Source organism: Betta splendens, chromosome 6, assembly GCF_900634795.4.
Source record: "Betta splendens chromosome 6, fBetSpl5.4, whole genome shotgun sequence".
NCBI classification, from domain to species: domain Eukaryota; kingdom Metazoa; phylum Chordata; class Actinopteri; order Anabantiformes; family Osphronemidae; genus Betta; species Betta splendens.
The window spans coordinates 855289-999467 of NC_040886.2; the positions used below are offsets into that span (position 1 = coordinate 855289).

At 42.1% G+C, this 144179-nt stretch overlaps 1 protein-coding gene across 7 annotated transcripts; it reads left to right on the forward strand.

Annotated features, from left to right (window-relative positions):
* Positions 1–3716: 3716 nt before the first annotated feature.
* LOC114856775 (NT-3 growth factor receptor-like) lies at positions 3717–114480 on the forward strand. 7 transcript variants are annotated; one of them, XR_003786130.3, is made up of 20 exons: positions 3718–4367; positions 34118–34192; positions 37412–37483; positions 48244–48315; positions 59975–60129; positions 60289–60431; positions 60829–60973; positions 65392–65504; positions 67298–67481; positions 67987–68010; positions 68914–68960; positions 69884–69986; positions 83932–84120; positions 93148–93278; positions 93980–94152; positions 95393–95636; positions 108060–108218; positions 110883–111089; positions 113035–113087; positions 114372–114480. XR_003786130.3 is itself a non-coding variant. In XM_029152482.3 (19 exons), exons 1-18 carry the CDS (start codon positions 4111–4113, stop codon positions 111066–111068), a joined length of 2472 nt encoding a protein of 823 aa, XP_029008315.1. In that variant the 5' UTR covers positions 3718–4110; the 3' UTR covers positions 111069–111089; positions 113035–114480. The 7 variants fall into 7 exon arrangements, 5 of the variants coding, with proteins under 5 accessions (XP_055365384.1, XP_029008316.1, XP_029008315.1 ...); XR_003786129.3 differs by having other exon boundaries at positions 110883–113087; XM_029152482.3 differs by having other exon boundaries at positions 113035–114480.
* The last annotated feature ends 29699 nt before the right edge of the window (positions 114481–144179 follow it).

Sequence of the window (144179 nt, forward strand, 5' to 3'; positions counted from 1 at the left end):
TCTATATTTTTTCATCAATCTGTGTTATGAATGTATTTTATGTGTATATCTGTAGATATTAGCGACTTATTCATAGGCAGATGACTTGGATCAATGCGCGCTAGTGTTTGTTGTCAATTGCTGATGTCTCTGCTGTCTTTATACAGTATGTCCTCGTGTTTAAGTGTCATTTTAACGATTTGTTTTCCCCTCCAGAATAAAAGCTGGGAAAACGAGAAAACAAATCGTCTTAGAACGGGAGGACCTGTTAATGTGTCTGGGCACGACAGTAACATAACATGTGGTTGTTTGGGTTGGCTGTCACGGCAAAGTAGTCAGGATCACAGCTCCCAGTAAGTCCAGTAACTTCGTATTGTAACGAGAAACCCCCACCCCACTATCATATACGCTGTAAGGTTTGCTTTGACGGTACGCATGTTAGACGCCAGATGTGCGGTGTAGGAAAGTGAAACTCTTATTTCGAAACACAGTACAACGACGACAGGAAGCCGGTGCTCAAGGGCAACTTAAGTAATGAATTTATATTTTCCTTTCCAGACAACATTGGCTGAAATCAAGCTGTTTTCTAGTTAAATTGTCCAGAGAATAAAATACAAAGAACATCAGCTTCCTCGTTTCTCTTGATATAAGCAAAAAACGGAATTAAAAACAAATAAACAAGCTGGAAACAGTGTTTTCACCCGGAATTGGATTTGAAGCCGTTTCCCGTTTTCTTGTTTTGAGGAAAAAAAATGGAAAACGAGAAAACAAGTCCTTTTCTCGTTTTCCCAGCTTTTATTCTGAGGGAGAAATCAAACAGTTGTAACATACACGGACCGTTTTCCCGTTTCTCGTTTAAAAAGGGACAAACAGCATTTATTCAAAGCAGCATATTAAAAACCAATAAACTAGCTGAAAACGGTGTTTTCAAAACCAGACAAATAAATGGATTTAAAGCCGTTTCCTGTTTCGGGGAAAAACGAGTCCACTGTGTCATTGGAGCATTTTGCCAGAATGAGCTTTGCAAAGAAAGGACACTTGGTTTCCAAACCGCGACCTAAACATCCCCTCAAACTCCACGTTTGGGGAATGATTTTTAGGTGGGGACCAGGACCCATGATTATTTTGGAGGGGATTATGGATAGACAGTTTTTTAACGAGTCCATAATCAAACGCACAGTGGGGCCATATATTAAAAAGTATTTTGAAACCCGGCATCGTTTTTTTCAGGAAAATGACCCCAAACATGTCGCTGCAAGAGTCTGTCTGGAGGCGGAAGGAATCAACTGGGTGCGCACACTGGCAGAGTCCCCTGATCTGAACCCCATAGTCTAGTATGGCATCTGCTGAAAGACTTGATTCGCAGAGAAGCCAAGCCCAGCACCAAGGAGCAAGTGCTTCCAATAATTGTTGAAAGACAAGGAGGGCATAGCGGACAGTGATGTTGTACACTACAGTAGTTCTAGTCCATCATGTAAAAATACAATATTCATATGGTGTGTCTTGTGCGTACTACTAAACATCTGGCTAAAACATCTGGCTTCTAAAAGCAGTGTTTTTTTCTTATACTCCTGACATAAAACCTTTCACTTCACTGCTTTTAAACACCGTTCTCATGTTGTCTTACGTTCACAAAAAATCTGTAAGAGGATTTTATCCATCCATCCATTTTCCAAGCCGCTGAATCCCATATGCGAGGTCGCAGGGTGCTGGAGCCTATCATAGCTGGCTATGGGCGACAGGCAGGGTAACACACAGGCAGACAACCATTCACACAAACACTCACACCTACGGGCAATGGAGAGAGGCCAATCAACCTAATGCACGTCTTTGGACTGTGGGAGGAAGCCGGAGAACCCTGAGAGAACCTACGCAAACACTTGGGTGAAGAATGTGCAAACTCCACACAGAAAGGCACCAGGGCCGCCTCCGGGAATCAAACCCAGAAGCTTCTTGCTGTGAGGTGATGGTGCTGCCCGTTATAGGATTTTATTTAATACAAATAAATACATTGTTATAAATCTTTCTCTATGGCGCGTCAGAACGTCAGGACTCAGCAGATCAACAATGCATTAATGCAGGAGCTTGTTTGTTTTACATGTGCTTATTACGCACGATAAATGATAACTTGAGAAACTTGGACGTCAGCCATCCTGATTGGATCACACAATAGGAGGGGCGTGACCAAAAACACGGTTATAAAAGCCGCCGTGACCGAAGTCTCGCCCCTTGTTCTCTTCGACCCTTGTTTTCTCTGACCCTTGTCCCTTCCCCACCTGGAGCTTCCCTCTGCACGCCTGAAGCCTCCACCGCAGCCAGCAGCTGAACTAACGGGGACGTCGTCACAGAGAACGACTATTCCAAATTGGTTAATGTTACCTGGAAACAGGGTGGTGCCCCGTAAATTAAGTAATTATTAATTCAATTAATTAATATTAAATCAATAATAGTTAAGTGTTTCACTTACCAAACTATAGACCTTTGTCATATAGTTATATATTTAAGCTAATAACACCATAGCTGGTGTTACTAATTCAATTGGCAATACCACCACCCTCACATTGCCCCAACAACAGGAACCAGGACGCTGGAAGGTGGTGAAATGCACGCCACAACCTGGCAACTGACTGGTGTGCGAGGTGGAGGCTATATAGTGAGGCTAATGGCTGATTATTGTCTGGCGTATGTAATAAGGACCAGCGATGACATGAAAACAGCTGGGGCGTGAGTGAAAACAGGAAGTCCCCCTCAAAGTAAAATCGGAATTGTAACTAAAACATGACAATGGCATACAGTAGCTGTGATGTGAGCAGAGCAGGAACCAGACCGAAACTGTGACACACCGTCAGTACTCACCGTAGCTCCCAGCCAGATCGCTGTGTATGTGTTCCTGTATGTATAGTTACCTTTGTTGCCGAAGCCTTCTTGATCATCCCAGTCTGTACCGTAGCCTTACCTTGTTGCCTGCCTGCTTGTTTGTTAGACTCCGCTTTTGCCTGCTCCCTGCCTATTGGCCACATGTGTACCGAATCGAGCCTGTATTCTGACCCGGACACTGTGATTAAACCCTCAAACTTACCTGACTGCCTCCTGTACTGTGCGTGTGGGTATCCGTGACAACCTATATCCTGTTTGACATTTCGATCTGATCTTGATCGTGCCAGACCGATGACAACACAGGACTTAAAGATGCAAGATGCCACAAATGAAAAACCCTCACCCTAAATTCCCCACAGCTACAGAACAGTATTTCAACAAACTGACTGTAAACGTTTATTCTGTGACAAATTAGACTCTTGTGGAGTTTCAAGTGCTACCGAACCAGTAGCAGAATCTGCTTTTAGCGTGTTTGTCTAAATCACGTTTGTGTGTATATTGCATTAATGTTTAATATTAAACATCAATGGATTTGTGGTTTGTCATTTATGTTGTGACCATATCACCATTGTTCATTAACATTTATTATTGGCCATGGATTTGCTAGATTTAATGTTGCTCGTTTAAACAGAAATAATATTATATTTTTAACTTGATCATAAACATTTTGTTTCAGTAGAGCTACTACAACAGATTCGACGCACTGGACTCTTGTATGCATGCATACCTGCGTCAGATTCTACTCTGTCCAGTAGATGGGACTTGAAGCTCGTGGATGGAGTCTCTCTCTCCCTCTCTGGCTTTTCTTACGTCTCTCCACCTTTCATCGCCCGGTACCAGCAACAGCGTCAGAATGAGAGAGAGAGAGAGAGAGAGAGAGAGACGAGGAGAATGGGCGAGAGGCAGAGAAATGGAGGGATGGCATAAACGATGCTCAGAGAAAAAGGCGAAGAGGAGCGGACTAGGTTTGAACCCGTCTTGTCAGGTTCCTTCATTATTCTTCCCAAATTCATTTTGTCTTCCCCGGCGGCGTTATTTCAATCCCTCAGCAAACCGTGACTGGCGCTATAATAGAAACCACCACATATGGATCCTGGCGGGCGTGAAGGGAGACGTCTTCATGCCAACGTTCGGGTTCTATTGAGAGGCGCGCGCTGAGGCAGCGGTTACGCATTCACACACCCACATACACGCGCGTCCATTTGTCATCGCTGCAAAGTTGCGAAGAAATCTCGGGACTTGAATCGTGACGGGATGGTTGAACGTGGCGCATTCGGCGCGCGTCGCCCTCACGGGATGATCTGCTGCTGGCAGGTGTTTTTTCTGCTCTGCGTCTTCTTTCACAACTACCTGGGCTCCCTCCTGGACTGTCCGCCCACCTGCACCTGTTCGCCCACGGAGATTTATTGCAATATGTCAGACAACAGCAAATTCTTCCCGCTGCTGTCGTTCCAGGGAAGCGGGAACAACACGGGCAGCATCGAGGACCTTTTCCAGAACATCACCTCCATGTAAGTGCCCGCTGTGGAAATGCATTGCTACCATTCTATGATCTGGTTTGCTCAGTTCAGTTCTGGGCGAAAATGCCTTTATGGGTTATTTCATTTCATTTCATGTAAATATTTTGTAAATTAAAAAAGCAGGCATCATCTATAGGGAAGTCATAACAAAAACCCCTCATTAATGTCTTAGCACCTAAAGTGGCCACAAATAAGGCCTCGAATGAAGCGGCGTCTACTGCAGTGCGCATGAAGAACTATTACCCTAACTGACAATTAACTCTAAAATTAACTGGAATTTACTTTAGAATGAAGGATTAAACCCCTCAAATTTTAATGTGAGAATAAACAAACAAACGGAAGCAGAATTGAACATTTGAACTACTGGAAGTTTTTTTAGACACCCACTGTAAAGTTTACCTACTCAGACAGGTTCAGTATTTAATGAGATACATGATAATAGTGAAATCTATCTGTTTGTCTGTCTATGTAGCTAGTGTATAATATCCATTAGATTATAGCTTGGAAAGTTCTTAGCATTCACTATCAAATGTGTCTGCGCTGTTTATAAAGTAACAGTAAAGAAGCATTTGATGTATACTTGTGGTTGATAATTTACTGTACATTAGATATGTTTCTCTTTACATGGTCAGTTACAAAGGAATCAGGAAAAATCAAGTGACTAATGGTGGTTTCAGATGCTGGTCAAGCTGTCCTGTCACACAGTGATTGAAGGTCAAGATGATGGCAGCTTGTTATCATTGATTTTGTTAATATGTGTTTTGTCCATCTGGGCTGTTCTCTCTCACTCATGCATCAGAACCTACGTTAGTAGGTGAGCATACAGTATAAGCATAATGCTGTAGCACAAGGTGATGGGACCATTTGCTAAAGTAGCCCATTCTGAAGCCAGGGATCAGACAGCAGCTCGTAGAATCAGTGAACTACACCTCAACCAGTACACCGTTTGGCCATTCAAATGACGATACAGCTAAAGCCTAGAAAAGTGTGTTACTCTATGTTGCTTATCAGTAGCACATAGATAAATGTGAAGCTATAAAGAAAAAAAGTTTGATTGTACACAGTCGTTTTATTAACATTAACTCAAATATTAGCTCTGGTGGCAAAAAGGGGGATTAAGTAGGAAATAGCAAATTCACGGTCACAGTAAAGCCTGTGTGCTGCGTTCAGGGACACCTTGGACTGTTTAGCTCCAGGTCCTGCTGTTAGAGAATTTTGCAATTAGTTGTCACCAGTGGTTTGAATGTTAGTTCTCACTACTCGAAGAGCAAACTTCTTCTTAGTGGTTGATCATTCTTTTCCTTCACACTTTGTTAGTTAGCTATAGCAAACAAACATATCTGTTAATATCAGTAAACTGTCATAACACAACAATACATTGGATGCTTCTCACTGTATTGTGCTAATGTTACCGCTGCTACCTGAGACATCAAGCTAAGCTTGTACCTCCAGCAGAAGCAACTGCTGCAGCTCTGTTGTAGCTGTGATCAAATGAGACCTGCTTTATCAGCAGCGCTAAAAGTGCACTTTACTGGACAGTGACAGTTCTTAATTTGGATGAAGCTGGAGGTGTAGTAATCTAGTCAAGCCTAGAGTCAAACATATAGGCTTTTCAAGATTGTGTCAGACTGACAGACGGGAGTGAAACTCATTCTCAGTTATGTCACTTTGTTCTTTTTCATTTAGGTGTTTTTTTACTCTGATTTTGTGAAGGACATAATTTATTAGTGGTTAAATGTAGTTACAAAAAACTGAAGTACATCGTGTTTCTTTATTTGTTTTTTTTTATTTATTAAAAAGAGAACAACATAAATTGACTTCTAGATGTTCGAAGCTGGGCTAAGGAATATTACCCTAATATAATCCGTATATTTATATAGCATGTTGCCAGATTCTTCCAGATAGTGGATTAAATCAGCAGAGGATTGAATTGCTGCTGGCTCCAGGTCCTTGTGCATAAAAGTTTTACACTTAAGGTTAATATTGTGTCTGGGGTAGATCAGACCCATCGGCTGCTGCTTCATTGCATCAGGGAACAGAACAAACTGTGGGTTTATTTGAATGTAGCTTTGAGAGCAGCTGTAAAATACAACAACTGGACATTGGTGTGAGTCACTATGAAAGTGACAAGCTAAACGTCCTAACGTCCTCTGTGCTACAAAATGAAGACGCTCTTCTTGCTGCCAGAGCTTCCTGGTTGATTGTGTGCTGGGACTTGCTCCTCTTGTCACCTTCAGTGTCCCTCGTTCTGATGCTGTGAAGTTTCTCAGCTGGTAGCAGTTATCACATCACAGCAAATTAGGCTCAGACAACACCAACAATTGGTACGAAAAAGCAACCAAGAGAAAAGAATATCCTTCCATTCTCAATACATGACAGGGAACGAAAGGAAGAGGAGAAATAAGGAACCTACAGTATGTGTGATAGACAGTGATTACTTTGTGAGAACAAGGCGCTGAATTATTGATCCGTTGTGCTGTTAAAATCTTTGTTGAAGCTGCTGCTGCTGCTGCAGCAGCGATTTCTGACTCCTGAATCCACCCACCACTGTGTAGGAGAGAGCAACACAGGCCTGCTTCTACTCTGAGTGCTTGTTTTTCACGCTAGTCACAGAGAATTCTACGAAACAAGTGTAAACCCCTAAAAAGCAGTTTGTTTTTATTTCTTGAGGAGACAAACTGGGAGCAAGATGCAAAAGAGAGTCACTGAAGGACAAGAAAGCAGGGGGTGCATTAAAGGTGCTACAAAATAAAGAAAAAAGGTGGAAAAGAGGGAAAGGTCCACGTCCTGGAATCTGGACTTGTCATCATGAAAGCTTAAGTCTGAGAGAAGTTGGCAGGTTTATCCCACAGGTGGACAAATGAAGGAGTAATGTACACGTGCAGTACTGTAAGTCGTCGTAGCTCCTTCACACCTTCATGGTAAAATTGTGAAGCGTCTACTTGATAAGTAGTGAAATGCTTCGGCTGTGCACCAGCTTAAGTGTTTAATGTAATGTGCAGGCTGGTCCTCTGCTCTGCATCACCAGGACACTGCTATGTGTTATTGATGTCGTTTCTCTTTTTTTGTTAAAGGTCCTTTGACCTTTAACCTTTGATTACCAGGCTTCTTCATGTTCCAAAACGAAATGAGTATTTCTCTGCAACCACAAGGTCTGTCTGGATACTTTTAGTGTCAATATGAAGGAGACATCTGTGAAATTTGTTGGGATTTATAAAATGTGTTTATATCATTGGTGGATAAACTAAATCAACTTGACACACTTGACAAATTAAACAATTTTAGGTTCTCCAAAAAAATCCTTTCAGGATTCTTTTAAAATTATGCAACTAATTCTGGAGTAGAAGAAAAAGTTATTTTTTATTGTCATTATGACACACCCACGCACTACCTACTATAGTGCACGGGTGACTTACACAAGGACACACTTAATGCTCTGGTGGGCTTGAATCTGGAATCTGTTGCTTCACAAGCCAATGTGCTCTTACCTGAACTACCTGCCACCAAGCCAGAATATTATGGCCTTTAAACTGTCTTTATAGTCATCCATCCATCCATCCATTTTCATCCGCTTTTTTCGGGGCCAGGTTGCGGGGGCAGCAGTCTAAGCAGAGAGTTCCAGACTTCCTTCTCCCTGGACACTTCCTCCAGCTCTTCCGGTGGGACCCCAAGATGTTCCCAGGCCAGCCGAGAGACATAGTCTCTCCAGTGAGTCCTGGGTCTTCCTCTGGGCCTCCTACCGGTGGGACATGCCCGGAACACCTCCCCAGGGAGGCATCCAGGAGGCATCCGAACCAGATGCCCGAGCCACCTCAACTGGCTCCTCTCGATGTCGAGGAGCAGCGACTCTACTCCGAGCTCCTCCCGGGTGACAGAGCTCCTCACCTTATCTCTAAGGGAGCGCGCAGCCACCCTATGGAGGAAGCTCATTTCAGCCGCTTGTATCCGTGACCTTGCCCTTTCGTTCATGACCCAAAGCTCATGACCATAGGTGAGGGTAGGAACGTAGATTGACTGGTAAATTGAAAGCTTTGTCTTTTGGCTTAGCTCCCTCTTCACCACGATGGACCGGTACACCGACCGCATTACTGCAGCCGCCGCACCGATCCGTCTGTCAAACTCACGCTTCTCTTCTCTCACTCGTGAACAAGACCCCAAGATACTTGAACTTCTCCACTTGGGGCAGGAACTCTCCTCTAACCTGGAGAGAGCAAACCACCACAGATTTGTAGGAACTTATTCTTATCCCAGCTGCTTCACACTCAATGAAGGTCCTGGACCGATAAAACCAACAGGACAACATCATCTGCAAAAAGCAGAGATGCTATTCTGTGGTCCCCAAACCAGACTCCCTCCGGTCCCTGGCTGCGCCTAGATATTCTGTCCATAAAAATAATGACCAGAACCGGTGACACAGGGCAGCCCTGCCGAAGTCCAACATGCACCGGGAACAGGTCTGACTTATTGCTGGCAATGCGAACCAAGCTCCTGCTCCAGTTGTACGGAGACCGAACATCCCTTGGCAAAGAGCCTTGGACTCCATACTCCCGGAGCACCCCCCACAGGATGTCACGAGGGACGCGGTCGAATGCCTTCTCCAGATCCACAAAAAACATGTAGACTGGTTGGGCAAACTCCCACAAACCCTCAAGCACCCTGCTGAGGGTATAAAGCTGGTCCAGCGTTCCACGACCAGGCCGAAAACCACATTGTTCCTCCTGTATCCGAGGTTCGACTATCGGCCGAATTCTCCTCTCCAGTACCCTGGCATAGACTTTCCCAGGGAGGCTGAAAAGTGTGATCCCCCTATATTTGGAACACACTCTCCTGTCCCCCTTTTTGTAAAGAGGGACAACCACCCGGTTGTCCAGTCTAGAGGAACTGTCCCCATCGTCCATGCAATGTTGCAGAGGCCTGTCACCCAAGACAGCCCCACAACATCCAGAGACTTGAGGTATTCAGGATGGATCTCATCCGCCCCTGCTGCCCTGCCACCGAGGAGCTTACAAACTACCTCGGTGACTAAACCTCGGTGACCTCAACCTGGGTGATGGGAAAGTCCACCTCTGAATCCCTTGCCTCTGCTTCCTCAGCAGAAGGCATGTTGAAGGGGTTGAGGAGATCCTCAAAGTAACCCTTCCACTGTCCAATAACATCCCCAGTTGAGGTCAACAGCTCCCCACCTCCACTGAAAACAGAGTTGGTATGCGTCAAACGGTTTGCCAGAATCTCTTTGAGGCCGAGTGATAGTCCTCCTCCATGGCCTCCCCGAACTCCTCCCAAATCACTTGGAAACACGGACGTAGCATTTATTAAAAGCTGCACTGATGTCTCTGCTAAAGTGTCTCTGCTAAAGAGACACGTGTATTTTATGGTGGTTGTATTTGATGTGATATGGTGTGATATGTATTTTATGGTGGTTCTTCAATTCAATCAAATTTAATTGTATTTATATAGCGCTAATTCACAACATTGTTATCTCAAGGCATTTTACAAGACCTTACACAACTAAACCCAACAAATCCCACATACAGCAAGCTTTTATTTGTAATTATTACAATTTGACAGCATCGGTGTAGAGGAAAAACTCCCCCTCGAGGAAGAAACGAGGAAGAAACAGCAGGAGCAGGGTGAATGTGGGCGATCATCTGCCTCGACCAGTTGGGGTGATGGCATAAAGACAGAGAACAGCAACAACATTATAACTTTGTCTCATATACCTACTTTGTTCACCACTTGAGTAGGTGGCTCAAAATAAAAATGATCCCAGTTTTCACAGCTCCTGTAAGCAACATGACTGTAAAATAATTTTGATAGGTCCTGCATGTTAGTACTTTATTTACTTTTGCATAAAGTGCAGTAGTGGAATTTTATTTATTTTGAAATACTTAATGTTATTATAGAAGCTGTGCTTGGTATAGGGGTTAGGGGTAGTATTTATTGAACCATGGAGCAATTTTTTGTTTGAGGTTGTGAATGTACAGTACCAGACTCTAAGACAGTAGGTGATGTGTCCAACTGGGCACTTCAGGTTCACAATTCATGTACTGTATTATTAAGCACCTTCTTGGTAGTTGTCTTACACTAATATGCTCACTTCCATTATTGTTAATGTAACTGATTGAGATCAAAATGATCCTTTATATCTGCTGGTTTGCACATTTATACTTGAGTTCCTACTTTGCCAAGTTAGGGCAAAGTATAATTGGACAGTAACCAAGTCTAAACCAAAATGTTTGCAGCCATTCTATCTACAGTATCTTGTGTTACAAGTGCCTACTTAAATTCTCATCATCCAAGTATTTACACACAGTAAACTCTAATATCACCCTAAAACATTTTTACATGTCTGAATGTTTTGATAAAATCTAAAGTTACTGTCAGAGGAATGTGCTGAAATTAAAATTAACCTTATTACAGTAGGTTCAGTATGTTGAGCAGTCAAGAGTCCTGACCTCCATAGTCACCTTGGACCAGTTTGTCATTGTTCTCTTGCCCTAAGGCCCAAATAGATGAATATTTGAATAGATGTTCAAATATGCCAGAGCATTAGCCATTATGTCCTGCGTCGATGTGGCAGCCCACATCACGTTACTGTGTGGATGTGTGAGGGCAACATGTAACCAATAATGTGTACATGGTTGTTGTCTTCCACTGGCTCGTCAACACTAAGTGCAAACCAGAATAAACAATCCTCTGAAGCTTTCCTGCTGCTCTTAGTTTTTATGTTTGTGGGTGGAAATATAAGTCAAGAAAACAAAATTATAACTATGACCTTTCATGGGCACACTTCACATCTACAATGCAATGGAGAGTAGCCAGTTAACCTAATCGCATGTCTTTGGACTGTGGGAGAAAGCCAGGGTACCCAGCGGGAACCCACACAGACACAGGAAGAACATGCAAACGCCACCCAGGCCTCCCCGGGAATCGAACCCATGCCCTTCATGCTGTGAGGCAGGACAGTGCTACCTAAATCTTGTTTCTCTCATTTGTTAATTCATTCCTGTGTCTCCTTTAGTTAAGTTAGTTGTTAGTTGCTAAGTTAGTTTAGTTTTCTGTGTCTGTACCTTGATGTGTGTGTTTATGTTTGTAGTTCTTGTCTTTACTTTATTAAATGATTTGTTTTGCACAGTTTTGTGGGTCATGCACTGCGTCTTAATCTTGGTTGTCTGTCTGGCCTTTGTTTTAACAGTTGAGCTGGACTAGTGCTTTTAGGAATTTGCGGTAAAGTGGTTATGTCAGTTTCTCAGCCTCTCGTGACCAAAAGATGTAGTTTTGAGTCTGTATACTCATTAGAACCTAAACTCCTTAAGAAGAAAGAGAGAGATATTGAGTCTCCTTTCTGAAATTGTAGCAACACAATCATTGCTGCTTGATCTTTCTATAAAACTGTTATTCCCCTGGTAATAAAAGCTATGAGTTCAGTTCTGTTAGGTTTAGGTTCCTTTTGGTTCCTAACCATAACCATCTACAGTCAGATTTATGCCACACAGTCCCGGTTCTTGGTGAAGGTTCAACTACATTAGTTTGCTAAAATAACATTCACCCAGTCTGTAGTGATCAAGTCATCCTCTTAAATCAATGGCAAAGCTTTTTACCCAGTACCAAGTGATCAAACATCCCTGCCGTGTCCTGCTTTTTAATCAGACCGTTTATAAAGAAATTGACATAATGTCAATATCTGAGGACCAAAGCTCACTGATGTCAATATTAAAATGTTTGCAATTATGAAAATGAAGAAAATTCAATATATATTTTTTAATAATGTTCTAATGCTGTGTGCAGTGGCTAATGATTGCAGGAATTATGGAACATAAATAGGTCACGGCCTGTTATTAACGAAGAGTATGACATTATGTGACGCGACTTGACAACAGATGCTGGCTTTGTGATGCAGTTACCAGTTTTTGTTAGATTAGTAATTGTGGGTATATGACAGATTAAAAAGATCTCCACTCTTGCTGTGATCTCCCCAACAATTCAGTCAACTTGCAACAAAAGAGAGACTTCAGAAGGAGTGACGGAGTGATCAGTATTAGCTGGGACAGGGAGAGTTGGCTGTCGAGGACCAGGGTTGGCCAACCTTGCCAAAGAAGATATACATGTATCTCTTTGTAATGAGCAGGGGACCCAAAACCCCAGGTCAGGGTTACTGCTAGGGAGGACCTGAAAATAAAAGGGGAATTAAGTCATCAGTTGTCATCAACACCACTTTTAAAACCATGCACCATGACCAACTGGAAAACTGGAAAGATAGTATGAGGAGGTTGAGCTGATCGAGCTGAACCGTAATTTGAAATGTGAATAGGCAGCATGATTTTCCCAGCAGCCAGGTTGACAGTAATTCCAAAATGTGTTAACGTAAAGCTCAAAAGACAATTCTGTTGTGTGTTATGTTGTTGCGAACTCCCCCCGTACGTTTCAGAACCGTCGGGGCTTGACAGGGACCGTTCCCTGTCAAGCCAGAGGAGGAGATGCAGTGGAGTCGGAGGACGGAAACAACGCCTGCTCTGAGCGGGGAGCTATGCCTCTCACGGAGCTTGGCGGAAATATACGGTCTCACTGAGCTGGGGATTATGGCACTGCGGCTTCCGTGCACTTAGCACTACGCTGCGACTCCGTCTCTAATGAACCTTTACGCTCACCTGCCCGCATCTGCTGACCAGGTTGCAGCGAAACAGGGAAAAGGAAAGACCCCAAATGCACGACCCAACACAGAAAATAAAGTTTAACATAAAATAATTTATTAATTAAGAACATAAACTCAGTGCAAGGCAGGACTAAAGTTCAAACAAAACGTGAGAACTAAAAATTTAACTAAAACTAACTACTATAATAAATCTAAATGCTCCATTCACTAACAGGGACACAATCCTAAACATGAAACACAAGACATTGACTCTAGACAATTAAACAATCCTACAGATCAAAACTAAAATATGCTCCGTTCCTAACGGGCAAAATCCTAAACATGAAACATAAGACAAACCTTCACAGATGACCAAAAGGACAGGCCATCAAAAGAAACCAAAACTCCACTTCTTCAAAACTCCTCTCTTACACAGGTAACGTAACTTGACGTAGCTTTCGGGCTTACGACCGTGTTTACGGCTTAACACACCAGTAATGGGTGAACAAAAAGGCATTACTTAAATACAACCTAAAGCAGGTGGGTATTATCAACTCATTACAGCAGCAAATAAACTCAGGAGATGACCCACATAAAACACAGGAGTGCCCCTAGCGGCGCAAAGGCTGAATTCCATATGTGTTGCCTTTTAATGGGTCAGACAAACAGGGAGAGAGATGAGAGAGAGCCTGGATCGACTCTGGTTGACTCTATATAATCTCCAGGTGAGTGATTGGTCAAGAGGGGTGACTGTTAAACTTATATGGATAATGTCACTAAAAGGAGAGTTCAAGAGAGTAACTAAAGCTTAATATATTCAGTTTTGTTTGATTTGTTCATGAAAGATTGAACTAGACAACATCAGGTCTAGTGTGGTTGAGTAAACTGACTCTTCTCTTAATTACAAAAAATTGCATGTATTACATTTAATTTTTGCGGTTTGTTGTGAGTTGTTATGATTGTACTCTGGACTACAACACAAATGAAATGCTGTTGCTGGAAGCACAGCAGACTGGTAGTCAATGGCAGAACCACATAGATTAAATTGAAACATGGTTTTAGCCTTCAACTGAGTTGCAACTGGAACAAAAGGGAGAGATACAAGTAAAATATGGTGTTATGGATCTTGGGTAACAGGATCATAGCTGAGACAAACCAGTGTTCCCTAAGATGTGTCACGCCTATGTGAGTCATGAAGTCTACAGTAAGAATCTGCAGAATCACAGGTATGACACCAAACTACCTGACATGTTAAATAAACACCACTGTCACTAATGGTCAGAGAGAGGGCAGTTTTTTCAGGATGTGGCTGGATATTCAGTCTCTAATGACAACCACAAGCTGATCTGTTCAAAATGAGTAGCAACAACTACTTTGTTTTGAAGTAGTTTTGAAAGTACTGTAAAAGTGGTTTGGAGCTGAGGTGTAGAACCAATGCATATAAAAAAACAGTATCAATAATATAACAGTATCAAGTAGGGTGCATGAGATCAGCTTACTAATGTAGTTAGTTAATTCACAACCAGACCGTGTCAAAAACATGCTGCAGTGACAATCTAGCAGAGGACAAGTAGATGGGGTGGCGTATTTAAGCAGAGGGGAAGGCACAGGTAAGTGGAATAAATCAATCAACCAGTACAGGTTGTAGGTGGCAGAGGGAAGATCAGCGAGGAGGTGTGGCCAGAGTCCAGAGCAGGAACAGAGGGTGTGTGTGTGTGAGTATGAGAGGGAACAGGCATCGCCGGTCGACAGACCATGACAGTGTCGGTTGATGTGTAGGAACAGTCAGAAAGCTACAAAAATAAACAAAAATGATTATTTACAGTGAGGTGTGCTTTTGTAACATTGGGGTATGGCCAGTAACTATGGTTTAGGAGACACATCATTGTTTTTTCGTCAGTTTCTCCACTGTGGCAGGTCTTAGACAATATATTTTTTTGACATTATTTCTTGCGCTTTGGAATACAGCCACTCACAGGGTTTTGCTACCGCTAAATGGGGATAGACATATTTCTGTTTCTCCCAGTGTTGGAGCCCGCTGCAAAATCCGAACCGCTTCCTGATGAGTCACATGGTACAGTTGGGCCGCGAGGCTTTGCATTTCAGCCCCGCCCCTAAATGAAGTGAGCCTCTGTAGGTGCATGGTGGAAACACCGCCTCCTCTACTCGGTACACGCTTCGTAGCCTCGATGCGGAACGTCACATCACTATCAAGAACTATTTGAGAGGAAATAAGAACAGACAAATGAGATACCAGCTTTAATCATGACATTGATCTCTATATATATAAAGGATGGTGGCGCTGTACTGCTTTGCCACATTTCTGTAAAAAACATCTAATTCAAGTGTTTAGTGAAGCAGGTGCTCAGTGACGCTATTTGGATGCCTTTACATTTGAGGTGTCACTAAATGTCTGCATCAGCAGCCACAGAATCATTTACACGTGAGAACAGCAGAAGCAGCAAGCAAAGCTTACAACACACCATAAAATAAAGCTGGACTGGATCAATATGAAGATGAACCCAGAGAATTAGAGGCTCCTTTTTTTCTAAAATAATTTAAATTCTGGGTGTTTATGTCCAAAATTATTTTCATTAAGAGGACACGATTTTAAAATCCTAAGTGGATTCTAGCCTTTTACTTCAACAACAACACAGCTACCATGTCCATGGATTCACATGCGTCCTTGAAGGCCCCTTCTCCATCGCAGAAATGAGGTTGGAGGTCTTGTTGCACTTTCTAGCGTGTGTGTGTGTGTGTGTGTGCGTGCGTGCGTGCGTGCGTGTGTGTGTGTGTGTGTGTGTGTGTGTCAGTGTATTGAAGTTGGACAGAGAATGCAATTTGTTCAGTCAGAGCACTGGTAGTGTTGATAAGCTGGTCACACAACCTGCTGTCTGCCACCAGATCCATGTCTCTGTCCGCTGATTGTGTAGGTCCAGCATCAGCTTCGATCATCTGAGCCTGAATTGGAGCATGGGCAGCGTTGCTGATGCAGGACTCTGGAGATAACCACCTCCATGTTAGTTTGAATGACAGAAGCCTGGCTGGAACTGGATTTGACCAGTGTAATCTTTATCGCCTCCACATATGCAGGCTAATAAAAACAATGTTAACTGTTTGCTTAAGCTCTGTTGGACACAAATTCATTGTGCACGTTGAGCTTTTCAGATCCTTCTTTTCAGATGCGTCTCAAGTTACATGTCAGTTGCAAATTTTACTTGCGTTTCTTCTGCTGCTCCTTTAAATGATTAAGAATGATTAAGATTAATAATAATAATAATAATAATAATAATAATAATAATAATAATAATAATAATAATAATAATAATGCAATGTGAAGAGAAAGGTTTGGACAAACTAATTCGCAAACTGTAAAAACGTCTAAAACTGCTACAGATGCTATGTTGCCAATGTATGTATTGGATGTACCGTAGCACATGCAAACTCCCATCAACCAAGTCAACTGTCCTTTCTTAAGGAAAAAACATTATTTGGAGATCTGTCAGTATGGTGACATATTTACATAAGTACAAACACCAACATGTAATAGTGAGTGTTTGCTTGTCAGCAGGTGAAATCCTTTGTTTCCCTAAATGAACATGTTAAATGTTTGTGCTACATGCACTGATGCAACATTTCCAGGATTAAACTTTCAGTGTTTTGTAATATCAGACATGGAAAGGAATAATAATCTATTTATTGCAAAAATTTACATGTTAATTTACTCATTGTCATATTGACCTGTCAATATGACAGTAATATTTACTGTACATACTTTGTGTTTAGAGCCATGTAAGCCCAATATTTTATAATACATTTGCTTGTAAGGAAATTGTTGAACATCAGGTCTCTGCTGAAAGAAACGGCACAGACATTTCACACATTCAAAATGAAACAGGTCATTCATCAATAACGTCTGGTGTCTTTTATGGGATCATAAGCTGAGAAAGATTGATGATTCAAACTGTATCAGAGCACCACCTCTGCTCTGCTGTGGTTTCAGTATTTGGCTCTGTATGCACCATTTATCTGATTTAAGGCAGCTTGCTCTAGGTCAGACAGGTCAAGCAGCGTTGTCCAGCTGGCGGCTTTATGCTCATGTTATTTAGAACAGGTTGAATAGTTTCAAAGAGCAAAAAGTGCAAATGTAACTTAGATTAAGCATTTCCATAGCAAAATGCACAGCCAAATCCATCCATCCACCCGTCTTCTACCGCTTAATCCTGTATGTGGGGTCGCAGGGTGCTGGAGCCTATCGCAGCTGTCTATGGGCGAGAGGCAGGGTGCACCCTGGACAGGTCACCAGCCCATCGCAGGGCAACACACAGACAGACAACCATTCACACACACACTCACACCTATGGGCAATGTAGAGTGACCAAGAAAGAAAGAAAAAGAAAGTGTGTGTGCCTAAATGCTAAACATTTACAATATAGCAGCTGCTGCTGCAACGATGCCAAACGCTGATTAAGCCGCTGACGTCAAAAAGTTGACTACGTCCAAAAGTTGACTACGGCAAAACGATGAAAACGATGATAACGAGAAAACGTGGACAAAGATTAAAAACTTTGGCAAAAGATGGTGATTAAAAAGACGATGATTAAAAAAATGACCACGGTCATACTAAGACAAGATTAAAAATATGACAATGATTTAAAAAGTTGACCAAGGTAAAAAGATGTCAAAGATTAAAAAGTTTACCAAGGTGCATTGTTGACAATCATAAATAAGCTGACTAGCTTTTTGATTTGAAGAAAGTATTTGTAAATAATAATGTACTCAACTGTGTAATCATTTAATAACTAGTAAAATTTACCAGTCAGAAACAAAAATCTTGCCATTTAAGGTAATAAATTACATTAGTGCCTTTATTTCGAAAGGATTTAGAGGTCGTGTGTGAGTGATTACTAAACTATAAAATTGTCATTAGATAGTAATAATTTATCATTCAATAGCAAGAATAGGCATATTAAAGCAAAAGATTTAGATTAAGCCCTTTCAGAATAAAAGCACCCTAATAAGTGTGAGTGGTTATATACTGAACTCTAAAATAGTCTCATTAACGATTGGTAAGTATTCAGAACCAGAAAATTTCGAATCAATCTTGCCATTTAAAGGTAATAAATTGTAATTGGTGCTTTTATTTTGAAAGGATTTTGTCAGGTTATGGCAGAGATCGGACCCACTTGCACAGCGACCAGACGACAGACGGATGGTACAATCCAAGGGTTTAATGCAGTTCTCGTAGTTACAGACGGTCCAGATCATGCACGGCAAAAACACGGGATAGAAGTACAGGAGGAGCGGGCGTGATCGGTATCAATAACGGTCGTGGGTCAAAAAACAGAGGGCTCAGATTTCCAGACTTGAATCGGCAGGCTAAGACAGTTCCAGTAAACAGGCAGAGTTCGGCAACATAGACAACGAGTTTACAGTCCCGGTCAGGATCAGACGAGAAGCGGTGGTCAGGAACACGGAAACAGGTCGGCAACGGGGTAAGCTGAACGAGAGAATGCTGGAAAGTGAAGTCATGGATTCAACGATCTGGTGGTTTGCTTGGGTGAATACTGGTGCTTAAATACTGAGGACTGATTACTAAATGACGGGCAGGTGCGAGTAATGACAACCGGAACATGAAGCGAGAAATAACTAGATGGAAACAGAAACCGAAGGTACTACAAAATAAAACAGGAAACCGAAACATGGCGAGTGAAACCAGAGTCCTTTTGAATAAAACAAAAACCCAGATTGTGACAGATTTAGAGGAAATGTGTGGGGGGAATAGCGTAACTGTCAATTAGTCTTTAAATAATCATAATTAACCATTCAAGTGCAGTTAAAGCTAATAAATTGCATTGGTGCTTTTATTTTGAAAGGACGTAGAGGAAGCATGTGTGGGTAATTATTAAACTGTTAATCTATCTTTAAATAGTCATAATTACCCATCTAAAAGCAGAAATATTGCATTTATAGCTAATTATTTGGCTTGGTGCTTTTATTTTGAAAGGATTTAGAGGAAGTGTGTGCTTAATTACTACACAATCCAATAGTGTAGTTGACTAATCAGTAATAAGCATAGAACTGCTCTGTACACTGAGCATCAGCAGTTTGACCTGTCAGTCAAATCTGCAGCTGCGCCGTCGCCATGGAGACGAAAGGCGGGAAAATCAGGCTCACTCTGCTCTGTGAAAGCAGACTTTCACCCTTGATAAATAGGCTTATTCCAGCAAAACCATAATAGTTATTACAAAAATATTTTCATTTCATTAATCCCAAGGCTTCCCTGAACATGTGGAGTTAATTTTATTTTTGAGGACAAAAGATTGTAGCCACAGTCGCAATTTCAAAATATGTCTCCTCCTGTGTTTTTCTCCAGACATCTGCTGAAAATTATCATTAGAGTCAATGGGAGAAATTCAGGATCTCTCTGCGCTTTGAGGTCGATAGCGACTAAAGTATAGGTCTGAGGGTATAGCCAAACACATCATTAGAAAGAAGAGTAAGTATGACTACGATTTAGTGAAATAATTACATTAAAAGAGTAAAAACTGTGGCTGTAGTGACGAGTTAAAGACAGAGGTTCTGTCTTTAAAAAGCGCACCTTCTCACTGTAGCTGTGACATCACGCACTCTAGCAGAGCCAATACACACTAATGGAAAAGCTGAAAATTTAACAAAAACCACACGATATTTAAACGCTCACAAGTTGAAAAGTATAGGATATACGAGGACGCTGATTGACACTGAAAAAGTTGAAAGATGATAGACACTTTTGAAGTTGAAATGACGTTTCTACGCCAAAGTAAGACGATGATAGACGCTGATGAAAAGAGGGAAAACGATGCGATGCACCCCCGAACAGACAGGTGTCACAACACCAAACTCGTACTTTTTTCCAGCTACTTCTTCTTTTAATTTGTTTCCACTTCCGTTTCTAGTCTCACCATGCTTTGTGCTCACTTGGCATCCAGTCATGTCACTTCACCAGCTGCTCACCCACACAAGTTCCCGCTTTCTCTCTCTATCTCATGTCATCAACATGCTCACCTTTGAATATATTGAATATTTGAAAATATGTTAAACGTAATTGTACCCTCAAAACAAAAATATTGTATAAAATATAAACTATTTCTAGGTCGCAACACCACCCCCCCCCCAAAAAAATTTACAAACCAATATAACCAATTCAATAACAATGTTTCACAAACCGATACCTTGGTGAAAGGTAAGTAAACTGATATAGTACGTGTCTTTCAGAAACATCTCACATTAAAGAGTGGTTAAACCAGTGTCTCTCAATACTGCTTTTCCTCAGAAAGTCTCTCATGGTAGCAATACGAGACTAAAAGTCCACAGTCCATTAGTATTGCAGGGTGAATAGTTGGTATGCTTCTTGCATAGCCTCTCTCTTTTCCGCATAACCTGCTTGTGACTGCTGCCTTTCTTGTTGTAGGCATGAACCACTTTATTGAGATGTTCTTTCCATCTAGATTTTCTAAACTCTTCTTGTGTGCGTAACATACCTAACAGTGTCCTATTGAAGCATTCCTCCTTTGAGTGCGGGTGATAGAGAGCGACATGTGAATGGTGAATGCCACAGCAGTCCTGGAGTTTGCGAAACAGTTTGTTTTCAAACCCTTTCCTCTGATTATGATGTATCCTGAGGGGGAACCCAAATCGCATGATGAAGTCATCAAAGAGCTTTCTGGCTGCAGTCTTCCCGGATTTATTCTTTGTTGCATATGCCTGTGCATATTTTGTAAAGTGGTCCACAACCACAAGGATATATTCTTCTATTCTTTACACTTGTCTAAGTGTAGGTAGTCAGTAAGTGAGAGTAAGTGTAAGTGTCCCATTTATTCATGCCAGTTTTTGTAGATGATGTGTTTCAGGGATTCAGGAACAACCAGTTGTTTTCTTGTGGCTGTCTCTCTTAGGATACTGTCCTTCCCCATCTGCAGATGACACCATTCCCTAAATATGTGTTACACAGCTTTATTCTCTGCCATCTTGTTTTTGTGTTCTAAGGAGAGATGTGTCCTTTTCAAGGTCAGAGCTCTGTTTATAGCAACGTCTGCACTATGAGCTGCTCTGATGACTTCTGGTGACAAAGGCTGGATTGGCTCTGACACATTAACCCTCTGGTATTAGAGGTGACAGCAGAGATCCAGGTGACTTCTCCCTAGAGCTGTAGTGATGCATTCAGACACTGGTGCAGGTTTGTACCAGGTAAGACTCTCCTCTGAAGCATCCACAAGGAGAATAAAGGGCTTTTTCTAGGTCTGGATATGCCATTACTGGTGGATTAGTCAACTGATCCACAATCTGGTCCAGTATCTCCTGGTGACTTTCTGTCCACTGGACAGGGTGGGATGGTGGCACCTGGGTGGACCCACCCTTTTTCCTTTGACCCCGTTTCACCTCAGGCTTTGCTAGCGGTTCATAAAGGGGCGTAGCTGTCCAGGAAAAGTTCTGTATATAGCCTACCAACCTACCGGTGGATCCCAGGGCACTGCTTTTTGCATTGTCAGCTGCGCAGGTAGCTGACAATTACCTTGATCAACCCTTTCCATCAGTGTGTCACATTTGTGCGTCTCTGTGCTTGTCTTTAATGTTGGATTTGTGTATCCAGCTCTCTTGACTTGAATTGACTTGTCTTTTCGTCGTTTTCCTCACCAATTGCTGCAACTCGAATCATCTTTGCTTTTGATGTGGCTGATAACTTGCTCTTTCTGTCCATTTCCAGATTGTATGCAGCTGTCATTTTTTTCCAATAGGACCTCATCTTTAACTTTTGATTCTTGTAGGTATAGTTTGATTTGGATGAACTGATTTTGAATTAGCTCAGGCAGACTCTCTAAAGACAATTTGTTGTCATAGGTCCACAGCTCGCAGGAAAAACTGGATGGGAGTTTATCTTGGCTCTTGAACAGCACGAGTGAGAGAGTGGTACAGTGCTGTAGCATCATTTTCAATGTGATGTGTCCATAGTATGTGCTTGAGGGCATGCAGTGTCAAATCAGCTCTGCTTTCAAAATAACTCTTTAGTTTTCTTCCCGGAGCTATTGGCTGTATTACAGCTTCAACCACTTCCTCTTCATCATATCCCTTTTGAGTGTCCTTTTTATTTGTCTTTCCAAACTGTTATAGGCTAATTTATCCCGTGGTGTGGTTGTCCAATTTGTCCAATTATTACACATACCTGATTCAAATCGTGTCGACAGACAAAATCAGTAAAACTGATTTTCAATGGGAGCTGACCAAAACGACCTTTGGTAGTATGAAAGAATGAAGGGACACTCAGATTCCTCCATATTATCTATGCAGAGAAATTTCATTCGTTCCTTTGCAAAAGTCTTCTGCACATCTCAAGATTTTTTGCCTCCGGCTCACAGACTACAACTAGTGCTTCCTGGTTTTGAAACTACTGTACCCTGCAACACACAGCCAAGAGCCAGTTGTATCATGGAAGCTTATTTCAGCCGCTTGTATCCGTGACCTTGCCCTTTCGGTCATGACCCAAAGCTCGTGGCCATAGGTGAGGGTAGAAACGTAGATTGACCGGTAAATTGAGAGCTTTGCCTTTTGGCTCAGCTCCCTCTACACCACGATGGACGGGTACACCGACCACATTACTGCAGCTGCCGCACCGATCCATCTGTCAATCTCACGCTCCTTCCTTCCCTCACTTGTGAACAAGAGCCCAAGATACTTGAACTCCTCCACTCTCCTCCAACTTGGACAGAGAAAACCACCTTTTTCTGGTCGAGAACCATGCCCTCAGATTTAGAGGAACTGATTCTCATCCCAGCCGCTTCACACTCAGCTGTAAACCGCACCAGCGCACGCTGAAGGTCCTGGCCCGATAAAACCAACAGGACAACATCATCTGCAAAAAGCAGAGATGCTATTCTGTGGTTCCCAAACCAGATCCCCTCCGGCCCCTGGCTGCGCCTAGAAATTCTGTCCATATTAATAATGAACAAAACCGGTGACAGAGGGCAGTCCTGCTGAAGTCCAACATGCACCGGGAACAGGTCCGACTTACTGCTGGCAATGCGAACCAAGCTCCTGCTCCGGTTGTACGGAGACCGAACATACCTTAGCAAAGAGCCTTGGACTTCATACTCCTGGAGTACCCCCCACAGGATGCCACGAGGGGCGCGGTCGAATGCCTTCTCCAGGTCAACAAAACACATGTAGACTGGTTGGGCAAACTCCCACAAACCCTCAAGCACCCTGCTGAGGGTATAAAGCTGGTCCAGCGTTCCACGACCAGGGCGAAAATCACATTGTTCCTCCTGTATCCTAGGTTCAACTATCGGCCGAATTCTCCTCTCCAGTACCCTGGCATAGATATTCCCAGGGAGGCTGAAAAGTGTGATCTCTCTATAGTTGTAACACACTCTCTTGTCCCCCTTTTTGTGAAGAGGGACAACCACCCCAGTTGTCCAATCCAGGGGAACTGTCCCCCTCGTCCACACGATGTTGCAGAGGCATGTCACCCAAAACAGCCCCACAATATCCAGAGACTTGAGGTACTCAGGACGGATCTCATCCACCCCCGCTGCCCTGCCACCGAGGAGCTTACAAACTACCTCGGTGACCTCAACCTGGGTGATGGGCAAGTCCACCTTTGAGTCCCCTGCTTCTGCAAGGCATGTCCAAGGGGTTAAGGAGATCCTCAAAGTACTCCTTCCACCGTCCAATAACATCCCCAGTTGAGGTCAACAGCTCCCCACCTCCACTGAAAACAAAGTGGGTAAAGAACTGCTTCCCCCTCCTGAGGCGCCGAACAGTTTGCCAGAATCTCTTTGAGGCCGAGCAATAGTCCTCCTCCATGGCCTCCTCGAACTCCTCCCAGGCTCGATTTTTTGCCTCCGCAACGGCACGGGCTGCAGAACGCTCGGCCTGCCGGTACCTATCAGCTGCATCAGGAGTCCCACAGGTCAACCAGACCTGGTAGGACTCCTTCTTCAGCTTGTTGCTTACCTCCGGCGTCCACCACTGGGTTTGGGGATTACCACCACGACATTCACCGGAGACCCTGCATCCACAGCTCTGAACAGCCGCGTTGACAATGGAGGCGGAGAACATGGTCCACTCGGACTCTATGTCTCCAACCTCCCTCGGAATCTGTTTGAAGCTCTCCCGGATGTAAAAGTTAAAGGTCCGTCTGACAGAAGATTCAGCCAGACATTCCCAAAAGACCCTCACCCACTGGCCCCTGAGACGGTCCAGCATATAACTGCAGGGTGTAAGATGCTGGCAAGGAAAGCATACATGGAACCCCATAACCAAGTGGCTGGCATAGTATACAGGAACATCTGCGCGGAGTATTCAAATCCCCGTTAGGGCGAATAAGCATCCAGTTTGGGTCCTTGGGCAAGACCCTTCAAGCTACTGCCTACCTCATAATGATGAGAGACAATGAACCACATGAGATACCGGCTCAGACGTCGCCCGGTCTAACAAGGTCAACAACACAAATGCTACGGCAAGGGGGAGCCAGGTTGCCAGGTCAGAGGGGGAGGTTTCACCATCTCTCCAACCAGAAATTGGGTACGAAGCCCCAATGAGCACAGATACGCTGAGCGAGGCAGCGACTGAAAGATAAGATCATGGCGAGATTGAAAAGGCAACCCCGAAGCCAACCAACGAAGCTAAGTGAAGTACCATCAGAAAGTCTCATGGAGCATTATATACAAATTTACAGCACAGTGCATTATGGGTAGTGGTAATTATCAATGAATACATTTGCTTTAGGCCTATACCTTTTAAACTGTTAAAACGTTCTACTTCATGTCTAATTAATAATTTCAGTGCTGTAAAGCAATTACAGCAGTATTTATTTTACCAGATGAAGCTCTCTGGCTTTGTTCTCTTTGAGCTCTAATATCCTGTGGCTTAATGGCGTAAATCCTCGCCTCTGCCTTAGGAGACCCAGGGTCAATTTCCATATGTGGCACATTAATTTCTTATATAACTAAATGGATTTTCTTCAGATAAACTGATTTATGTATTTAATCTTTCAATCACTTTCAGCTATATTTTAAATCTTTATTTTAAATTGTTTGTTCCTTAGTATGTATTGTACTGCCAGAGTGTGTGACATGACCAGCTATTGTGGCTGGTGAGTGGTTATGGTGCATTTAGCAGTATTTTTAATGTTTGAAATACATTTAGCTATGTTTAAATGTTAAGTACTTCTTGACAAAGTTTCAGCCTTTAGTATGTATCATACAAACAGTATACTGCAGTATACTCTTGATATGAGTTATCAAAAGTAATCTATAAACATCTGCACCCTAACCCTACAGGTATATTAACGGCCTGTATGAATTACACTAATAGTTTACTTGTTCAGTACAGTATAGTAGCCTAGAAGTACATAATTAGTATCCACAAGTTTATTTAAAGTAAAAAAAAGTCACTATTTTTGTGTTTAAAGCTTATTTTTCAGACATGTATTTGATACAATATACTTCAACTCAACTGAACTGAGACTCACAAAACTGGCAGTTATTGTGGCTGATTGGTTAAGGTGCCTCACCTCGAAGGCTGGAGTCCAGCTTCAGTTCTCGATTAAAACAAAACCAAACATCTGATATCAAATTGTTTATGTGAAATTTTTAAGTATATGTGCATGTTTAGTTCTTAAATTTTAAACTATTTTTGTTTCTGTTGTGTACTGTTAGTTCTGTTTAAAAAACAGATTTTTACATTTATTCAGCTATGCATTCAATTCCAATTACTTTGAGCTGTGTGTTTAATGTTTTGGCTACTTTCAGTAATTCTTCAGCAGTACGTTCAGCATTACAGCATTAAAATGGCACATAATACTCACTTTTCATTTTCACCTTTTCAATTTTGCAATTTCAGCAACTCTTTTTCAACATTTCTCAATTTGAAGTTCAACTGCTTCAGATGACAACTCCCAATTCTCTTCATATCCATTCATCTATGCTTTAAATGATTCAGCTACTTTCAGCTATGTTTGAAAAACTTCAGCAATTATTGAGCAATACATTCAGCATGAAAGCATTCACCGTGCATTCTCTTCTGGAAATGCTTTTTCTAGTTCAGACTTCAAACTTGTGGTTCTGGTGTCATGCATGAGGTCTACTCTCACTCTCTGCTGGAGCCTTCCTCGGCTGCCACTGGATGAGAGGCTGGCTTCACACATCACAGGGAAAGGGGCTGTAAGATTTTGTGTCCACACACACTTGGAACGGGAGCTTCATGAATGTTTAATGACTTTGAAATAAATCACAACCATCACTTTAAACATCCCACACCTTATGCACAAAAATACAATCCTAATCAGTCTATTCTTTCCTCAACATTTGATTCCTTCCTTTCTCTTCTCTTCCTGTATGTAATGTAAAGCAATGTGAATGTAAATAGCGTTTGATGGTGAAGATAGCTCATCAGTCCCAGAAGGCCTTTGTTTCTCAGCAGTGTTCATGCGTTTTCATATCACTTCACACAGTTTCTATCAACGTTGCAGCATTTTAAAAATTGAGATGCTGAACTCTTCATCATGGATTTACATATACATTAAAACCAACAACAACATCACACGAGGCTCAAAAGAAGCTCATTCATCCAAAAGCTGCAACAAGTCTCACTAAGAAACAAACACTGTGACTCATTCACACAAAAAATACCAAATATTGACAGGCTTTATTACAATTGATCTGTTATAGTTTTCAGATTGCGTGCACATTATTGCAATAATTAAATGATTTTATATTATAATTATTGTATTGTAACAGAATGACTCAGCAATGCAATGCAATGCCTCTATTTTATTTGTATTTGCAAATGACGAGTTTGCAAATTATCAGGTGCCATTCACACAATGTTTTAGTTTTTGGTCTGTCGCCTGTCTTCTCTATGTTATTTAGTTTATAATATAATACTATGATGGGGGAGCATCTGATTCTGTGCAGATGGAAAAATCCAAGTACCACCTTGTAGAGATTGTTATTGAAGGTGATCCCTAACCAGATAAGCATCTGAAAGCAGGAATGTATGAACCAAGGTCAGGGTGCATGGGGTGGCTGGCACTTGTGGCTTGAAGGTTCACCTAATGGGTGGTCAGGTGCCACTCAAGCTCAAATGGGCTACAAGGTTCTGAGCTCTGACAATAGAGCCACCAGCAGCCTGAGTAACCAGGACTGTATCAGACAGGGTCTAGTAACTCAGAACAGGGGCATAGTGCAGCCCGTAGCCTTGGTCTGTTTGCGGGAGCAGGAAGCCAATTAGGAAGTGGCTGTCCAGACCACCTCTGCCAGGGTAGGTGCTTGAGATAAAAACCCATAGGAGCAGTAGTGTCCTACAGGACACTGACATTTTTAATTTTCATTCTGTTTACTGCACTAAATTCTTCACTTTCTTTCTGTTGTATGATTTTAATAAACAATTTTTAATATTAAGCAACTGTTCTCTATCTCTAGAGAACTCTATTACCTTAAAAAAAACTTTAAACTGAAAAGCTGCCCCCACCTCCAGCCCATATTGTCTTAAACATCATGTTTTCTGCCAAACCTACCCAAAAAGACAAGTGCTAACCAATCATTACAGGTGTGGCTGGTGTGAAAAAAGAGGCAGGAAATCCTGAAGTCAAGTTAGCACCTACCTGTAAGATTCTCTTTTTGGTGCATTGTAGCTTTAATTCCCTTCTTTATGGGTCTTTAAAGGCAAAATGTGTTGGCGGTTACAGTTCTGTCTCTGTCCTGGCAGACGAACAGTCATGGTGTGTGTGGGTGAGAGGTCAGGAAAAAACTGGGAAGAAAAGGGGGTGGTGGGAGAAAAAGAGACAGAATCAAGGTCAGATCAGACGTTTAGCAGTTTGGGGAATTAAAAAGAAAATCAGGTTGAAAAATATTTAGTTAGAAATGTGGCTTCTGATTCATTATATTTTTTGTCTGACACTTTTCAAAGCACTGCACATGTACTAAACTAAAATATAGTTGACTATGATCAAATAACTTCTCCTACTGACAATCGATTATATTAATTTTTAATAAATTTTAACTTTCATCCAATTTCTATCATCCGTCTTAGATAATCTTTCTACTTTAAGCTTATGAGGCGTATAAGACATTTCTTCAGTTTCAAAAAAGGTTGATTTATTATTGCTGTGTCCTACCTTCTTAAAGCATAATTCAAGCTCGTTCAATTTGACAAACTTTTAAAGGTCCATGCGCATGGAAAATTCCCTTTTTGGACATTCTGGTACGTTTATTTGACTCCTGTGTCACGTTAAGACACTCTTGGTGTGTTAGAAGTACGCCCCATACTTATTTCACATTTTTGAGAGTTTATCCAATCCGGTTCAAGAACCATCGTTTCAAATTTGGCGGACTGGATACGTCTGCATTTGCGCAGACCAATCACAGAACCAGCTTCGCCCCCCCCCCAGACAAACCTGGACCCCTAAATGTACCTGAAACAGTACATTTCAGTCACTCATTTCAGTCACAGACAAAAGAAGAAGAAGTCACTCACTGCACTCTAGCATAGTAGGTGGTGGTAATGCACCTTTCAGTTGGTTGCCACCCGCCATTTAAAAGACAAAAGAAGAAGAAGTCACTCACTGTGACACGAACTGACATGAGGCCAGAAAGTGCTCCGTTGTTGGTCGTTCCAACCAGCATCGCAGCCTGTTCATTTTACCGGCGGAGCAAGAAAGAAGAACTTTATGGATTAATTTTATTGTAAACGGACCAGTGCCGGGCACAACTGACTAAATGCTTCCTTGTGTGTGGACACCATTTCACCTCTGACTGCTTTGAAAACGAGGGTATATTTATTACTGGGCTTGAGGTTAAAGAAGGGCTCTGTTCCTACAAGATGTGATCCACTTGCTGCTTCCCCAAACGTAAGTACATGCCTGATACTTATTGGATGTATGTACTCCAGAGGTTTCTTTGTTTATAATCTCGATTGTGTGTGTGTAAGGAATGCTTATTGCTAGAACAGTTGAATCTAACAGCTACAGCGACAGAGAGAGACAGTGTTGCAAGGTGCTGCGACGCAATTTAGATGAGTCCAAGCCTCTCCAGCATTTGTCCGGTTCGAATCGTGTGATATATGGTACTGAGGTCATTCACTCAGCTCACTTTATAGCTGCTAGCTCCATGTCAAACTATTTTTTATGAGGGAAAACAGACAAATGTTTTGTAATATTTGAACTTTTATTGAGTTATTGCCAGGAAAACAATAGTTGTAACAAAGCAACAATTTAGGTATTTCACAGGTGGTCAAAGTCCAACATAGGTTCTTTGTCCCTCAGGAAACACTGCCCGGATCCAGACCAGGGAAGATCCGATGACAACTTGGACTCTTCACCATAGAAGTCCCCAGCACCAGCTGACAAGACTTCTAGGCTAGATACCTGCAACAACTTGAGATACACACAGACATAGTACTGTCACATTTATGAAGAAAAAAAAGAACATATAACTACATTTTTATTAGTTATATATTAGCACTTGATATATCATACACCTTACTAAAAACAATTAAAAATATATTAGGCCAATATATATTTAGAACCAAAATTATGTTTGTAAAACAGAGTTCCCAAGTACGTTATGATTAATCTGGAAATAGTAAAATGTTCTAAAATTGTTTAATTTCGGAGATACTGATTTATTCCATGCATGTGTAATTGTCTGATATACTGTATATTAAATGTGTTCTGTAATGAATACACATTAAATCATATTGGCTCCAGTCCTGGATCATCAACCATACATGACCCTAGGTTTGGCAACTGGTTCATTGTTGTTTAACAGCGCAACAGTCACCTGGTAGCTGTCACATGAAAAATGAACGAACCAACGATTTGTAAGGATCCATATGAATGAATCGCGAACGCCTTGGAGTGCTTGGATTGCTACAGAGCTTGTCCGGTTGTCACGTGACAAATTAACGAATAAACGATCCTTAAGAAGTCAGAGCCGAACTTACCATCACCAATTCTCCCAATCTCTGTCTCAAAAGAGGCCTGACTCCTGAACCGTTCTTAACTTTTGAACTGATCCGATTTTTTGTTTTGGTGGGTATCTGCCCTCTTTTTGTTGTTGCTGACCAATCAAATCAATGTTCTGACTTGAGCAGGGCTCAGGCTGAGCACTGAGGTGAGCAGCGAAAGGGGAAAAACTGAGAGCCGGCTCTTACTCAAGGCGAGCAGGCTCTTCTAATTCACTGCAAAGCATCGGCTCAGAGCAGACTCCTGTGTGGATCTGTGTGAACGAATCGCGACAAACTGGAGTGGTTGCTGCTTGCTACAGAGCCTGAGCTGTGAATGACGAATGAGAACAATGAACAAAACCGTGCAGCCTGAGCTGCCTTTCACTTGAAGGCTGGTAGAGGACAAGTCAAAGTAAAACTTATTTTGATAATTAGTTAGCCATTTAAAGAAAAAAAGTAAATAATTTTTCTTTATTGATATGTCACAGGCGTTGCAAGCTAGTGACTTCTGTGCCCGTTCCAGGCCCCGATAAATAGAGAGGGTTGCGTCAGGAAGGGCATTCGGTGTAAAACTTGCCAAAAACAACCATGCAAATCATCCATAAGAATATCATACCAGATTGGTCGTGGCCTGGGTTAACAACGGCTGCCACCAATGCTGTTAACCTACAGTGGCAGCGGTTCAAAGTAACTAGCGTTTTTACTGCAGTACCGACGCGTCGTCACAGTGTAGCGGGTGCGTCGCAGAGTAAAGATTTTTATTTCTGCAGCCGGCTGAAAAAAAAAAAAAAATCAGGGCTCTAGTCTTGTTTTAACCACCAGGTGGCGCAGCGTTGATTAGAAGCCTCCAAAGCACTACAGCGTAACTGAGGACACACACACAGACACACACACACACACACAGACAGACACACACACACAGACAGACACACACACACAGACACACACACACACAGACACAGACACACACAGACACAGACACAGACACACACACACACACAGACACACACACAGACACACACACACACAGACACACACACACACAGACACACCATTTTTAAATAGCAGGCATCTCTTAAAAATATGTACACACCCACTGCTCTAACATCTGAGAAGACATATTGGCTTCACAAGAAGGTGAGGAGGCAGAAGGATTTGCGGTCAGAGAGAGAGAAGAGGAATGGCAGGAGCACATATCGGAGAATAGGAACTCTTAATGCTAAGAGGGAAAGGCAGGGAGCTGGCAAACATTATAGAGAAAAGAAAGGTAGATGTACTGGGAGTGCAGGAGACAAGGTGGAAGGGCAGCAGAGCGTGTAGTATTAGAGGATACAAACTGTTCTACCATGTGTATAGGAAGAGAAACGTGGTAGGAGTGATCCTGAAGGAGGAGTTTGTGAACAGTGTTCTAGAGGTGAAAAGAGCCTCAGACAGGGTGATGAGCTTAAAGCTAGAAATTGAAGGGGTGATGGTGAATGCACTCAGTGCTCCACAAGTTGGCTGTGACTTAGAAGAGAAGGAGAGATTTTGGAGTGAGTTTGATGAGGTCATAGAGAGTATCCCCAGAGGAGAGTAGTAATAGGTAGTAGTCTAGGCAGACTTCGATGGGCTTGTTGTTGAGGGGAACAGGAGGTGATGAAAAAGTGATAGGCAGGTTTGGTGCAAAGGAAAGGAATCTAGAAGGACAGATGGTGGTGGACTTTGCTAAGAGGATAAAGATGGCTGTAGTCAACACTTCCAGAAGAGAGAGGAACACAGAGTAACCTACAAGAGTGGAGGTAGGAGCACACAGGTGTACTACATTCTATGTAGACAAGGTGGTCAGGAAGAAGAAGAGAGGAATAACAGAAAAAAGACCAAGTGGTGGAAGCTAAAGAATGAAGAAACTTGCAAGGAATTCAGGCAGAAGTTGAGACAGGCTCTGGGTGGTCAGGAAGAGCTTCCAGATGACTGGAAAACTACAGCAGAGGTTATCAGGGAAACTGGTAGGAAGGTGCTGGGTGTGTCATCTGGATGGAGGAAAGAGGATAAAGACACTTCGTGGTGGAATGAGGAAGTACAGGACTGCATCCAGAGGAAGAGGTTGGCTAAAAGGGCGTGTGATGTAGAAAGGGCTGAGGAAAGTAGACAGGAGTAAAAGCAAGCTCAGAGCAGAGAGGGAGGTGGCAAAGGCCAAACAGAAAGCTTACGGTGAGCTGTATGACAGGTTAGACACGAAGGAAGGGCAGAAGGACTTGCACAGGCTAGCCAGACAGAGATAGAGATGGGAAGGATGTGCAACAGATAAGGTTGATTGAAGAAAGAGATGGAAAGGTGCTAACAACCCAGCAGATTGTGTGGAGAAGAAAAAGGAATTGAGGAGCTGATGAATGAGGAAAGTGACAAGAAAAGAAGTGAAGACTATGTGGATGTTGTGGGGCAGGAAATAGAAGAGATTAGAAAGGATGAGGTGAGGAAGGCCCTGAAAAGGATGAAGAGCGTAAAAGCTGTTGGCCTTGATGACGTGGAGGTGTGGAAGTGTCTAAGAGAGACAGCAATGGAGTTTAGCTAACTAAACAAGGGTGACACGAAGAACTGCAGCAACTAGAGGAGTTCAAGGTGGAGGTGGGACCACACCAAGGATTAGCTTCGAGTCCCTTATTGTTTGCTATGCTGATGGATAGGCTGACAGACACGGTCAGACAGAAATCTCCCTGGACAATGATGTTTGATCTGCAGTGAGAGTAGAGAGCCGGTGGAGGAACAGCTGGAGAGGTGGAAGTTTGCTCTGGAAAGAAGAGGCATAAAAGTCAGTCATAGAAAGACAGAATACATGTGTCTAAACGACAGAGGTCAATGTAGAACAGTGAGGCTAAAGGGCTGAGGTGAAGAAGGTGCAGGAGTTTACATACGTGGGGTCAACAGTTCAGTGTGATGGCGAGTGAGGAAAAGAAGTGAAGAGGTGAGTGCAGGCGGATTGGAGCAGGTGAAGGAAACTGTCATGAGTGTTGTGTGACAGAAGTGTGTCAGCAAGACTCAAAGGAAAGGTGTAAAGACAGTGGTGAGAGCAGCTCTGCTCTATGGGTTATAGACGGTAGCAATGAGGAAGAGGCTGAGATGGAGGCAGCAGACATGAAGATGTTGAGGTTCTCCTTAGGAGTGACAAGGTTGGACAGAACCAGGGACAGCTCACGTTGCCCGTGTTAGAAAACAAAGTCAGAGAGGCCAGACTGAGGTGGTTTGGACATGTGCAGAGGAGGGATAGTAAATATGTTGGTAGAGGTGGAGTTGCCAGGCAAGAGGACGACCAAGGAGGAGATACATGGATGTGATAACAGAAGACATGAGGTTGGCTGGTGTGAGTGTAGAAGATGCCTAGGATAGAGATAGATGGAAAAGCATGATTCGCTGTGGCGACTCCTGATGAAAAGCAGAATGAGAAGAAGGAGATATGTCAGGTGACAGGTGACAAATAAATCAACGTCACATATCAGACATTGTTCAATTCCTTGTTTATCAGTCCACACAGCCCCATAGCTGAGCTACAGTTGTCACGTGAAAAATGAAGGAACAAACCGTAAGGATCTGTATGAACAAATCGCGAACGAACTGGAGTGCTGTCTGTCATTTTAGTAGCTCCTGATTGAAGCAGCAAGTTTAGGTCTAATATCTTACTTTATGGGTTTGTTTGAATGTTCTGCTGAGCTGGGATTTAGATTTTTCTTTGTTTCTTGTCTTTCTTATCTTTGTTATATCAGTTCGGTTCTAAGCATTTGGGTCATTAACATTGTGGGTGTTGCACGTGTTATATGCTGGACTCCCACAGGACTATGATAGAATGTTTCCCAACAAGTCACAGCACCTAAGAACAGCACCAAATTTGAGTGTTTGCTACCCACTATCCAGTTATATATGCAACACATGCTTTTCCATTAGCTCAACCAGTTCAGAAGGAGGAAATGTAAAGATGTGGTTTTTACTGCAAGGGTCAAAAGTGGCTTCCACTGTTCAGGACCAGAAAGAGGGGGATAATATATTTTTTTACTATATTTGACAATTGACAGACTAAATATTCATCAGCTTCATCAATCAATGAATAATAGTTGGACCCATATTAACAGCTGTTGTCTATCCATCTTTGCAGACACATTGAGAATTGGACTGGTCTGCAGACCTTGAGAGATGTGGACATGGAGCTCTACACTGGCTTACAGAGGCTGTAAGTAAAGAAACATTCCTGTGTGTTGATTATTGGAAATACAACAAGTCTAGTCTAGTGAATCTTGTGCCAACTTACATGAGGGACCCTACAACTGCAGGTCTTTGGTCGGTAACCAGACCTGGTCACCAACCTTATATTATGGCTCCCGGAGATCGCTTACGGTCTGCCACGTCCTTGTACTCGGCTTGGGCCTGTAACATGACCTTTCGAGCTTGGAGCCAAGTGCATCGGCAATGTTGCAGCAGGGTGTGCGCAGAGGTGATGTGGACAGGGGGAACAGGGGAGGCTGAAAACCATGTGCGCACTCAAAGGGGGCCAGACCAGTGGTGGCACAGGGCAGGGTGTTGTGAGCAGACTTTATCCAAAATGAGTTTCCCAGACCAGGAGGTGGGGTCCTTGGGGGAAAGGAGGCGCAGGCCGGCCTCCAGCTGTTGGTTGATCATCTCCGTCTATCTGTTGACCTCTGATGGTACCCAGACAAGAGGCTGACTTCGGTGACCAACAGCGCGCATTGGAGTGGATGACCTGTCCCCAGATTTCTGGAGAAACAAACAGACGGTTAGGGGAGCATACACAGGGTACCAGCAAACCCTGGATGGCATGCTGCTCCACGGCCCCAACCAGGCAGCCAGCAGGGAGGATGTTCTTAACCAATGTTAAGTCCTCCTTAACTCCTCCAGCACCACTTTGACTGCGAGTAACTCACGGCTTCCGATGTCATAATTTTCTGCCCTTGTGAAATGACAAAGCCCACAAATGACAGTGGGTACATGGAACTTACATTTCTCCGTCTTTGCTAACCCTAAGCCAATTTGTGTTCAAGGAGATGTGTCAGCACCTGCTGGCTGGTTGAATGGTGTTCTTTTTCTGTACAAAAGAAAACAAGAATGTCATCCAGATAGACAAACAAAACATCAATAATAGCTTAAAAAACTGCAGGAGCATTTGATGAACCGAAGGGCATGACTAGGTACTCATAACGCCCATTAGGGGTGTTGAAGGTACTCTTTCACTCGTCGCCTTCCCTTATCCAAACCAAGTGATAAGCATTTCAAAGATTCAATTTAGTGAAGATGTTGGCTCCAGATAACAGCTCAAATGCAGAGGACAGCAAGGGCAAAGGGTACAAATCCCGATTGTTAATGTTGTTGAGCTCACGATAGTCGATAGTCCATGGTCGAAGAGAGGTGTCATTCTTGTCCACGGAAAATAAGCCCATGCCAGTCGGTGACGACAAGGGGCGGCTAATTTCAAAGGCTAAGGCAGCATTGATAAACACTTGGGGACGCCGTCGATCTCATCTGCCTCCGGGCCGAGTGAATCCGGTGTCGTAGCGTCAGAGATTCAGGGATCCAGGTCAGGTAGGAGACACGAGGTGAAATACCCAAGACTCACATTCGCGAACCTTGCGTGTCTGCGCAACCAGGTGTGACAGAAGATTACAGGGTGGCAACAGGCTACATCAACCAGGAAGTGAATTTCTTCAGACTGTGATTTAAAAAATACCATTGAGATGCATTCCGTGTTTTGAGTGACCCTCCAGAGCCGACAACCATGCAGCGCAGCGGTCTGCGTCAGATTAACCAGCTTCTTGGCGGCTTCTCGATCTGGTGCCACCTTCTGAAATATCTGTTTCAGCGCCTTAGAAAAACTCAAAAACATGGACATACAGGAAGATTATTCATAGCACAATCCGCCCAGAGTGCAGCGCTTGTCCTTTTCTCTTGTTAGCCTAGAGAGCCGAACTTGATGATGGCTAGGTCAATTTCTGGCCAATGTAGCGGACCCACATCCACAGCACTGAGACTAAGAAGGTGAGTAAAAGTCAGGTACAAGGTAAAAGGTACAGTTGATGGTCAAAACACAGTTATGTCTCAGGCGATGGTACAGGCAAGGAGCAGGCAGGCACAGGTAAGTAGTAGGCAACGGTTGGCAGCAAGATTAGGTTGGCAAAGGTACAATGTCAAACACGAGGCAGGATCAAGAACAAAAACGCTGGAAAGTAGTGAGTACACACAATAATCTGGCAAATGAGGTCAGGTAAGTACTGGAGGTTAAATAAAGAGACTAATGACAAATAGGCTGCATCTTGTCAGAGCGGCATACAGTAGGTGACACAAGCCAGCTTGGATGTTGATAAAAAGGGATTTAGTCCAGAAAGGCAGGGTCAGAGTCAGGCAAGGTCATTCACAGGTAAGCAACAATGTACAATAAAATGGGTCAGGCAGGCTCAGTTCCGTGGACAGACAGGGTTTGTTAACGTGCAGGCAAATATAACAGTACCGTTCAGGAAGAGGCAAACTCGTGGTCAATGCAGGATCGTTACCAGGAAGGCTTGATGGACAAGGCAGACAGGGATTAGGCAGTCAACCTCAAACAAGGTTCCAGTTCACAAGGCTAGACAAGAATACAGGACGCTGGAAAGTGGTGGAATGCACGCAACAATCTGGCAACTGGAGAGTGTGTGAGGTGGAGACTATATACTGACGCAGATTACTGATTATTGACAGGTGTGTGTAATGAGGACCCGTAATGGCAGGGAAAACAGCTGTGATGTGATTATGACAGGAAGTCCTTCAGAGTAAAAGCGGAAGTGGATCTAAAATGTGACACATCTGATGAAAGTGGAAACTAAACATGGACGAACCTGAACAAGAAGTGGATACAAAATAAATCAGGAAATGGCTAAGCAAAGAGTTCAAGGATGTAAAGCTGTGACAGATAAGAAACTAAAGCCCCAAAGCTCCCAAAAGATCAAATCTGATCAAAGCATTATCAAACCAAGCAATGCTCATGTTTTTTTTTTTTTTTTATTTGTTCTGCTGAACTCATATATTTAAATGTGTTTTGGGTACGTCTGCACCCGTCTGTTCATCAGTTACAGGCAAAAAAATCCACACTTAGTAATATTAGCTCATTAGTAGTAGATTTGAATCAGTCACAGTCACACAACTAGAAAGGATCCTAAATGACTAGTGCGTCTGAATCCAGACTCAGTTTAATTCACCATTAAATCAGAACACTGAACATGATTACTTAACAGAGTCCACAGAGACAAAGACTGCCATAACACCTGCTTTCATCCATGCAGCTATAGGCAGGTGTCACTGAATCCTCTGGGGATCCTTTGGGGGTTCACTGCCTGTCCACATGAGGAGGATGGAGCTGAAAGTTACTGATCAAACCTCTTGTCCTATGATGTGTTTGTGTGTTTAGAACCATCACAAAGAGCTACCTGCATGCAATCCAGACTCGTGTTTTCTCCAAGAACCCCCAGCTGCGCTACATGTGAGTACATACATTAACACCACAGGTCACACATCAGGAACCTGAATCACCCATCAGCTCAAGTCAAATGAATCTCTATTGTTATTGAAGGTACTGACATATTGATTACCTCAATATAGTTATATATAGTTATTTATAGTTTTCCTCTTCCGTATATTGTTTAGACATATAGTCACATTTCCTCCCTCCCTTGCTAAGATTTTTGTTTAATCCACTGGCATGATTTGCTGGAGTTTGATCTTTTAAATGAATATTTTTCTCATTCTTCTTTCTGACGCTTAGATTAAATGGAGGCTGGAACATGTTTAGCATAGCTTTGTGCTGTGCCTGTGTTTGTGCCATGCTAAAGGACTAATCTAGGGCATAAACAGGTATTTGTATGATCTTCACTAGGCATCTGGTAGGTCACAAAATTAATTAACACCAGCTGACAAAAAATTTAAATAGATGTTTACAAAAATAAATACAATCTACTGGTTTGTACACAGAATACAAACGTCTTTCTAAACTATGGAGTCATATCATATTGGGATTAATAACATCTTGATTTCACTTGTTATACAGATAGTTGTAGACAAAGCCTTTGTATCCCTGAGTGAGTCAGCATCACATGCACAATGCTTCGCTCTGTACTTCGCATGTATGGATTACAAAAAAGACAATCAGCAAACACACCCAGTTTCTTTATTGGGTGGAGGACCAGAGTATTTGAGTAGATGTGTTACAAACCCCCCCCCTCGGTTCCGAATCGGCGGGGCTTGACAGAATATGAACAGGAGAGGAGATGATGTGGAGGCGAAGACGGTAACACACGCCCGCTCTGAGCAGGGAAATACAACTCACCGAGCTTAATGACTATGATCACTATGGAGTGGGGAACACTGGCTGCTATGGCCCAAGTGCACAAGGCACACCGCTGCGACAACATCACTCTACTAAAACACTCTGTCCCCCCGGTTTTACCTTATCCTAGCCGCATCCGCAAAGTTAACATAAAACGGTTTATTAAAAACAAAGCAAAAGTCGCTACTTTTAGCAGCAGCAATAATGAAACAACAATCAAAACATAAATGTACTGCATGGCAGGACAAAAGTTCTAAACAGAAGTTAGAACTAAAAATCACTGCTAATGCAGGAACCAAACTAACTACTTAAAATACCTAATACGCTCCGTACTCTACGGGCAAAATCCCTAAACAAACACACAGAGACACAAAACAAATGAGAACTAAATTAAAACAGCACTGAATCCTACAAACTAAACTAAATACGTTCCGTTACAATGGGCAACTAAACCCTAAACATGAAAGACAAGAACACAGTATGAACCTCAAAGGAAAAACACAGGACATCAGAAAGAAAACAAAACTCTCCATCATCAAAACTCCCCGAAATACGCTCGTAACAGTTGGTGTAGCTTTCAAGCTTACGACCAGGCACAGACCAGCAACACTGAAAACGAAAGCAGGGCTCAAATACTAAATTAAACAGGTGTATGGCATCCAAACTAATTGCACACAGCACAGAGACAGAAAATGATGAACAGAAGGCAAGCAGCGGAAACAAATAGTGCCTCAAGCGGCGCGAAGGGGCAGTTGTTCCAAGATGTACGTATAGAATGCATCCACATATAGTATATAAAACAACAACAATTTAACTTAACAACAATTTAAACAAATTAAATATAACAACAACTGCTCCTTAGATAGAGACAAACTGACACATACACGTGAGCATATTGGCTTGAGGTAGAAATTTCCCATTAAGAGGCAATTAATGTAATGGAAAAATTGTGCCTTTGTGCTATTTCTTGTCCAACACAGTCGTCATGTGCTGGTTAGGTGCAATACTGAACTGAACATTCTTACACAAACAACTAATCTCCTGTGCCCTGTCGTACATCAAGCCTAAACATCTGATGTTCCATTTGACTGACTAATGATTTATGATATATGTTTGACTTTTACACCCGGACTCTGGCTCCATCCTATCTGACTCCCCACCAGACCCAAGGCTGTTAAAGCCAATGCATCTTGTCTTGGAAGCTCGGTGTTCCTTCCTTTGCATAACAAGACATGACGATGCAGAAGTGAGAAAGCAAACATTCTCACTCACAGCAAGATAAGGTGGTGCAAACAATTCCATTGCTGCAGAGAGACATTTCCACCAGAGCCAGAGAAAGGGGTTAAAAGGCAGAAGCAACTTGAGGATCGTGGGCTCTTTGCATCACACCTTCGTGGTGTGTGCACTGATCTCCAGCTGGTTTTTGGTTTGTTGATGTGCACGATCAACATCCATGCTTTTTATTTGCTTTCCCCATTATTTTTATTTTTCTTTATTTTTATAATAAATCATACAAAAGACAACTCTCTCATCTGCCTCTTTATGGGAAAAACCATTCCCCCCTTTTGAATACACATTAATCAAACACAAACAAACAAATTTTGTAATAATAACGGCCCTTACAAATGAAACAGTGAGTGTATTAAATCATCAAGATTCAAAAATACACCTTCACATAAAATGCAAGTAACTTAGGGATAAAAGGTTGGGGGCCGTTTTGGTGGGTAGTTATAAAAAAATAACCTCTGAAGAAAATAAGCCAATAATCATATTTGTATCAGATTTTATTTTGTGATCAGATAGCAAACAACAAAGGTAAGGGTAAGAGGAGAAAAATAAAAAAAAGATTGTAAGCAAATCAACCACCAAATCAACTTTAACTCAATGTCGTTCCGAAATTTTTTCATTCAAAAATAGTGTGTATACATGGAAACATCATATAATCAAGGCAATAATCAGAGTAACATAAAATGTTTTCACCTGTTGGGAAATCTGAATTGTGGGGAAAAAGTGTTTGGGCGGCACGGCTGCCATCAGGCCCAAACCAGACTCCATGGAACCATACGTCTGCCAGAGTCTGCACTCCGGTGAGGTAGAAAATGTTTAAAGCACAGGGAGGTGAGGAAGGAGAGGGTAGGAAGCATCAGGAGAGGGAACAAGGATGAGGAGAGGAAACGAGGATGAAGAGAGGAAACGAGGTTGTCGGCAGCGACCTTTGCAGCAGCGTCTGCAGCTGCATGTTGGCAGAAACAAAGTCATCACTGATGGTGTGAGAGTTACAAACAGCATTAGCTGTAGGCAGCAGAACTACGTTCAGCAAAGCATCAACCTAATCATGATGTGAGATAGGTTTGCAATCAGACTTCAAAAGCTTCCTATGCTTCCACAGAGCGTCTGTGGAGTCTGTGTAGATGGTAACAGACTCTCCTTCTGCTGGTTTACCAGCTTCAGTCAACGCGATTAACTCTGCAGCCTGCAATTTAGTGTCTTAGCAAAGCGCCAGACTTCAAGACGGCCTCTTGACAGTAACGTTCAGCATGTTGAGCAAGATGGTGTTGCATCTAAGCCATCGGGCTGTAGAAAGATGGGATGTTTTCTGTTCCTAAAGGATCAAAGACATAGAATAAGGAACCAACAAGGTGACGTCAGAGTAGCCAACAATGTCACTTGATGCCAGCAAGACTCTCTCTGCTGCAGCCACTGCTCATAGACACCGTGGAAGTTCAGCCGCAGCTTGATGAAGCAGGAAAATAGACTACAGGACAAAAGAACAGAAGTCGTACAACCTGATTTCTCATCCACTGTTTGAGTGAAAGGTCGAATAGGGTCAGATCAGGAAGACCCAAAGTAGGAGTCGACTGAAGAGCAAGCATGAGGTCCGTGAACGTTGTTCAGCCTCAGACGTTCACGTGAGACAAGAAGTGGACGATGAAGATGTCTGCATCAGAACCCTGAGTGGGGCCTCAAAGACAGTAAAGTTAGGAATAAAGTTCCTAAAATAAGAACAAATACCTAGAAAAAATAAGCTGTTTATACGTGCACGGTTTAGACAGGTTTCAAATTGCTTCAACTCTGTTGGGTGATATGGATTTGCCATCATCTGTAATTACAATGACCCTTTGTCTGAACAAACTGTAATTTAGACAGGCTCTCTTTGTGGCCTGTAGCATCCAATGATTCAGTAGCTTAGTGGTGTCTGCAGTAACGCCATCTATGGCTTCCTTTAGGAGGGTGTTGTTGTTTACATGGTCTGTGGTCAGATTCAGGTGTGATGACCACTGGTTCACATCCTCTGATCAAACCTACATCATGTCTGTGTGTGAGCCACAGGGAAGCAGGGCTTCCTGTGAGGCAGAGTGTTGGGTCAGAGCGTCCTCTGAAAAATAAAAATAAAAACAAAAGCATGTAGTGTGTGTCATTAGAATGTGGGACGTATCAAGTTCACTGTTTGCTGCACATGACGGGCAGAATAAAAAAAAGTTTTCTAAAAGTATGCAAAGTAGGGTGAATACGTCACATGGGGTCAGAAGTCGTTCACCAGTCTCCACCCCGTTGACATCTGTTCACGAAAGGACCCACGTCCTGCATCTGTCTCCATCATGTTTTCACAGAGGGACATGTGGAACTGTAGAATAAACATCAGAAATCTTTTTGTTCATTAGTAAATGAAATCGCAAGCGCAGACCTGTGTTCATCAAGTTGAGGTCAGTTTGTGTGTGTGTGTGTGTGTGTGTGTGTGTGTGTGTGTGTGTGTGTGTGTGTGTGTGTGTGTGTGTGTGTGTGTGTGTGTGTGTGTGTGTGAATCATAACTCTATAAACTCATCATCAGGACCAGAAGACACATGTGCTGTACAGGACAGGTCAGATGCGTCTCTGGAGGTCGTTGGAGCTTGTTGGAGCAACAAAAGAGGGATTATTTAGAATGTCTGTAGATGTAACCTGCACTCCGTCTGGAGTGGAAATACATCAAATACCTAAACTACACATGAGATCTCTTCTTAAGAATTTAACTGGGCACAAGTTTGAGAGCAAAAATGAATGTTAAGATGTCTTGCCAGATGTTGCACAAGACAGTGAAACAGTAAGTTTTTCTTTAATAGTCTGGTACGTACAGTAATTATTATTACTTCTCTCTAATAGTCGTCTTCCCTTTAATAGTCATTAATAGTCTGTTCAGTCAGTTCCAGTCTTCCTATAGTATGTTTTGTTTTGTTTTCCTACAGTCTTCTAGTCTGGCCAGACAAACCTATATTGTGCACAAATCTTTTTAGAAACATGAAGGATTTTATTACTGAATTTGTTGCAAGTTAAAATAGATTAAACCCATCAGACTGTAAAGTCATGCAGCAGTTGTCATTTAGCTGTTTGTCATCATTTTAAAATCACTCTGTGGGATTTTTTTAAGCAAAAAGCGATTCTTCATTGCGAGCAGATAAGCATGAACATGAATTTGAGCGTGTATAAGCTGTAAGCGTGTTTCTTCGTTGCGTGTATGAATGTTTGTGTGTGTGTTTGCGGTACCGTCTTCACGTGAAAAGGAACCGTCACCTTCCTCCTTCCCCAACCATCAGTCTGATGTGAGCGCCAGTGGGTGAAGCCTGACGTAGATGGGACAGTTGTTCCTCGATGACAGACCTTTCCTGGATCCTCAGATGCAGCTCTTTTGGGCCGATCACGTCTGAAGCCTCTCCTGTTGTTTCAACCAGTGTCTGTGTCAGAGCACGTCTTCTCTGCTGTTGCTCTGTCCTTGTTTTCCTTTGCTGATTGTCATAAGCAGGTGTCTGTGTCAGACACACACGCTTGTAGTAGCTGGTTCATCTGAGGAGCCCAGAACGTGATGGCTGCAGACGTTGTGAGAGTCGCTGAGGCGTCCATGCTGTGGTCTGTGTCCTCCAGCTGCTGTGGTGTCAGAGCTTCCACCCCGTTCTGGTTGTTGGTCGGCGCTTCTTCTCCTTCGGTTCTTCTGCTGATGGTGGGAAAGGAGTCCAGATCCGGATTTACCCTCATCGCGCTCAGTTCTGCATTAGAATAGAGAGCAGAAACAATGGGAGCATTTGCTCTTGGCATGATGTGTGTGTTTGGTGTATGTGTGTGTGTGGCAGAGTGCAAACAATTCTTCCCCAGAGTTGTTATCTCCTTTTTTCTCCCTTTTGCTTTCTTTTAGGGCTTTAGTTTTGATAGTTTTGCTTTTTCAAATCTCATCTTTTGTATCTAATTTTTCTTTTAAGGTGCATATGTCTTTTACACTAAGCGATTCTCCTTTTGAACCCATAACCAGTTTCCCACTCATGGAAACATGAAACGCACTAATAACCATATTTACTTTTTACTTAATTACTTTTACTTTTGTAATGCTGCAGTCTGGTGGTGGAGACTTAGATCGCCCCGAACCCATCTTTCAGAGTCCCGGCGGTTTTCTGCCTTAGACTTTTTTGTGTTCCGGCCGGAACCTTTTTTCGAAATTTCTCTTCCACGGACGTCTCCGTAGAAAGGGAACCGCTCAGATCAGCGACAGAGTTCTCGGAAGTGCTCCCTCACCGTCAGGCCCCTCCAAGGCCCGGGTCCCTCGTATCTCAAAAACACTTCCCTCTGCAAACGTATTGGGATTATTATTTTTTTGATCTAATTAATTTTCCTAATCAAATTTTGTGTTTCAACCAAATAGAAGATTTCTTTTTTTTTCAGCCAATTGAAATGTTTCAGCCAAATTAAAAATAAAAGTTCCAATCATTTGTTGTTGTTTTTTCCAAATCAAATCAATCACCACAAAGAAACCTCTCTCACTGACCGAGCCAAGTTAATTAAGATTTGAGTTTGAATTTGAGTTTGTGGATCTCATCAGAGGCGATCCAGACGCGTGAGCAGTCCTCCCACTCAGAACAGCTGTAGAGGTTTGGAGGCTGAGCGAACCTAGTCCTCAGGACTATCGTCCCTGGTCACACCGTCCAGACGACCTGCAGGGATTCCTGTTTGTGACGTCAAAACTGTGGTGGAAATTTCCCATAAAGAAGCAGATGAGAGTCTTTTGTGAGATTTATTATAAAAATAAAAGGTAAAAAAAATAATGGGGAAAGCAAATAAAAAGCATGGATGTTGATCGTGCACATCAACAAACCAAAAACCAGCTGGGGAGATCAGTGCACACACCACGAAGGTGTGATGCAAAGAGCCCACGATCCTCAAGTTGTCTCTGCCTTTTAACCCCTTTCTCTGGCTCTGGTGGAATGTCTCTCTGCAGCAATGGAATTGTTTGCGCCACCTTATCTCGCTGTGAGTGAGAATGTTTGCTTTCTTCTGCATCATCGTGTCTTGTTATCCAAAGGAAGGAACACCGAGCTTCCAAGACAAGATGCATTGGCTTTAACAGCCTTGGGTCTGGTGGGGAGTCAGATAGTATGGAGCCAGAGTCCGGGTGTAAAACACAAACATATATCATAAATTATTAGTCAGTCAAATGGAACATCAGATGTTTAGACTTGATGTGTGACAGCACAAGAGATTAGTTGTTTGTGTAAGAATGCTCAGTATTGTACCTAACCAGCACATGACGAGTGTGTTGGATAAGAAAAAAGACACACGCACAATTTTTCCATTACAGACTCCAATTAAGGATTTTGTTTGAAAACAACAAAAAAAGCAAGAGACAAATCAAGAAGGGAAGGTGGGACGTGTGGTGAGAGTTTTATTTCAGAGTCACCTTTAAACTTTGTCAGGAGATGAGCAAATATTAAACAACCACAACAATATTACACCATAGGAACACAAGGATAAATGTCTTGTGTGTGTCAGGGGAATGATGCAGCGCTGCAGAGACTTTCTTTGGTTCTATCTACTGCAGCAGACCTGCATCACTGCAGTGTCTCAGTAACCTACTCAGTCAGATGCTGAAATGAAGCACTGCTTGCTTTACTTAGCCTTTCCATTTAGTTTGACAAGATGTTTTGCCAAGCTGAAGCTGAGGTTGTGTTGCACTTCATGTATCCAAAGATCAGTCATTGAGCCTCAGCCTCCCAGCGACATGTCGACATTGAGAGCATGTATGTGCACCAGGTTACAGTCACTCCTTGGTGAAAGAGATGACCTAAAAAGAAACATGATTCCTTAACGCATGCACACATACAGTAACTGGAGACACACAGAGGTGCACAAACAAAAACATTAACTGTGCCCTCTGTGTCTCTGCGGTTACACTTCATGAACTGACCTTACAATGCATGACATAGAGCAGTAACTAGATTTCTATCTGCTGCCTGCATTTCACCTGGAACCAAAAACATGTCTAACTGCTAGTGGTGTTGTAGCAAAGTGGCTGCGTAAACGGTTAATGGTTCCAGTCTGAGTCTGTGTAGTTCAATATGAGGCTGTCTACAGGCTTCAGGTACGTTTGATCATTCATCCAGATATTGAGTCAAAGAGCAAGCAGCAGTTAAAGAACAAGGCTGAAAATCAGTGAGCACAACAATTAAAACTTTGATAAATGAAGTCAACATGTAAATTCAGGGCTCCTTCCTAATAATCAGCTCATAATATAGAGTCCTGGTACATTGGGGTGTGTCTCTGTACTATACCTGTGGCCCTGCATGCTAGTCCATGTGTGTGTGTTGTATTCTGCTTTCCGGTATAAAAGTTTGACGCTAATATTGTTATGAAACCTCTTTTGTTTGCTGAAGCTATTTCTTTACATACTGTGGTGTTTTTTTCTTGATAGTGAACAAACAAACCAACTCATGCTGACGTCTTGCTTCTACACTGGCTAACATGCGTGGAGGCGACACTAATAAGTGACAATAATTTATTAAATATGAAAAGCTAATGCTGTGGATGTGTCTGTGATGATGTGACGTAGGACAATGGCTGTTAGCAATGCACTTTATTGCCCAATGGCCAGTATATTGCGCTTCGTCACATTCTGTAATGTGAATTCAGGGAAACCCCAGACTCCAGACTCAAGAGCTCTCCTGACTAGCTAGGATGTGGACTCTAAAACGCTCTCTCCCTAACTTCTAAAAGTAAAATAAAGAGGAAATCACAGCTGTGTCTGTGCTTAACTCCATTTCTGCTTTGATTCCACCTGCATCTCTCTTCTTCTGTCAGCTGGTGATGTAACAGTGTTTATTATTCATAGCAAGTAAGATTATGGCCCTCATCAGTATTCATATCATGACAAGAGGAAAAAGAAGAGAAAGCAAGGAGGAAACACCTATAATTCACTACAGTCCCACATTAAGCTTTAAATTGAAGCCAATGAATAAATTGTCATTTAAATATATTGCACTTCATTATAAATTTGACTGTTAAAAAGAAAAAGATACCGAAGCCAACCAAATCAAAAGCATAGTGGGAGAAGGGGTGTACTGTAATAATCATGGTAACTGACCACAGGCAGGATGGTTGGATCAGAAATTTAAATGCATATTTGAGCAAAGTTGGGGTTCTGAGTTCCTCCCTGTGGTGGCAATTTCCCATAAAGAGGCAGATGAGAGAGTTGTCTTTTGTGTGATTTATTATAAAAATAAAGGAAAACAAAAATAATGGGGAAAGCAAATGGGCGGCACGGTGGTGCGGTGGGTAGCACTGTCGCCTCACAGCAAGAAGGTTCTGGGTTCGATTCCCGGAGGCGGCCCTGGTGCCTTTCTGTGTGGAGTTTGCACGTCCTCCCCGTGTTTGCGTGGGTTCTCTCCGGGTTCTCCGGCTTCCTCCCACAGTCCAAAGACGTGCATTAGGTTGATTGGCTTCTCTCCATGGCCCGTAGGTGTGAGTGTGTGAGTGGTTGTGTGTCTATGTGTTGCCCTGCGATGGACTGGCGACCCATCCAGGGTGTACTCTGCCTCTCGCCCATAGCCAGCTGGGATAGGCTCCAGCACCCCCGTGACCCTGCACTAGGGAGTAAGCGGTTCAGAAAATGGATGGATGGATGGGGAAAAGCAAATCAAAAACATGGATGTTGATCGTGCACATCAACAAACCAAAAACCAGCTGTGAGATCAGTGCACACACCATGAAGGTGTGATGCAAAGAGCCCACGATCCTAAAGTTGCTTCTGCCTTTTAACCTCTCTGTCCGACTACGGTGGAACGTGTGTGTGGCCCAATCAGACTGATGCACCGTCTCATCCCTGTCACTGTGTGTGTGGAGATGTTTACATTCTCACACCTGCATCACTGGCGTCTGACTATCAGAGAGGACGGAGCACCAAGTCTCAACAGACAGAGACACAACTCCCCGGCCTCGGGTTTGGAGTTAGAGTCCAGAGTCCATCAAGCAGAGACAAGCATTTAACAATGTAGGTGAAATGTCAAATGCATAAAACAGGTGGAAGACAAAACACGAGATATTAATTGCAGAACATAAGTCATAAATTATAAAATAACTGAATAGAATAAGGAAGAAACATTTTTTCCCATAACACTCCCAAAGACAATTTGACACATGATTCTGTGATCCCTGGGCAAGTGCTTTACCCCATACAGACCTATGAGTTAATACAGAGTTTTAGAACTACAAGATAAAGTCTGTCCATCAGGCAGACTGTCAAAACTGTTTTCAGGCAGTTTAGACTCCAGTAGAGGAGGAGGTACCCAAAGCTGTGTGAGAACAATGCGCAATCACAACTAGATTCCTTTTATTCTGACTCCTTTTCTCTACTGGACACAGTCATTATGAGTATGTAAGTCTTCCAGTGGGATAGGAAACAATGTGTTTGTCCTCTTATTACTTTTCATAACTTTTGTATTACAGGAGTTAAGTGGTGCTGGATTGTTGTTGTCTGTTGTAGCTCTCTATATAATAGATATTGTTATACTATACTATACAATCCTATACCATTAAACTGCTCCACACGTCTTGTAACTGCTGTCGTTATTGTCTCGATGATGTTTCCTACATCTGTCTCACGGTCATCCTTCTCTGTTCCTCAGAAACTTGTCCAAGAACCCAATGCTGACCACGTTGTCCTGGCAGATCTTTGAGCATCTGCAGCTCTCTGAACTGTAAGTACACGTTTCCAAAATAATAATTAGGGCTTGGACTTTATGTAATTTAATTACATGTACATTTTCCATGTAAATTTTCCATGTAATTATATCACATTAATAGAAATAGTAAGAAGTTACATTTACAGTATGGCAGGCTGGGGCTAAATTAAATTACATTACATAATTTAAGAATAAAGAATAGATTAAGTTAATGTAATAGTTTTTGTCCTGAAAACAGTCTACAGTTTTTAAGATTCAAGATTCAAAAAAACGTTATTAATCCCAGAGGGATTTATTTTGCACACATTGATCGCTGTCACAGTTAAAGGGTACACACAAGAAGGTAGGGAGATTAAAAATAAGAATGTTAACACATCTACATACCCTCACATCTAATTACTAGCTAAAGTTTTATTATACATGTTATTGCATGGATGAAGATCAACCCTTACAGACAGAGGAGCAGTTGTACAGGCTGATGGCACCGGTAGGAAGGTTCTCTGGTGGCGTTCTATGGAGAACCTAATACTGATCAGCTGTGGCTGAAGGTGCTCCTCTGTCCAGCCACACACTGTGTGGGGGTGGAGGTGTCGTCTATGGAGAGGAGTTGGACCAGCATCCTCCTCTCAGCTACAGCATGTAGGGGGTCCAGCTCCACCCCAGAACAGAACCAGCCCTCCTGATCACTTTGTCCAGTCTGTTACTGTCTGCTACATTCATGCTGCTGCCCCACAGACCACAGCCTAAAACACTGGACCCACAGACTCATAGAACATCCTCAGCATGGAGCTGCAGACGTTAAAGGACCTGAGCATCCTCAGGAAGTACATCCTGCTCTGAGCCTTCTTGTTCACAGCTGAGGAGTTCTTCCAGTCCAGTTTATTGTACACTTCAAGGTATTTGTACTCAGTCAACATCTCCACCTTTTCTTTTTAATAGTCAGAGCGGTGACAGCACTCACGGATTTCCTGAAGTCCATCACCAGCTCCTTAGTTTTACTGATGTTCAGTTGGAGCTGGTTCTGTCCACATAAGTCCACAAACCTGTTCACCACTTCCTGGTACTCTGTGACATCACCATTGTGGATAGATCTCACAATAGCAGAGTCATCAGAGAAGTTCTGGAGATGACAGGACTCTGAGTTGTACCTGAAGTAGGAGGTACAGTATACAGTGAAGAGGAAGGGAGACAGGACCGTCCCCTGTGAAGCACCTGTGTTGCAGACCATGGTGTCAGACACACAGTTCTGCAGGCGAAGGTACTGGGGACGGTTGGTAAAGTAGTCCATGATTCATGAAATCAAGGGGGGCTCAACCTGCATGTCCTTCAGTTTCAATGTAGGCCGAATAGTGTTAAATGCACTGGAAAAATCAAAGAACATGATTCTCACTAAGGCGCCAGGCTGGTCCAGCTGGCTGTAGGTGTGATGAAGCAGATGTATAATGGCGTCATCCACTCCTAGATGGTGTTCATATGCAAACTGGAGGAGGTCGACTGAGGGTTGACCAGAAGACGCAGCAAACTTTTTTTAAGAAAAAAGAAATATAACTATACATATATGAGGTTAATATATAAGGTTGATTGGTTATTGATAAACAATATACACACAAAATATGAACTTTTTATAAACAATTTGTACTTTATTGCTTCCTAAAGTACAGACTCCTTTAATGGTTCCAAAAGGGTGGCTCAGTGGGTCTGGTGTTACCTATACTGTAAAACAGGAGTTTTTCAGTTTAAGCCCATTTGATCCTGCTAGAAACTAAAATATCCCGAAGGGAATTAATGATGTATGACTTTTCTTAGTAGATTGCTTAAACATAAACGTTTAAAAAGTTAATATTCAACATTTACATTTAATTAAATTAAATGAAGTTTTGGTTTTATTCATGATTACAGTGAATTAGTCTCATTAACTAGTGAGAATTAAAGGAAAACCAATTTTCAATAAGGGTTGACCAAAAGTTGCCCCTGGGTAATATTTAAGAATGAACAGACACTCAGATTGCTCCATAATTTCTATGCTAAGAAATTATAATTTATCCATCAACATCTATAAGACAGACATGTTTCACACATATATCTGTAATGTATTTATGACTAGTCCAAAACTGTAATTAAAGATACCCACAACTACATTTTGAAAAGTCACAAATCCAATAAAAATATAGTAATAGTCAGACATCAGTCTCTGAAAAGCGGAATAAAGCTATGTTCTGTGGAAACGATTTTTTTAACATCTGACAATCAAACATATTTGCACACTTTTGATTAAATAAATTTTATTTGAAAAAAGAATCACGGACTGTGATCCTGAACAACCATGTATCAGTGAGAGTTTGATGGTCAGTTTGCTCTGATGCAGTTCTCACACACAACCAGAAGATGTCAATGTTTTGACTGTGTCAAAAGGTGTCAAGCATTGTGTTGATTTCAACCCAACTGTGTGATCAGTGTGTCACAAGGCTTTGATTTCGCAATCAGTCTCTGTAAGTCAAAGGACAAAGCTGCAGAACCTTCTCTGGATTGGAAAATAATTGATTTAACCTCTTAATAAGATTACCATACTCAAGATATTGTTATTTATTAAAAAACTAAAAATTACAACTGATTGTAAGGGGCAGTACTGATGTACAGTAAATGTAGGGATTCTGATGCAAAACCAGTGAAAATGTCACGCCTCACACCACTTTCTGTTAATTCAATTCAATTCAATTTTATTTATATAGCGCCAAATCACAACAAAGTTATCTTAAGGCACTTTACAAAGTAAGGTTTAAAACCTCACACAACTAAACCCAACAAATCCCACATACAGCAAGCATTTAATTTGACAGCAACAGTGGAGAGGAAAAACTCCCTCTCTAACGAGGAAGAAACCTCCAGCAGAACCAGGCTGGATGTGGGCGGCCATCTGCCTCGACCGGTTGGGGTGAGAGGATAGAGAGAGAGAAAAGCACAGCAACAACAACAAGTAACAACAGAGCACAGGCAGGGTGGTTGGATCCGCAGCTGCCCATCACAGACACCAAAGTTTGAGTCCTATGATACCTGTAGGTGAGGACAAAGAGAGGGGGGAGAGGGAGAGAAGCACAACTACTGGAGAGAAAGAGACACGGTTAGTTAAACATGGTACAATGATGGGAGGTTATTGGACAGAAGAGGTAGAAGGAAACAGAGGAGTTCAGTGTACAAATTAAGTCCCTCAGCAGTCTATGTCTATTGCAGCTTAACTAAGAGATGGTTCCTGTGACTAACAATCATTGCCAGTGACCTGAACCATCTCTAACTATAAGCTTTATCAAAAAGGAAGGTTTTAAGCCAGATCTTAAAGGTGGAGAGTGTGTCAGCATCTCGAACCAGAAGAGGGAGCTGGTTCCAGAGGAGAGGAGCTTGGTAGCTAAAAGCTCTGCCCCCTGTTCTACATTTAAACACTCTAGGAACCACAGAAACCCAGCGCTCTGAGAACGAAGTGTTCTGCTGGGAGCATAAGGAACTATGAGGTCTTTAAGATAAGAAGGAGCTTTATCATTGAGTACTTTGTAGGTGAGTAGGAGACCTTTAAATTTTTTAAATTTAAATTTAAATTTAACCTTTTTAAATTCTATCCTAGATTTTAGAGGCAGCCAGTGCAGAGAAGCTAACGTAGGAGAAATGTGATCTCTCTTTCTAAGTCCTGTCAGAACTCTGGCTGCAGCATTTTGAATAGCTGGAGCTAACAGCTCCTTAAAAAGCCTAAAGCTTTTTAAGGAGCTGTTAGGACATCCTATGAGTAAGGAGTTACAGTAGTCCAGCCTAGAGGTAACAAATGCATGGATCAGTTTCTCTGCATCGCTCTGAGAGAGGATGCTTCTGATTTTACCTCTATTTCTAAAATGGAAGTAGGCAGTTCTGGAGATTTGTTTAATGTATGATGTAAAAGAGAGATCCTGATCAAAGATGACACCAATGTTCCTCACAGTAGAATCTGAAGCTAATGTTATGCCATCCAGGGTGGCTATCGGACTCAATAGTGTCTCTCTCAGATTTTTAGGCCCAACAATAAGAATTTCGGTTTTATCTGAGTTTAGTTGAAGGAAGTTTTGGGACATCCAGGATTTGATGTCTTTTAAACAACCCTGAATTTTGACTAGTTGATCTGTTTCATTTGGTTCCAAGGACATATATAGCTGAGTATCATCTGCGTAAAAATGAAAATTAATAGAATGCTTTCTAATAATCTCACCTAGAGGAGACATGTATAGGCTAAACAGAATTGGACCCAGCACAGAACCCTGTGGTACTCCATAGCTAATCCTTGTGCATGTGGAGAATTCTTCATTAACATGAACAAACTGGAATCTGTTCAACAAAAGGATTTTAACCATCCCAATGCTGTTCCATTAATCCCGATTCTATGTTCTAGTGTCTGTAATAGAATGTTATGATCAATTGTGTCAAATGCAGCACTAAGATCTACTGTAACAGGACAAGGACAGAAACTTGACCATTGTCCGAAGCTAAGAGAAGATCATTAGTGACTCTAACCAGAGCGGTTTCTGTGCTATGATGTTTTCTAAATCCTGACTGAAAATCTTCGTACAGGTTATTTCCACTCACGTGGTCAGATAATTGTTTAGCCACAATTTTTTCAAAAATCTTAAAAAAAGAGTAAATTTGAAATGGCCTATAGTTGGCTAGTTCTCCAGGGTCCAGGGTTGTTTTTTTCAATAGAGGTTTGACCACAGCCACCTTAAAAGCCTGTGGTACATAGCCTGTTATGGTGCATTATCCTTAACGCATTGTGCTGTAAATTTGCAAATATTGCTGAATGCTGTAATATTAAATTAATTTCTCAAGAAAAACTAAAACATTTGAAAAAATGGCTGAAAGTGGTTGATAAAAAGTTCAGCTAAAAAATGTAATGAAATGTAAGAAAGATAGGTAGTCAAGAAGACAAGATGGCGCCAGTGTGTAAGACTTGCCGACTTTGTTTGTTCTTATGTTTTTAAGTTATCCTTAATACTGTGAATTCGCTACTGGTTCAGTTTAGAAACTTTACTGAATTTTAGGCCATCCGTTAATAATCCAATGTGGATCACGTATAGGGGACATAAGGCATTGCCTCCGTTTTTATCAGAGATTCCAGCGCACCTTTATCGTACACCTGTGTCACCCCTGCGCAAGTAACACCATCTTTATCACGGTAATCAAGGCGAATGGCTGGTTCGCCTGAAGACCTGTCTCGCCTTGCCTGTTACCTCTCTGACGGAGGACGGAGCCGCCCCTCATTTCTTTCCCTCGTGGTGTTCACTGATGCCCCTCAACGCATGGTTGGTGCCGATTGTTGTTCCCGATGGGCCGTTTCACCTCCGCTTCCTCCCCTCTCCTCGCCAGTGTTAGCATGGCGTGGACCTGCGGAACTTGCGGACGTACTCTTGGACCTGCTACAAGCCCGGGTACTACCGGGTTTGGCCTTCTGGATGCTAAATTGCTAGCGACAAACCGTTCCTCCTCAGATTTCTTTACATCTAACATCTTGGATTTCTCTGTGTTGAGAGAGTCGTGGGTGAATGCTGGTGAATCCAGCGTCTTTCCAACTTTTACCTCCAGATTGTGATTGATTTTAACGCACCGCGTACATTGGGATGAGGCAGAGGAATTGCCACTATTCAGAAGCATATACAAGTGTAAAGAGCTTTTCCTGCCTATTTCCTTATAGCTTTGAACTTTGTATATTTGAACTTGGCTGCTCTTCTCCCGTACTATGCACTGTTTTCTATAGGCCACCAAAATATAACAAGGATTTCATAAATTACTTTACTGATTTCGAGGTGATGCCCAAATATATGGAAGTTTTTCAGACTCAGGATCCAATTCACAATACATTTGTCAATTGGCAATTCAATGTGCAATATCGTCATTCAATTTGAAAATGCATTTTACATTTTGTAATTCGATATTAATAGTGGCAATTCACACACACTTAAAGTCTGTCACACTACATACACACAAGACTATTGATCCACAGCAGTCAGGTAAGTTTTGTCACCATTGAAGATTGTCACTTGGAATGTACGTGGAATCAACAAGAAGGAGAAGCTCTTTAAAATATTTAACCATTTGAAAACCCTACAAGCAGACATTTCTTTACTACAAGAAACTCATATTCCCAAAACTATAGATTACACTCTGGCATCAACAGAGTTCCCACATGGTTACTTAGCCGGTTACAATTCTAAACAAAGAGGGGTCGCCATTCTGATAAGTAAAAAGATTAACTTTATTTATATTGATACTATTGTAGATCCAGAAGGAAGATATATAATCATTAATATCTTGATAGGAAACATTGAACATTGCACAGCTAATGTGTATGGTCCTAATGTTGACGACCCCTCTTTGTTTCACAGCTTCTTCACACCACTGTCTGCTCACTCTGGTTCCAAACTTATAGTAGGAGGGGACTTTAATTTAGTATTTAACCCAGAGTTGGACAGGCTAAGCAAAGCTGTGAGCAACAGGAACTGGCAATCAGTACAGACCTTAAAACAGTACATGGATGACTTCGGTCTCTGTGACACATGGCGTTCTCTTCATCCTACATCCAGGGAATACACCTTCTTCTCGCCAGTTCACCACTCTCACTCCCGTATAGATTATATTTTAGTAAATAACTCAGTGTCTGACACCACTATTCACTCCATCACAATCAGTGATCATGCACCAGTGTCCATTTCATTGATTAAGACAGTCACACCATCAAGCAGGAATTGGAGGTTTAACACATCATTAGTCAATGTTCAAGACTTCATCAGTTATGTCAGGAGAGAATGGGCAACCTTTATAGAAATCAAGAATACACCAGGAACCTCACCCTGTGTTCTTTGGGAGACTGTGAAGGCAGTTATGCGTGGTAGAATAACTTCATCACACACAAAAAAAGGGCATGCTACTTGAATTAGAATTAGAGCAAAAAATAAAATCTCTAGAGATTAAATATGCAGCCTCTCGAACCAATGATGTCATAGAAGACCTAAGGAATCTAAAGCTAATTTAAATAATATAATTGATTGCAAAACTCAGTTTTTGATAGATCAGTTAGATCAGAACCTTTATCATGCTAACAACTGTGGTATATTTTTAGCTAACTATTTAAAAAAATAATAAAGAGAAACTAATGATACATTCAATAACTAATAAGGAAGGGAGCATTACTCATGACCACTATGAAATAAATGATACCTTTTACCAAGAGATATATACAGCCCAAATAGATCCATCCACCTCAGCCATAGAGTCATTTCTGAATAAACTAGAACTGCCAAAGTTAAAGGAAGAACAAAGCACAATGCTAGACTTATTGTTGTCTTGCGCAGAACTACATGAAGCTCTGCAAGTAGCTATAAAAAAGCTCCAGGGCCAGATGGATTCCCAACTGAATTTCACACGGAGTTCTGGTCCTACTGGCACCCAGTTTTTACAAAATGGTAGTTGAAGATAAACAACATCATTCATTGCCAACAAATATCAATTCAGCCAACATAAACCTGCTCCAAAAAACATACAAAAACACCCTACGCTTTGTTTATTTAATGCCTAAAAGTGTGAATATTCATTGTCTGTCAGGTCCAAAGCTCTAAAACTTAAAAATTAGTATTCAGGTCTAATGATCCCACTGTAAAGTTTAAGTAGTATCAAATAAGTCCACTCACTAACCATTGGTTATGGTTGAACTATTAATCATCATCTTCATCGTTGAATTTTGAGCTAAAGAGTATTATTAGATGTTTATTTTATTCTCACAGTGTCAGCATTCTTGTAAGGAGGCCAAAAGCACTGACCATTGCAGACCCACGCAGCAGGAACCACCTCAACTTCATTTGTTTTCTGAAATATAACTGTATAAATGTTAAACATTTTGCAGCTTGTCTTTCTGCAACTATGCACCGTACAGTAGCTGCAAAAACATAGAAAAAAGAAAACATTGAAAATGTAAAATTTAGAACAGTAAGACATTTTTTGAACACAATTTACAACATTTCCAAATGACACGCACACCATAACAAATACAGTTTTGATTTGTTAATTTATTCTAGGAAGCAAGATCGTTTGTCAAAACTAGCAAGGATTATCTGATTATATTGTATCACATATTTTGGACAGAAATTCTATTTATTGTTTACCTACACGTGACTTACATCAGGAGTGTTGCCCTCCTTAATATCCATGCATGAGAGGAAAAACTGCAAACTTGTCTTAGTAAGGCAGCCTTGGACATTTCCTAACTTGCCTGTCAAGTTGGCAGCATTGCAGTGATGATGAGTTTAGACACCACACAGATACCCAACTGTCTGGAATCAAGAGGATGCATACAATATACAAGGCCTCTTGTTGGTTGTATTCTAAATCTACTATGTAACACTTACCATGGATCAGGAAGTTACACACTTTAATTATTTTCTGTCCTACTTTTACACAGCTGTCTTTACCAAGTGTTTTCAAAACAAATTTCCCATGCACAACTGCTGAACAAAGGGCGGCACGGTGGTGCGGTGGGTAGCACTGTCGCCTCACAGCAAGAAGGTTCTGGGTTCTGGGTTTGATTCCCGGAGGCGGCCCTGTGGAGTTTGCCCATGTTTGCGTGGGTTCTCTCCGGGTTCTCCGGCTTCCTCCCACAGTCCAAAGACGTGCATTATATTGATTGGCTTCTCTCCATTGCCCGTAGGTGTGAGTGTGTGTGAGTGAATGGTTGTCTGTCTATGTGTTGCCCTGCGATGGACTGGCGACCTGTCCAGCCTCTCGCCCGTAGCCAGCTGGGATAGGCTCCAGCACCCCCGTGACCCCGCACTAGGGAGTGCGATGGATGGATGGAACTGCTGAACATCTTCAGTAAAGCCAGATTGCAAAGGTCTATTTTGATGAACATCTCTGAAGATTGTTTGTCTCAAGAAAGTGTCAGCATTGCATGTACAGTACTGTCCATCTCTGAAAATGTACGACTCACTTGAGCCTACAGTAGGGATTCAGAGGGCTTCTTATCAGTCTTCTCAGTTTCCCAAGAAAATTTTCAAAGGGAAAGCCTGATATCTGATCCAAAGCTCCATGCTTCATACAGAAGAACAGACTTTTGTGTGCCCTGTAGCAATATATTCTGTGAATGTTATGATAGCAGCTTGTTAAGATGTTCGGCATGATTCATGACCCAAATTAGACTCTTTTACACATGCAGGTAGCACAGCAGCATGTACTAGGCTGATGCTGTCATCTGGCCACAATCCAGGGAAGAGTCAGGGGCATCACAGTGGGTAGAGTGAAGGGGAGAGTGGAGGCGTGACAGCTTTTCTGCATCTACTGTACATCATAGCACAGTGAAATGCAAGCTTTTAGCAGAGCTGTGAAGGACCTGTTACGTCATATAATATCAGTTGTTTTATGCATGTCGCATCCAGAACAACTGGGTCGAGGCACAATTATGTGGTCTATACACACTATTCACAGTGCTAATGGTACATTCTCACAGGTTGAGGCTGCAAAGCTGAGCTGCAGCTTCCATCATCCACACAACTAAAACCCGTTTCAGGCTCCTGTGATGGTTGTGGCTTAATCTATTTATACTCACATGTACTGCACAAATACATTTACAGTAAAGCAAGCTACTTGTAGATAACAACACACCTGTGCCAGAAAATATTTACCTGTCTTCCTTACTTAATGTGCAGAACAGCTGTTAGTCAGTAGCTGAAAAGTGGCCGTGAGATGAGAAGGTTCAGTTTTAGGATAAATTAGTGATTAGTGATTTTTAGAGTTACCTGATGTGGTTCACAGATAACACCACTACAACAGAAACTACAGATTAGAACCAGATCATGTTTAGGGAAGCATTGCCATGCCAACATCACTGTGTCTGTGTCACTATGTTCCACACAGCTTTTCTGCATCAGTGCTGTTTACCTCATCAGTCCTAGAGTCCAGGCCGTGTTTGATTCATGTTTTCTTTATCATCTACTGATGTGCTCAAGGTGCCTCTGCTGCACACTTTAGCCCGTGTAAATGCGCTATCGTTCCATCAAGGATGTATTAACAATAGGTCTGAGTATGGTGAAAGAATATTTGATCCCTCTTGAGTTGGATAAAATGTGTTTCATGCTCCATAGTTTTATAATGACAGTTGCTCTTTTTTATTTGTTTCCACAGAATCACACTCGCTGCTCTTTGTTGCACATTGTCATGTTTACTATGGCCACTAGGTGTTACATAGTTATGACATCCTCCTGGTCAATGCACGTTTGATAACTGCACTTGGTTTCTGGATGACCTGAGTCATTGGCATGGCTCATCCTGCTGCCTTAGTGTGCTGTTCTCATCTGATTCCCTGTTCATGCCTCCACACCTGTAATAAAAGTCAGGGGTTATCTGTGTTATATTAATGAGAGAAGGGTTATCTCTGCTTCAAAGCAAGTAATTTACATCACACTCCTCAGGGCGGTGGGTGAGGCGATTAGGTCTGTGGCACATCTCCTTTGGCCACACAACAACAAACCTCACCTGATTTGTGTGAGGTTTGGTGTAAATAGGCCCTAACGTTAACACACTATTGACATGTGAAAGATAAGAAAGTGACCTTTATGTAATGCAGTAATAAGTAAGTAACAGTAAGTAATGCAGTGACGATGATGTTTTTAGTTGGTGCATCCTGATCTTAACTTGCAGTCTTACAGTATACAAACCAAAGCAGATACTTGTTTAGAAGGTCTTCGCTGCCTTTTGTGTCTCATGCTGTGAACAATCTCGCTCTTCCTGATTATTCCAACCCCTTCATCTTATTTTGAGTTTTAACATGAATACATTGATGCACCGTTATGATGACAAATAGGTTTGATTTTTGTATGTGGATTACATTTGTAATGCCTGCTCAGTATATTACTTTAAACTAAGATGTTCTCAGGAAGAGCATTAGTGAAGACCAGATATTTGCACTTAAACATAAATAATGCAAAGTTGCACTGGTGTGTGAAAACACATCTAACCACAAACACATTTTACAGTTGTTAACTTTTGGAATCTGTCACTTGATGACCTACATGTACAGTATATGCACAGTTCTGGCACCAAAAGACAAAGGCATCTGTGGTGGATGCTGTGGTTTCCCAAGAGCCAAACATGTTAATGGTTCCACGAATCCTAGGTAGCATTCATGCTGAGGACAGAAGGAGGCCATGAATGGATCTTTCTGAGCACGATGCGCTACATAAGATTAGAAGACATCCTGCCAAGCCACAGCGTCACCATAGCTTTGATCACTATACAGTCATCATGACTCCTGTCAGAACCAAGCTCATCTTGGCTCACAGTCACATAAATGCACCACACGGAGTACAGTGTGAGGGGAAAGAGTGGCACATGCCATTCAACAGTGACTGTAGGTCAGTGAAAGACATTGATGAAGGTGAGGGTAGAGCGCTGTATCAGCGGTCCCACTGCATGTTTAATGACACAGAATTATTGGCCTTGTTTAGGAATCTAAACTGATCCAAAACAGGAAAGACTTGGGTTTCAAGGGCTCACATATTACATCATCACAAATCTCTGCATGTGTGTGAGTGTGATGAAGCGTCTGTCAGTCTGAATGTTGGGATGGAATAGACCAAACTGGCCTTTCCAGTACTTATCATGCAATTCTCTCTCTGTTCAGTCACTTAGAGGGGGTGCTGTTCGACTGTGGCTGTGAGATCCGCTGGCTGCAGCTGTGGCAGCTGAGAGGAGAGGTGGGGCTTAGCACTCAGCGCCTACATTGTCATGACGGCATTCAGAAGATACTGCTGAACGATATGAACATCAGCAGCTGTGGTAAGAACGGTCGCCATCCCCTTCACCTCACACTATAGACATTTGGTGTGACACAGTAAATGTAAGCTTCTCTCACCTCTGGAAGCTCTAGAGGTTTCTGTGGAAACCAAGGTTAGTCTTGTAAACATTTGAAGATGATGTGTCTTGTCTTTCTCTCAGACCTGCCCGACATCAGTGTGAGCCACACCAACCTCACAGTCATTGAGGGCGACCGAGTGACAGCCATCTGTAACGGTTCAGGCTTGCCGTTACCGGAGGTGGACTGGCCTGTCAATGGCCTGCATTCCATCAATGCACAGGAGGTACGGAAGACTTGCAGTTACACTTCTAGTAGGAATACATGGCTATACCTGAATTTTATACTTACTTACGTAGCTGCAAGTTGCTAAAACTTATCTCATGAATAACTTGTATGCCAGTTGGCATTAATCATTGACATGATGTCCAGCAGCAACAAACCATTCTACAACAACTTTTCTTGTCTTATTCATTGCTTTTACCTTGCTCATTAAGGTCATATTTCCTGATTAGGCTGAAAGCATTGTGTGATGTGCAGTGGTCTACTCTATATTCATATATAGCTGTCACTGAAGTGAAAGGCGGGTTCTACAGGTCTCCAGTCAATCACAGAGCCACGTATTGTTTATACAACAGACCCAGACTCATGGCTGCCAATGTATTTTGTTGTTTTCTCTCCAGGCTAAAGTTTACGACAACAACACCATCCATTCCATCAACATTACTTTAGTCAATGTGAGCAGAGACGACAATAACTTCCTGCTCACGTGCACAGCCACCAACGTTGTGGGTATGACCAATGCTTCAATCCAGCTAACGGTCCACTGTGAGTACATGCAGTCAACACGTACACGCTGCTCTGTTCTCTCAGTCTGTGTGGTTTTCATATTCATGACTGTTTACATGCAAATATTGGTATAAATTACCCTGTGATTAAAAGGTCACAAAAGCACAACACTACGGAAAAAATATTACAAAAATGTTTGTTGTTGTTAATGATAATGTTAATTTTCTTTTCTTTCCTTTCTTTTACAGCTTTATAACGTCCTTTTGATTTACTGTATTTGTAAGATAGATGCTCTTAGACAGTACTGGCTGTTCTTTCGATATCCATTCAAGGTCAGAGCAGATCATAACACATTTTCTTGGCTTCCGTAGCTTTATGGTTCACATTTGACAGTTTTAGAGCAAGGGCTAAATTTAAATTAAAAGATTCCTAGATTCATCCTAGACTGTGCTGCGCTTGGTCCCAAAACAATAAACAAATGGTCAGATAGTGATTTTTTGGCAGCATATGACCCGAGCCAACTGATGAATCTAGCATTATGTAAACGTTAATGCATATGTCTTTCCAATGTTTATGTGCATTAGAAAGTACTACAATCATGAATGCACCATTTTGTCAGTGCAGTCTCCACCCACACATCAGCCTGCGCCCAGAGGGCCAACTGTCAAAATGCTTTAAGGTGCCTTGTTCTCAAGGCAAGCCTCAAACTCAGTTCATTTGAGAACTGAACTTCCTGCTCACTATTTGAGGCTTGGATGGTTGTTTGTTTGGAGCTTTGCCAGGACAGATGAGTCAGTGCACAACACATTAAAACAGCTACATTGCTCATTGAGGCATGAGCTGTGGTTTATATAGTTATAATGATGGATGAACAAGAGAAAGAGTAATTCAGGAAAAGATGCATAGTCTGACAAGCTGAAAAGCAAAAGTACTGTTTGTGTAATATCAATGTTTTATTTGTTATTTTGTAATTCGGTTATCAATACCTTCCAAGGGTGTAAAGATCTAGACGTAAAGTTGGTGCCCTGACTAAAAAACACAACAAGCCTGGAATCAATTCAGAAACCTCATCAAGATTTTGAACATACAAGCAAATTTAAAAATTATTCTGATAATATACAGTACAACAGTCATAGTCAAAGGTCAGGTTCCAAGGTTCCAAGACTAATATGTGACAGCCTGTATGTCAATATAATTTAAAAAAAATTATATATCTTATTAGCAGCCCCCGGCAAGGCCTTGAGGGAAACAGTGACTGTCGGGTGACCCCTGAAATTAAAACCCTACTGAACAAGAAGTAGTAGTGGGCTTTTAAAATAAGATAAGATAAGCTTTATTGATCCCACAGTTGGGAAATATTTAATTGCTGGAACATCCACAATACATCAAAGAAATTGTGCAGGATTGAAGAAAAAAGGAGCATAAGAAATAATTGTAACAATAATAATAATAATAAACACCATATGTACATATTTACACTTCACTAATAGTGTCCAAGATAAAGTGATCAACAACAGTGCAGATTTGAGCCTGTTGAACCTCCACTTTGTACAGTCTAATAGCGGTGGGGATGAAGGACCTGCGGTAGCGCTCCTTCCTACACTGTTGGTGGATCTGTCTGCCAGTAAAGACGCTGCTTAGAGCTCCCACAGTCTGGTGCAGTGGATGAGAGGAATTGTTCATGATGAATGTCAGCCTGGCCAACATCCTCCTCTCACCCACCTCCTCCACCAAGTCCAGTGTGCTACCTACCACAGAGTCATAGAATGTTCTTAACATAGAATAGAATAGAATAGAATAGAATAGAATAGAATAGAATAGAATAGAATAGAATAGAATAGAATACCTTTATTGCCCCGCAATGGGGAAATTACTATGTTGCAACAGCACGAAGACATATAGACATATATAGAGAAGAAATAGCATAATAATAATAATAATGCAATAATTTATTCTTATTTATTTATTTATTTATTTATTCTTATTTCTAAAATAAGAATTTAGAAATTAGAACTTAGAACTCCACAGGTTATCAACATTATGTACACAATGAGGTAAGGTGACTGCACCAAACAAAGTGAGTAAGATATTAAAGTGTCTGGTGCAATTGCCCTGGAGGTGTAGCGTGTGTGTGGGAGTGTGCTAGATTTGCGCACCATGTTATAATTGCTCGTTATAAAGTCTGAAAGAAGCAGGAAGCAAAGACCTGCGGAATCTCCCCTTCCCACAGCAAGGGTGGATCAGTCTGTCTGAATCTGCTCTCCAGGGCAGACAGTGTGTCCTGCAATGGGTGGGACTCGTGGTTCAGCATAGATGTGAATTTTGCCAGAACCCTTCTGTCTCCCACCTCCCTCACTGACTCCAGAGTGCAGCCCAGGACAGAGCTGGACTTTTTGATGTCCTTAAAGGCCTGCACACTCCAAAAAAACACTCCACCTCCTCAGCAGGTGGAGGCGACTTTGGCCCTTCTTGTACAGGGCATCAGTGTTATTATTTCAGTCCAGTTTAGTTTTTGGTTGAGGTGAACACCCAGGTACTTCAAACTATCCAGAGTCTCTATGTCTGGATGCCCTGGATGTGTGTGATGTGTTTTTCTCCTCTGGAAGTCTATCACCATCTCCTTGGTCCTCCTGGTGTAAGACTGGCACAAGTGGTTGCCCTCGCACCAGTCCACAAAGTTCTTGATGACTGAGCTGTTCTCCAGCTTGTTCTGTCGTCTGAGAACTTTTAGATATGACAGCTGCTGGTGTTGTATATGAAGCCCAAGGTGTAGAAGGTGAAGATGAATGGTGAGAGCTCCATCCCCTGAGGGGCCTCAGTGCTGGAAACCACCACCTCAAACAGACAGTTGTGCAACCTCACGCACTGTAGTCGGTTAGTGAGGCAGTCGGTTGTCTGTGCTGTCAGCTGTTTGCCCACTCGTGTCAAAGAACATGACCCTCACAGCGGTTCTGGCAGCCTCCAGGTGAGTCAGTGCCCGGTGCAGCAGTTAGATGACAGCATCATCCACCACGATGTTTGGCCTGTATGTAAACTGCAGCGAGTCCATTGCTGTCCCCAACACAGAGTGAAGGTCGCTTAGGACTAGCCTCTCCATGGTCTTCATCAGGTGGGCGCTCAAGGCTAGTGGTCTGTAGTAGTTCCGTTCCTTAGCGTGTGTTGTCTTAGGGACCGGAATCACAGGAGGAGGTTTTTCCACAGCTCAGTGACTGTCTCCACACTGTCTACTTTTGACAGTCTAAAACACCATAAACAGCAGCTCGTAACTTTACTCAAACTTCACAGGGCAAGTTAAAACAATTAAAGGTCAAATATATTACTTACTCAGTGCTCATTTGATCATTCTGTCCCCGCTGTTTTTTTCTGATCTGTCCTGCAGCACAGAGACATAATGCGTCTAGCCTGTGGCTCTGTTCTGTCTCTGGTCTCTCTGCTGCGGGTCCTGATTCCTCACGGGTAGCCTCGTCCTCCTCCAAACAGCGTTTGTCGCTGTACAACTAACCACAAATATCATACTGTGCTGAGGAACTTGCTGTCTTCTAAATAATCTACAGCGGGACCTCTGGCCATTGAATTTTAGTGCTGTAAGAGTATGCGAGGAATAACAATAGCGAATTGAGCTGTTGTGCTCCAGCAGGCTGGCTCCGCCCCCTCTCAGCTTGCTGGAGCAGGTACAGAGGAAACTAGGAAGAACTAGTTTTTGAGCCCACAGCAAACCATCTGCCTAGGTGTCTTACGGGAGCAGTAAATGATAACTTCTCTGCATTGAATTTATGGAGCAATCTGAGTGTCTCTTCATTCTTAAATATTACCCGAGGTTGTTTTGGTCAACCCCCACTGAAACACACATATTTTCCCACCAAAGTGAGGACATTTTGACAAAGTAAGGACATTTTGGCAGGTCATCAGTTCTTTGAAGGCCTGTTTGAGAATTAAGATGTGATATTATGGAGCTGAGATTAAAATTGAGTTTTGGTTCGGATTAGAGCAAAGGTTAGACATCTAAGTTTAGCTGTGATGGTTAGGGGTAGGGTAAGGGGCTAGGGAGGCATTATGTCACTTTGTCGTAAGAACAAGGATGTGTGTGTGTGTGTGTGTGTGTGTGTGTGTGTGTGTGTGTGTGTGTGTGTGTGTGTGTGTGTGTGTGTGTGTGTGTGTGTGTGTGTGTGTCAACACACTTGATAAGGGGGATTCATTTGTGGTAGGATGGCTGATGGCTTGAGTTTCTTCTGTTCCTATGAGCTGTTGTAAGATGATGACACTGAGCAAATGTCCCAATCGATCATGTAATTAGCGCATTAGAATGATGACCACAGTGTTTCTGTTCCTCTGCATCTGCTCACATCCTCCAACTATTAATACAATAAGACGCTAGAAGCTTGATTGCAGTGCAGGAATATAACATATGAGTTGTCTGTCCTCTAGCTCATGTCACCCTTTGCTCTTTGCCTTTTCAGTTCCTCCCACCATCATCAAGCTGAAAGAGCCAGAGCGTCGCCACGACACATGCATAGAGTTCACTGTTCGAGGCTCTCCCCATCCAACCTTACGGTGGTTCTACCAGGAAAAGGTACTTTTCTTTTACCAGGAATGCTGTCCTGCCCAGCAAGCAACACTGCCCCCACAGATCTAATAAACCATGTCAGTGTTTACTACCAATATGAAAAAGAAAAAAACATAATTGTTTACTACTTGCTTTACTACAAGGCATTATCATAGTTAACTTTCACTTTTATAATATAGAGGAATCCCATAAGTAATAAAAAGGATTACAAAATAATATTTTACCCGCAGAAAATATATTACATTCAAATTAATGAAACTCAAACTTTCTTATTTGTTAATATTGATTACGGAAAGAAAGGAATCAGCATCTTTTGTGTGTGATACTGGAGAAATCAAGTCCTACTGTTATGGAAATCTTCTTATAAAGAAATCAACTGGAGATCATCAATGTGAGCTTAATGCTCACAGATAAAAATTAAACAATATATAAAAAACATAGATAACACACCAGGATAACAATAAAAGTGCCTTTAAAGCCAGTAACCATTGAGGCAGTTGAGTGCAATTGTCCATGTTTATCTGGCTGTTGTGCGGTGGATTGTCTATGATTGACTGGAGTCTGTTCAGCGCATGTTGCTCCGTCACAGAAGTTAGGCTGTTCAACTCTGCTAATGATAGAGCCTATCTTCCCAACCAGCTTATCCAGTCACAAGGATTCCTTCTTCTTTATGCTGCCTCCCCAGTGCACCACTGCATCAAAGAAGGTGCTTTACACAAACTGGTAGAACATGTTCAGCATCTTTTTGCAGAACTTTTTAGGAAGTACAGTAAAACACACAGTGCTTGTGTTAGTTGTCCAGTCCAGTTTCTCATCCAGCTGTACTCCCACCACCTTCATGTGACCATTGATGGTCATCGGCTCCAGTTGAGGACCGACCATAGGTCAGTCTCTTGCGGTGCTCCTGTGACCAGTATGTCTGACTTGTAGTTACCTATGTGTGAATGGGCTGGAGTGGTTAAATCTTTTGAAAAAATTGTTAAGCTGATCTGCTCTCTTCACGTCACCTTCAACAATTCCTCTCTTTGAGCTGCATCCAGTGATTGTTTTCATCCTGTTCCACACCTCCTTCATGCTGTTGTTCTGAAGCTTCTGCTCCAGCTTCTTCCTCCTTCACCTCCCTGAGCTGCACTTTGTGTTTTCTCACTACATGTTTAAGTTCCAGCTGATCGCCATCCTTAAAGGCCTTCTTTTTTGGGTTCAGACTCTAGTCTAGATAGTTGGGATTAGTTCATCACAACAAATCAACATATTTAAAGAAAACATTCATTTCTACTAGAACAAGCAAACAAACTATAATATAATTCAGAACTGACTAATCCTGGGTGTCAACCTGCTCTGGACCAGGATAGGTTTCAAGAGTACATCTTCATAATGATTTTATTTAGGTTAATTCAATCTACTTATTATATGACTCCAATGTGAGTGTTTCAACACAGGCATCCAAATAAATCTCCATGGTAACTAGATTGGGTTTAAGTGATCCTGCTTTTGTGCAAGCAAGTTAAGGATAAATTCTACCAGGATATCTTTGTTGTCTTGTGTTTTGCAATAACCCTCTGCACAATTATTACTGTATCACAATATGATTATAATTGGGATGATTTAATGTAATTTAATGTGCACTGCTCCATTAAGGCATAGGGTTCAGATAAATTGGATTCATGATGTGTAAAAGCTGATCATACATACATTGTGTACAGCTGATTTAAAAGCATAAAGTGTCAAAGTTTTAGATGCACAGATACTGGTTGTGTATCTCTATGGCACTGTTTATTTGTTGCTTTGTTGTCACTCAGGAAATCTCTCACACTGAGTATGTGCGTCTTGACATGGATACGTATCAGGACTACATAGAGGGCTGCCTGACCTTTAAAAACCCAACGCACCACAACAACGGCATGTACGCATTGGAGGCTACTAACTACCTGGGTATAGCCAGCAGTAAGGTGTACGGCCACTTCCTGGACAAGCCCTTCAACGGTAAGTCAGAACATGCGCATGATGTGTAAGCAACACACAACATTTCCCTTCAACAGGAACCACCAATTTAGAGATCAGACTTTATGCCGCTATTTTATGATGTTACAGATTTTAAAGCTGTTGATGCACTTTAATGCTCTTAACTCTAAGCATGAAGACGTGAAGAACCGGCAGACAGTGTCATGTTACATCCCTATGCTTCCACAGAGGTTTTCATTAGCAGCTCTATCTATGCATGTCGTGATGTAGTTATGTAATGCTTAAATATAGTATAAGTGTAAATTGGATGTGGAGGAAATAGGACGTTAATTATATTTAGATGAGAGGCGAAGATGTTACCTGTGTTATTTCTGGTGTTTTGATCTTCTTCACACTCAAACACCCCACTTCTAATCTCACACTTGCTCCTGTTTTAGTCTTTTAGCTGAAGGATCATGTTGTTTCCACCTCATTGTTTGTACAATATCTTTTCCATCTTTTCTTGTCTGTCATTCTTCTTTCGCAGGATCAGAACTGGATTATGATTATGGTAAGTGCTTTTTTTATGAGAGGTGTCTTTGTGATATGTTCCAGGCAGTAATACTGACGTTAGCTTGTGTCACATAATAGTCATTCAACATAATACGCAATGGTAATACACAATACTGCAGACATCACTCCAGTGACACCTGACTGACAGTCACAGTATAGTGACGTCTAAAGCCTGTGGTATTACAGTATGCAACGAGAAAGCTATTAGTCATACAGTTTACAGTTGTTAGTAGCTCATTTTCATCCTGTTTTTATACATAAGTACATTTAATTGCTCTATGTAGTGCTACTGTAGATAGCTCCATAATAATGAATACTGTTACACTGCAAGTGAGATTACTTAAAAATGTGTGGAAACTGGTTGCCTTGAAAAATTTAAGTAATGGTAAGTAAAGACTTAAGTGAACTCAACTTAAAAAATAGAATACTTAAATGTTTAATTTGAGTTCACACAAAATCGTTAATGGTATTAACTCATCTGCTATATTCCACTTAAAACTTGACGTTCAGGGCACTAATTACTTGATTTATTGATTTAACTTATAATTATTTATAATACTAACTATGTTATTCAGTGGTTTCGAGCAAAATTTTATAACTAATTTCTATTTAATTTAAATACTAGAACAATGAAATCATGAAAAAAACACAGTCAAAACAAATGTATTCTTGTTCTTTCTTTTAAATTCAAAATCAGAATTTGTAAAACTGGTCGAAAACAGGTTATAAAATACAGTAGAATATGGTTTTGGACATTGTACTATTTTGTTTATTAAACATGACGTTCAGGTTTACAGTGTATCTCTAGAAGGACAGACTACAGTAGGTCAGAGTGTCTAAGTCACTTCCATGTGGTTTGGGAACCTTCCTCATGCTGAATCTCCTTCTTGTTCTCTCTCAGTGACACCAACTGCAGAGACTCACAGACCTGAGGAAGATAATTTCGGGGTGAGTGACTTAACTATTATATTACTACTATATTATACTATACTACTTTAAAAACCCATGTGTGCTGAAACTGCTTCCTTCCAAAATTAAAGGAAACGAAAATCTTTGTAACCTTCTTTAGCTTCATTCTATCTGTTTTTGGCTGTGGGGACTGGAGAGACCCTCCACAGAAACCCCCCAGGAATCGTTCTCCCCCAGCTACTTCTCCAGCAGCACAAACAAGCTTGTCAGTTGCTCAAGTCATGTAACAAAATCAGCCTTTCACACATGACTCGGGGCCAGCTACAGCGAGCTGATCACTTGCTCAGTCAGCAGGGATCCTTGGTATGAGCATAAAAGTCAGTAGTCCTAGTGTTAAGTAATTATTCTTATTGAACCTTATAAGTGTGATATTAAGATAAGAGAGATAAGAGAATCTTTAGTAGTCCCACAGTGGGGAAATTTCAGCTCACAAACAGCACAGGCAAAAAAAAAGTACAGCAACAGAATCAGACTTAAGCTGAGGTGGCACCGTACAACACTATACAGATTGAGTATGGAGTCATAGGTTGGGTTATTGTATGTTGTATAAATATAACAGATATTGCACAGTTTTGCACAAATATTACAGATGTACAGACTTCATTTCCTGCATAGCCACTGATAGAGTGGGTCAGTTATTAGTTATTGTGCAGAAGGTAGTTAACAGTGTCTTATAGCAGTGGGTAAGAAGGGTCTACGATATCTCTATGTTCTTCTTGTGCGTTCACTCTTTGCTAAAATACTCTTGTGGCTGCTGAGTCTGAGACCTCATTCAAAAGTAATTAAGTTCAACACTTGTAACTGAATGTTCCCATCAGTCAATACAACCAACTATGTTACACCTTCCAAAACTAGTTCCATATAGTTTTATACTGTATAGATGAGTGTTTTTGTGATTGTAGGTGTCAATAGCAGTCGGCCTTGCGGGATTTGCCTGTGTGATGCTGGTGGTTCTTTTCCTTCTCCTGAACAAGTATGGAAGACGGTCCAAGTTTGGCATGAAAGGTAAGAAGCCATCTCTGTGTTTCTGAACAGGATGAATTCTTGTGTCCAAGACTGAGACACATTACAGTAGGACTAATTGTGGCTAACAGAACAAGCAGGCAGCAATAAAAAGATATGCTGCTGGAAGTATAGAATATCACTTAGGTCAAAGATTCATGTGTGTGTGCGAGATGTCATGTGTCTCATCATCTTCATGCTTCTTGCTTCCCAAGAAATTAAACTGCCAAAGACAGAGGCAGACACCTCTCTCAGAAGGTGTATTGGCCACTTAGCGCTGCCCTTAAGCCTTGAGTTTATATTACTACAACCTGTTGCATTCAGACTGATCTCGCCTCTGTCAGGGAGAATTTAATGGAAGTTCACCACAAGGATAAACACAGAAACTAAATAAATCTGCATTGTCCTCCTCCATCACCTATTTTAGATGCAGCAGACACTGCTGTGGTAGTAAAGGTGGCATTTTACCACTTTTTATAGATGAATTACTGAGACACTATCCATCTAGAAATCCTTTCTGTGACATCTCTGCCCAGGCAGAGGATGTTTATTTTTCTCCACTTTGTGGTTTTTGGTGTAAAAATATAAAGAAGGTTTGATGGATTGCCATGTTAAAGTCACACACTTGTTGCTGAGTTTAATCAATAAGCTTTTGAAACAAGGGCAAAACGTAAGTTTTGCACATGCTGATTTTCTTTTTTTGTCCTGTCCAGCAGTTCAACAAGCAGCATGTATTAGTCGGAATGCCGTATTGTGATGGACAGTTTTTCTTTAAGAGGAGTATATAAATATATATACAGTATATACTCTTCTTGATTAATGGTTTATTTTTGGCTTTATTTAGTCGATCCTAAATATGTGTGATGTCCTAGTGCTGGTGGGCAGGTTGAGTTTGTGCGTTGGGGTGTGTGTGTGTGTGTGTGCGTTGGGGGGTGCAACCAGCTGCTGAAACCAAACAAATCAGTTAAGCAAAAAATAGACACAGAGTAAATAATATAATATACCCAGGACCTTCTCGCTGTGAGGCGACAGTGCTACCCACTGCACCACCATGCCGTCCTCATCCAAACATACATATACATATATAATAAACACTCAACACAAATTATTATACATAATCTCATAATACTTAATAATAGCCATGACATACAACATCACAACTACCATAATCACATATTATTGATATTGATAGTGATAAGTACCAGTAATATTTACAGGCAGACGTTGGTGCATGAACAATGCCACATGTGAAAGCCAAGGTGATGGGAGGAGCTCTGCCACCACACCCAGTCAATGAGTGGAGGGAGGAAACCCAAATGCCCAATAACTCAATAATAATAATATTACTTCTGTTTTTTGTTCATCCATGTTTAGTGCTAGCTTTGCATCTGGCCATATGCTCACCAGATGTTCGCAATAGACAATAAGTCATGATATTTAATGCCCAGTACTCACCTCAGACCTCCCCCAGATTGTTGCAAGTTATCGCCTCATTCCAGCGTTATCTTGTATGTATTCAAGTTACAGATCTTGCCTGTTAACTGATTCTGCCTTAGTCCAGTCTCCGTGTACAGTAGCCAAGCTTATCTTGTTTTGACCCTGACTGCCTTGACCGCCGATTCTGCCTGCTCCTTTTTGATATTGCCACTCACCGTAAGTCTGTCTCAGAACTGTGCCTGTCCTTGGATTCTGCTGTGAACATTAAACTCTGTTTAACCTACCTTCTGTTCTCCGACACGTGCATGTGGATCTAATTCGTTAAGTCGCCTGACAAACGTAGTGACCCTGGTGCCATGGCGCTCATCATCGACAAGTTATAACAAAACATAAAGAACACAAGAAAAGAAATGATCATCACATCAAGTTATGAGATTACTTAAATATAATGGCCCTGATGTGATCTGGAGTCAGACGTGCTATCATTGCGCCATGGAGTCTTTGCAGCTGTTACAAAAGCTGTTTGGATTAGGTCAAATTAAAGGAGTACAAGCATAGTGACAGGCAAGAAAACAATTCAACATCCCAAACAAAGTAACCCTGATGTGATGAGCTCATATCCTCAACAACATATAACATGATTTAATGATTGATTCAAATCATCAACAATTTATGACAAGACCTTAAAAAGGTGCCGCTGGTGTGATGAGCTCATCATCAACAAGTCATAAGAAGAGATAAACAACAGGTGTCACAAATGGCATATGTTATGAGAGGACTTAAACAACTTGGCTCTAAAACACTCCTCAAATCAAGTTAGGAGATTCCTTAAACATATTGAGCCTGACATGATTTCAACATGCAACTTTCTGATCCGGAGACAGACGTGCTACCATTGCACCACAGAGTCTTTGCAGCCAACACAAAAAATGTTTGCAGTAGGTCAAATTAAAGGAGCACAAGCATAGCGATAGGCGAGTGAAAGAATCAACATCATAAACAAACTCTGACTTGATAAGTTCATATCATCAACAAGTTATGACGATACTGAAACATGACCCTTATATAATGAGATCATGTCATCATAAAGTTGTAACGTGAGTTGAACATAGAGACCCTGATGTGATAAGCTCATATCGTCAACAAGGTGTAGCTCATGATCACAATTTGTTACAAATCTTTTGACATATTGACATAATTATGTTATGAGAGACCTCAAACAACACAACCCTGAAATTGCCCAAAACTTAAGTTATGAGCTTTCTTAAACACAATGATTTGAACACACTACCTTCTGATCTGGAGTCGGAATGGCAGAAGTGACAACCATTGAATCACAGAGAGGAGAGGACTTAAAACAAGATTGCCCTGAAATGACCCTCACATCAAGTTATTAGCTTCCTTAAACACAGTTTCCCTAACATGATTTAAACATGCAGCCTTGTGATCTGGAGTCAGATGCGCTACAATTGCACCACAGATTACTTGCTGCTAACACAAAACATCTTTTGAGTAGGTCAATTAAAGGAGCACAAGCATAGTGACAGGCGTGTAAAAGATTCTACGTCATAAATAAACTGACCTAATATTATGAATTCATATCATCATCAAGCTATGACAAGGCTGCAAATCTGACCCTGACATATTGAGATCATATCAGAAAAGGGCATAAATGCAGTTATGACATGACTTAAACATATTGACCCTGTTGTGATTTGAATAAAAAATTGTCTGATCTGAAATGAGACAGGCTACCAGTTTCCCACAGAATCTCTATACATAACATAAAAATATCAAATTAAAGGAGCATAACCATAGTAATAGGCGGGTATAATATTTGACATCACAAACAATCCGACTCTATGATGATGTGCTTATATCAACAAGTCATAATGTAACTTAAACGACGTGACCCTGATGTGATGCTTCAATTTTCACATACAGTAGCCAAGAGAGTAAAGTTCTCGATTGTAATGCCACCACAGTGTGTCATTGGTGGTCTATGGATTATCGGCCTTTGGTGAAGAAAAGCCTTTCTTACAACCTTTACCCAAGTCCATAACACTGAATAAGGAGGTACTGTCAAAGTGTCCAGAGGCTTCACAACAGGGTACAGCACATATGCAATACCTACACAGCCATAGGCCAGATTAAAAGACTCCAGGGTGCAAAACACACACAGTCAGTAAATTTGAAATAAAAGTATTTTAATAGAACAGGAAATTGTACCAGGATGGATGAAAAGCATGTTGACAGAAAGAAACTGTCACTGTCACATAGTGATGAATGGCTTAACAAGATTGAGATTCATTCTAAAAGGTAGTGCCCAAAGTTGCATCATGTTGCAAATCAGTAATGAGACCCAGCAAAAGATTCCCCAGACAAAGAAACGAGCTAATCTTCACTGGCCAAGTCAGGAGGGACTCACACATACATACACACACGCACTCTTCATCAACCATCTGTTCAGTTGGTGCTACCTTTCAATCCTGCATCACTGCTGCTTATGTGTCCTGTGCTTCCATCACACACATAATCTGACTTGCACCCACCAAGATAGAGTGTGTTGATACGAAGTCTCAGCCACTCAAATGGAGGCTTTTTAAAGAAGACAGAGCTGAGCAGAATTGGTGATTCTATTAAATCCCCATAAATTCCCTACTTCATACACTTAGTCCATTTGCAGGATAGGGAAATTGTATCTTTGTTTTCTGTTCCATATAAATATCATCATCTTTATCGTGATGCTTTTAGAGCTAATATTCCTTTAATGTCTAGACTGAGTGCCCATCCACCGCTCTGTCTAATTCAACCTGAGGTTGTTTTTTTTTGCTTTGTTTTTATTTATACTTGATAACAACAAAAACATAATATCAAGGTATTTGTGTAATACATCACACATGGTAATGGCCAATCCTATCAATCAGTTCAAATGATAAAGTCACGTCTGCTCTCTTGTATATCTTGTTAATTTGGTCCATTTTTTACCCATTTGTGTCAGCCTTTCCGTAGGGTGAATGTTCTCAATTGTCTGCCTCCACCCCTCTTGCGTTGGGCAGACAGGAGGTGGAAGGTTTTTATAAAAACATTTTTGATTCAGGGATACAGAAATATTTTAGTATGCTTATTACTTAATTATTTTATAATTATTTCAAATGTTTCTACAATTTCTTGCTTATAATGTTAAAATACAGCTAAATATTCCATCAATAAAACCAAAGAAAATATGGTGGAAAATGTGTGTGCTTATCTGGGTCCTTGTCCTTAGCTCTGACTAACTAAGCTCTGACTATACTGTAATTAACAACAGATCATACAATATTGTGCTGCCAATATTTTGACGAAAATGTTCATGATGCCTCATTCAAAAGCTCATTTCATAGAACTGTTATCCAGTGGCCAATATACTTTAACAATAAATTTTAAAGATTTACAGAGGTTTTAGAGATTGACAGGAGCTGGTTTAACGGAGTTACACCTGTCTTATTTCGGTACTACCTTCGCTGTCTCTCCTCTCTCATGTTTCCGCATGCACCAATGAGGATAGGTCATGTGGAGAAACATGCTTCATTTAATTTCACATTTTCTGGCAGAAATCTGTTGTTTATGTTGCTGTTTCTGCTGTGCATTATTTGAGTTTTTAGTTTTACGTACAGGGATTAGCTTGGTGACCTGAGCTCCTCATGTTAGCATGTTAGCAATTTCGTGTTATGTTGTATTGTAGCAATTTTGTACACTTTATTTATTTATTCAGGGAGCTGTGAAGTGCAGAGATGGAAACATCTATACATCTACATGTTTGTTATTTGTTTCATGCAGGTATGGGTTTATTATTTCATTATTTTAGATTATGCTCACCACCGTATTTAAGCACCTTTTCTTTTTGCTTGTATAGCCGCCGTGAAGGGCCAACTGTGTAAATTATGTTGAGCTACTTGTGCTGTCTCTCCTCTCACGTTGCAGCATGCACCAATGAGGGCAGCTGTGCAGTGCAGATAAGGAAACATCCATACATCTACATATTTGTTATTCGTTTCCTGCAGGCCAATAAATGAGAAAATAAAAGTCCAACTACTGGAGTGAAAGAGAGAAGATTAGTTAAACATGGAACAATGATGGATAGAAGAGATAGAAGAAAACAGAGGAGCTCAGTGTATAAATGAAGTCCCCCCCTATGTCTATTGCGGATTAACTAAGAGATGGTTCCTGTGACTAAAAATCATTGCCAGTGACCTGAACCATCTCTAAAAGCTTTCTCAAAAGTGTTCTGCTGGGAGCATAAGGAACTATGAGGTCTTTAAGATAAGAAAGAGCTTTAGCATTAAGTGCCAGTAGGTGAGTAGGAACATTTTAAATCCTACATTTTACAGGTAGCCAGTGCAGAGAAGCTAATGTAGGAGAAATGTGATCTCTCTTTCTAAGTCCTGTCAGAACTCTGGCTGCAGCATTTTGAATTAGCTGTAGGCTTTTTAAGGAGCTGTTAGGACATCCTATGAGTAAGCAGTTACAGTAGTCCAGCCTAGAGGTAGAAAATGCATGGATCAGTTTCTTTTCATCGCTCCGAGAGAGGATGCTTTTATGTATGATGTAAAAGTGAAATCCTGGTCAATGACACCAAGGTTCCTCGCAGTAGAATCTGAAGCTAATGTTAAGCCATCCAGGGTGGCTATCTGACTTAATAGTGTCTCTCCGTGATTTTTAGGCCCAACAATACGAATTTTAGTTTTATCTGAATTCAGTTGATGGTAGTTTTGGGACATCCAAGATTTGATGTCTTATAAACAACTTTGAATTTTGACTAGTTGATCTGTTTCATTTGGTTCCACAGGCATATAGCTTTGGAACCAAAGCATAGCAATGAAAATGTATAGTAATATATAGTAATAGTATATATATAATATATAGTAATGGTATATGTCACAAGCGGTGTTGGAAAAAAGACGGCGGACCCACATGCACAGCTTTAGAGGCTCGCAGTAGCAGATAAACGGTTTATTGTTTCTCTTGGTCAAAATAGAGGCACAGGTCAAAAACCAGGAAGGCAGATTGGCAAAAATACAAAGACGGCATGCAGGTAGGCAGGTCAAACCAGCAAGAGGTCATACACAACAGAAACTCAGGCTGCAGCACCAACAGGGAGACTCCAGCACTGTCTTGATGATCCCGAGACCCCTCAAGCTGTCGACAGGCCTGGGAGCTGTATGCACATTGGATCTAGGCAGGGAGATCTTGACCAAACGGAACAATAAATTTCTGTGCCTACTTACGTGAGGCCTCCTTTAGGTGTAAGTCCTGAGTGGAAAGCAACACCTGGTCTCCCACCTCGTAGGCTGGCTCTTGAGAGCGTTTACGATTGGCATTGACCTTGAATCGGGCCTGCATCTTCATCATGGTCCATCGTGCCCGCAACCATGTCCGCCAACAACGGGCCACCAACGCGTGGGCTGATGGCATCTTGACCTTCCCTTCCAGGGAGGCAAAGGGAGGGGATTGGAACCCATAAGCGCACTGAAACGGGGTTGGCCCAGTAGAGGCACAGGTATTGTGCGCGAACTCCACCCAAACCAACTTCTAAACCCACGTAGTATGGCTCTGGGATGCCAGCAGTCACAGGCCGGTCTCAAGCTGTTGGTTTGCCTGCTCCGTCTGGCCAATCGTTTCTGGATGGTAACCTGAGGATAAGCTGGTCTGGGCCCCAATCAGGGAACAAAACTCCCTCCAAAAACGGAAAATGAACTGTGGACCTCTGTCCGAGACAATATCTTTTAGGAAACCTTGGATCCTAAATACATGTTGTAGCACCGCCTGGGTCATTTGCTTAGCCGACGGCAACTTGGGCATGGGGATAAAGTAGACCAGGCGGGAGAAGCGGTCGATGACTGTCCTTACCACTGTGTTCTCTGCCAACTGGGGCACCTCTTGTTCTCCCATCCGCCTATCTCCGACAAATGTTTTCCGCTCGTTATGACTGAGCTTCCGGTCGACCTGGATAGCAAGAGCGACAAATCATCATCATCAATCTGCTTGAGAGCGGTGGAGAACCTAGCAAACAACGGACTCAGACGCCTGGGATCATTCACGCTGCGTAAGTTCAGAAAGCATTTCCTCCTCCTGACAAGCCATGCCACGAGCGAGATCCTGGAGAGCGGCTGTGATCCAAGCCTCATGGGCCTGCAACCGCTGTTCATAAGCCATGAAGTCCATGTTTGGCCAGATCGTACTGTCACAAGCGGTGTTGGAACAAAGACAGCGGACCCACATGCACAGTTTTAAAGGCTCGCAGTAGTAAGACAAGACAGATTGGCAAAAATACAAAGACGGTATGCAGGTAGACAGGTCAATCAGGCAAGAGGTCATAAACTCAGGCTATGGTACCGACAGGGAGAATCCAGGAGACGAAACGTGCAATCAAACAGAATCATAACAGGTAAGCCGAGAAACCGAGAAAGATTTAAACCATCCCAATGCTGTTCACTGCATACACTGCTGTTCACTTACCGGTACAAATCTTATACCCATTACTGTGCAATAACCCTGCAATGACCTCACTCTAACTGTACTGTACTGCTTTGTACTGTGCCAACACAAACTGTTCTGTACCTGTATTCTTGCTCATCTGTACTGCTGTTGTGAGAGGTAATTTCCCCACTGCGGGACTATTAAAGGTTTTCTTATTCTTATTCTTATTCCTTTAATTCCGATTCTATGTTCTAGTCTCTGTAATAGAATGTTATAATCAATTGTATCAAATGTAGCACTAAGATCTAACAAGACAAGGACAGAAACTAGACCATTGTCTGGAGCTAAGAGAAGATCATTAGTGATTCTAGCCAGAGCTGTTTCTGTGCTATATTTTCTAAATCCTGACTGAAAATCTTCATACAGGTTGTTCCCACTCAGGTGGTCAGATAATTGTTTATCCACGCTTTTTTCAAGACTCTTTTGAAATTTGAAATAGTATATAGAAATAGAAATAGTTGGCTAGTTCTTCAGGGTCAAGGGTTGTTTTTTTCAATAGAGGTTTGACCACAGCCACCTTAAAAGCCTGTGGTACATATCCTAAATGTAAAGATTGTTTGATTTGATTTAATATGGACCAGCTCATCAAAGTTAGAACTTCTTTGAGTAATCTGGATGGGATTGGGTCTCAAAGACAAGTGGACTTGGAAGATTTAATTATTAAAGTTAACTTCATATGAGTTATGGGGGAAAGGTAAGAAAGAGGACTTTGAAAAATGTATTAAATATGTTGGATCTAGACAGTGATTTCTGTCATTTCATAAAGTCATTGCTGTTGAGATTAATGGAGGTTAGTCTCAACACAGCTATGACTCTTAGTCAGCCTGGCTACAGTGCTGAAAAGAAACCTGGGGTTGTTTTTGTTTTCCTCAATTAAAGAATAATAATGTGTTTTTCTAGCTGCACAAAGTGTTTTTTTTATATATTATTAGACTGTCCTTCCATGCAATGCAGTTTACACTTATTTTGTCAGAATGCCACTGCCTTTCTAGTTGTTGGTCCTGTGCTTTAGGCTGTGGATCTCCGAGTTATACCATGGAGCTAACCTCAACTGATTCACTGCCTTCTTCTCCTTCAGGAGCCACCTAGGCAAACACTTAACTATGAACGCTGGATTCTCTAACTTCACGTTTCGGACTATGGAGTCACCAATGATCAGAGTGGGTTTCTCAGCAGGTGTGTCGCTGAGTGGGGAAAATCTGTTTGAAACGTGAAGCGGTTGGTGGTGCACCGTGGGCGCCTAAAGCTACGTTTCTTACGAGCCGTGACCCAGTCGTTACCCAGCTGCCTGGGACCTGCCGGGGGACTGGTAGCAGCTAAGCTAGGAGGCTCCGCACCGGCTTAAGGGACCTGGCTAGCTGGCGCTGTTTTCTAAAGTGCGAAGCCGAGACTGTAAGTCTAACAACCTCGCCTCCAACCCTGCAACTAGCGTACACCTATTACAGATCCCATTACCATCACTAAAGGAGGCGGAGGATAAGCTAAACATAAGACACACCGAGCACCGAACAGAGCGAGAGGGAGAGGAAAAGGGGGAAGCCATAGCAGGAAAGTTAGCTAGGAGCTACGCTAGCGGACAAAACACATGAGTAAGTGAACCCGACACTCTTACCGTGAGTCAGCCAATTCCCTCCATCAGCATGTGAGTGTAACGATGAACCAGAAACAGAGCAGAGTACAGCTTCTCTTTTTTCTTTCCCTTCAGAGACTTTGCTCATGTACTTCTCTCCTCATTCTTGTCGTGTCCCAGATCATCCCACCATCTGCTCTGGTGTTTTATTAAGAACCAAGAAGCTTCCTCAGGGCTCGCTTTACTTATTCACACACAGTCACTTAAACAGGCTCACTCTGCATCTCTGGCAGAACCTTTTCGTTTCTACCCAACAGTACAAACATCTGCAGATATTCTGTCTTTTAGTTTGTTTTTCACTCCTTCAACAATGTATGTTGTTTACAGAAAATTCAGTTTTTTCTTAAGGTAACGTGGTTTAACTCTTCCTGTGATTTGGGATAGTTAGAATTTAACAGCTGAGGTGAACAGAGCAGTTCACTAGGTAAGACCAGATTCAGCATTTCCACAGAATGCCTGTATTGTTTTAGATACAAGGTTAGAATTATAAATGGGAACATGGGACTTTGGTTTAAAGAGCTACTGTGAAAACAGTTTAAATATGAATCATTATAAAGGAGCCATTTGTTCTCATTTAGCTAATTCAAATGATGCTACCAGGAAGTACTTATTGTTTTTAGTATCAGTTGGACAGGGTGAATAAGCTTTAGGACAGAAAAAATGATGGATTGAGTGAGTTTCTTCGCAATGGGGAACTGTATGTGTACTGTACCATAAAGCTCGGAGGAAATATAAAAAGTGTTGTAGGCAAAACAAAGGAAGCGGGAAAAATGAGGCCATAGAATAGATAAGTTGGATCAGGTAAAATGTTGGTTATTACAGTAAACTGGTGATAAATGATAAAGAACAAATCCATATATAGAGGATGACCTGAAAGCAGATGGATGGAGGTTTAGCATTACTCTGTGGAAGATGCTACCTGTTAACTGTTCATTGCACCGAAATGATTCCATTAATGTAGATTTGAATGTTGCTTTGTTACAGTGTGTCAATGCAGCCTCCTCATTCATGTCCGCAGACAGACACTGCTTAATCTCTAGGTAGTAAAAGGAAGTGGCTCATTACGTTACGAATACAGACCTCGTCATCTTATCTCTTGACTAGCATACATGTAGGAGAAAATTAGCAGAGTTCTCAGAGAGGGAACATGAGACCACTTTCTGTCTTGTTGGGACATACTATTGTAGAGCCTTAAATTCCCACAGGAATTGTGTCGTTTTGAAACACTTGTCTGACTAATAATGTGTGCAAATGAAAGGCAAGAAACCACAGAGTGACTGAGTTTCTTGACTCAGGGAAAATAAGGATTGAAACCAGTTTTGTTCTATAAAGTGGTGAAATGACCTTTATGGCACTTTGTGTATTTACTGCACACTGTACAGTGTACAGTGTGGGAGCTTCGACATCCTAAGCCTTTCTCAGGTTTGTGGTTTTTACTGCTGTGGCGAGACACCTTAAAAAAACAATCTCAATAAAATAAAATGTGAATAAATGTTTATCTGAAATTAGGGGAATTAGAAATATCCACACTCTGTTCTGCTCTGCTGCTGGATACTGGCTGATCTTAGTCAACACAGTGTTAGAGCACCGTGAACCAGAACAGAGCAAACGAGATCACTGACAAAACTGGAAGACCAGGCACCATAAATGGTTTGAAACAGCCAAAGTTTTAAAAGGTAAGAAGCATTAAACGCTTCTCAATTGAAATATAAATACATTTAGTATTAGTTAGTTAATTCTTTCAGTTCATTATCATCATCAGTTCATCAGTCCTAATTGTTCTAATAAAACATTTTTGAAACGTTTTAAATTAACCCCTTGTAACGTCAGTTTTTTGTCATGATGCCTCATCATTTTTAGCTTAAAAAGAACACAAAGAATGCATAATTTTAATTTAATAAATGCAAAGGGTTTTTTTTTGTTTTCACACAGTTTTGTCTCTAGAAATGCACTGTGATTTTAAAAGATGTTTTTAGTTCGTACGATAGTTTGGGTGAAAATAGAATGATTTGAATGAATGAAAGTGACTACTGGTACTTTTTCTGTTACAAATCATATACGTAATAATTTTGGAATTATTAATAGGTACTTTATGTAAGCTATTTATATTGTATTTCATATGTTCAATTAACTATTTTGTATTTGAATGTGCATTTGCGTTAGTTAATTAAAAGAATGTCCAATAAAAAGCTATTACGTTATGAGTATATACAGTAGCAGTGAAATTTACTGCTATTTAATGGGTGCCACCTAAAATCTTGCCTAGGGTGCCAAACTGGTTTGACCAGTTCAGGTTATTGTTGAGGTGAACACCCAGGTATTTAAATCAGAGTCCACACTCTCAGTGTCTGAGTCTGGTTGTTCACCGGTGTGTGTGGTGGAGGTGACCTTCTGAAGTCCAGAACAAGCTCTTTTGTTTTGCTAATGTTAAGAATTAGGTGGTTATTTTCACACCAGACCATGGATTCAGAGATTGCCTCCTGCTGTACCCCCCCCCCAACAATGGCAGTGTCATCAAAAATCTTCTTGAGGTGACAGTGGTTGGAGTTGTACAGGAAGTGTGATGTGTACAGCGTGAACAGGAAAGGAGAGAGCACCGTCCCCTGAGTACTGCAGACTACAACGTCAGACTCACAGTCAGCAGTTTAGCTTCACAAACTGTGGCCTGTCTGTGTGGTCCACACCTTCCACCTCCAGCTTCCTCTTTAGCAGTAATGACTGGATGGTGTTGAAAGCACTGGAGAAGTTAAAAAGCAGGACTCTCACAGTGCTTCCAGACTCTAGGTGAGACTTGGCCCGATGCTGCAGGTAGATGAAGGCATCATCCACCTGATGTCTGGTTGATATGCGGACTGCAGCAATCCAGTGCTGGGCTCACCTGGGTGCGGAGGTGGCTGAGGACGATCCTCTCCAAGGCCTTCATCAGGTGGGAGGTTAAGGCGATGGGTCTGAAGTGGTTCGGCTACTACTTTAGGAACCAGAACCAGACAGGAAGTCCTCTAGAGTACTGGTACTCTCTCCAGGCTCATGCCCAGAGTGAATATGGAGAGGATCACCTCACTGAGCTGGTCTGCACACTCCCTGAGAGCTGATTCTTTCCTGGCCTTTGTTCTCCTTAACTCCCTCCTGACCTGGTTCAGTGTGAGGTAGAGGGGGGTGGGCGGTGGCTGGTCTGGAGCTGTGGGTTGTTGGGGGGGTTCCATTTTTGTGGTCAGAGAAAGGGCAGAGTGAGCTGCATGGTTCTGAGGTGTGAACAGCTGCAGCTTGAAGGAGACGCCTGGATCGTAGAGGTGTGAAGATGGAGCCATATGGATAGAGACTGGGGGCTGGGCAGAGTCAAATCCAATAAAAAACAGGTTTAACTCATCTGCCCAGGCTTGGTCACCTGTGATCTGGTGACCATTTCCAGCCTCACCGTGGCCTGAGATGTTTTTCAGTCCTCTCCACACATTATGGACGTTGTTTTGTTTCAGGTGATGCTCCAGCTTTTTCCTGTAGCTGTCCCTGCACCAATACTGTCAATGTCCTCCCCATGAGGACTGCAGAGAATGTCCCAGTTTGTGGTGTTAAAACAGTCCTTTAGTCCTTCACTGTTTTAACCTGTGGTGTCTGCTGTTTCAGCATCGGAGGCAGGGGAGAGATGAACCAGGTTGTGATCAGAGCATCCTAAAGGGGGAAGGGGGGGCATAGGTATATGCGTTCTTTACATTAGCATATAGAAGGTCCAGAGTTTTATCGCTTGTGTGGCAGTTAACGTACTGGTTGAAGTTGGACAGGGTGGCAGGCAAGGTTAAAGTCCCCAGAGATGACAATCACAGCGTTTGGGTGCTTTGTCTGCAGCCAGGACACTGTGCTGCGCAGGCGATCACACGTGACAGTGGCACTGGCCAATGAAGGGATGTAAGCTGTGACTACCAGCACCTGAGAGAAATCCTGTGAAAGGTAGTACGGCCGAACGCTGACTGCCACCAGCTCAATGTCCCTGCTACAGTGCTGTCCATTAACCGTAATCTGATCCGGGTTACACCATCTGTCATTCATCAACACAGCCACTCCCCCACCTTTCTTCTTTCCACTCTGCGTTGGGCTCATGTCTGCTCACACCAGCGTAAATCCATTTTGTCTCGGTAAAGCCACGGTACGTATGTATTATACTTCCGTTTCCTCTCCCGGCGCTTAACTCCAGCTCCGCACCATCATTGTTTTCTCCCTATCTGTGCTGGAATCGCTGGTTTTGCAGCGTGGAGAAACTCAGCTCCGTTAAGAGCTAACAGCTGGTCCAGAGTGTAAATAAGGTCCCGAGGTTGGCTCAATGAGCGATTGACAGCCTAGGTCTGTAATTCATACTGTGTGTTTCCTTAGGGCCTTCGGCAGTTATCAGTGGTGAGGAGGACTCTACTAGTCCGCTTCATCACGTGAACCATGGCATTATCAGCCCCTGTACCCTGGATGCCGGGTCGGATGCTGTCGTAATAGGAATGACAAGGATACCCATCATAGAGAACCCGCAGTACTTCAGACATGGACACAACTGTAACAAACCCACCACCTGTAAGTAAACACGTCTGCACAGCTGAATCTTAACTGCATGTTTTTGAATTGGTCAAAGGGCCTAAATTACAGTATTCATATAATTTTTTCTGTTCCCAGTACAAAATGGTTTCAAGTAAAAGTCTGAAAACATGTGTGTGACGATACATAGGTAACTCATTTTGACTTATCCTGTCAGGGGTTGCCACAGCGAATGATCTGCATGATTAATTTAAGTTTTAACATCGGATGCCATTCCTGAACCCACGACCTGGGCAACCACTACGCCAAACGACTAGGGTTGTGTAGAGATACATGAGAGCCATTAATATTGAATCTACCACATTTTACAAAGTTTTAGTTCACCTTGTCAAAAAAAAACCTACAGTGGTAGCGATTCAAGGTGACCAGCGTTGTAACCACCAGGTGGCGCAGCGTTGATTAGAAGCCTCCAATGCACTACAGCGTAACTGAGGTCCGACTGTTCATTTCTACTTGTAACACACATATATTACACCAGACCTATTTTACTATTAAGTTTGTACTATTAAGTATCTGTTCTGTGCTCAAATGTGGGGAGTGTGAAGGGCAACAACTTCTTGATGGCTTAGTTATTTTCTGTTCACGATTAGTTAAAATTGTTCTCTCTAGTTTAGAACAGACCTGTGCCACAGCAGCAAAACGTTCTTATTTTAATTCTCCTCAGCTTTTTCGTGTCTTAAAATAGCAGGCATCTCATACATACCCACCGCTCTTATATCTGATACAACATATTGGCTTCACATAATTCCGTGGTTATGCGGTTTAATTAATATAATTTGAATGCACATGGCCAAGTAAAGACATAGAGCGCAGCCCATCTGCGACTACAGCCGCTTATTTAGATTTTAAACTTCCACAACTTGTTAATTAATGTTTTCCAATAGTCGTAGATTTTACGTAAATAACCGTAATAATCATATATATCATATTTGTTTTACAGCAGTTGTCGATCGTAATTTTGACAGGATGCCAGAAATCAGCAGATTTACAGCGACGCATTACAGCAACATGTTTGTTCCTACGCGTTTACTCTGTGTCTGCAGAACTGCAGTTTGACTAGTTTTGACTGTGCGTGTCATTGTAAGTGAGTGGCTGAGATCACTCATTCTGCCCGCTACGTTTCAACATTTTCATTTCCCATCCGTCCATCCAGCCACTTTCACTGGCGTTTTCGTTTCTCTTGCAATGAGCGGCAAACAGATTTTAATCAAAGCACCGCCTTACAAACCAATTAACCAGGCAAAAATATTAGTTTTTTACAAAAAGACACAGAATTGGAGTTTGTGTGTTTATTGTTTAGAGACAAATGGAAAACACAAAAAGTTGTTCTCTCGTTACCTGTGCTTATAATTTGTTTTGATCTTAAAAGTTACACAAACACGTGACGTGTTTCAGAGTCATGTGTCCAGACAGAGAGTGACCAATACACAAATGTATGGATGCGCAAATGCAGGCTACGAGAGGAACGGGGGAGTGGGGCACTAGATGTAGCGAGAATTTGTTTTGACTGTGCGTGTCATTGTAACTGAATGAGTGGCTGATGTGACTTATTCGGTCCGTGTACGTTTCAAAACTTTGATTTCCCATCTGTCCATCCATCCACCTTCACCAGCTTTCTCCTTTCTCTTGCTATGGGCGGCAAACAGATTTCAATAAAAGCACTGCCTTACAAACCAATAAACCGAGCAAAAATATTTTTAATAAAAACACATGAAATTGGATTTAAAGCTGTTTCTTCGTTTAGAGAAAAAAAACGAAAAACAAAAAAAACCTCTGCTTTTAATTTTTAATCGAAGCTCATCCGTGGACGGGTCGCGGGGCAGTCTTAGCAGAGAGCTCCAGACTGCCGCTCAATGAAACACCAGATCGAATGATGTGATGTGTTTCGTACTCAAATGACTTAGATCTGAGTTTGACCAAGCTTTTGTTTGTCTCATGTTTGCTCCCAGTTGCAAAGGCAAACTTCACATCCCTTCCCCCTCCTCCGTAAAGGCGCATAGACATGCTAATGTGTTGCTACTACTCGATCAGCAGGTGACAAATACTTGCTCTGGGACAAAGCTCTGTGGGAGACTGGGCAGCATCGGGCGGCGTGATCAGCTGCACGTCTAAGACTCATTAATGCAGCAAGTAGTTTGTTCTACATACGTTTACTCTGCAAAAATAAACGTATGTATTAATCGTAGCTTTCTGGTCTAATTTATTTGTAGCACTTCGACATTCGTTTAAAATATGTAGTGCATTTTAAAATGAAAATACTATTATTATTATTTATTACCTTTATTGTAAACACAGTATTAATTGCACAATTTGGACTGGCGATGATTTGCGCTTCTTCCATAATAATCATGGATAATCAAGCAAGAAACTGCAGTTCATAGATGTTATTCAGGGACGGTTTGATAAAGATTCAGTGTGTTTTTCAACTGAATTGTCAGCCAAGGTCGTGCATTATCAAATGAATGCGCCTGTCAGCGGGGAAGACATCAACTCTATTCAGTCGCTCTTCAGTCACTGCTGCTGTCTCATCCCCAGTTCACATACCTTAAAGCGTCCAAACCAATCAATGTGTTTCCATATTGACCGGTGATGCAGCACGGGTTGCTTTCAGTGACAGCAGCTGTTTAAAGCAGGGAAAAGCGAGTTAGCTGTCCTTGTCGATGCCTTGACAATGTTTTATCGTCTGTAAACGATCTGAACAGTTTTTATAGTTTTACAAGGCGTAATATGACCCTTACGTTTGATCGTTGCTCGTATTCCATATAAAAGAGAACCAGGACTGAATAGGTATGCTGTTAATTCCTACGTTCTTCTGTCAATAAAATATAAACTGTTAAACCTCTGAGCCCTGACTTTTATGTCTTCTTTAGATTAAAAAACAAATGTTGAAAATGTTGAAATTGAAATGTTCTCAAATAATATAATATTGCTGCCCTCCGTGTGTTTTTTTTTTTCATTGAAAACGTGGCTGTTACCGGTGGCCAACCCCTGGTCTAGATCGTCCTTAATTACCTTTTTAAATTGTAGTAGTGTAACCTTAGTATTACTTTTTAATTTTATGTTTGGGAAACGTGGCATTTCAGCTACTGTGATTTTATTTGTAATTAACATTAGTTCCTACCTGCCCTTGTTGACGGGGGACAGGAAAAAGGTGACGCGCGTTGGGTAAGAGCTGTCAGACTGCGGTAGAGAACGGACTCACATGCACGGGGCGTGGACACGATGGTAGGTAGTAAAACACAAGGTTTATTCCAATACTCGTTAGCGAAGACAGTCCAGACCCAACCGGCAGGAGGTGATGAGGGAGAGGCCACCAGTCCGGCAGACGAACCAGAGACGGAGACAGACGTGGAGCCGAGGCCGGAACCAGAGACGAGGCCGGAACCAGACGTGGAGACGTGACCGGAGCCGGACCACCAGGAACCGATGCAGATGCGGCCGGAGTCGAGCCGCCAGGAACCGATGCAGGTGCGGCCGGAGCCGAGCCGCCAGGAACCGATGCAGGTGCGGCAGGCCGCGCCACCAGGAGCTCCAGGGACAGTCCTTTGGCTAGTGTCCCCGAAGGCCGCGACCTCCTCCTGGAGGTCGTGGAGAACCGCGGCAGGAACTGAAACTGGAACGACCACTACCGGGCCGACGGGGACTGGAACGACCGCTAAAGGGTCGACGGGGACTGGAACGACCGCTACAGGGTCGACGGGGACTGGAACGACCGCTACAGGGTCGACGGGGACTGGAACGACCGCTACAGGGTCGACGGGGACTGGAACGACCGCTACAGGGTCGACGTGGACTGGAACGACCACTACAGGGTCGACGGGGACTGGAGCGGCGTCCTCACTGGAGCCGGCAGTGCTGCCCTCGGACTCCTCACTGGAGCCGGCAGTGCTGCCCTCGGACTCCTCACTGGAGCCGGCAGTGCTGCCCTCGGACTCCTCACTGGAGCCGGCAGTGCTGCCCTCGGACTCCTCACTGGAGCCGGCAGTGCTGCCCTCGGACTCCTCACTGGAGCCGGCAGTGCTGCCCTCGGACTCCACACTGGAGCCGGCAGTGCTGCTTGCGGCTGCCGAGCTTGACGGAGTAGACGTCGGGCCTGACCGGGTATGAATTGCATTTGTCTGACGGATGGTGCCACCTGGCTGGGACAAGGCCGGAGTCTGAGCGTGACATGACTTGACTGGGGCCTGAGCAAGGCACGGCTGATCTGGGGCCTGAGCAAGGCACGGCTGATCTGGGGCCTGAGCAAGGCACGGCTGGACTGGGGCCTGAGCAAGGCACGGCTGGACTGGGGCCTGAGCAAGGCACGGCTGGACTGGGGCCTGAGCAAGGCACGGCTGGACTGGAGACTGTGCGGAACACGACTGGACTGGAGACTGTGCGGAACACGACTGGACTGGAGACTGTGCGGAACACGACTGGACTGGAGACTGTGCGGAACACGACTGGACTGGAGACTGTGCGGGACACGACTGGACTGGAGACTGTGCGGGACACGACTGGACTGGAACCTGAGCGGGACACGACTGGACTGGAACCTGAGCGGGACACGACTGGACTGGAACCTGAGCGGGACACGACTGGACTGGAACAAGACTGGACTGGAACCTGAGCGGGACACGACTGGACTGAAACCTGAGCGGGACACGGCTGGACAGAAACCTGAGCGGGACACGGCTGGACAGAAACCTGAGCGGAACAAGACTGACCTGACTCGGACGTAGGACCTGGTGTGGCTGCTGGCTGCAGGACCTCACGCAGGACAGGTTCCCCCAGTATGAGAGCGGCTGCCTCCTCAAACAGTTGTTGCCTCGTGCCCTGGTCTGCTGCTGAATCGGCGGTGTTCATGAGGTGGGCAAAGACGAACGCAACCGGGGGAGATCAGTGGAGTTGGATCCGCTGTCTGGGATGCCTGCTATCAAAGGGACACAGGTGATAGGGGAACCAAGGGAGTCCTCTGCCGGGGAAGAGAGCGGCTCGGTCGCCACGACCGAGGTCTCGGGACCCGGGGTTCTGGAACCACGCCCTCGCCGACGTCGTCCGGAGCGCCTGCGACTGTCCATCGTTTGAGGCGCTGGGCACGGCGTGGGCTGGATCTCTGTAACGGGGTCTGCGTGGTGAACCGAGACTGCGGCGTCTGGAGCTTGGGCTGGAGCCGTCGGAGCAGCAGCAGGAACAGAGACGTGAGCCGCCGGAGCGGTGACAGGAACGGGAACAGGATCTGCTGGAGCGACGACAGGAGTGGAGACGTGAACCACCGGAGCGGCGACAGGAACGTGAACCGCCGGAGCGGCGACAGGAACAGAGACGTGAACCGCAGGAGCGGCGACAGAAACAGAGACGGAGACGCAACCAGACGATGCGCGCAGTGCATGTGTCAAGTCCCTCCGCATTAGCCTGAGTCCATCAAAGAACGCCTGCACTCCGGGGTAGTCACGCCACCAGAACTCGTCCTCCAGTATTTCGATGGCTAGTTTGACTATGCGGAGCCGGGCAGTAAGACTGGGCGCTTCCGCGTATTCTCTGGCCAGCCTCTCGAGATCCCCTCTGGTAAGCTCGGGCAAAAAAAATCCATTGCTCCAAAGCGTGATTTGTGCACGGAGCCAAACAAACAGGAAACAGAAAAACAAAATGCGGTGACTGACCTGGGTAAGGCTGGGCACCGGCTGGGTCCAAGTCTGGCCAGATCGTTCTGTCAGACTGCGGTAGAGAACGGACCCACATGCACGGTGCGAGGACACGATGGTAGGTAGTAAAACACAAGGTTTATTCCAATACTCGTTAGCGAAGACAGTCCAGGTCATACACAGCAAGGCTCAGGTTTTAAGGTACAAAAACGGCAGGCGTAATCAGGTCCATAGACGAGCAAGGTTCGACAACAGAGAAGACACGGCTACAGTACCAGTCAGAGGGTAATCAGGCGTCGGCGGTCAGGAGTACGTAAAGGAGTCAAAACGAAGTATGTCGAACTGGGAAAAAACGGCTGGAAGGTAATGATGTGTATTCATAACGATCTGGCAAGGTACTGGGGTGAGAGGTGGTGCTTAACTACAAGGTGAACTGATTACCGAATGAAGTGCAGGTGTGGATGATGACCGGTAATGGCAGGGAACAGCTGTGACATGAAATACAAAGGAAGTCCTTTCAGAGTAAAACGGGAACTGGAACTAAAAAACTGACAACTAAGTCCTTTCAAAACAAAAGCGTAAACTAAACACAATGAGCGGGAGCCGGAAGTGTTACAAAATAAAGCAGGAAACAAGACCAAGACCTGACAAGAGCAGCGTAAAGAAAAAAGTGTACATGTGCCGTACTGTCTTGCCGTGTGGTGCATTAAAGAAGAAAACCACGAAAACCAAGAAAAAAAAAAACACCAAGAAAATTGTAGCCCGTACCAACAGCGAGAAATCAGGGTTACAGTAGCTTGTCTGCCACAAATCGAACACTGCACGTGGGAGGGCGCACCGTTTGTCATGAACCAGGCTGTTCCTGTGTCTTCTAGGTTGTTATGTTCATTTCCTGTTTTATTTTGTTGTTCCTGGTCTTGGTTCCTGTCTGCTTCAGTTTGGTTCACTTAGTCATGTGTTTACTTCCTGTTTTATTTTCATGCATTTCCGCTTCTGTCCTGTCTTGCCTAGTTCACCTTTGTCTCCTGTCATGTCATCACCAGCTGTGTCTCGTCATCAATCACCTCCCTGCATTTAAGCACCTGCACGTCCCTTTGTTCTCTGTCAGTTAGTTGTTCGTCGTGTGGTCAGTTGTCAGACCCACCGTCTGTATCCAAGTAAGTTTTCTGGTTTTGTTTTGACTCGTGCCTGCCCTGACTGTGTTTTGCCTTGTCCCTGCCTGTACCTCTGCCTAGATATCGTGACCCTCGGTTTTGACTACTGCCTGCCCGACTTCTGTTTTGCCTGCCGTTCTTGGGTAATGTTGAATAAACTCTGTTCATCCCTGATCCTGTCTCCTGAGCTGTGCGTTTGGGTCCGTCATCCCTGTCTGCTCGCGGTGAGCCCTGACACCGTTCAGCTTCTTATTTTCGGTTTTAAACTGCCGTAATTTGCCATAACTTACTTGCATACATAACTTTATTAAATACTATAACTGTCCGCCACAGGCGACCAGCGGTTCGTAGTCTTGGGGATCCATGCACTAAATATTACAACGATGTTATCTCATGGGTCAAATGATAATGATGATACACTGTTTTTCCAATAATTAAAGTTGAAAGAGTGCTCACACTTGAAAAGTGGTTGTTCTACAAGAGGCTATGATGTTTTAGTACCAAAAGTGCTAAAGAGTCAATCGCCACCTACAGGCCAAAAGGACGTAACACACTCTTTCACGCAGTGCAAACAAGGCGCTGATGCGGCAGATTCGGAAGCAAAGCATAGTGGGGGAAGACACTTTTAATGGCTGCCATGCCACTGTAATTTGTCTATCATTTATTAGAAAACCATTGGTACCTAAGGGCTTTGATTTAGTTCAGGGAAAGTCCAGTAGCCTTTTTAATGCCTTTGTATGTTTTTTGAATATTAACACCGTTCACAGTTACTTGTGTTGTAACACCATAGACAAAGGAACACAAGCTCCAGCAGACAAGGATCCACAATGTGTTATAAGGTAACACGACTCACTGAATGTGAGGGCTGAGGCGAGTAATGCCTCAGAGTAAATCTGCCAAGGATGTGATTCAGGTTCCAGTTCACCTCAGACTAATGCAGCAGCGTGTGGCAGGTTAGTCTGCGTTTAGTGTGTAGACCACAGAGTACCTTCATTTTCAGAATGTCACACTGCAAAATGTATTTTCAGTATTTATCATCATGTAATAATTACTGTAGCACATTAGGTTCGATGAGCAGCGATCGAGTGGTTGTGTACTAAAAGCATCGTCACCACCATTTCCAGCAGACACAGTTCAGAAGAAGCTGTTTGGGGTCCTGTTATGATCAACAATGTTACAGTAGGTGACAGTAGTGTGGAGGTACTGTAGGGGTGGGCAGATTGATCTTAATATTGACAATATTGATAACAACCCTAGTAATGATATCGATCGGTTATAGGAAGGGGGGAGCGTGGAGCAGCAGCTGCATGGCAGGTTAGCAGGTTGCTATTTGTTATTTTGTTGTGGAGTTGGTTCACTTAGTCATGTGTTTCTTTCTTTGACACCTCTGCTGTCCTCATTGTGTCTGGCGAAATGCTACATTTGGTGTCAGAAGTAAAATGCCCCCAGTATGCCTGCTGTTAGCTGTTAGCCGCCAAATAACCAGGGCTGCTACGATGGACACATGTTGGATGGCAATGCAACGGGGAAAGTTGGACTGTGGTCTGCAGAGTGAAGGAGGAAAGGGTCGATGGTGATAATGCTGGAGTGTTGGAGCATGAGAGAAGATTTGATAGTGTTACTATATTAGAAAGAGAAATTATTTATTAAAGTTATATAATAATTATTAATTTTAATATTACGATTTCCTGAATAAAAGTGTTCCCCTCATAAAAACAGAGTTCACTGAAATATGTAATAGTCAAAGCCAACTTTATTGGCCGCTTTTGTTAGCAGTAACTGCAACATGGCAGTTGCATGATTAGTTGTAGCTGACAATGAGAAGCTAATGGTGTGCTAACGGCTAAAGGCTATAGAAAATATAGGAGTGAAGCTACTGTATGTACCACACAATTCCAACTGACCAGAGACCCTGACTGCTCGGGCGGTCTGGGGGATACATTTGGACATTTCAATAGCACAAAAGCTCGATCCAACGCTCCCTCCCTGTAGCCACTCAAAGGCTGATAGTTATTAGCCTTTCTCCCCACGTGTGCGTGATTGCAGCAACCCACGCTGCACATTTCAAAGGCTTGGTCGATTGGCTGTAGCCAGAACTGGATACCAGCTTATTGGTGCATATGATTAAAAAAGGCAGTGGAGTCTGTCGCAAGCCAGGTTTTTTTTAACGTTTGTAATGATAAGTAATAGATACTAATTTAGAATCGCTCTCATCTCTGTTCTGCCAGATGTTCAGCACATTAAACGACGGGATATTATTTTAAAGCGGGAGCTCGGGGAGGGAGCCTTTGGAAAGGTCTTCCTCGCTGAATGCTACAACCTGAGCCCCACCAAGGACAAGATGCTTGTGGCTGTAAAGGTAAGAAACAGGAGCTGTGAGACTATACCTGGTAGTTTTTAGTGACCATAGTGACTAAAGTCTTTGTGCAAATTAAGAAACAAACTAACTAACACTAATGTTTAATATTCCGTTTTTGGTAACTGTAACTTTATTTAGTAAGCACACAAACTGGTGCTACAATGCAACAAACATTGCACATTGTAGAGATTAAAGGGTTTGTTGTAGCAGGCATCTCACAGATAAACAGATCAACATGGTAAAAGCCAACACCAAGAGTTATGATGATGACAAAAATGTTGGTTCAAATAGTTTTGGTTTTATTCTGTGATAGTATGGACTGAAAGAGAACAAAGATTTAAATATCTTAACGATGACAAAGGAAAACAAATCTTTCCCTTTTTTGGAACTGGAAAGCAATTATCATTATTTACACATATTGAAAAATGTCACGTATTTGCTCACAGCCTTTGAGAAATGTGCTCTGGTGTTTTTCCTAATAAAGAATGCTAGCTAACTTCACCCATCTCTGTTTTTTCAGTCTCATACCAAATTGCAAATATTACTGGTTCAAATATTAGTTCAAACAGTTGTTTCTAGAGCAAACTACAGTGGGACAACATGACTTTGAGAGCAGGGCAGATGCGGAGGGAGGGAGGAAGGTGTCCATGACAGGGCCGTCACCATGGCTACCAGTGTGACAGTGAAGACTCTCTCTGCAGACTCTCAAGGATCCGACTCTTGCAGCCAGAAAGGATTTCCAGCGTGAAGCTGAATTGCTGACAAACCTCCAGCACGAGCACATTGTGAAGTTCTATGGCGTATGTGTGGACGGGGACCCTCTCATCATGGTCTTTGAGTACATGAAGCACGGAGATCTGAACAAGTTTCTCAGGTGAGTTTACTGCAGAAGGTGATTAGGTCTGCTACAGGTGTGCTCATCACATCTGTACTAGAACTGCAGGGAAATGAAAAACAACTCTAAGTCTGATTAGAAGAACCAACGTGTCAGAACACTCACACCTGTTGTTTCACACAGGTACAGTACAAGCAACACTAATGTGCAGCGCAGTGTGTCCTGCCTCTGTGAATCTGCAGCAGTTCTAACGACAACCGGTGGTGTGTGTGTGTGTGTGTGTGTGTGTGTGTGTGTGTGTGTGTGTGTGTGTGTGTGTGTGTGTGTGTGTGTGTGTGTGTGTGTGTGTGTGTCCTTGCGGTTACATTGGGGTGGGGGCCCAAAATCCTCTTTTCTCTAACAAAGTGGGGCCCTATGGTCACATGTTGGGCCTCAATATGTGATCTTAGTGTTTTGCTATCAAGAGGCCATGTTGACAACGTGGTAACATCTGACCAGTCCTGGTTTGAAGGCTTTTTGTGATTTGAGGGCTGAGGTTAGAATTGAGTTTTGGTCCAGATTAGAGCAAATGTTAGACATCTGCCTTTAGTTTTGATGGTTAGGAGTAGGGTAAGAGGCTAGGGAAGGCATACGTACGTGTGTGTGCGTGCGCATTTCCATTAAAGTGCTGGCATCCTTTCATCCAGGACAAACTTTTACTTTAACCAGACCTCGTTGCTCCCTGCTACCATGACACACAGCGATGCTGAAGTCTCCATTACAGGCTTAACCTACTGTAGTTAGTGCAGCTGGAAAGTCACAGGCGTCTGTCACAGCAATACAGGACGATTGTTGGAGCTGAAGGTTCACAGTCATTCCTCCCTTTTAACTCACTGACAATGTGTGAATTAATGTTCATCACTGATTTTTACAGCAGGGTGCCATAAACTCTCCCCATACCAGTGAGCTTTTGGTGTTTTGGTTCATTATTCATGCTACAATTGCACTTGAATATTACTTTAATATTTAATGTTGTTGTTGTTTAATGTTGTTACTTATTGTGATACAGTATTTACATTAATTATATTTATATTTAAAAGAACAGACCTAATCACATTATTACTCAAATATCACAATACCTTATTACCTGGATATTACCAGGTAAAAAGGTCACTTACTGTATTATGGTATTATCTTAATATTGCAATAATTTAATTAGGTGTAAGTGGAAGTATGAGCACATTTGTACTGTACCTGATTCGATCAGCGATACTTTCTGAGCTTGTAACTTCTTTCTCAGAGCCCACGGGCCAGACGCCATGATCCTGGTGGATGGACAGCCACTCCAGACCAATGGGGAACTGGGCCTGTCCCAGATGCTTCACATAGCAAGTCAGATCTCGGCTGGGATGATTTACTTAGCGTCCCAACACTTCGTTCACCGTGATCTGGCAACTAGGAACTGTCTGGTGGGAAACGGGCTTCTGGTGAAGATCGGAGACTTTGGCATGTCCAGAGACATTTACAGCACAGACTACTACAGGGTAAGATGTTTAATTTCTCTGTATATTCACCTAGAGAGAGAGAGAGAGTGTGTGTGTGTGTGTGTGTGTGTGTGTGTGTGTGTGTGTGTGTGTGTGTGTGTGTGTGTGTGTGTGTGTGTGTGTGTGTGTGTGTGTGTGTGTGTGTGTGTGTGTGTGTGTGTGTGTGTGTGTGTGTAAGTAAATGTCTTTCCTTCGACGTTGGGACCATAAACCGCGTCAAGGTGAAGACATTGTGACAAAGTGCGTGCGTGTGTGTCTGTGCCAAGAAAGTCTTACATTTGCTCTATTCGAGTGCTTTAAATCTTCAGTAGCTTACAATTGTTTTCGAATCTCCAAAGTCTTCTTTATAACCTAATTTAGTTTACCTTGAAACTTGAACTGTAGTTAGTTAGTTTAGTTAAAGGGACATGTGGGTGACTACTGTTGGACAGATGTTAAGTCGTTCTGGAGGTTAGTGGTTTGGGTTTTTTAGTGATTCTTCTAATCATATGCATTCCTACCTGTGTCTTAAGGTCGATCTAGTATGTGGACATACTGTAGCAGTAGCTGCTTACTGCTAGGTTGTCTGCGTTGCATAAAACTAAAATAAAAGGACTTGCACAGTCCTGGGGTATGAGTCTTGAGTCTGACTTACTGTAAGTAAATTCAAGACTTTAGATTCAAAGAACTTGCACACTTTGATCGCTGTCACAGTTGGAGGTACACACAAGAAGTTGGAAAGATTAAAAATAAGAATGCTAACACATCTACACACACACACACACACACACACACACACACACACACACACACACACACACACACACACACATCAAGTCTAATTACATCTAATTACTAGCTAAAATTTACTACACATGTTATTGGCCTGATGATGATCAACCCTTACAGACAGAGGAGCAGTTGTACAGGACAATGGCACCGGTGGATAGGATCGCCGGTGGCGTTGTGTGCAGCACTGAAGGTGCTCCTCTGTCCAGCCACACACTGTGTAGGGGGTGGAGGTGTCATCTATAGAGAGGAGTTGGACCAGCATCCTCCTCTCTAAAACAAATTTTGAAGTCAATATTTTGGCCACAAAAGTATGATCTGAACAGATGAGCTGCTTCCCTTAGGATCCACATGCAGTGGAGACTTGGAGCCTTGCCTTGTCAGACAAAACTTTGTACCATAGTTAATCTGGTTCCACAGTGTTTTGCTTGATGCTGGATGTGGGTCATAAATGGAAAACAAATTTCGTACTGCATGTATATATTCCTTGCCTATAATGTGAAGGTTTTTTTTTACAGATGATGGCAATGGGCTCAGGGGGATTATCAGGGGGCTTCTAACTGAAGTTGACTTGTGGATGTGGTTTTAGAGAATGTCAGTGACTCCAGCAAGTCCCAACATCATAAGCAGCTTGCATGGACTTTGTTCCTGCAGTGGTGGACCTACTGTATCATCTCTGCAGGCAGCTATCAGACAGGATTACCGCTCACTGACTTTGACCATCTGAAAGTGTATTTGACTCATGGCAGGTAACAAATGCTCATGTGAAAAGGTCAGATGTTCACTTGTTATTAATTAAAACAAATAACCCATTTTTGTGGCTTTGAGTTTCTAGCAGCCTATAGTTTTTGTGGAATCTTATCCAGAACCGTCTTTAGCTAATCCAGCCTGTTGTATTGCTGGTGAAAAAGATGGTGACGTGCTCTCTCAGCTCACCTGAGTGTTGACACTACTAACACTGGTTTCAATCTGTACATGTTTAGTTCTTCTGTACGGTCACATGTCTTTAACTATTTGTGTTTATAATAGTTCTTTAGGTACTGGCGTTGAGGCTGCTGGTGCTGGATGGTGCTAAGTCCCCGGGTACAGGATGAATGAGAATGAGGGTGTATATGAGGATGGAAACACAGACTGCGGCCATCAGCGGTTGTAGAAGATACAGAATGAGAGTCAATGTTATCGTGTTACAGTAGGTCAGACTACGTATGTGGAATAATGAGCTACTCATGAGGGCTGATAAATTATATGCTAAGGATCAAAGCCTTTTTATATCACAATGACAACATGATGGTCTGGCCTAAATGATCACAGTTATACTTAAAGTCAGCAGGATGCTCCTTAATTTGCATTATTTGCATATCTAAATAAAATCCAAGGGGTTAGTGCTACTTCGTAGTTGTTTGTCTTTTCCTTCCTTACTGTATGTCTTTATGCACTTTTATACAAACCAGTTTATTTACTTTCCTATGTTTTAACTGTGCAGATTTCTGGGCAGGTAAAACAGACACAGTATGTGTTTTTCCAGCTCTACTGTATCACACAGGACAGAAGTACTTGATCATTAACATGCGTGAATCATCTCATAGTCAGGTTCAGACAGCCGAGGTGACAGAGGATGCTACTCTGCTATGAAGTCAAATTAGGGTCAGATTAGTGATTTGTGCATGCGTAAACCAATCTGTGCGTGTGTAACCACATTGTCAGTCTGATAAAAACAGTCTGATATGTGATGCAGTTGTTAGACAGGCTTGGATTTCAGTGCAGAATCACAGTGCTTCTCGCTGAACAACACCGGTCTACAAGTGTCAGCACTCTTCATGTATCAGACCCACATGCGCATCCCAGGCAAGAGGGTGAATAAAAGCTTGTTTTAATACGAGGCAGAGTCCAAGATACAGGCAGTGGTCATACACGGGTAAGTCTCGGGCGACAGTACAGGCAAGGGGCAGGCAGACTCAGGTAAGTAGCAGGCAGTGGTAGCAAAATCGGCTCAACAAGGGTACAGCACGGACTATACAGGCGGTCAGAAAACAGGGACAGGCACTAGGTCAAACACAGCGCAACAACACGCAAGGATCAAGAGCAGAAATGCTGGAAGTGGTGTGACAGCAACAATCTGGCAAATCAGTTAGGCAAGTGTTGGAGGTTAAATGGAGGGACTAATGACAAATGGGCTGCAACAGATGAAGTCACATGACTGGGTGACAAGAGGAAACTAAAAATGGGTGAACCAGAACCGGAAGTAAATACAAAATAAAACAGGAAGTGGCTAAGAAAACAGTTCAGGCATGTGACACAAGCCGTGACACAAGACGGAGCCCAGTGCGCTGCAGAATCTCTCAATATGTCGATAGACACAGGCAGAAAGATTGGTCTGAGAAATCGCGATTGTTTATTCAGTTTGCAGCATTCGCTTTGAACCGGTAGCTGAGACCTGCACCGCTTCTGACTCTGCAGGTAAATCAGTAAAGGGACACTCCTGATCGATGACAGAAAACACAAGTTAAATGCCACGCTCCGTCCATAGATTACTCTGTCCTGAGAGCGCACACTCTAACAGATAGGTAACATAACCAAGGCATTGATAAGGACAACTAACAGAATGTCACCCCGGTAAAACAACTCACCGGAAGTCAGTCGCCAGTTAACATGGCCACTCTTTCATATGGAACACCAATTTGCTTTTTACACCATATGCATAATTTTAACGCCCCAATTTCTAAGTGTAAGCATGTTATAGCCCCACTAAGTCTACAGGCATGTGAATACCTGCACATACCGAGATTAGTTCACGCACACACAGATTGGATTACGCACACACAGATTGGATTACACACGCACACATCTGGTTACGCACGCACAGATCGGTTTATGCATGCACAAATCTAATCTGTGCCTAATTTGACTCCATACTCTCCTCACAGCAGAGACTCGTTCAGTCAAACAGAACCCTAGGGTCTCTGCCTTCAGCTCAGCTGTCTGGGTAAACCAAATTAACTGCTTTCAAGGGCAAACGGAGGGATCATGGATGAGTTTAAAAGCTGTATTCCAATAGGTTTCAATATGTAGTATATAAACTGATGCTGTTACTTTACCAGAAAAAATATAATTGTGAACATCACCACATCACCATTTCCTAGATACCAGGATAATGAAAATCTTATTCCAAAGGCATAATTAGTTTGTTTTATCAAGAGCCTCTCACGTCTCATGTGGATGTTAAAAGTGCCAGAGAGAGTGAAAATACTGCTTCTTAAATAATACTAAAAATTCAATTCAATTCAATTTTATTTATATAGCGCCAAATCACAACAAAGTTATTTCAAGGCACTTTACAAAGTAAGGTTTAAAACCTCACACAACTAAACCCAACAAATCCCACATACAGCAAGCATTTAATTTGACAGCAACAGTGGAGAGGAAAAACTCCCTCTCTAACGAGGAAGAAACCTCCAGCAGAACCAGACTGGATGTGGGCGGCCATCTGCCTCGACCGGTTGGGGTGAGAGGATAGAGAGATAGAAAAGCACAGCAACAGCAACAAGCAACAACAAGCAACAACAGAGCACAGGCAGGATGGTAGGACCAGGGACTGGATGCAGGCAGGATGGTTGGATCCGCAGCTGCCCATCACAGACACCAAACTTTGAGTCCAATGATACCTGTGGGTGAGGACAGAGAGGGAGAAAGAGTGGGGGTGGGGGGGGAGAGAGGAGAGAAGCACAACTACTGGACAGAAAGAGACAAGGTTAGTTAAACATGGGACAATGATGGGAGGTTATGGGACAGAGGAGGTAGAAGGAAACAGAGGAGCTCAGTGTATAAATTAAGTCCCCCAGCAGTCTATGTCTATTGCAGCTTAACTAAGAGATGGTTCCTGTGACTAACAATAATTGCCAGTGACCTGAACCATCTCTAACTATAAGCTTTATCAAAAAGGAAGGTTTTAAGCCTAATCTTAAAGGTGGAGAGTGTGCCAGCTTCTCGAACCTGAAGAGGGAGCTGGTTCCAGAGGAGAGGAGCTTGGTAGCTAAAAGCTCTGCCCCCTGTTCTACATTTAAACACTCTAGGAACCGCAAGTAGCCCAGCGCTCTGAGAACGAAGTGTTCTGCTGGGAGCATAAGGAACTATAAGGTCTTTAAGATAAGAAGGAGCTTTATCATTGAGTACTTTGTATGTGAGTAGGAGAATTTTAAATTCTATCCTACATTTTACAGGCAGCCAGTGCAGAGAAGCTAATGTAGGAGAAATGTGATCTCTCTTTCTAAGTCCTGTCAGAACTCTGGCTGCAGCATTTTGAATGAGCTGTAGGTTTTTTAAGGAGCTGTTAGGACATCCTATGAGTAAGGAGTTACAGTAGTCCAGCCTAGAGGTAACAAATGCATGGATCAGTTTCTCTGCATCGCTCTGAGAGAGGATGCTTCTGATTTTAACTATATTTCTAAGGTGGAAGTAGGCGGTTCTGGAGATTTGTTTAATGTATGATGTAAAAGAGAGATCCTGGTCAAACATGACACCAAGGTTCCTCACAGTAGAATCTGAAGCTAATGTTATGCCATCCAGGGTGGCTATCTGACTCAATAGTGTCTCTCTCAGATTTTTAGGCCCAACAATAAGAATCTCGGTTTTATCTGAGTTTAGTTGAAGGAAGTTTTGGGACATCCAGGATTTGATGTCTTTTAAACAACCCTGAATTTTGACTAGTTGATCTGTTTCATTTGGTTCCAAGGACATGTATAGCTGAGTATCATCTGCGTAAAAATGAAAATTAATAGAATGCTTTCTAATAATCTCACCTAGAGGAGACATGTATAAGCTAAACAGAATTGGACCCAGCACAGAACCCTGTGGAACTCCATAGCTAATCCTTGTGCGTGTGGAGAATTTATCATTAACATGAACAAACTGGAATCTGTTCAACAAATAGGATTTAAACCATCCCAATGCTGTTCCATTAATCCCGATTCTATGTTCTAGTGTCTGTAATAGAATGTGATGATCAATTGTATCAAATGCAGCACTAAGATCTAACAGGACAAGGACAGAAACTAGACCATTGTCCGAAGCTAATAGAAGATCATTAGTGACTCTAACCAGAGCTGTTTCTGTGCTATGATGTTTTCTAAATCCTGACTGAAAATCTTCATACAGGTTATTCCCACTAAGGTGGTCAGATAATTGTTTAGCCACGATTTTTTCCAGAATCTTGGAAATAAAGGGTAAATTTGAAATGGGCCTATAGTTGGCTAGTTGTCCAGGGTCAAGGGTTGGTTTTTTCAATAGAGGTTTGACCACAGCCACCTTAAAAGCCTGTGGTACATAGCCTAGTTGTAAAGATTGGTTGATTTGATTTAATATGGATGAGCTGATTAAAGGTAGAACTTCTTTGAGTAATCTGGTTGGGATTGGATCTAAAAGACAAGTGGACGACTTGGAAGAGTTAATTATTGAGGTTAACTCCATATGAGTTATGGGGGAGAAGCTGTCTAGGTAAGACAGAGGATTTAATAAATTTAAAGTTAATGGATCTAGACAGTGCTTTCTGTCATTTGGAAGAAGTCGCTGCTGAATGTTTTTTCTAATGATAATAATTTTATTAGTAAAGTAGTTCATAAAGTCATTGCTGCTGAGATTTAAGGGGATAGTAGACTCAATACAGCTATGACTCTTTGTCAGCCTGGCTACAGTGCTGAAAAGAAACCTGGGGTTGTTTTTGTTTTCCTCAATTAGGGAGGAATAATATGTTTTTCTAGCAGCACAAAGTGCTTTTTTATATTTCATTAGACTGTCCTTCCATGCAATGCAGTTTACATTTATTTTGTTGGAACGCCACTGTCTTTCTAGTTGTCTAGTCCTTTGCTTTAGACTGCGGATGTCTGAGTTATACCACGGAGCTAACCTCCTCTGATTCACTGTCTTCTTCTTCAGAGGAGCCACTGTGTCTAACATTGTACGTAGAGAAGCTGCAGCATCATCTACAAGACAGTCAACCTGTTCATAAGGATTAAGGTGACTGTTCTCTGTGTATCTGCAAGACATTGAGGCAAAAGATGATGGAATCATCTGCTTGAATCTGGCAACAGCATTGTCAGATAAACATTTGCTATAGTAACATTTCTTTCCAGCTGTTATAGGGTCAGTTGTGCTAAATTCAAAAGTTAATAAGAAATGGTCAGATAACAGAGGGTTTTGGGGAAGAACTATTAAATTATCAATTTCAACTCCATATGTCAGGACAAGATCTAGAGTGTGGTTAAAACGATGAGTGGGTTGATTTACCTGCTGTGTAAAACCAATAGTGTCTATTAAGGAGTTAAAAGCAGTGCTGAGACAGTTGCTGTCAACATCTACATGAATGTTAAAGTCTCCCACTACAATGACTTTATCTGTGCTAAGAACTAAGTCAGATAAGAATTCAGAGAATTCAGTTAAGAACTCTGAATATGGAGCAGGAGGACGGTAAACAATACAAAACACAACTGGTTTCTGAGTTTTAGAGTCTGGGTGAGAAAGGCTCAGAGTGAGGCTCTCAAATGAGTTATAACTATGTTTAGGTTTAGGAGTAATTAATAAATCTGATTTATAAACTGCTGCTACTCCTCCACCTCTACCTGTACTTCTTGGAACATGATAGTTGATGTGACTCATTGGAGTCGACTCATTTAAAGTAACATATTCATCCTGCTGCAGCCAGGTTTCAGTGAGACAGAACAGATCTATGTGATGGTCACTTATCAAGTCATTTATTAAAAAGGATTTAGATGAGAGAGATCTGATATTTAATAAACCACACTTCATTAGCTTACTATTACTTTGTTCCGTAAGAGGAACTGTTTTGATGTTTATTAAATTCTGGTAAGTCACTCCTCTTTGATTTGTTTGTGACTTGTATAGTTTAGGTGGTCGAGAAGCAGACACATTCTCTATGCGATAACTAAGACTAAGAGTGGGTCGCGGCTGTAGAGAACATGCAGAGAGGCGTGTAAGACTGCGACTCTGCGTCCTGGGCTCCACTCTGAGTTGTCACGGAGTGGGGGGACTAAGCAACATGGCCATGTTACTAGAGAGCAGAGAGGCTCCGTTCAACGTGGGATGGACGCCGTCTCTTCTAATCAGCCCAGGTTTTCCCCAAAAAGTGCTCCAATTAGCCACAAAGCCCACATCGTTTGCAGGACACCACCTAGACAACCAGCGGTGGAGCGATGACAGCCGGCTATACATGTCATCGCTGGTCACATTGGGGAGGGGTCCAGAGAAAACTACGGAGTCCGACATTGTTTTGGCGAACGAACACACCGACTCAATGTTAGTTTTAGTGACTTCCGATTGGCGTAACCGGGCGTCATTAGCTCCTGCGTGTATTACGATCTTAGCGTACTTACGTTTATCCTTAGACAGGAGCTTAAGATAAGACTCAATGTCGCCCGCTCTGGCCCCAGGCAAACACCTAACTATGACCGCTGGATTCTCTAACTTCACGTTTCGGACTATGGAGTCACCAATGATCAGAGTGGGTTTCTCAGCGGGTGTGTCGCTGAGTGGGGAAAATCTGTTTGAAACGTGAAGCGGTTGGTGGTGCACCGTGGGTGCCTGCCTAAAGCTACGTTTCTTACGAGCCGTGACCCAGTCGTTGCCCAGCTGCCTGGGACCTGCCGGGGGACTGGTAGCAGCTAAGCTAGGAGGCTCCGCACCGGCTAAAGGGACCTGGCTAGCTGGCCTGTTTTCTAAAGTGCGAAGCCGAGACTCTAAGTCTAACAACCTCGCCTCCAACCCTGCAACTAGCGTACACCTATTACAGATACCATTACCATCACTAAAGGAGGCGGAGGATAAGCTAAACATAAGACACACCGAGCACCGAACAGAGCGAGAGGGAGAGGAAAAGGGGGAAGCCATAGCAGGAAAGTAAGCTAGGAGCTACGCTAGCGGAGAAAACACTTAGATAACAGTGTAAATTAGCAGGACGTTTAATGAAAGGTAAAGATGCTTGAGTGTTACAAGCTTGTTTTGAAACTTTTAGCAGTCGCTATCGGATATAAAACGATAATATTTAGAAAAGAGCGGAGAGTAACGCTGTACACACACAGCGGCAGCAAACCTCAGTAACCGGAAGTGACGCGATACGCTTACCGTCAGTCAGCCGTCAGTCAGTTGGCATCAGTCAACACAAAGACAATCTGGCCAAACACCAAGGCCATTGTCAGGCCATCAGGCCATTGTCAGGCCATCAAAAAAGCAACAGATTTGTTGTCATGACAACAGTCAGCTGAGGACACACAGAAAGGAGAAAAGAAAGAAAGATGAGCAACACATCGCATTATATCACCACAAAAGAAAACCGCTTGATTCCCATGCGGGGTCGCAGGTGGTGCTGAGGCCTATCCCAACTTTCTACGAGCGAGAAGCAGTGTACACCCTGGACAGGTCGACAGTCCATCACAGGGCAACACACAGACAGACAACCGTTCACACACCTATGTGCAATCTAAAGTGACCAATGAAGCTAATGCATATTTTGGACTGTGGGAGGAAGCTGGAGAACCTGAAGAGAACCCAGTTAATGATGGGAGATGTAGACAGTGCAGAGGGGAAAAGAAGGCTGGGCAGCAGTTAGATGAGTCAGTGGAGGGTGATGGGCTGTTAGCAGGATGGTGTAGTCCTGTTACAGGGTTCAAAGAATACATGAGTTACGCTCTTAATACAAACATACATTCATCAAAACATCCCAATCAGTCTACATGAACAGTCTGTCCTCATGAGTCTGGATAGGAAATACATGAATATAAGAACTAAGGTTGCGCTACTTTGGTCATAAAAGCATCACATGTTAATTACTTCTGACATTAACACATTAAAGCACAATAATCATAAAATGGCTAATAGACACATGGTTGATGGAAAATCCAGATAAAGCAGGTGTAACAAGCAACTTCATAAACTAAGTTAATGACATACAAAGACTCCAAAAGCTCCTGGCCACTTGGTAGTGGATATTTGTCCTCCAGTGAATAATAAGAAGAAAAAAAATATTTATAGAGAACAATTACATAGAACTGAATAGAAAACTCAACAGATGCCACTTGAGCAGCTACTCAGTTGATTATCATTTTATAAATATTCCTAAATCTGAGCAACTTGACTTGAGTCAGAGCGACCGTGGTGGATTTATTCACTTAGCATTTACTCATCTGTGTGTTTCATGAACCTGTCTAATAAACGTGATGCGAGTGATGCAGAAGCCCATCTAGGTTATCGTCAGCCTCATTCATAGCCTGCGGCTCAGGCTGACCCCGCACTTCTTACTTGAAACCTAAAAATAACTGTGAAGGACGCAGAGAGGTTAAAATGTAAAAATAAGTGCCTTAGAAAAAGAGACTAGATCATTTATCAACTTGCCTTGTCTATTAGCAATTGATGCTAGTGGCGTGGATGATAACGGTGCATCTGACTCAAGCACTTGCTTCAGTAGAGAGGTGAATGTATAAACACTGGGACGGAACACATGTCAGTGAGATAGTAATACTGAGCCAATTCATTTTGACCTCTCACATAATGAAGTCTTTTGAGAGGCTGATCCTGGACAAAGAGGCTGATCCTGGTCAAACTCTAAGTCTACCCCCTCCAGTTTGCATATTAACCCAAACTAGGAGTGGATGACGCCATCATACATCTGCTCCATTGCATCTACAACCACCTGAACAAGCCTGGCGCCTTAGTGAGGATCATGTTGTTTAATTTCTCCAGTGCATCTAAAACCATCCGGCCTTTGCTGCTGGGATAGAAATGTAAGGACATGCAGGTGAAGCCCCCCAATTTCATGGATCATGGATTACCTCACCAACTGCCCCCAGGACCTGCAGAACTGTGTCTGACACCAAGGTCTGCAGCACAGGTGCTTCGCTGAACAGTCCTGTCTCCTTCCTCTTTACCCTGTACCTCAGACCTCAGGTCCCACTCAGAGTCCTGTCATCTCCAGAGGTTCTCTGATGACTCTGCTACTGTGGGATGTATCCAGGGTGGTGACGTCACAGAGTACCAGGAAGTGGTGAACAGGTTTGTGGACATGTGGACAGAACCACCTGCAACTGAACTTAAGTAAAACTAAGGAGCTGGTGATGGACTTCAGGAAATCTGGGAGTCCTGTTACCCCTCTCACTATTAAAAAGGAGGAGGTGGAGGTTGTTAACGAGTACAAATACCTGGGAGTGTACTTGGAAAATAAACTTGACTGGAAAAAGAACTCCTCAGCTGTGTACAAAAAGGCTCGGAGCAGGATGTACTTCCTGAGGATGCTCAGGTCCTTTAACGTGTGCAGCTCCATGCTGAGGATGTTCTATGAGTCTGTGGGTCCAATGTTTTAGGCTGTGGTCTGTGGGGCAGCAGCATGAATGTAGCAGACAGTAACAGACTGGACAAAGTGATCAGGAGCGCTGGTTCTGTTCTGGGGGTGGAGCTGGACCCCCTACATGCTGTAGCTGAGAGGAGGATGCTGGTCCAACTCCTCTCTATAGACGACACCTCCACCCCCACACAGTGTGTGGCTGGACAGAGGAGCACCTTCAGCCAGAACATGAAGCAGGGACAAGGCAGAGTCACATGATAGGAATGAAGGGTGCATCAGACAGCAAACAACTGTCAGACATCCTGATTAGGGGCCACATATAGTATTTGACTAGATTAGTCAAGATGGTGAAGGATTTCACAGCAGTCGGAGCAGATGACTAATGATTACGTCCCTGTCAAATCTACAGCCTGTCCTATAATAGAGCTGACATGCTGTGTCTCCTCATTATTCACCATAAGTCATGTGTGATTAAACAAAGCCAAAGGAAACGGCTACCTCCATGACTCACTGCACCTGCAATTACATCTGTGCAGAACACAGCCATAGAAATAGAATCTCCATTACCTCCATACTCAATGTTTTAATTACATAAGGCAGTCATGTTCTTAACTGCAGATGGTCTCTATTTTATGTATCTGTCCAATCATAATCTTGTGAATTACACCAAAGCTGCAGGTTCTTAGGTCAACACTCAGTGAACAACCTTGTTTTGTTTAGAGCAGTGTTTCCTAACCTGGGTTCCATCAAACCCTAGGGGTTCGGTGAGTCAGACTAATATGATTTGTGATGACACTGTAGAGTCAAAAAAAATTAATTTTATTTCTCAATAAAAAAGGGTTTGGTGAATGTGCATATGAAACTAATGGGGTCATTACCTCCAACAAGGTTAAGAACCACCGGTTTAAAGACTAAACACAAAATCTTCTTTTAGATTATTGCTGTAGCTCTCGCAGGTAAACGTTTTACTCTTTGTTGCTTTAACATACATGAAGTGAAAACATCTCTCCACTTCATCATCTCTTATGACTACAAGCACATGAAAGGAGGTAGTGGAAGTTTCTGCATCTAATTGGTTAAGATGACAACATTTTTAAAAACAAAGCAAACACAGCTATAGTGAAATGCCTAAAAAAAGGAGGAAAAGAAATTATGTGGGAGACTGTAGGAGAATCAAAAAGCAAGAAACTGTCCCTCTAAGTATCAGTTATAAAATCCATACAGGAATAGTTCACTTAACATTTTCTTTGTTACCTCATCCCCAGCACATAAAGACCATATGTATAAATATCCTGTCCCGTGTTTGTGTCCAGGTGGGGGGTCACACCATGCTGCCTATACGCTGGATGCCTCCGGAGAGCATTATGTACAGGAAGTTCACCACAGAAAGCGACGTGTGGAGCTTTGGAGTCATTCTTTGGGAAATCTTCACTTATGGCAAACAGCCATGGTTCCAGCTGGCCAATAATGAGGTACAGCCTTATCTGACTTTAACTGTGACAGACTTTACAAACGATTGTTTGTGTTTTGTGGAGATTTTACCTCTTCATATTGTAGCTATGTGGCCCAGCAGCAGCTAGATCCCCAACATCTTGCTGCCACACTTCACTGATTCAGCATGAACAAACATGACCTTTCCTATTCAGTGCAAAAAGTGATGCTTCGGTTTTATTTGCCCAGATTATCATTTAAGTGTCCTTCTCCAAAGCCTCATAGCCTTGAGCATGTTATACTCTAACAAAAATGATTTTGGAGTTCAATAGAAGTAGTTCCCCATGCCGCTTATCAAATCATATTTCCTCGTGTGGTCGTGGACTATAACTGATATTACCACTACTAGACAAGTCACTTTGCCTTGTGGCCTCACATCTTAGCTTTTTAGGATCCCCAACACCTCATGAAGCTCTTGTGCATTATTTCTGCTCAGAACACAAGCAAACTTAACAAAAGTGCAAATGCGATGGTTATGAGAAGCCCCATTGAGTCTGCAGGATAGAGAAACAGATTGACAGAAGACTCAGCACCTGCAGTTAGTGGCACTGATGAAAAAGCTCTAAACCCTAGATTCATTATGTCTGTTTGGACTCAAGGGAAATGAAAAAGGACTTTAGTTTGTCATTTCTAGTTAATATAAATTGAAGATTATTCTGACAAAGACTGAAACACAAGCTGTCGACTTTCATATATCTCCTCTGTGAATTGATCAGGATCTTGTGGCTTCCACTGTATATCTGCAGATCTCATTGGACTCTTTGCATTTGAAAACACAGACAGCGCCTGCTGTGTGGAAATGTTAAGAATGTGGTTGTGCACATGCAACAAAACTACAAAACTGTTACGGAGAAGAGGCCAGTCATTGAGAAAATGCATAATAAAACATCTTATCACTCTACATTTATAACACTGATCTGTGTTATAAATGTATTTCCTGTACATTTTTAAGTAAAATTGCTGAGTCTTTTTCAGTCTTAATATGGGGAAAAACGCGAAAAGAGCCATCAATGAGCCAGGCCTAAGCCCAGGGCTCCAGCTCCCATTCTCCAGACGTCATTACATGGGTTAATACGTGGAGCTTCCTGTTTCACAGCTTGTCACCAACAAAATGCAGATTTTTTCTTTACCTTCACTTTTTACAAGCTCATTAATGCGTTTATCGATGTGTGTTTGACATAATTACTTTCTTGATTGCGCAAAAACGGGCAAAGAAAACTCGAAATGAGGCAAGACGGGAAATAGCCTCTACGGAAGCTGACAAGTGCTTGGCTGCTACTGTCAGGCGATTCTGTTTTTTTTTGTCAGGCGCCTCTTTGCGCCAGTGACGTTGGCGCTGCCTCAGTAAGTTAGCAAACTAACTCAGTTGGCTAATTTACCAACTCTCAGGATGGAGGACTGTACTGTTTTCTCTGCTTACTGTTTTCAACCTGTGATATTGTCTGGACTACCACGAGATATTGTATAAAATATATAAAACTAAGACCACAAATGGTTTTCAGTTTTCTAAAAAATAACTGATGATACCACCTTAGATTTTTAAGTCAAGTAAAGTCAAAGTCTTGTGTTGATTTGCAGTCCTGTGTTAACTAAATAAGGCAGAAGTCCTGTGTTAACCGAAAGCAAAGTCTCATGTTTTCATTAATGTCCATTGTACAGTAAATGTGTTAGGTCCTATGGTATTTTTTAAAGTCAAAGTTCTGTTTTGAGTGAGTAAAGCGAGTTAAAGCCAGTATCACTGTTTGGTCCCCTCTGTTCCTCTGTTATAATTAAAGTAATTGTGCTTACCCATAGTGAACATAAAGATACTCATTCAAGTTCTTTTATTGTAAGTCTGACTCTGGAGAAGTCAGTGCCTCACCAGCCATGAACCTCACTGCAGGTGTCTTCAGGTGTGTCCTTCCTCATGTTGTGCCTGAGGCCTCCACTTGTTCTAAGTGTAATTGCACATGTAAAGCTTCTCTGTTGTGTCTCTCAAACCATTTGTCTTCTCTGTCCTGAATTTAGACAAACACTGTTAAAGGTCACAGGTCTTGTTATTTAACTTCCAAACAAAAATCACCTTTTTTGTGCCAAGACTTAACCTTACGAACTTGGTGGCAAAACCTCACAAGGATGTTTTAACCCACCTGAGAAGCAAAATAGCCAATTAACCTACTAGTCTCTGTCCTCACAAGTCTGTCATTGGTTAGACATATTTTGCCAGATATTAGACACCAGTGTTGGTGTCACTTTCAATATGACAATACAAAATTACACTTTCAGTTAGTGACTAAAAAAAGCCCTTGCAAAATGGAACTTGGCCACATGCTGAGTGTATGGAAACCTAATGTAATCTCTATGACAGGAGAGCATTGGATGTGACAAAGGAAGTTAGGGCACAGTTGTCCTATATATGTGTATATACTGTATATGAGCAGTGGTTACCCGTTTATAAAAGGTGTCTGGTTAAACCTAGTATCAGTCATGAATGTCTTTTTCTTCCTGCCATTTGTTTGCTTTTGTAACAAATACTTTATGTATTAACATGTATATTTAAATGAGCATCTGTTTTTTCATGTTTCACTAATGTGTGTGTTGTGACTGAGTCCTTTGGTCTCAGTTACGGCTCTTCCTCCTGTCACTCTGTCTTTCTGTCTTCCTAGGTAATAGAGTGCATCACTCAGGGCCGGGTTCTGGAGCGGCCCAGGCTCTGTCCCAAAGAAGTCTACGATATTATGCTGGGCTGCTGGCAGCGAGAGCCACAGCAGCGCCTCAACATCAAGGACATTCAGAAGATGCTGTTTACCCTGATGAAAGCCACACCGGTGTATTTGGACATACTGGGGTAGACCCGGTAGAACCATCCTTAGGTTAGGTTAGACTATCACTGGACCGAAGTGGGGGGGGGGCTCACATGAGGGTCCGTCAAGGAAGCATGGTACTCAACATTAGACCCGGGTGACAACCTGACTGGAATGTACAGACTAAAGTGAACGGACCCGGATCACACTGCACTACATCATGTTCTAATCAAACGAAACTAGTATGGTTTGGTACATTTTCCCCAGTAATTTGAGTAAAACATTTTTCACCTTATCTCCTCGTGTGCTACGTAGATCCATGTAGCACTGGTTTGATTGCAGTCTGGAAAAGGTCTGACTCAGTCGGCTGCGGTATATGAGTCAGGCTTTGGCTGCATTGGCTCACCAGCTAAGTCTGATTTGTCCCTGGTCCTTAGCTGAAGTACCTGCACTCAAAGCATCTGCACCAACACTGTCTCCGGCTTCACTGCTTGATACTGGCTAAATTGAATGGATAACCCATCTTGTGTTTGTCCTTCACAACACCTTCCAACAGAGATTACCTAGACATATATAGGACCCATAAGCATGAAACAGGGCATGTGTAGATTCCACTGTGTTCTCAGTGATTTGATCTGTAGAGACACATTCACACATTCAGCTGAACCCAACAAGATCTTCCAGTCCTGAGCCTGGAAGCATGGCCTGCGTGACGGTCTGTCGCCATAGAAACTGACCTAAGTGCCTCCTACTTCTTTCTAAACACTGGGAACTCGAAAATATATATAGTCTTTCAAAATAAAAGCATTTTTATATTTCCTTTACCTCCTTTAAATATACACTAGCTGTAAACCTTCCTCCTTTTTCTTACAACTGAACCTACTTCCCACACGTTATTTACTGAAAAATAAAATAAAACATAAATAAAATAATGAAAATAAGAAAAACGGCTTCTGGAGAAAAACAGAAAATATAAAAAACTTTTTGTACCATTTGCAGCTTGACAAGAACGCCACACTCTCCCAGAAAAGGTTACATTTAGTGTTGTTTTCTTCATATGGCATATGTTTCTTCATTGGGTGGATGTCCACTTCCAAAGCCATTAGAATACTCTCATCAGTCTCTACCCGGAGCCTGATCTAAGAGAGTGATGGAGCTGATGCCTGTTGTTTTTACAAAGTTGTACATACTATATATATTGACATTTTGAGATTTCTTAACTTATTTCCTTCCTGTTTTATTATTTTCAACTTCTTCTTGTTCTTAGATAATTTGTTAATATCCACACTTGTAATTTATTCTTATAATTACGTTCATTCATAGGGTTTAAACATTTTAAATAAATTTTAATTCATTGATTCTGTGTCCCTATTGTTTGGGTTGCCGATTTAGTGTTAATGTAGGAAATTCAATAGTGTAGAGGAAAGATTATCAGGCCATTATTATTATCAAACATTCTAAGGCCAGAATGTTTAAAAAGAGGCTGAGTCATCATAGTTGGACATGACCATATGACCAGAATGGAGCAATCAGCCAGATACGCCACAGCAGCAGCTGGTTGAACAAGTGCTGAGTGAACATTGGGCTCAGCAGTGGTTTGGTACATATGTTTCTGCTCAGTATTTGTCCATAATGAGAGCCATTACTATACGCATGTGTGAGGAGAATGTAGAGACGGGCTCACCATTGCTCAGGTTAGAGGACTGACGCTGCTCAGTGGGAGCTGTCATAATACTCAGTGTGCTGATGTTTAACTGTGGTGCATCTTGTGTTGTCCTTTCTCAAAGGCAAATTTGTGATGAAATAATGTTTTTCTAGGCTTTAAAGTTGTAATTGAGCTGCATAAAGGAGGCTGGAGGCGTCACGTAGGTGTAATGTATAAAAGCTGCCTAGAGTGGAAACTTTTTATAACTACTAGGTGATACAATCACTACTGATACTACATCAGTTCTACTACATCATACTTACCTTCCTGTTTTAACTGGTTTCACGTTCCCCTTTTTGTATTCCACAGATGTCTGAGGAGGCAGGAGCAAGACAGGACTTATACAGTATCTGTGGACACATGTAAGAGACACATCAACAATTTATGTGTTCATCTTAAATTTTTGATTACAGAATAATGCACATTACATCTCATCCTGCTGCTCACAGGTTACTTTAAGTAGCTCACTACCATCTTCCTTTTTACATTACTAACATTAAATGTCTTGAGGTGCATCTCCACAGAAATCAACCCATGTAGTATCATAAAGACTTGGTGGAAGCTGATTGATGATTATCACAGAAATGAGTGAAATTGAAATTTAATCTGACATTTAAAGTCTTTTGCTTTGGACCAGTCTGTTCACGACTCCCCCCTGAACTTAAAATGAAGATAAGCATTTGTCTTATCATCACCTGTATACTGTAGATTCACGATGTCGAAGTATCTTGATTGGAAGGTTAATGTGAATTAATACATGATTCCTGTTAATAATGTCTTGCTGTTTAGAAAAGATAAAAATACTTCACTTAAAAGAAATTTTAATGTGTGGCTATTTAATAAATTTACCAGAACTTCGTCATTACAGGTTAGGGTGTGCAGAGTCCAGTGGTTTCTCATTTACGCTGCCCCTGAACCAGAGGAGTGTGTCACTCTCAGTGGTTTCCAAAACAGGCACTAGTAAAAGCGAATCCAAAGCTGTTCTTGTCCTATGGTTGGTTGAAATATGTTGCCACTCCAGCAACTAAGTCATGTGATATGTGAGACTACAACACCAAACCTAATTGTCTTCACCTGGGTTAATTAAGGATGAATGTGTGTTAGTCCTATCCTGAAAGAGCTTGTGAGGAGCTAAATGCACCTGGTGCAGGTACAGTAACCAGCTACTGACAGCACAGCTGTGGCTCCAGAGACTGTTGGCCTTGTGCTTTGTAGATTAACTGTTCGTGCAGTTGTTCCAGCTGATGCTGCTGTATAGTAGAGACAGTAAAAGTCTTCTGGAGGAACAGGCGACATGACATACAACATACAACTAATTGCATTCTTCAGCTTCCAGTAATTCAGTCTCTATAATGACATTCTGGTGTTTGTTATCTGTAATTTGACCTAAATATTATGTTCATACATCTTTTTTAAATTTTGGTTTTCCTGCTCAAATATTAGTTTGACTGATTTTGTTTTTTTTCCCTCAAATATTTTCCTGCATCTTTTCATTAACAGCCACAGGTGTGAAAATCATCACTTTTCAATATTAAGTCAGTGTGTCTCAGTTCTAACCTCTCTCTCTCTCTCTCTCTCTCTCTCTCTCTCTCTGGGTAACATGTTGTGTATCTGTCTCCATATTATCATTTACAACTATGTATTAGAATATTTTGACAAATTACGTTATCTAATGTCTTTTTACAGCCAAATGTGGTGTATTTAGGTCAACTCTATGTAGACTTCCAACTCATTAAAGTTCATCTTTAAATTGTTTTTATGGTGTGTATTTATTGGCTGTAAATTATTCAGTGATAATTAATTACGGATTATTCACATACAAGTCATATAAATGCTCCAAAAAATTAATTGCCGTTTCACTTTCATCCAAGCAGAGCAACTAGCCGTAGAAACATGGAACGTCATACTCCCAACCTTTTAGTCCCCCAACAGTGTGTTTTACAGAATAAAAAAAAAATCAGCAGTCAGGGCTACAACACTCTATAAGTGTCCTTCATATACATCAAACACAGATTATGATGCAATAAACCGTTGAAGTTAGCATTATAGCCAGCCCTGGGCTAATTTGCGACCTACTTATGGGTCTACCGCTGTGATACTTTAAGCAACACACATGAACGATGGCTCAATGAAAGCTCTAATCTAAAGGAATCTAATTATATGCACCAAAGCTATCACATGTGGTGAGTTATGATTCAAAGAATAAAAAATGCTAAGCTAATTGTTAGCTAAATAAACAATGTACACATATATCAAATATCACACAAAGTCCATATTACTGGTGAACTGATTACATTCTATGTTATTTCTACCTTTTGGGAGGTTTCTCACTCACTCTGTTACTCTCCAGCCCTCCCATAGAGCTTGTCTGAAGTGATTTATAGGGGGCGTCATTTGGTGACAGTTTTTTATTGCACCAGGGCCATAAAACGTGATCAGCCATTTTTATTGGCTACCTGTATCGTGTTTTTTGGCCAATTCCATAGCTTATAACAGGTAAAAAGACACCTCATTGGCCACAGTCAGTTTTTGCTAGGCGGAGATATGGCTGCACTGACGCCCCCCCAGTGGCCTGTACAGCGACAGATTTGGAAACGGTCAAAATGAATGACCACCTTCACATGTGTTTAGATTGGTGTAGGTAAATGGTATTTGGATATATTGATCACTTTTATTTTGTTTTCGCTATTTTAGGTGGATAGTAGTGGATAATTCTAAAAATGCTTTTCACTTTAGGTATAACATTTTACTTTTTTATTATTCATCGCATCCGTAACACCTACACTAATTTTACACCTCATCACATCTCACAAGTATCCCTACATTATGACACAATCAGTCAAATGGACTTTGTGGTTGCAGAGATAAATATGCTGATTGTCTACCTCTCGCCTGTTGTTCTCGACAGAAAACAATACAGTAGCATGTGATAAACATTAAGATTCATTTTCATAACACTAGGAAATTAGAAGCGGCAGATGTTGCAGAACGCTGTAATAGAGTGGATGTCCACTAATGGAGTTTTATGTAAATATATTAAGGAAAGTGAAACTGTTCTTAAACTTATATGTCTGGTTAATGAAAAAATCCTCCCGCTTTATGTTCCACTTAATATATCTTTTCATCTCAATTACAATTAAAGATAATGAGCCTTTATTGGACAACAAAGTAGACAAGATAATACTTAGATATAAATCAACACACAATAAAATACAGGAGTGTTTGTTCTTAAAAGAGGCAAACTGATTGTAGATTTGATTGAAATAACTTACATATTGTAGACAATTACATTAAAGCGGGTTTCAAAGTAAACTAACAGAAAACTGTGGATTTTCCCATATATAAGTTGTTTACTGATGATTAAGCTTTTATAGTCAAGGCCAAAACTGTAGCATTTTAAATATTACAGTTTCTCTGAATCTATGAGGCTTTCAGCTGATCCTCCTTCTTACATATTATATGTTTCATCTTTGGTTCTTCTTCATAAAAATCTACTTCTCTAAATTTAGTCCATGTTTAACCAATCATTCCATGATTGATACATATGGTCTGTGTCCACTGTGAACACAAACTCATTCCAACTATTTAGATCAGGTTTGACTTAGCTGCTCCTTCTTATCTATTGGCAAATATGCAACAGAATAAACTGGGATGAGTTTAGCAGAATAGGTTCAACAAGGATGTTTCACTGGTCCGGATGTCCGAATACCACTTTTGTGAAGGATGGCAAGAATTAACAAAGGGACGGGGACAGGGAGCAGAAAAGCAGAATTAAGAGATTCAGGATAAGTAAAACTTACAGTAAAAGATAATGGAACTTCTGCTCCATAATATCTGCACACTCCATGCCTCTGTACTGCTCTTTGGTGACTGGTCATCTCAGCTGTGGTCCCTGTTTTGTGACGCCTGTCTGCCAGGGCATCAATGAGGCCTTGCTTGTCATCACATAATGCCATGAAATGTTACTGGGATTGCAGGCTGCAAAAATGACCATCATGGCGCTGTAGGTGAATTATTGGGCTAAGATAACAAAGATTACTGTAGATGTCTATAGGTTCTTTGCCATAACACAGGTCCATGTCCACTCCAGGTAATGATTGTGTCCTTCAACTGTCCTGTTGATCCAAGTCAGGCGCTGAGGCCAGTGAGGATAGCATCTCTTTATACAGCTATGCATTTATATAACGATGTATGTACTTGCTGCTTGTTCTGCTCATTTATGCATATGTTATCTTTCCTCCTCTCATCCCCACGTTTCTTTGTCACTGTTTCTGCCTTCACAACAGGTTGTAGCTGTTTGGACAAGTGCATATGTGGTTTTGGGCTCAGAAAATGAGATTTAGAGGGCGTGCATGCATGTGTCCATGCTGTTGACTAGACAACCAAGAGAGAAGAGGTGACCTCTGGGAAATGAGCCTCTGTCAGGGCAGATTGGCCAATTTTCTGTGCTGAGAATTGTGTGCATAGTGCTGGGTGTGTGTGCATGAGAGAGAATAGGTGATGAACAATAAAAGAATGCACCTGAAGAGGAAAGAGAAAATGAAGGAATGAAGAGGTGAGAGGTTGGCCATCAGATGAGAGAAGGTGTTGTAAAAGAGAAGCATTCTGTGAACAAAGTGCTAGGATAAAGATATATGTGTTGTTTACAGCCAGAATGAAGTCAAGGACGACTGGCAGGCCGCTGCAACTGTCACGCTCAGGGATCGAGGCCCCCTTGTGGTGGAAATGTGTATTCTCGCCCTGCCCAAACATTCCATTCAGTGAAACCAACTTTGTTATTTTATACATATGTATATACAGTCTTAGCACTTCAAAGAGACCACCTTTTTTATTCCACTACAGTTGCGTCGCCAGCGCGCAACAGGTGCGTTCCCCACTAAGTATTTTTAATCTTGCAGCAAGCTGAAAAAAATCAGGGTGCTAGTTTCGTTTTAACCACCAGGTGGCGCAAAGATGTGAGGTCCGACTGTTTATTTCTATCTGTATCTGTACAGATAAATATCTGTGTGGCGATTATTAAGCACAAAAAACTATGGCATGTTTATTGTACCATTAAATCTAGAGTATTTTTTAAAATATTATAATAATGTTATTATATATTATTATATAATATTATTGTTGTCAATTGCCGAAGCTGCTGATGTATTTACACAGTTCCCAGGCCAGCCAAGAGAAACAGTCCCTCCTCCAGCCAATCCAATACGACAATATAAGTATAATAACATAAAATAGGAATCTATATTTATTCATCAATGTGTGCTATAAATGTATTTTATATGTATATCTGTATTTGTCTTCCGGTTTGTTGATCATGAAGAAAAAATACAAAACAAACAGGATTTTCGTTTCATTTCGTCCTCTCTTGATATGAGCGACATACGGAATTCAAGTGTTTTTCAACACAAGTTGGATGTAAAGCTGATTTTTCGTTTTAAGAAAAAAGCTTAGAAAGTCGTTCTCTCGTTAAAGCAGCTTTTAAGTTGGTGGAGAAACCAAATGCTTAAAATTTACTCAGACCGCAATGACCTATAGTTTTCTCTGACTCTGAATGAAACATAAGAGCCCGAATGACAGATGATGTGTCCAGACAGAGCTTAACCAGAAATGTATGCATGTGATAATGCAGGCAAGTGGCGTCACCGTCTGAAGCAGACAGTGATGTGACGTTCCAACGATGGTGCTGAGGAGCCGCTTATTCATAGGCAGATGACTTGGAAATCAAACTGTTAAAACGTACAGGGACCGTGTCGCCCTGCTGCCTAGTCTTGGTTGATTGCACACATTAAGAGAGGAAACACAGTGTGTTTCCAAATGTTAACGGTTATAGTGGATGAAAACGAAAATAACTTCTGCTCTAGACCACGTTTAAGGTGAGTGTGAGAACAGTTAAACCAGTAAGATATAGCGAATGTCCTTTAAATAGAAGCTCCAACATTTTACCGGAACATTAATTACAATATCTGCAGAAAAAGCAAACTTATATTACACAGGCAACACAGTGGATTTGGAACTCGCTCTGCCGTAAACACGGCGTCTGATGTTGATTTAATCGCTAAAGCAAACTTCACATCCCTTCCCCTACTCTACTACTCACTACTGCATGTCTATCCATCTGTATCTACACTCCGTGCTGAGTCAGATCACATGGTTAAAGTAGCAAATTCTGAAGCTTCCTTTGCAGTATAACATTACTTTCACACTATATACTGTTCTCACGGCACGTGCACTATGATCCGCTGGACAGCCAGCGAACACAATAAAAACAGTCCACACAAGGCGTTTGTTTATTGCATTATATAACCCTGTAACTGTTAAGCCCAATCGCTCCTAAATTTGGGAGAGATGGTACAGACCTGTAGACCCCAGTTCTGTCTAAAGATAAATCCACTTTCACGATGAATATCTCTGTAAATAGAGGCCTCAACAACTTCTGACCTCCATATAATCATGGCACAATTACTGAACATTAACTCAGCAAAAAGATGGTTTTGAGCAAGTGAAGCAGAAATTACAATGATTTTAATGCGAACAGTCAGATTATCTTCTCAGTTTTCTAATTTGGATCTCTAATGTTGTAATGTGGATTATAGGACCTATAATAGCAATATAACTGATTATTTTATCCAAATAACTGTTATGTAAACCTACAGTATCTGACTAAACATAAACAGTGTTTAGTCATAGTCCATCCTGTCCTTATCTGTCATATATATGCCACCAGAGGGCAGGTGGGGGATAGGTGTCTGTGCGGTCATGCCTCTTACTAGCAACAACTGACTGTGGCCAATGTGGTGTCATTTTACTCTTTAGGAGCTATGCAATTGGACTAAAAAGACAAACCCAGGATTGACAGGACTCCAAGCCAGTGAGAGCCACCCAACGCATTTTATAGCCTCCGTGAGTGATTGAGTAACTTCCCAGAAATACGTCTAAGATGCGCTGTTTGACGAGAGTGGTAAAAGGGCTCAAAAATAAACTACTAATGTAAAAACTAAACTTATTCCGAAGTTTGGATGTTCGGAAGTTCAGATATCACTCTGACAGGTTCACAGAATCAATTTTTTAACACTTCCTCCTCACCTTAAAGGCATCACACTCTGCTTTATTAGCAGATGTTGTTCACTATTGAAAATGAAATTAATATAATTTTGACTGAATATGTTGTTATCAAAACAATAGTAATTAATCCTGCAACTAAATTTTAGTATCACAGAACCAACTGCACCAACCAACCAAGTCGACAGTGCCCAACCTCAATTTTTTTCATAGGGCCCACAACTGCTAGCAGCACCCCTGCATGCCAGTAACATATACATAATCTCATACTACTTAATAATAGCCATGACATACAGTACAATATCACAATTTCCATATTTACACATTATTAATATTGGTAGTGATAAGTTTCAGTAATACCTGTTAGATTTGGAAAGCCTGTTTATCAGCTCAGGTGTTGAGTGTCCCACTACAAGGTTAGTAAGGCTGTAGCTTAATATTATTCACCCAAAGGCTGATGCAGACGTTGGTGCATGAACAATGCCACGTGTGGAAGCCAGGGTGATGTGAGGGGCTCCGCCACTACGCCCATCCAACAAGCAGAGGAAGGAATCCCAGCAGCCAGGGAGCCCACACACCTTCAGTTCCAGGAGGGCAGGTGTTGCGACCCAAGCCGCCCACACAGAGCCCCCCAGGCAGAGCTGCAGCAGCCACAGAGACAGCACCCAAGGTCAGAGTGGGCCACCGGGGGTCAACGCTGTTTGCCCCATGAGAACCAGGGGCAAATACTCCCCCCAGTGGGAGGGAGTTCTCCTACCCACCCCAAGCCGGGAGAAGCAGGGGGCAGCGGAAAAGGCACCCCAGAACCCTGCAATCCAGCTTGAACGTGAGTGTGTGGAACTAGAGTGCACTGAAAGTGGGGGACACCTCCAGGAGCTGCCCCCACCCTAAATGTCTATTGTGCAGTTAAAACTGGGTGGTGATCTCTCCACCAGGTCCAGTGGGCGAGGCCACAACTGGCCTCAACCCCAGGCCCCAGAAAAAAAGAGTCCACCCCCAGCCCTGAATGTATGTGTATGTCGCTAAGTAGCTTACCAAAAACTCTACCAAAAACTCTCATCAAAAAATTACTAGAGAAACAAAGAATGATTGAACTTTAGAGGATAAACTGAAATACCGACTGACCAGAGAAAACAAAACCACTGCAAGGCGGGGCCCTGTTTAGGAATAGTATAACACGGAGGACTAACAATCCAATGAGCTAGGGGGCTGAAAAAGAGTAAAAGAACAATTTAAACTTTCTCAGCTTCTGTGATTTTCTTTTGCTCCATCATATGTGTACACTGTAGCTGTAACATAAACCCAGTGTCTTTTGATTTTCTGATGTGCATGTGTTCAAAATCTCACTTATATCTAAATTATGAATCTATGAGGCTTCATAGACAGAAATAAACTGTATAAGAAAAATAGAGATATGAGGTAGAAGAGACACTGAATAAATAGTGGTTTCGTATTAACCCTCCAGCCTTCTCTCATCTGCATCTGCCTTCTTCTCTATTTTCACACCCACCTTTAGGGGTTTTTAAATCCATTTACTACTTGTATCTTCTCATCGCTGTATCTGTGTGTGCGTGCGTGTGTGCGTGTGTGTGTGTGTGTGTGATCCCATCTGATCATCTCCTGGGAGCCCCTTTTCATCAATGACACACTATCTTGCAGCATCTTGAGGACTGTATTATGTTACAGATCAGACTGAAGAAAAATCCGACAACTTCTACACTAAATATAAAAATATGAGCATTATCATCTTAACTTAACTGTACGTCACTGTACTTTGATTGGAATCTGTGCAGAGTCTCAGAGCCCTTAACGGAGGACTTCTTAATGTCTGGATGGCAGCTCATAAGTTAAATATTTTAATTGCTACACTAAACTAAGTCATTTTTAGTGTACAATACTTGTTTTCTTCCCGTCCTCCTTCTCATGTCATGTCTTTCAATGTGTTTTGTTCCTCTCACAGACCTAAGTGGATGAATGTGGAGAGATGTAGTTGCGAAGTAAGGCACCAGGGTCCGCAGAGCCAGGTTCAAGACTAGCTCTGCTACCCATCCCACCACCCCCCACAACCCTCAGCCAGGAAGAGACAGCCGAGACCCGGGGACGAGACCCGGGTCCCAGCAACCACCACACCCCCACCGCAGGGGAAGCCCCAGAATTCACCAGGATTCTGATGCGAGACACAGTGCAGGACCTGTGCTCCACGCATCCCTACATGGAAACAGAATCAATCAGAGTATAGTTTTGGTTATTGATCTGAACAAGCAGACATTGTGTCCAAGGTGTTCAAGTACTGAGTAATGCTTAATTTCTTTTTAGTTTTCCAGTTCATGTAGGCATGTAGGAATCTATCTGCTATGTCATCTGTACAATGAGTTTGTGAGACCCATTTGGAACCTCCTTTGTCCTTCATGTGTTCTATGAAGAATTTTATATTGTTATTATATTGTATTATATTGTTTATATTGTTTACATTGTTGTATTAGTTGTAAATTTGTATTTTTTGTCATTCTGAATAAATTAGAACATATATTATTCCAGAACGTGTGATTAGTGGTGATGTCCAAATCAGCTTTCCATTTAGAGATCGGAAGGCTCACTGTCTGGTCTACATTGGAAATTAAGATATAGATTTTTGATACTGTCCTTTTCCCTGATATATCAATAAATGACTCTATTGCTGGTGGTTGCATCTGGATAAGAGTCTTCTTAGTTTTTGCATTAAGTATTGACTTTAATTGTTGATATTTATAAAAATTCGCAGTAGTGATTTTTTATAGTGGGACACTAATTTTTCTAAAGAGGTAAAGTTGTCTCTTGTGAAAACAAGTTTCAGATGTGTTATCCCTTTAATATGCCAAGTTGGAAAGTGATTGCCTTTTTGTGTTGTATGATGTCTGGATTGTTCCAGAGAGGTGTGTTTTGACAAAGAGTAGGTGAAGATCCAGTAAGAAAATCCCACCAGGCTGTCAGAGATGCTCTTATGCTAATGCTCTGGTAGCAACCACATGTATGGTGTTTGATTTTGGTGCTGATAAATAGTAGATCTGCAACTTTAATATTTCCACAAAATGTTTCTTTAATGTCTAACCATGAAGAGTCTGCTGGCATGGGTTTTATCCATTTGTGGACGTGGTTTAGTCCGTTGGCAAGAAATTAATGTTGGAAATTAGGAAGTTCTAGGCCGCCGCAGCCGTTTTTAAACTAATTCGTGGTCTGTCTTGTCCCTCTATGCAGATTAAACCTTGGTGAGATCTGGTTGTTTGTTCTGATTGCGGCGTTTGTTGAGCTGTATAATATTTGGATCCAGTCTATGAATGATTTCCCAATGCCGAATTTATGCAGGGGCTGCAGGTGGTGCGGTGGGTAGCAGTGTCCTGGGTTCGATTCCCGGAGGCGGCCCAGGTGCCTTTCTTTGTGGAGTTTGCATGTTCTTCCTGTGTTTGCGTGGCTTCTCTCCGGCTTCTCCGGCTTCCTCCCACGGTCCAAAAGCAATGCAAATGCATTAGGTTGATTGACTACTCTCCAATGCCCATAGGTGTGAGTGTTGGTGACCTGTCCAGGGTGTACACAGCAGAGTCAGTAGGGGCGCTGTTGAGCAATTAGGTTGATTAATCTGTTCATATCGTTTGTTGACTGTCTACCTTTAATGAAGCCTGCTTGATCAGAGTGAATTATATATGGAAGCAAATGCTTTACACACTATTTTTAGGTCTACATTTATTAGTGAAATTGGTCTATAACTTGATGGGAGTGTAGGTGTAGTGTAGTGTTTTCCTGTTTTTTGGAGCAGGCTAATGAAGGCTAAATTCATAATTGTGGGTAATGAATGCTGTTGTTTAATTTCAGCTACCATTTTGTAAAAGCTGGGTGCCAGCATGGACCAGAACCTTTCATAAAATTCAGTTGAGAATCCATCTGGTCCTGGGGCTTTTTTTATTGGGCATCTCCTGCAGAGCTTCATGTAGTTCTGCCAAAGACAACAATGAGTCTAGAGTTATGTTTTTTTTCTTCCTTTACCTTTGGTAGTTTTACTTTATTCAGAAACGTCTCTATGGCTGAGGTGGATGGCTCTAATTAGGACGTATATAACTCTTGTTAAAAGTTTTTAAGGGGTATCATTTATTTAATTGGGATCATGAGTAACGTTCCCTTTGTTGGTTATTGAATGAATGATTTGTCAATGTGTTATTTAATGTTACAATTAAGGGAAGAAAACAACTTCTGGTCTGGTACGTCTGGTAATAATAATAATTCTAATACACAGCTTGTAATGGATAAGTTCCACTCAAATAAAGTACACATTCATTTTAAAGCATCACGTTTCTCCGTGGTGACCCTAAGTCACATATCTGATGTAGTACTGATATTGTGTTGCCTTTCTAAGCAGTAAGGCTGATCCATGACTTCATCAGTGTCTGTGTCACATGACTCACTCTGCCCCTGGGCAATAGGCCTTACCGTACCTAGAAGGGCTTTCAGACTACTAAATAATTCACTCATCACAAATCATAGTACAGATTTCATACCACATGCTCCAGTTTCATATTATGTTTTGTTAAAAATCTGATCTATGTGATACTGGGCCTCTGAGGAGCTGCCCCTCTGCTCCTTTCTGCTCTGTGGTATGTTTTCTATGGCAGACTTTATGATGCCTGGAATGTTGCAACATGTTGCTTCTGCTGGCAAAAACCCTACACTGAACCGCACAGGGTTTGATCAGAGCTCAAATGTTAGGAGCAACATTAGAAAAACGTTTGTCTAATAAGAGAAACTACAGTACATATTACATAGGGCCACATATGATTAGAGCTGCATTTAATGGTATAGTGTTGAGTGTTTCTTTCAAATGAGGGATGCGTCTTTGAGCTGAAGCCATTGTTTGTTCTGGACAGTGCTGCAGTGAGCAAGTGGGCAGAACTTTGACCACTGACGATTTGATCAGCTTTGATGATTTTATTGGATGAAGCTGGTTTACATAATTGTGGAACTACAATCTGATAAAATGGAGAGAAGTTTGTTGAGCAATCAGATGGGCCAGTTTACAGGCTGTTAATAAGTCCAATCTTCAAACCTAATTAACATTATCTACATGACCAAGTGATGTTATTACAGCTGGTCCAGCAAGCTGCAAACTGTACCATGAGCTTAGTGCTGATTTAATTGAACTTTTGATAATCCACATTCAGACACCATAGAGATCAACATGACAAAGCCACTGTCGGAAATTACCTGATTCAATCAGGGACATTGACATTTCAACATTGGGAAGAGTTTAAATATTTAAATTTCCCCTTAGCAGGTAATGCTGAGCCGTTGATTTAGCTACTGTGTAAATCAAACCATCAGACTCAGTACAGTGACGTTCATCCGTGAATAAACAGTTTCTTGTACCAATAGAATGTGTACAGCTGGGAGACAGCAGGGTGTCACTGCAGTCAGTGTGCTGTGGCCCATGTGGTTTTGTGCATATTTATCCTCTCACACATTTACACAAACAAGCTGAAACAGTAGCTGTGTTGAGGAACGGGCCTGTGGGATTGGACAGTTAAATGGCCAATTAACTGGATGATCAATAAAGCTCCCTCTTGACCAACCTAATTAACTGCTACTGTAACAAGAGCTGTTACAGCTCTGGGTGTGTTTATCGTTAAGGAGCAGCCATGAACTCTGGGATGTGTAAAAAGTGGGAACTCACTGGTTTAGCTCTTCGTAAACATGCTTCATGGTGAGATATTTCTGGCATCGGCCAATTTCCCAGATAAAATGGTAACAAATGAGAAATTGAGTCCATTCAGTGATGCCTGCTTCTCATTTTTGTGCACATCCCTCCTTCTGTCCTCTCCAAGTCAACCACGTCAGAGCTGGAACTGATCTCAATTGACTGGAGCAACAGAAAGCAGAATGACAGGTCAGGGGGTCACATGATGACTTTTATGCTGTGATCCAGGCTGTCAAAGGTTTTGTTTTTTGCTTTGTTTGTAATTTGTTTTTTCATTTGTTTCCAAATTTCCGTGTTAAACAGAGAATGAGAATGAGAATATACGTAGAGGATAATTGATAACCCAGGCATTAATTATTAAAATGCATGACCAGAGACGTATTTTTCTACCAAAGTGGGGACATTTTGACAAAGTGAGGACATTTTGGTCCGTCCTCACTTCTTTGAAGGCCTGTTTGAAGGTTAAGAGGTGGTTTTAGGGCTGAGGTTAGAATTGAGCTTTGGTTTGGATTAGAGGGGTTAGACGTTTGCCCTTAGTTGTGATAGTTAGGGGTAGGGTTAAGAGCTAGGGAAGGCATTATGTCAATGGAGGTTCTCACTTTCATAGAAGTACAAGTATATGTGCGTGCGTGCGTGCCTGCGTGCGTGCGTCTCACATGAAGACACTGTCTCATCAGCTGCGACAGCTCATCACACCTTGATAAATGAAGTGTTCAAAAATGTTTACACACAGCTGCAGCAAGATGAATAGATGAGTTAGATGAGGCTTTAATGAACCAGAAGAGAACTGGGTCAAAACTGGACAGTACAGCTGCTCATTCTTTGTCTCACGGTTGTGATGAGAACTGAATGAAATAAGCTAAATCAACAAGACTGCACCAATAAACATTCTAAGAAGTAATAATGTAAAACATGCTAAAAGGCATTGTGGCAGATGTGATGTGACATCAACATACAGTATACTTATTCTCCAGATAAATATACATGTATCTCCTCATTACAGCTTTAATTTCTACTTTGTTCAAGGAACATTGTTTTACTAGCATCTTGTGATGTCTGCACTTCACAGGCACATGGAACCAGATTTATGAGGGAGAAACATTCTTTTGAAAGCGTCCACTTCCCTCTGGGCCAGTTCTGTTTCCACGTATGACCTGTTCAGCTGCACCAAAATTTCACATCTTGTTTAATACTCATCCAACTGTGTAGAAGCACCTCCAAAAAGCCCTTTCGAGCATTTGTGTGGGGCACTTTTGGGGGGGGTGTCCTAAAATATCAAGACAATAAAAGGATAAAAAGGAGGATTGCAGAGTGCAGAGTTTATCATCTTACCTCAGTGAGTTCTGATGGTTGTCTGCACTAAAGATAAGAATAGGATGATGACGATAAGTCATCATCCTATTCATCATCAGTATTAGTATCATCATCAGTAGTCATCATCAGTATTAGTAGTGGAGTTATGATCACCGTGAACACGGAGTAACAGACTCATGGTCCTGGTTGGTCTCATGCATAGACAGTCATATTTTATAGGATTTTTTCCCGTTTGGTTTCTTTTCTAATACCTTTAGTCATATACTGTCAATTCATAACCTTATCTCAAGGTTTGGCAAAACCTGAAGGTGGGTGACCATTTGTTTCTACTGGTTGAGAGTGTACAGACAAGAGACGTGTGTACGCTAGTAGTGGATGAGGTAATACAGGGATGGATTGAGGTGGCTGTCCTTCTTCAGTCTCTCCCTCAAGTCTCCTCCTCCAGTCTTCTCCATGTATGATGCACAGTTTTTACAACATGCCTTTGTTTTATTTATCTCTGTCATGTACTGTAGGCTAGAGGGTGGCGCCGCCCTGGTCACTATTATCCTAATATTCTGAACTGAAAGCAAGAGAGCTAGAGACTCTACATCATCCAACCTGCTTCCACTCCTGTAGGTCTGGAAGTGCTACACTATACTGTGGTAAAGCCACCAAACACAGCATGAATAGTTAAAGAGTAAGGATTCTGTTCAGCAGTATGAAGCCCTACAATAGTGATTAAACCAAACATCACATAAATGATTCAAAGGGAGAATAGAAAGAGAAGACGAGAAAGAAGAGACAAAGAAAAACGTGAATGAGAAAGTATTAGTTGAACAAGTATTAGAAACAGCTGATGTTTTTCTGCTGCCATAGTGACGTGGTGCTTCCTCACAGACTTAGTCAGTACCCACTGTAATATTTTGTATGTTTTTTCTATGTGACTGAGTGCAGATCCAGTGTGAGAGTTAGGAAAACGCTTGTCTAATAAATGGGCAGCAGCTACTGGTCCGAAAGTGCTTTCAGACACAGTAACAGTAAATTTTCAGTCTCAGCTAAACTTGTAAACTGTTAAACTGTAGCAGAGTTAGTTGCAGACTGATAAGAATGAAGTCAGATAGTTTCATTTGCATGTGTCATGTCTTACATTCCTCCATTACATACGGTATGTTCTATTACTCTCAAATCTAAGAATATCAGATTCTGACCAGACACTTTCTCAGGGCCTTTAACCAAGTGACAACTCACAACAAGACATTATGGAGTTCAAATACTACTACATAAAAAAAACAACATATTCTATATACAAATAAATAAATTGATATAATTTGAAAGATCCGTAAATACATTTTAATTAAAGCAGCAGTGAAAAAGAGAAACTGGATCTAATGACTGCATCTATTGAACGAAACCTCCAGTAGAACCAAGCTTAGGATGGATTGACATATGCCTCGACTAGCTGGAGTGAAAGGAAAAAGAACAACAGGAAAAAAAGGAGAAACAACAGACACCACCCATCATAGGCTTGGCCAGTGTCAATCCTCCTCCCTGCTCCTGATGAACTGCTGCTGTTGTCATGGCTGCCCTTTGGGTCATTCTCTTTGTAGCTGCCATCAGACTATTTATTTTGTGGAGTGCCAATAACTGATTAATTAAGTTGGATCTATTAAGCGGAACCTTTGAGGCAGCACTGACCAGGATTTGTAGCAGTTAGAGATGGGAATTTTGGTTCTTTTAACTGACTTGGATCTTTAACTCTCGATCAGTAGAGTGTCGAATCATTTCGAGTCATTCGTTCATTTACAGCAGGTGGCACTGTGGGTGTTGTAATAATAATTGCGGTGCATTTATCTCATCCAAAACGTGACATTATTATTATTATTATTATTATTATTATTATTATTATTATTATTATTATTATTATTATTATTATATGATTGTGAGTATACAGGACCACAAAATCAACATGTTGATATACTTACACTTTACACTTTACATTATATACACAATAAAACTACACACATCTACAAGAATCAAAGACCACTAATTAATTATGATTCCATGAATAAATAATGTGTTTTGGCTGTCAGGTGACAAATAAATAAACGTCAGAAATCAGACATAGCACTGTAGCTGAGCCACAGCTGTCACGTGACAAAAGAACGCATGTTCTGTAAGGATCCGTAGGAGCTACAACCTTGCTGCATGAAAAAAGATGGTCGATTTCCGTTTTTTTTTTTTTTTTATTAAAAATTTATAAAAATTGACCGTCGTACTGTAACCCAGTCTTCTAAATTGGCTCAGAGCCGTCTGTCGTCTGCTTCTCTAAGAGCAAAATCAGACTGGAAGTACAAAGATGTTCGAGGGTCCATCTGTATGGGGCTCCGCCTCCCCCTTCCCCTGAGTTTTCATTAACTTTTTAGATCAGAGCAGCACCTCTGAGAGCAGGCTCTGCATGTGTCCATATACTATTAGTACTTGGTTATTATTAAATGAGAGTAAATGTTAGTAATAGGGGAAAATACAACCAATACCTATTTTTTAATTTTCAATTTCCATTTTGTCTGGCTCTAGGCTAATTAGGTTAATTGGGCAAAGTTAATAAACATCCTTCAATTTAAATCACTTACTTACTTACTTTGCTTATGCAGCTGTGGGAGGTATGGACATGTGCAAAGCCAGTGTTAGGAAAAGAGGCCACCTGGACGGCCAACGAAGGCTGAGGCTGAAGCAGGGACACTGAGACAGTGCAGGCTGTCAGACATGAACTCTGTCGATGGACATTATCAAAAGCCAAAAAGCCAGAGGCCTCTGAACCTGTGACTTCACCTTGCTGCACACCTTAGTATATTGAAACTCAGACAAATATCTAAAATTTGAAAAATAAAATAAACAAATCGAGTTGGTGAAAATAACTTAGTCCTTAAGACTGCCAAAAGCTTCAAAAAATTTAAAATATGCCAATTTTACCAGACAAGGGAATAAAGGATATTTCAAGATAAAGTTCCCAACTCACTCACTCTGCTGACAAGTGCCCCACCTGATGCTCAGTGGTTGACTGTGTTAAAAACAATGTGAAGGATTTTGCTGATAAGATCGCTGGGTTGTCCAGTATTTGGATGAAGAGACTATGTGCACCAGACTTTGAGATATGCCTCATTTTATCTGTCCAATTACATCTGACACCTCCTGCTTCAATGCAGGTGCAATTGGGCACACCTGCGGCTGGTTGTCTGATCACCAGGCAACGTATTCAAACCAGAGCTTGACTGGGTCTAGTCGCTGGCGAGTCTTCTGTAGACTGTGACGTATTGGCTCGTGTTGCAAACAGTGGTAGCGCTGCAAAAATACAAAGAAAAAGTGTTAACAGTGCCTGTTTCTTCCGTATGAAAGATGTAAGTTTGTGTTTTGTATTCCTGCCTGCCTTGAGCGTTTTTCATATTTTTTTGTGTTATAGCTAAATTATGCGGAGGACATCCAGTGCGACAACCTTTGAGGGACTCGCAGAGAGCATTAAAGATGCATTGGTAAGACATAAGCTCCCAGGGAAGCTACGAGACTTAATTTATATCAGGGGTATCGACAGCGCCTCAGCCAGCAGGAGAGACAGCGCTGTTGGCAGGAGGGGCTCTGTTTATACTGCAGCCGACCAGGTCATTAACCCTTTATGATCTTGCAGATCCCATGACAGTCAAGGCTCAGGACAATCGGGTACTGCATAAAATTACATCGTACTGAGACAGTTAATTTGCTCATTTCTGGGAACCATAAGAAGTTCTTTGTTTTTTAAGGGGTCATATGCAAAATCCACTTTTTAGACATTTTGTAGCGTTCCTATGACTCTATGGGTCACATTTACACACACTGAGCATGGTAGAAATGCACTTCCTCCTTTTTTTACATTTTGAGACTTTATCCAATGGAAACAGACCTTGTCCTACTCTGAAAATGCCCCCCCCCCCTGTCGTCACAGAAGCAGGAAGTCCTCCCTGCAAATCCTGAACCACCACCCCCACAATGATACCAAACCAATACTGGACTTCTACCACCCCCTCTCACTCACCGTGAACAGACCAGCACGGCAGCGCCCAAGTCCTCCCATAGAAATAGTTTGGTTCTTTGGGGTTTTACCCACACCAAAGTCTATTCACTTTACCAAGAGATCAACAAGTGAGGACTTTGTGGGTCACTTTTATTTTTAACGGACCGGTTCCAGAAACACTGCCTCAGTATTTATACGTATGTGCTTTTCAAACAAGGATGTATGCAATGCTGGATTTGATTTATTCCTACACTCCGTCATCCACTCACTGAAGTAAGTACATGCTTGATACTTATAATGTTTTAAAATGTTAGATTTTCTGTTTAAAACGTGTGCTTACAGTATGTGGGCTCCTGCAGCCACGCACCTGTGTGGAGAAAAGTTAATAGCTATCGGCCTTCAAGCAGCTACAGGCAGGGAGCGGCTACAGGCAGGGAGCGGCTACAGGCAGGGAGCGGCTACAGGCAGGGAGCGGCTACAGGCAGGGAGCGGTGGGTCTAGCTTTTGTCCTTTTTCTGCAATCACATACACCTGGGGGGAACAGCTGATAGCTCTCAGCCTTTGAGCGGCTACAGGCAAGGAGCAGTGGGTCTAGCTCGCTGTAGTAAGTATGTGCTTGATACTTAATATGTTGGTTGGTCTGTTTAAAATGTAGTAACCCACGTGTGAGACAGGCTAATCGCTTGCGCTTCTAACGGCTACAGCGAGTCAACCAAGCCTTTGTCCCTTTCAAATGTGCTACTCTGAGTTGGTGCAATCACACACCTGTGTGGGGAACAGTTAATAGCGATGGGCCTTCGATCGGCGACAGGCAGGAAGCGGTGGCTCGAACTTTTGTCCTGTTGACATGTGCTGCAGCTCCTACTTGTGTGTTGCGTTAGCCATTAGCATGTCGTTAGGCCTTTGCTCTTTAGAGCTACAGCTGGTCGATCGCTACAATAAGAAACTGCAGATGAACACGGTTACAGTATGTTTGTTATTACCCCGTCCTGTGTCACAGCCTAAATCAACTTGTGATTTGGCGTTTCTGTCATTGTTCTACCAAATTCTAACATGATTAGTTGGAATGATTACTGTGTTGTGTCGCAAGCTTAGTTGCTAATTAGTCACATCTCTACAATAACTGCTGCTTATCTGGTCAGTTACCTATAGCTTGTACCATAGCCATTATATTTGTAGGACCAATACAATTTACAGTAAATGTAACAGTCTTTTCTATACTGTAGGAGGGCAAATCCCAGTTGCCCACATGCAAGGAGGCTGTGAAACAGAGAAATCACTGCAGACTGTTGGTACACGGACATCTGCTGCCCAGCTCAGGAGTGAAGGTATGTAAGTTTGTATGAGTTTGGATGAGTATGTATGTACCAACAGTAAGATAGGCAATAGAAGATTTTAATTGGTATATACTGTTTAGATTTTATATTTGATTGTAACAACTGTTTATCAGTTGTTTTAGCACAGGCAGGCCTGTCCTCTTGTTTGGTTTAATTTTTTGTCTGGTATTGTGTATTGTTACATCAGAGAAGGTTTTGACCCACATAATACTGAACATTTCACTAATCTACAATTCTGATTGCAGTACCTTTTGTTTCGATGAGGTGATGGTGAGGACAGCCACAGCTTCCATCTGGTAGAGGACTGCTTCCACTCAGTCTTCCAAATAGTGATGAGAACAAGAATCACCACATCTCATCTCCCTGGTCCTCTGTTTACAACTATACCTGTCCTGCTGCAGAAACAAATCTCCATCATAATCAAGTTTACCCCTACCCAGGATATGGTCTGTTTACCCTACTTCCATCAAGCATTTCATCTGAAAGGCCCAGCTTTTTTTGGTGGTTCAAAAGCTTCTGTCCTCAAACCCCCAGACTTCTTAATTAACTCAGTAACCTATACATTGCACATTGGAGTGTGAAGTTAACAGTTTGTTCCAGCTTTGGAGTAGTGGTGCATTTTTTGGTTGCCAATAACTCTTTCTGAGAGGAAAACACTTTTATTTAGGAAATCATAGTATTGAAATTACATGTTTTTCTCTCTGCGATGGACTGGCGACCCGTCCAGGGTGTACCATGCCGCTCGCCCATAGCCAGCTGGGTTAGGCTCCAGCACCCCCGTGACCCCGCATTAGGGAATAAGCAGCTTGGAAAATGGATGGAGCCATAAATAAAAAGCATCCCTTGGTGGTGTAATGGTTAGTTATTGTTTAACAGTCTTGACCCGTCAGTTTTTTCGTCACGGGTTCGAATCTCGGTGGGAGCAGAAGTTGTAATTACTGAACAATCAGCGTTGTTATCTTATTTTTATATTTTGGCCTACAAGATAATAACAAATGACTAATAGGGCTGGCTGCCTGTATTTTTTAGCAGACAATTGTAGTATTTAGTAAAGTAGTACTAAGTTATGGCAGTTCTAAAACCGTAATAAGCAGCTGTATGCTTAGACAGACCAACTGCACGCTCCCACGTACAGTGTTTGATTTTATTATAATATTATCCCTGTGGGAGAATCAGATGTCACAAATAAATCTGAGCGCCTCTGGATTTTGCCGACTTTGAAAGCTCCAGTAAATAAATACGTTTTACGAAACGTCCACAGTCTGACGTGTGCTCTAGGAGAGCGTTCCACAGACTAGGTGCAGCTGAGCGAATTGTCCGATCTCCTCTTGAATTTTGTCTTTGTTGGGTCTGAAAATAACACAACAGCACTGATACACACAGAGATGAGAACAGTAAAGCACAACTGAGAGCCAACCAGTTTTTACTTGGCCAAGGGGAGCTCGCCTGAGATCTTAGCGTTGTAAGCGCTTCACTCAGAGACCAACCAACTCGAACAACAACGAACTTCCCTAAAGCACAACACTTTATTAATGCAACTGTCAATGTGGTTATAAGGCACAGCAAATGCAAACCATAAATGTAAAAAGGTAAATGATACATTAGATTAATTTAGTAAATGAGATGAATAATAGATGAAAATATATTTTCTCCAACATTCCCCCCTGTTTGTCATTACACGGACAACTAAACATCAATATCACATCTTTCTGAATCAGTTTTCAATGTGAACGTCAAAACATTGTATAAACCCTGTAGGACCTTTTGTAAAACCTTTGGTAAGGCATGAGTGTAGCATAGAGTGTCAGGTGAGAAGATGAATGTGGCATGTCAGAACACACAAAACAATTCCACTTATTGTATGCCTTAGCTAAAACCTTGACATAATGATACCACATGTTGGTCTCGAATGGGTGCTTGTGGTTGGGGTCCAGGTCCTTCCAGTTCCAGTCATCCACTGGTGTACCAGTCCATCTCTTCACTCTAAACAGATTCAGCATCTGGCCATCCCACATCTTTCACCCCTACTCAGTGCCACCCAGAGGAATCACCCTCTTGCAGTAGTTTTGATGGATCCACGTCGCTCTCTCCTCGATCTTTACAGCCGTCGGTGTAGTGAGTACCACAGTGTATGGCCCCTCCCACCGCGGACTTGACCACGTCTTTCGTTTGATGGCCTTGATGAGGATCTGGTCACCTGGCTCTATCTTCTCCTCCTGCTGAGACAAAGCAGCGTCTGGCAGCTTATTTGCATTCACAATCTCTTTTTCCTTCAACAGGTTAGCCATCCACTCTGCTAGTGTCTGGCTCTCCTTCTTTTCTTTGACATCAGTCATTATAGGTAACACAAACGGTCTACCATAAATGATCTCAAAAGGAGTTAAACCATTCCCTGTTGGAGTGATTCTCACTAGGTCCAGGCACTCTGGCCAGGACCTCCCAGTCTGTTCTAAAGTTTTCTTCAGTCTCAGTTTAACTGTACCATTTGTGCGTTCTACCAACCCTGCAAAACTGCGAAACAGGGTTCCGTTTGGTGTGTGCAGCACATTTGCACACAGCAATAGACTTAGGTAATAACACGGCTTTTAGCAAGTCTTTCAACAAATCTGCATGCTCCACTGGCTTGCCAGTAGAGGTCGTCATAGCCATGTGTTGACAAAATCGAAAGGTGCCGTGCAGGTGACAGGAAGGACATCTTGGTCTGTGTCAACAGCATGTCTACAGCTTGTGGTACTAGCAACGGTTTTGAATAGTCTGGTAAACTCAATACTGTAGCACCAGTGAGAGCTAGTTTCAGCAAAGTGAAAGCTTCTTCAGCTTCTGGAGTCCACTCTATATTCTGTTTCATGGACATAGGTTGGGAGTAGATCACATGTAACAACGGTTGTGTTATTTGTGCATAGCTCATCTCAAACATAGTCTGCAGTAGTTGCACAAACCTAGAAACTGCATAATCTGCTGTTTCGTTTGCGGTTTAGGAGCATCTAAAATAGACGCTTTCTGTTGACCATCAAGCTGCGACCGCAAGGTGACAGTTAATGTCCTAAAAAGGTCACTTTCTCTTTGACCCACTGCAACTTTAAAAGCAAAGCTTTGTTCCCCATTTTTGCCAAATAACGGAACAGTTCAAGTGCAGCGATCTCGTTGTTTGTCAGAAGCAGTTAAAATTTCATCTACATAAACTAACAACTGACTGTGGTTCTTCAATGTTATGTAACAGAAGGGTCAGTATTTCTTTGCCCTTTCCTATAGCAACCATACCTTTGGAAGTGGGGACAATAGAGATTTTAAATTGTGTTGTCAAATCACGACCTAGCAGGTTTACAGGACACTTTGGACAAAGCACCACTTTAGCATGCTCAGACTCCCCAGTCTAATGGTTAGTGAACATAATGGGCTTTAAAAAAGAATCTTCGGTCACCAGTCCATTTGTTGATTTAACAAAAATGAACCGGGAAGAACTCTGGAGTCCGGGAATCTGATCTCAGCACAGTTTTGTCAGCTCCTGAATTGCACAAAAAAGTAAGTCGTGTACCATTAAGAAGAAAATCTCTAGTGGGCAGCTGGTCAGCTGATGTAAATAAAAAGGTGTCTACCGACTGTGTGAGGTCCAGTTTCTTTGCATCATCACATGCTGGTTTTACTAATGAACTATTTAAATCTAGTCAGCTCATGTGTGAATTTCTTGGGGATGGTCTGTTAAACTCTTTGTGAGTTCTAAAGACTTTATCTGAGCGACTATGGGGTGCCAAATGTAAAAGGAGCACCTATAACTAGTTTTCTCACATTTAACTAAATGACACAACATGTTTTCTCACATTTAGTTAAATGTGCAAAAGTCTAAATGTAAATGTTAAATGTAAATGTTAAATGTTAAATGTATATGTTAAATGTAAATGTTAAATGTAAATGTTAAATGCTAAATGTTAAATGTAAATGTTAAATGTTAAATGTAAATGTTAAATGTTAAATGCTAAATGTTAAATGTAAATGTTAAATGTTAAATGTTAAATGTTAAATGTTAAATGTAAATGTTAAATGTTAAATGTAAATGTTAAATGTTGGCCGAGTGTAAAACTGAATATTCATGAATGGGCAAGTAGACTCCACCCCTACCCTCAAACAGCGCTGGTCTCAGATCAGAGACGCGAACTCAATCACCTCAAACAGTGCGCGCAAACCCCGCCCACATCTGATCTGGAAACTTTTGTTTTTAGCCTGGACGTAACTTCGGCTAGCTAGTATAGTTAGCCAACTAATTCTCCACCGGCGCCACAGAAATATTCTTCTTAAACCTACTTGACTCCTCATTAATGGTGTTTACGACAGAACGGCAGTTTGAAGCGGAGCCTCAGCCCGCACACCTGCCGTTACAGCCCGTTCAATCTGCCCCAACGGGAGGGAGTCGGAGCTGGCGGCCATGATGGCTTCGACTTCAGGCTTCTCTCCAGTATTTTCGTGCACCGATCCAGAGTCAGATGTGGGCGGAGCTATGCGTACTGTTTGACATGTTTGAGTCCGTCACTGATCTAGGATAATAGGGGGTGGAGTCTACTTAAATATTCAGTTCGATCATTTAAATTTAAATTTAAATTTAAATTTAACATTTAACATTTACATTTAAATTTAACATTTAGATTTAACATTTACATTTAACATTTTACATTTAGATTTAACATTTAACATTTACATTTAGATTTAACTTTTACATTTATATTTAACATTTACATTTAGACTTTTGCACATTTAATTAAATGTGAGAAAACGTGTTGTGTCATTTAGTTAAATGTGAGAAAACTAGTTATAGGTGCTCCTTTTACATTTGGCACCCCATATGCGGTGGCTCGTATCCATGAAGCCAATTTAAAAAAAAAAAAAGGTATGCGCTTCCGCACAGAGGTGTGGTGAGCAGCTTCGCTTGCGACACGCCCAGAAAACACAGCGTTTGCTGATGGGGAGTGAAAAACACATATTGACAGAGCCAGTGTGGACGATCTAAAGGGTTTTATGGGATGAAAATTTACAGAGACCTTACTGAGACATTGAAGTCCAATATTTTTTAGAATGAAAAGTATGATCAATCTCCTTTAACGTGTACTGTTGTCCAGATGTGCCCGTACCCGACGATTAGCGATGGATCTGGCCAAGGTGGCGGCGGTGGCAGATTGACCCGAACCCAGGGACTGCAAGCAGCCCCAGCGATTTATTGTGGGGTTATTCGTGTTTCTAGTTTTATTGCTTTGTGTAACAGGTTCTATAGGTTGTGTTATTCTCTAATGGGTCATCTATGTGAGAATGCAGCTTATTTAGTCTTTACGTTAATTTTGTCATAGAGTCACTTAACGCCTGCATTTACAGCACTTCCTGAATTAAATAAGTTTTATCGCAGTGATTCTGTGTTCTTAATCAGGTTAGTTACTAAAGATTAATCCTTCTTGTTTAGCTGTCAGCTGACATCGAGGGTGTAACAAGGCTGAAGTTTAGTTGCTGTATAAGGTTCTTAATTTCACTTAGTTTATTAAGTCCCAGTAAGGATAGATAAGTAAGTGTAAGAAATGATTTTTAGGGGTTTTGCTAATGTTCCCATCTTATGTTAGCGATTAGATTGTCCTCACCCTCACTCTGTAATTGGTGTAATCACTTGGATGCAGTATGTGTGTATGGAAAGTGTGAAAATGGAAATGAATGAGAGGAGACTTGTGTGTGTGGCGACTATTCTTCTATTCTGTTCCTGTTGTGTCTTATCCCAAGTTGGCGAACTTATTCGATGGAGGCCAGTTGGTGTTTGAGTCGGTTCAAAAGTTGACTTGGGAAAGGGAAAAGTGTAAATGTTGTCAATAGAGGGATAAAAAAGTAATGTGAACCTTGCATTTCAGTGTGTAGTTTGGAAAAATAAGCAGAACACATAAAATAACGTTGCATGAAGCTTTGCTCGACAGAATAGTGTTTAATGCATCAACCAGTGACCTAAGTTTTTTTATGTGAAACAGATGATTATTATACGCAAGAATGCTGTGTTGTTCCCTTGCAGGAAAATAGAGGACGGAGAAGATCAAACTCCGGATCACTGATGGGCCCTGAGTGACACTGCTGACTCATTTAGCAGAACAAGGTCACAGGCTAGCCTTTCTAAATTATAGTTCTCATAGAGCAAGAGGCTTCTCTCTTACCTTAGGTTCACGATAAAAACTCTGAGCTCATGACAGTGACATGACTGACTGATACATGCTCTACAGACTGACCCTGACACGTGTCAATGATGTTTTATTGTTGTTGATTTTACATTGTGAGGGTTTAACCATTTTCATTCTGCATTTCAGTGTGTTGTTTGTACACAGGAAGCTCACCTTAATAACTTCAACTCTGTCAGCATAAACATCTTGCTTAAACTGATTTTCTTTCTAAACCGATTTCTCTCCTGCCCTTAACCTCCGTCCACAGGTTACATCAGTTTCAAAGGAGGGTGTGTCTTCTGACCTGCTATGAAAGTGGCTTTTATTCTCTAAAGTTTCTAATTTCTACAGCAACGACCTGAGACAAAAAGCAAATTAGAGGTGCTACTCACTCTAACCCTAGCTTTGTAGGATGTTTATGCTGCACTATGGTGCAGATCTTTCTGCCTCTTAGCTATCAGCTCTCAGGTTACCAGTCCATCTCTGGACAGTTTGGAAGCGAGGGACTCTGTCTTTGATGTGACCCAACTGGGTTGCTAACAGAAAGGCTGGGCATCAGATGAGGTTCTGAGGACAACGCAAAGGGTGCAGTGCCACAGCCTCCAGTACAAGCTACATGGAAAATCCAATTAATCCAATTCCAGCTAGACCAAGACATCTCACCCTCCTAATATTGTGAGGCTGCGCTGACCAATATGGCTATAGGGTGTGGGCAGAGTGCTGGTCTTAGCTGCATCATTGATATACACTGATGTTTGAGTTTGCAAGTGCATCAGCTGAATTGCAGATACTGAACGACGTGGGAGCACAGACCTTCATGATTGACTGTGGCAGTGTGTCAGGATCACCGGTTGCTAAAAGAAGAGCCTAGGTTAATGGACATTAAAATGCATGAGGCTTTGCTTGGTCAACCAATGCCTGTGCCAGCTTACCGAGCCGTAAAAGGCAAAGGAGACTCAGGACGATCCGGAGCCTAAAGTGAAGCCAGGTGACCTGGTGTACATCAAGGTGTTCAGGAGGAAGTGGGACAACCAGCAAGGAGAGGGTCCCTATACGGTGGTCAAAGCGACCTCGAGAGTGGTTCAAATCAAAGGCTCTCCCACCTGGTATCATCTGAAACACTGTGTTAAAGTACCAGAGGGGGAAACAGGACCAGTAGCCAAAAAAGAGGAGGATGAGTGGTCTGGAGAAGAAAAGGACAGTGATCCTAGTCCTTCTGCTGCTAAAGCAGGGAAATTCTTTCTCTCTTAGGAGAGATGTAGGCGGGCCAGTAGGGGCCAGGACTAGCATAGGCAGAAGAAGAGGGCCCGTAGGGAAAGGCTGGCCTGGGGTTAATGAGTTCAATTCAATTCAAATCAATTTTATTTATATAGCGCCAAATCACAACAAAGTCATCTCAAGGCACTTTACAAAGTAAGGTTTAAAACCTCACACAACTAAACCCAACAAATACCACATACAGCAAGCATTTAATTTGACAGCAACAGTGGAGGGAAAAAACTCCCTCTCTAACGAGCAAGAAACCTCCAGCAGAACCAGGCGGCCATCTGCCTCAACCGGTTGAGGTGAGGGGATAGCGAGAGAGAAAAACACAGCAAAAAAAACAAGCAAAAACAGAGCCCAGGCAGGATGGTTGGACCAGGGACTGGATACAGGCAGGATGGTTGGATTCGCAGCTGCCCATCACAGACACCAAACTTTGACTCCAATGATACCTGTAGGTGAGGACAGAGTGGGGAGAGAGAGAGAGAGAGAGAGAGAGAGAGAGAGAGCGGGGGAGAGAAGCACAACTACTGGAGAGGTTAGTTGAACATAGAACAATGATGGGAGGTTATTGGATAGAATAGGTAGAAGAAAACAGAGGAGCTCAGTGTATAAATTAAGTCCCCCAGCAGTCTATGTCTATTGCAGCTTAACTAAGAGATAGTTCCTGTGACTAACAATCATTGCCAATGACCTGAACCATCTCTAACTATAAGCTTTATCAAAAAGGAAGGTTTTAAGCCTAATCTTAAAGGTGGAGAGTGTGTCAGCTTCTCGAACCTGAAGAGGGAGCTGGTTCCAGAGGAGAGGAGCTTGGAGCTAAAAGCTCTGCCTCCCATTCTACATTTAAAGACTCTAGGAACCACAAGTAGCCCAGCGCTCTGAGAACGGCGTTCTGCTGGGAGCATAAGGAACTATGAGGTCTTTAAGATAAGAAGGAGCTTTATCATTGAGTACTTTGTAGGTGAGTGGGAGACTATTAAATTCTATCCTACATTTTTCAGGCAGCCAGTGCAGAGAAGCTAATGTAGGAGAAATGTGATCTCTCTTTCTAAGTCCTGTCAGAACTCTGGCTGCAGCATTTTGAATAAGCTGTAGGCTTTTTAAGGAGCAGATAGGACATCCTATGAGTAAGGAGTTACAGTCTAGAGATAACAAATGCATGGATCAGTTTCTCTGCATCGCTCTGAGAGAGAATGCTTCTGTTTTTTGCTATATTTCTAAGATGGAAATAGGTAGTTCTGGAGATTTGTTTAATGTATGTTGTAAGAGAGCAGTAGAATCTGAAGCTAATGTTATGCCATCCAGGGTGGCTATCGGAATCAATAGCGTCTCTCTCAGATTTTTAGGCCCAACAATAAGAATTTCAGTTTTATCTGAATTTAGTTGAAGCAAGTTTTGGGACATCCAGGATTTGATGTCTTTTAAACAATCCTGAGTTTTGACTAGTTGATCTGTTTCATTTGGTTCCATGGACATATAAAGCTGAGTATCATCTGCATAACAATGAAAATTAATAGAATGTTTCCTAATAATCTCACCTAGAGGAGACCTGTATAGGCTAATTAGAATTGGACCAAGCACAGAACCCTGTCGTACTTCATAGCTAATCCTAGCTAATCTTTGTGCATGTGGAGAATTTCTCATTAACACGAGCAAACTGGAATCTGTTCAACAAATAGGATTCAAACCATCCCAATGCTGTTCCTTTAATAGAATGTTATGATCAATTGTATCAAATGCAGCACTAAGATCTAACAGGACAAGGACAGAAACTAGACCATTGTCCGAAGCTAATAGAACATCATTAGTGACTCTAACCAGAGCTGTTTCTGTGCTATGATGTTTTCTAAATCCTGACTGAAAATCTTCGTACAGGTTATTCCCACTCAGGGAACACTCATTTTTTCAAGAATCTTGGAAATAAAGGGTAAATTTGAAATGGGCCTATAGTTGGCTAGTTCTCCAGGGTCCAGAGTAGGTTTTTTCAATAGAGGTTTGACCACAGCTAGCTTAAAAGCCTGTGGTACATAGCCTAAATGTAAAGATTGGTTGATTTGATTTAATATGGACGAGCTGATTAAAGGTAGAACTTCTTTAAGTAATCTGGTCAGGATTGGATCTAAAAGACAAGTGGATGACTTGGAAGAGTTGATTATTGAGGTTAACTCCATATGAGTTATGGGGAAGAAGCTGTCTAGGTAAGACAGAATATTTGGTAAATTTAAAGTTGATGGATCTAGACAGTGTTTTCTGTCATTTGGAAGAAGTTGCTGCTGAATGTCTTTTTAAATCGTGATAATTTTATTAGTAAAGTAGTTCATAAAGTCATTGCTGCTGAAATTTAAGTGGATAGTAGACTCAACTCAACTGTCAGGCTTCGGCAGATGTCAGACCTACATGCACAGTGCGGACGAGGTGTATGGTTAACAGACAGCGTTTATTGTTCAAATGTAGTCAGGCGATCCAGGTCATACACGTTAAAGCTCAGTTTAAAAGGCACAAAAGAGGCAGGCAGAATCAGGTCCAGGAAACATCCAGGGGTTCGGTACACAGGTTAGATCGGCAGAGGTACAGACTAGGGCTAGGCAAATCACGAGGTCAGACAGTCAGGAGGTTACCACAGAAATCCAGGCGAAGGTACAGACGAGGAACAGGCAGGAATCGGAGGTAAATGACGGACGTGATCAGGAAACAAGGAAGCACTGGAGCCAACAGGGACTGGGACGGTGTCCTCTCCAGAGCCGGAAGGGCTGCTTGCAGCTGCCGAGCTCGACTGAGTAGACGTCAGGCCTGACTGGTCTGGGTCCTGAGCGTGACCTGACTGGTCTGGAATCTGAGCGTGACCTGACTGAACTGGAACCTGAACGTGACTCGACCGGACTGGAACCTGCCCTCAGGTGTCCCTCGGGAGGGACAGTAGAACTTAAGGGGTTCAACATCTTGAACAAGATTTGAATATAACTGTTGTTGTTGTGTATCTGTAACAAACTATTACTCTGAAAGATCTTGTAAAAGATAAGAGCAAAATGTACTTGTCTTAAACTTTAATGATAAGAGACAACTTTGCATTACATATAACTCCTGTTTAAAATGTTCATGAGGCAAAGATATTTATCAAACTCATGTAAATTTAAGGTATTTCATACAGTTCAGTGTTCAATGTTATCTGACTCCCCAGATATGAATTAAAGGCAGAGTTGTCGTTTAAGAGTTGTTCACGTCTGCCTGAGCGGCTTATATTTTGTTACACTGCCATTTGAAAAATAAAGAGAATTGTGACAATGAAAATTGTTTCATTATTGTGTACATTTGCATGGAACTTTTTTGGTTAAAAAACATCAGAAGGATCTACTGGCCCCCAGGCATCTTCACTTTATCAAATCTGGCCCTTTGTGCAAAAAGTTTGGACACCCCTGTATTAGACTGTCCTTCCATGCAATGCAGTTTACATTTATTTTGTTGGAACGCCACTGTCTTTCTAGTTGTCTGATCCATTGCTTTAGGCTGCGGATCTCTGAGTTATACCATGGAGCTAACCTCCTCTGATTCACTGCCTTCTTCTTCAGAGGAGCCACTGTGTCTAACATTGTAGCAAGCTGCAGCATCATCTACAAGACAGTCAACCTGTTCATAAGGATTAAGGCGACTGTTCTCCTCTGTGTAGCTACATGACAATAAGGCAAAAGATGATGGAATCATCTGCTTGAATCTGGCAACAGCGTTGTCAGATAAACACCTGCTATAGTAACATTTCTTTCCAGCTACTGTAAGGTCAATTATGCTAAATTTAAAAGTTAATAAGAAATGGTCAGATAACAGAGGGTTTTGGGGAAGAACTATTAAATTATCAATTTCAACCCCATGTGTCAGGAAAAGATCGAGGGTGTGGTTAAAACGATGAGTGGGTTCATTTACCTGCTGTGTAAAACCAATAGTGTCTATTAAGGAGTTAAAAGCAGTGCTGAGACAGTTGCTGTCAACATCTACATGAATGTTAAAGTCTCCCACTACAATGACTTTATCTGTGCTAAGAACTAAGTCAGATAAGAATTCAAAGAATTCAGTTAAGAACTCCGAATTTAGAGAAGAAGGACGGTAAACAATACAACACTATAACACTGGCTTCTGAGTTTTAGAGTCTGGGTGAGAAAGGCTCAGAGTGAGGCTCTCAAATGAGTTATAACTATGTTTAGGTTTAGAAGTAATTATAAATCCAATGATAGTCTCTGATTACTACAAAATCCCTCAGCAACGTCTTTATAAAGCCACACACTCGAGGAGGTGAGTGGTAGCGGAAGTGTATCATAACAATTGCGTTCTGATGATCACAACGCCCCTTTAACACGGAGGATGAAAGATCAGCGAACCTCTGACATTCGGGGTCAAAGAACAGGTGCACTTTGACTTTCGGGGTCAAGGAGCAGGTGCACTTTGACATTGCAAGTTCAAGGGTGAAAAGATCAAATGACCTTTGACCTAGAGCTGTGAAAACCTGAGTTGATCGAAGGTTGTCCCTTCTACTCACTCAGACTCTTTAGATGAAAATCCCTACAGGCAGAGGTCAC

What these genes read in the sequence shown, in the direction of transcription:
- LOC114856775 (XM_041071074.2), top strand. Translation starts at nt 4,111, where the DNA reads ATGGTTGAACGTGGCGCATTCGGCGCGCGTCGCCCTCACGGGATGATC. An exon ending in AACCCCCAGCTGCGCTACAT is followed by an intron (nt 37,484 to 48,243) that starts GTGAGTACATAC and finishes TCTGTTCCTCAG; the next exon opens with AAACTTGTCCAAGAACCCAA. An exon ending in CTGTAACAAACCCACCACCT is followed by an intron (nt 84,121 to 93,147) that starts GTAAGTAAACAC and finishes CTGTTCTGCCAG; the next exon opens with ATGTTCAGCACATTAAACGA.